General features: G+C 43.5%; 1 protein-coding gene across 4 annotated transcripts; it reads right to left on the bottom strand.

The window, feature by feature from the left end:
- Positions 1 to 5028: 5028 nt before the first annotated feature.
- On the bottom strand, positions 5029 to 121343 carry LOC102937175 (WT1 interacting protein). 4 transcript variants are annotated; one of them, XM_037877862.2, is made up of 8 exons: positions 116749 to 121343; positions 69624 to 69725; positions 37443 to 37510; positions 22072 to 22134; positions 16869 to 16999; positions 15480 to 15531; positions 12681 to 12749; positions 5029 to 9386 (listed from the first exon to the last, which is right to left on the bottom strand). In XM_037877862.2, the coding sequence occupies exons 1-8, from the start codon at positions 118175 to 118177 to the stop codon at positions 9234 to 9236; spliced, it is 2067 nt and encodes a 688-aa protein (XP_037733790.1). In that variant the 5' UTR covers positions 118178 to 121343; the 3' UTR covers positions 5029 to 9233. The 4 variants fall into 4 exon arrangements, 3 of the variants coding, with proteins under 3 accessions (XP_037733790.1, XP_043382211.1, XP_043382210.1); XR_006285204.1 differs by lacking the exon at positions 5029 to 9386 and having other exon boundaries at positions 12683 to 12749; positions 37439 to 37510; XM_043526276.1 differs by lacking the exons at positions 69624 to 69725; positions 116749 to 121343 and having other exon boundaries at positions 37439 to 37457.
- Positions 121344 to 121896: the final 553 nt, after the last annotated feature.

Consider the following 121896-nt stretch of genomic DNA (forward strand, 5'->3'; position numbering starts at 1 on the left):
TCTGCTAGGAGAGTGACAAACCAAGAAAATGTCTTGCCTCTGTTTCTTGAGCTTCACACTTCCATTCCTCACATTTCCTTTTTCTCCCCTACTTCCACCCAGCAGTCCATCCTTTGACCCTGGTGCCTTCAGTGACCTCCAGGAAAGGTGCTGAAGTAAGATGAAAAGGAGTACTTGTGGCACCTTAGAGACTAACCAATTTATTTGAGCATAAGCTTTCGTGAGCTACAGCTCACTTCATCGGATGCATACTGTGGAGTATGCATCCGATGAAGTGAGCTGTAGCTCACGAAAGCTTATGCTCAAATAAATTGGTTAGTCTCTAAGGTGCCACAAGTACTCCTTTTTCTTTTTGTGAATACAGACTAACACGGCCGTTACTCTGAAACCTGAAGTAAGATGGGAACCATACAATTGACCTTTGCATAGATGAGTTTACTGTAGCTCTTGAAATGTTCCTTCAGTTCCTCTTTGCCTCTAGCTGGCTGGTGAAGTTGTCATTGGTTCACCCATTAAGCCCTCTTTGCAGCAGTTCTGAATTATAAGGAGCACAATTCAATTGATATCCCCCGAGCTGTTTTGGCTTGTTTAAGTAAGAAAGAGAGCCTGTTCCTCAACTGGTGTAACTCAGAGTAGCTCCATTGCCTTCCATGATGCTATGTCAGCTGACACTGGCTAAGGATTGGGCATGTTCTTTTCAGAATGTGCCAAGAGGAATAGTTTGATTTTTGTCTCACTGTCACAGCCAAGGCTGGATCCTTAAACACAACTGATCAGTTTTCTTTAACTTTGTTAAAACCGTAATTTTTAAGTGACAAATTTTTAAAGGGCCGTTTTTTTTTTTAGTACCTTTTGTATCTTTGGTGCATTTGAATGGCCTTAGCCAATGCACTAATTGAACTGCTAGGTAATTACAGGTGTGGACACCTATTTGCATGTACAAATTTGGGTTTCTGTGGATTTTACGTCCATTGCACAGACCTTTGAGAATTTTATCTTAAAAGTGTTGCTGCTCAGCTTATGAACTGACTCTTCTTTGCCACTGTTCTTTGCCACAGACTTGCCTTCTTCCACTTTGTTAGTTTTCATGCATTTCTCAAACTTTGAAAAGTCCATTGTTTGCTGTTTGTTTTCTACTGCCTAAAAAACATGCAATCCCACATAATGTATTTACCTTTGATGTGACTGAAGCTGGCAGCATGAGAGTGCGTGCACAAGAAAAGTGCAGCTAATACCATTTATTTGCCGCTTTAAATACAGGTGGAAGCACCTTGCAATCAAAACAATGCAATCAGACTAAAGGGATGAAGGAATCAGTTCAGTTACAATTAGAATGAGCCCCTAGTTCTGTGTAAGTCTTAAACTGACACAAAACGCTGGTCCTTTTTGGAGTCTTAAAAAAGCTTGGTAAAAGCTCTAGCTTTTCTGAAGTTTAGTGCAGCTCTGCACTGTCTTGCTTTTGATGAGTCAGGAAGTGTTCCTTGAAGGGTGGCCTATGGTTTTGCATTTGGCAGGTTGACTGTGTAGTTTCCAACTCAGCCTAATGTGTCATGCTTGATAAACAAGATAGTTAGCCAATTCTTTCTCCTGGTCTCCAGTTTAGCTAATAGCACCCACCCCCCGCTGGATATATCTAAAACTTCTAATATCGAAAATCTAATTAGCCCTAGAATAAGCTCTTTTGTGCTTTGGGGAGAGTGAAGTGGATTGTAATGGATAGCGACCCCCAGCTTTTATACAGGTTGCACCAGGCTCCTCCTGATAGTCTTGCAAAGGTGTAGATTGACTTACACTGAACACCAAAATGTTATTTGGCGTGGTATGAACCAGACTTCTGAATTTACAAGCTTTGGCTAAACTGTCATTGGGAATAAAAACCATTAGCACTGAGCAAAAAAGGAGGAACCATTATAGGGTAACGTAGGGCCAAACAGATGAGAGGCAAAGTTATGATTTCATTAGGTAAGCTTAACAATGGGAAATTCTCCTATTTCCTGCAAAACTTGCAGCCAGGGAAGGAAACAGAATTTACTGAGTTTGAAATAGTTTCAAGATGGTGTCTACATAAAAATCTATTTCTTTTTAATGATATGCTTCCCTTATAACTCATTTGAATTCTGGGTTTGTTTATGGGAGCTGTGGTGAAGCTCAATAAGTAAACAGCAAAGCAGATTAAAAAGGCTTGAGGCAAGACTCTCTCTATTTTCTTTAAATAATCCCAAACCCTATGCCACTCAAAATAACTCAGATTCCAATATTTTGTGGAAGTTTGAGATTTATTTATTTTTTAAGTAAGGCTTTGGACAATCACTGAAAAATATCTCTAGACCCAAATACAGCATTGGTTCCTATGGCCATAGCACCCGTAATAGTTAGGGGTAGGCAAGGCACCTTTGGCTAGTGCTCTTTTAATCTCTAAACAGCCTTAGTTGACCACTGTGCTTAAAACGCCAGCAGTCACCAGAGGCTTCACTTAATGTGTTTACTGCTGTTGGAGCTGAACCAGTGGTAGCAATGTGGGATAGTTTAGCACAAATATTGTAGAGTAGACGCAGACTTAGCAAACATTGATGTCAGCGCTATGTTTTGCAATCTGGAGAGCTCATACTTGAACCCTAGGACTGGGAATAAAGCTCTGGAGACACCTATTTCCTCCTTTTTTGGTTTTACTTTATTCTCTAACTTTCCTCTCTCAAATGGGAAATTGCTTCATGTTTCTTGTTTATGATATAGACTGAAGGGGTTCATTCTGTCTCATAAAACATCTATAATGTGGGCTGCATCAAAGATGGGGAATAGTCCAATGAGCCCAGGGAAACCTGCATCTCCAAAAGACAGAACTGAGGTCTGTGATTGCTTTATTATTACCTGGCAGTCACCCTCTTATCCTGGACTGAATCTGAAATACCCATAGGGAGTATAGCTAGGAGAGTTGTCCCAGCTTCCAGGATGGCCTAGCAAAAGGAAGAATCAATGCAGTTATAGTAATTCTAGGTGCTGGAAGCTAAACTATAGTTACCTACCCATGGTGCAGACACTGTCACTTCATTGACAAGTATTTAATATAGTCCTGATTGTTTCCAGCTGCAGAGGTCCAAGTTCTCATCTGGCAAGCTGGGCATGTCGACACCACAAGCGGGAGGTGTGATTGCAGCACGTCTAGACACACTGCAGCTAGCTTGAGTAACAATGGCAGTGAAGATGCACCAACACAGGTGGCAGCTGCTTGAGCACGTACCCACGGTCCAAGGTGGGCAGGGCTCGCTCGTGCAGCTGCCAGAGCTGCCACAGCTTCACTGCTGTTGTGACTCTTGCTAGCTTTGATCGACCTGGGGTAGAAATATCACCTCCCACCTGCTACGTAGGCACGCTCTGTGCAGTGCTGAAGATCCACGCCAAAAGGCTGGGGACGTGGCAAGCAGGACAGATAGTAGCTTGGCAACAACTCTCCCTTCCTGAACAATTAGGATCATGGAAGTACATTAGTGAAATGAAAAAGGCTTCCGCAATTATAAACTGATCCAATGCATGAGCCTCCACACAAGGGACATGAAACGCCACAGTGTGGTTCTGTTAATTAAGGCTGTAACCCTCCTACTCAGAGTTGGGCAGAAGCCCTGACTCATTCTCCCCCACAATGAATTTATATTAATTTTCCAGCATATGTTTCCTGTAAGATGGCCACAGGGGTAGGTTATTGTTTTAAGTACTATGGTTCTGTCAACCAGGCTGCATACAAGTAGGCAAGAATACTGGCTGTAACAGGAGTCTGGCTTAGTTTGATCATCCAAGTTTGTGAGATGCAGCCACAATGATGCTCTTCTGTTAGAGCACTTTGCAAGATTGTTAGTTAAATTCTTCATACACCTTTACAACAAGCAGCATGAGGTTATTGATGAATTAATGATCCTCCTCTCTTCAAAATGGTGAGAACATGGCTTGGGAGGTGCTTTTGGGACAGATACACCACTGTTCTAAGCAATCCCCTCTCTTTCCTAAAGAAACATAATGTTTTGTAAAGCTTGCCATAGGCGCCTGTGCAACTGAAGACATACCAGTGAAATCTGACAGAATTAGCAGCAGCTTAAAGCCATCAATAAGGGTGTCTTATTGCATATCAGTACTTAATAGATCTGCCATATAGGGGGCTAGATGACACTGTATATGTCCTGCAGCTCTCCTGTCCCTTGCTCAAGGCTGGAAGAGCTCAAGATCCTGATACTAGCGGCTCATACCATTAGGCCAACAGTAGCACTAGCTTTTGAAAAAGCTTCTTGGATGGGATGGGAAGGATAAATAAGGACAATAATAGTCTAGAGAGGAGGAGACTCAGGAATTAAAAATGATAATCTGAAGATTACAAGGGGTAGAATATCCAAAGTGGGGGGGAGAGGGGGGAAGAGAAATTACCTTTATCTTCCACAAAAGAGTCATGTTCACTTGCCTGCAGGAGAGGGCCACTATAAAAAGATTAGCAAAAGTGTTAAACTGATAAAACACAATCTGTCAATGTGAGCAGCTAACATTAAAACTCATTGACACGCTCATAAAGCAAAGTAACTGGGTAATGTGGTTGTTATCAGGGAAATACAGAGACCTATCCAAACCAGAGCCCTGATCCTGCTTAGCCTTTGCAGGATTATTGCCCAGGCCAGTGCCTCTCTGATGGAAGTGTGCGCATTACGAAACAATAGGTGCCCTGAGAAGGATGTGTTTATCTAAACTGAGTGCTACAAATATGAAATAGCTGGACTGGGTTTAATTACAAATAGGTTTAATTACAAACTGCCAAAGTGGCTAAATTCTTTTCTAAGTGGAGCTGCAAAATGTTAGCTATGGGCATATGTTAGACCTTAATTATTTATACTTGCACTAAAGAACCAAACACTTTCATGAATACAGCTGTAATCAGTTAATATCAGTTGGCATTTCTGTAAGCAGCATAAGGATCTCTTAAAATGTTTTTACTGGCAAACAAATCAAAATAAACTCTTTTTATTTACAGGCAACAAATTACAAAATCAAAGATAACTACAAAATGTCTTTATTGAAAAAAGCAGATTATAACATCTAAGGTTAAATGAAACTTCTGACTTTTAATATTAAATAACTTAGGATGATAGCAAGTAGCTGCTTCTTTAGATAAATAAATCTACATTTCCCAACCTTTTTTCTTCAACAATCAAGGGAATCAAACACTGAAACATAAAAACCACAAGTCATTCTAGGGACTAAAAGACAAAGAAGCACATTTAGAAGTTTTACAAGGATATATACAAAAATAGTTAAACTAATGTATATTTGCAGCATGTAAACTAGTTACATGATATACAAACAGGGCATTTATATATTTCCTACAAAATAAAAATCAACGTTGGTCCAAGTTCTTGGAAGAAACTATATTCTTTTAAAGAAAATGAAAATATTTCTCAAAGGAAAACTTAATTTAAGTCAAATTATATATTCTAGTTATGGCATTAGTTGCATGATGAATCACAAACTTTTAAAAACTTTTCTTGAAACACAAGAAAGCAGCTTTTGTGTGCCTCCTTTAGAGCTTTGGTTTACTTAATTGTTCTGGAATTTCTTGTCTTAAAGAACTCCTCCATCCATACTTTACTTTTGAAGCCCCACTTTACAAAATATACAAAAACCCCTTTTTGAAAGTTCAAATATCTGAGATTTCCACCCCCCACAATTATCACTATTTTGGTCATTTCTTTGGAACTTGTCTTCCAGTGCACTAGGGACGCTGTGAATCTCCTAAAATGGCCACATTCTTTTGGGACACTGTAGAAATCTTCCACAAAAATGAAACATGAAAGGTGTAGTCCTGACTTCTCATGATGGAAACGAGAACAAGTTGTAAAATGCTGAAACTTTATGGAAATATTCTGAAAGTACAGTACACCGAGAAGGTTTCCAATAAATAATCATGTTATAAAATGAATACTGGGAAGTTTACATCTGTGTTGAACTGACTGACATAAGAATACTCCTTAAGCAAAGCATTAGACGCTTTCATTTATACAATTCCCCAGACAGGAGGTAAAATGCACAGGAACGGTCATTAATACTAAATTGTACAGCATGTCACTTTAGATTTGCTTATAGCTTTCTCCTTATTCTTTCTTAATAATAATAATAATAGGTGAATTATACCAACTATGCTCCAGCTCTTCTATTAATGGTGTAAAAGCCAGCTGACCTGAAGAAGAGCTTTGTGTAGCTTGAAAGCTTGTCTCTTTCACCACCAAAAGTTGGTCCAATAAACAATATTACCTCCCTCACCTCATCTCTCTAAAAGCCAGCTGTAATTTTGGTGTTTTAATAGAATGCCCCTGTCTATAGAAAATACTGGAACAACAACTGCTGCTTTCTGGTTTTAAACAAACTGCTCTTTCTATATTGAAACATAATTTTTCAACATTTTACCATGAAGATACTTAACACATATTGGAACTGAGTAGAACTATTAGAAAGAACTGAAAAATAAAAATGTGAAATTCAGTATTATTCTGTTCTAAAGGATGATAGTTTTCGAAGAAGAACTGTATGTACATGTTAGATAGTGCTGTCCACTGAAAAGCAATGCAGGAGTGAAAATTTACAAACTTAAATAGACTAGCACTAGTTAATAAACTGGCAGAGGGATGGTCTAAATGACCTAGTTTGGTTTCTCATCTCTGTTTTCTGTGGTTCTATTAAGTTCTAGCTACCCGTCACCTGGAGCAAATGCACCTTTTAGAAGAAAGCACTGTTCTGGGTTGGCCTGCTCATGTGAACAGACCCAAATCATCTGTATGTTTTAATATTTTTTCTCTTAATGTCGGGGGTTTATACAAATATTTTAAACAATAACTCATGCTAATACAATGCCTTGAAGCCCAAAGCTGTTTTGTGAAATGGAAAAGTATTATGCTGTGACTAATACAAAATATTTACCTTGAAGCTTTGACACCCTCAATTTGATACTTTCAATACTAGGGAAATTCCTCAAGTTACTTCAATAAAGTCAGATTTGTGCGAAGGTTAATTTTTACCTTTTACAGCTTAGGTTTCAGGAATGAGAGGCCCAAGCATCTATTTGCAGGTCATCTTTGTGCGTGCAATCATAGTAACTCTGCACACAAAGGTAGTGCAAATAAATGCACAAAGCTGTACATGGGCCCCTCTTCTCATTTTCCTGAAAATCAGAACCATTGGATCAACCACTGTAGGAAAAGGTTATTTGTAGCATTAGCAGTGCTCCAAAACATGGCTGTCACATTAACTAAGCCAGCTATTAATTATAAAATGACTGGTTAAAGGCGCATTGGACTTACTGAGGAGCATCCAGTAGGGCAGATTAATCTTTGCCCACCAGACAATTCAGCAGCAGTTTCTGAACTGTTGCATTCATCTCTTTCCATCATCAATGAATGTATTTTTTTTTTTTTTTACCATAAAGATATTTTGGAATATCAAAAAGCTGTATAAAGGGAGTGAGAATCTCATGAGTTAATTATTCCATTCAGGAATCAGAGCCCATTGGTTGCTCCTTGTGCTTTCCAACCATATCCTGAATTGCCTTATTGCATCAATGGAGTCGCCAAATAGCTATTTCCTTAATTAGTTTGATGAAACTTAACATGTGACAATCCTAAAACTGATGGGCCAGATTCTTAGGTGGTATAAACCTGCATAGCTTCATTGAAGTCACTACAGTTCTTTCAATTTACATGTGTTGAGAATCTTGCCTGATATTTCCACCTAATCCACAGTAAAAGAATTTTGTCATAATTAAATCTATCTAAGGAAGGGAGCGATGGCCACATTTCAAACTATAAAATAATTTCAGGAAAGTGTAGCTCAATTCTCATGAGAATACATGGAATTGTTATTTAAACATAGAGATGTGTGATTGCGTGTAAATCATCAACGCACAGTAGAAAACAAACATTAAAAAAAGATTCATCTAACTTCCTATATGGAAGATATATATTACCCCAGACTTCTGAGGTTATTGTAAAAGCTTATGCAAAAGATGAAAGTGTGTACATTCTGCGTACATCTAATACTTGTTATAAAATACCAATTTCTGTTTCAATTGTCTGAAACTCTAAATTATTATTTCTGCTAAATCATGCTTGGTTTTCAAATGAAGATGATCACTGTAATCATTCAAAACTACATCTGGAAAAGAACACATCAAACTGAAAAGATGACAAAACTGCTGCCCATTTAAAAAATGTAACGACAAAAAATTGCAAAGCAGTTTATAACAAATGAAGTCTTGTATAAAACAAGTAGGATCGAGACACAGAAATGTCTCCTTGCATAGCCAAAAGGACTGCTAAACCTAGTAACCAAAACAGGTTTAAAAGATGGACTGCTTAGTAAGTGCCAAATCACCAGAAGAATATGACAAATGCTTTCAAAGCTGTGGCTAGTCTCGTGCCACTACAAGCTACAAAAAACCAAGCATGTAAATGGCAAGTTATTATGGAGAGCCAGAATTTTCTTCATATGCAATAACCCTTTATGAAATAATCTTAACTTTTCAAATGGACACATTCTTCTGTAATGTGCTTCCTATAGAAGACACCTGTCATGTTTCTGCAGCAGGCTAAATACTCTGTTGGATCACTGTGATAGCAAATAGGATGGAAGAGACACTGGCCTGAAGCCTTTCATAGGTGTGAATACCACCAATTAACCCATGTTTGAAGATTTTTGTTACTAAAATATATATTTATTTTGCTTCCTATTAACTACTACTGGGAATCTAAGTATTCTAGAATGTTTATTCTCCAAGACCAGGATGCAATGGGACTAGCTAAAATGCTAGTATTTATCTTATCACGCTTGTTATGATATGTATGTTGCTAACTTTGGGGGATGAATTTTATACTTCTTACTCAGGCAAAACTCCCACTGGAATGAAGCAAACAAGGAGTGTAGAACAGAGCCTTTCGTACCACTGTACTGGGAAATGTTGCTGCATACAGTTAGTTCAGCGGTGCACACTTTTTTTTTTTTTTTTCCAAGTAAGTGGTGTCTCAGTGAAAATGCTGAAGGTAAATGGAAACATGGACATGATCATAGAGGCCCTCTGACATATGATTTAAAAAAAAATAAATAACTTAGCTGGTTTAGATGGTTATTAGAGGAATTTCATCTTTAAAAACTGGAAAGTCATTTTTAGTTCTTCCATCTTCTTTCTAATGATTCATTGCTATAGAAAGTGTCTTTTAGAGCTCTGTAACATGCATTGGATAGCCTGGAGGTGGATGTGGTGGCACTTTGATATTGAGGCGCCTAATATGACAGGCATGACAGAGTAGGTGTCCCTCTAAAGGATAGCAACGATGGCCTTCTTCATCGTTGAGCTGGAGACCGCAGTCCTAAGAGAAACAAACACACATCCACAAGTTAACTAGTGACTGATTGTCATTTCAATAAAACATCATTCAGACTTTGAAGCCTCTAAGGTGTCTCTTGTTCTCTCTTTCCTGTTAACTGCAGCAATCTCAGAACTATTTGGTAGATGGACATTGACTATAATGTATTAAATTAAGAGTGACATCACTGAAATCTAAGGGAATGTGAAATTTATGCAATTTTGTGGCATATCTTCTCAGGTTGACATCTGCATTTATTTTCTTCAGTCCACCTCATAGGTCTAGCCATGACAAAGATCAGACTAATCACACGGTAAGGCAGCACGCGCTGACCTCTTAAATATGGAGCCGGTCAGACAAGCTGAATGATTTTGGACTTGGAGTGAGGAGGAGCAGAGATAGATGGAGAACCAGAGAAGAGCCGAGTAAAGACAGACTATCATTTGGGTGAGAGAGAACCCATTTGAATTTTGAATTGTGATGCAGAACGGACTTCCTAAGATTGTTGTTCTGGTTGGGGTATATCTTACAGATATGAGGCAAATTGCAAAGTTCAATGGGTGTCAGGCCTCATGTTCCAGTTCAGGCATCTCACTAAGTAGGTCTCTTCCCTTTCTATAGTACGTTTCTCAGATTAAATTTAGACTAGATGAAGTAAAGTTGCCATATTTTAAAAGCAGTTTTTTAAAAAGCGGGCAACTTTTTCCCACTGAAATTCTAACTGACTCGCACAAAATCTGTGGGGGGTGGGAGTCTGGGTCTTATTTACAAAATACCTCCATAGAATGGCAAATAATTTCAGCCAAGAGTAAGAACCAGAGGTAAAAAGAAAATAATCCAAGCAAAATAGGAATCCTCCTTGGTGACAATTGTGTGCTGCAGCAGGGAAATGCTTGTGTTCAGAGAGTCTCTTGGTTACTTATCCATGCCAGTTGAGGTCGGGCAAATCATGGAGGTTTTGGATTTCGGGATTTTGAAAGAGTATAGGGAGTACATAGAAATTCCGGCTTCTAGGTAATCCTGACAAAGAAGTTGAGCAATATGTGCAACTAGATAATTTTCAGTGCTCCTCACCTTATATTTTTAATATCAAAGATGAGGCAAAGTTTAATTAATCATATTTTAAATGTGATCTGTTAAGATTTGAGCATTTTACCGTAAGCTATGGAAGTTGTCATATTTCTAAAGTGAGAGTACAAGAAAGAATAAGGTATTAATGTGCTTTCAGGCAATACAGGAGCATTTTATAAAAGTTTAGGGACCTTTTATTATTCAGATAATTCAATAATCTATATTTACTTAATAATTTTATATCCCTTAACTTAAAAGATTACAGTAATCTAAGAGAACACTTTGGTGAAGAAAAAAGATCATTGTTGGAAATCTTGTTGGTTTTGGGTTGTTGTTGGTTTTTTTTTTTTTTTTTTGCCAGACATTGATAAATTAAGTTAGGAAATACAGAGGTAACAGGAAGGAACTTGAGATTTTATGACTTAGCTTCCATCACAGTTTATAAATGAATCTCACACATTCTTTCCCATTTAATTAGGTAGGAAATTTTCACACAGTTCCACCATAGAGCCCTTTTTAAAATGTATTACACTTCCCTGTAAAGAAATCACAGTAGCTGGAATATGGCAGATCTATCTTCCTCCTATAGCCTCCGCTATATTGACAAATGTTCCCCACAGTGTAGGTAAACAATGCAAACTCTGAATGCCCAATTATTTTTAGACCATCCGCCTCAGAGCTTGAATTAGAATCATGACAGACTAGATAGCAGGCTCATAAAAGTGGACTGAACAGCAGATTTGATGAGGGTCTGAGAATGAAATAAACCAGGAGTGAGACATAAGAGTCTGGGCTCAGGTTTGTTAATTGCTAGCCAAGCACTGTATCGAATTGCAGTCATGGCAGCAGGCGTGCTACCCACTGGCAAAGCTCTGTTAGTTCAGTCCCTTGTTTAGAGTTTTAATGACTTGGGATTCACTAAAGAAATGCCAAATGCTAATAATATACCTGGCCCCCCACCTCTTCTTTTTTCTCCTATCTTGCTGCACAAACATATAAAGTTGCCCTAAAAAAGGCTGTCCTCTTAATGAATGTCAGTTTTAAAAGGAGCCCTACTGATTTACAAACTGCTGTTTGGTTTGCAACACAAACACTATGAAAATTCCTTTCATATGCCTCTTCTTTTGAATGAACACTTAATTCCTGCTGAGTTAGAAGGCTTTCCAAAGGGACTAGTGAGTTTGGGTGCCCAAGCTGACATCTGAAAGGGTTTTCAGGAGCAGGTGCTCAGCTCTTCTGGAAGCCAAGCACCTTTAATGTCTCTCAACCTGGTACCCAAAAATGAATGACTCCAAAATTCCCAAGTCACTTTTGGAAACCTTGACAGCTGAAATACACTATTTTAATGGCCCCATTTTCAAAGGAGCCTGAGTCCAGCCTGTAAAACAGCCCACAGCTTTTCCTGTCCAATATCTGTGTATGTGTAACACGCTGACAGACCCCAGTTGTCAGTGGGCGGGACCTTTGGAGCTTAGTGCATGAGCTAAAAGCCATATAGCCCTTAGCTCAGGTGTAGAACAGACTCATTCATCTCTCTCTCTCTCTCTGTGGTCTCAGTGCCACTAGATGGGACAGAACACCACCCCCAGAAGGTGTGTGGGTACATATGCCCACGGCAGGCAGATGTCTAACTGTGTTATCTATGAACATAATGCAGTTAGCCATCCTGGATGAAAGCAGGGAGGCTGACTTGCTTCAAGCTGGAGGGAGAATGGTGAACTGAATAACGAAAGAGAACTGAAAATAAATCCTCAGTGGGGCATTCTAATATAAAGTTGCGGGGGAGGGGGCATGGAGAGAAAGCGAGAGAGCTGCCATCTCTTGGATATTGAGATTTCCTATGATTGATTAAAAAAGTTATTTTCTTAAAACGTTAACAGAAATGGATGGCTTGCCCATCTGAGAGACAGCTGGGGTAGACTGACTCATTGAATTTCAGGATCCCTAGCTTAGCCTTCCTCTCCCCCACTCCCCTCCCTCACTTGAAAAACTGTCCCTGACAAACTCCTCTGAAGAGCTCTTGTCTTCCTCCCACTTCTTCTGCCTCTTTGCTCTTAGTGCCAAGTAAGACAGACCATGCCAGCAGACAGCTGGAACTACTCACTATGGACCACATCACCATCTAAAGCCCAGCCACTGATTCACTGCTGCACTCAGGCATCCTCTGCTCCTAAAGGCCAGATCTTGCCTTGATCCAACTCAGTGGCAGAGATGCTACAGGTTTACCTCGCAGTGATAACATTCCACATGGTAATCTCTGTCCATTGACACCACTCGAATGGTCTCCTCAGAGCCCTGGTTTGAAAATAGAGAGAAAAAAAATCAGATTAGGAATGTAGGTGGCATTTTGTCAATTTTCTACCTGTTGCTTACAGTTTGTAACATCGTATTATTCTGGCAGGGTAGGTATCCTGCATCTCTAGGAGCCCCCTGTTTAGACCTCAGCTTCACATGCACACAGGTCCCTCTGAAGTCATTGGCAACTTCTCATGTCTATTCAAAGATCAGAATTTGGCCCACGGTTCACAAGTTCCTAGGACTCTCCTTGAAAATGAACCATTTTCAAAGGGAACCCAGGATTTGGAATAAATTACCAACCAGAAACGACTATTTATTAAGCTCTGTTCTTTGCAGCTGCTTTGGCTTTGACTTTCCACCAACAGTTGCGCGTGCGCACACACACTATCACCACCAGCTGGAAATTTGCATATTCAGATGGCACAACTATTAGCTATGTGAGTGGGCAGTACCCTGGCCAGTGGGTACACATGCATTAGTGCACGTATGCCAACCCAGGCCCTGTAAAACAGCACGTACGTCACAGGTAACTTCACCAACTCCTTTTCTGAGCCACTGAAAATGAAGCTTTCTTTAAAATTTTGCTTTGAATTGTTTCTAGTTCCAGGTGTGCTTACAGCCTGCGTCACATCTGATGCTCTATGGAGAGGAGCGGCAGGCAAGTCATTACCTGACCTGCCAGACTTGAAGTAACACATATCAAGTGCTTGGAGGAGGTTTGCTGCAAGTCTTGTTAACTGCCAGCTAAGTCAGAGGATGAGGTAGAACGGGCCAAGCTTTTAGGGGAAGGGTTACTCTGTAATATGCAAAATACAGGGAAATAGATGAGACTAAAGAGAACACATGTAATCCGGGCATGCTGTCGCAGGCTCTTCTTTAGAAGCATTTCAAGTATGAGAGATGCAGGCACCTCACTGAAGCAATATGTGTAAGATTGTGGCGCTTATACCTGATGTGCATTGGAGGAGCAGAATTATGGCATGTCACATTCCCCATTGTGCATGGCAGACACAGGCTCAATGGGTTATGGGATGAACATGATGTGGCCTGCACAATGCGTACTATTAGTCTGGAAACACGGAACGTGCACCAGGAAGTAAGTGGGGGGGGGAGAGAATTGTCAGGCCCTGGACTATAACCTCGAGCTGACTAGTCACTGCCTCTTGGACGATAAGAGTGCTGCTGGTTCTATGCCATTTTCATGTCACTACCAGCAGAGTATGCGTTAGTGTCACATGCAGACAGGACAATAAGAAGGTATGTGGGTGAACAGATCCTCTCTTCATGTACAAATGTTGTTCTATGCCAAAGTGCCACTTCCAGCTAAAGATAAACACATAAGCAGGGATCAAATGCCAAAGTATTCAACCATTTGGTCAAAGACAATTTAAATAAATCTGAATTTTGGTTTTGCTCAGTTCAGTCCTGCTGTTATTGCCTTGATTCTGCCACTTCTTTTCATGTTGCATAGTACCCTCTTAAAATCAATAGGACTATTCACAGAGTAAGATGCTACTCAATATGGGTAAGGGTGGTCGAATAAGGCCCTATACATTTCATACTCAACATGGGTTTGAAACACCAGCTGCTTCCCAGGAGCTACAGTTGCAATGCACTGAGCACCCCCAATTTCCATTGATTTCTATGGAGTTGGGGGAACCCAGCACTTCCTGGGAGGCTGCTTACAGGACTGGGCCCCAAGATAGTTCTGGTATCATTATTGTAACTACTGGCAGGGAGACCTATAACAAATTACTTGAGCTGTGTATGTGTAACTTTGGCAAAGTAAACTCTTATTAAGTAAACAGCACCTGCTCGTGGGCTTATTGAAAATAAAATCCCGTAAATCCTCACTTTGCACGGTTTGGTAAGACCTCTTTCCTACAGTTAGTTTGCATCCTCACTTCTCTGTGCAGCAGGTTGAAACTAACACAAGGTCTGTCATATCCATTACCATGAACAGCGATGATATTCTGTCCTGAAAATCAGTTTAACGTTCAGGCCATATTAGTGCTGCTTGTACAAGCTCTGAAGCCTTGTCTTCCTCGAAAGGTTGAGTAGGTTTGGTTCTGGAGTTCTGGTTTCAATTCACCAGACAGAGATGGGCCCAAAGCTTGGTGGGGTTTGGAACCAGCGTTTTGCTTCAGATCCATCTCAAATACCTGGTTCCCCAGCTCTGCCTCAAACATCATAGCCAACTTTCTGCAGCACTTTCATCCATGCCACTGTGACATGGCTGAGGCCATGTGCTCTTTGAACAGGGCAAATGTTACCATCATCCCCTGTTTGGAGCCTGGATATCTTAACAGCTAACATCATATTTAGCAATCAAAGTGTACTTCTTGAATGAATGGGAAGTTGAGAGATTCTGAAAATAAACAGTCTGTTCTCAGTTCTCTAGCCAGGGCTTTGAATTGAATCAGATGTACAGCAACGTTAATTAATACCCCTGAAGCACCCAAAAGATACAAAGTGCTTTAGTGTATAATTGCTAAGTACTATGATTATTATGACTCTTGGAGTTGTATAAGAATTATATTATTGCTGAGCTGTGTTTAATTTTGTATTAGATATACAGTTCATTCTGGGGTTGGGGAAAGGGTCTTGAATAGCCAAGGTGTCTATTTCTTACTGTGTTTGAGCAGATCTTTGAAAAATGTCCATATGCAAACAACCACATTATCTAACAAGTTACACACACCCACACCCCCCCACAAAACTTCATACCTGTGCTGGTAGAATTGGCTGGTTACAGGAAGCGCATTTTGGTGCAAAAACACTAAGATTCAAGAAGAGAAAATGTTCAAATTAAATTTAAAAAAATTAGAACCCTGAGAGCATTTCAAGCATAGCTTCTCTTTAGAGATGGGCTTTAACTGCAAAATATGGATCCAAATCAGGAATTCAAACTCTGCGAAAGTTTGGATCCGGGAAGGGGCTGATTCAAGCCTATCTCTACCTCTTGCTTCTATTTCTATGTCAGATCTCTCAAACATCAACAGGTACCTTTTCCCCTCCTCCATTGACTATTGAATCCAACACTCTTATTAATAAATGCAATACCCATTTCCTCCATGAACCTGTATAGACAGAGAAGTGTTTCTTGACTTGGGGGTTGTGACCCAACAGGTATCAGGGTAGTACGACCATCCTGTCCTCCTCTTACTGCTAAATGGGAGACGAGTGGGTCCCAAGTAACTGGAGGGGGAGTTCCAGGGGCTCTCAGTATGGAAAAAGTTGGGAACCAGTGAGAGAGAGGGACTGTATGGCGAAGATCATTCCAGGACTTTGTCCATCACAGGGCTTGAACAGCTTTCCTCTGTGGTTAGAGCTCTAACACCTGTGTTCAGAAGTCGCAGTTGGCTTGAAGAAAAGGTGTTGGCTATAAGTGGTGGTTGGGGGGTAAGCCGCTCACGCTGAACTGGTCAAGCATTCTTACCTACAACTGTGCTATAGAGCAGCTGTGCTAATATTCACTCCACTCCTGTGCTGGGATGGATTGGAGTGGATCTGGAATCCTGTTGACTTCAGTGTGATTCCTCTTGGGCACAGGGGTCTGCATTAGTAGATCCCATTGCAGGACTGGGCCCATGGTTTGTGATATAGCGGTGACAGTACCTAAGAGCCTTCACATTCTCTTTGACAGAAGGGAGTCCCAGAGTGATTACTGAACCTCAGCACAATTCAAAGAGTTGTCATCAGGATGACACACGCAATTCTAACCCTAACTGGAATATTATGGGCCATTATATTCCATTACTACCCATGATTAATAGAGCTTGGCTCTGACAGGAACAGAGGATTTACCTGTGTGCACACAAACACATACTCCTATGAGTTTATGAGAAACCTCAACAGCCCCTCAGGAGAGGGTTCGTGCATAAGGCCTGATGCTTCTTTACTGCTATAAAGTAGCCTTTAAGTGGATGTAAATGTAAGTGACTCTTTATGCTGTCAGAGTGGTGTAAAGGGGCCTTGGGGCAAATAGGAGTAAGACTCCAGGCCAGAGTTTTAAAAGTATTTAGGCACCTAGCTCCCACTGAAATCAGTGTCTATTGCAAAGATGATTCAATATGAACAACTTTTCAAAAGCAGTCAATGCATCTGTGTTCTTACGTGTGATAGTCTTTGACACAGTAAATATTGTTCTCCACGTCTACAGTGAAGGGGACTCCGTCCAAACATTCATTACAGACCACGCAGCGGAAACAGCCAGGATGGTATGACTTTCCAAGAGCCTGTAAGATCTTAAGAAGAGCCAGATGACAAAATGAGAGTATTTGTTTTCCAGACAACATTCCCCGTGCATCAGCATTTCTAAATTTTAATCACGGCATGCTCCTCAGGAAGAAATATTGACTTTGTGGCTTCACCAGCAAAGGGCCTGATCCAAATCCAGATTCTCATTAATTTCAATGGGCTCTGCACCAGGCCCTTGTTGATGTTAGGGGACTGTGAAAATTGGGAGTAAAATGGGAAAGTAGCTTCACCGTTCATTATGGAGGCATGATATTGCAAATGGATGTACATTAAACCAGAACTCTTCATGCACAACCGAAAGTAAAAATGTCTTCGGTTGGAGACTGGATGCCTTTCTGGAAGATATGTATGTTTTAGCCAAACAAAAGTTACTGGGCTCAATACAAGGGTGAAAGTAAATGGCGTGTGATATATAGGAAGTCAGTCTAGATGGTCCCTTGTGGCCTTAAAATCCATGAATCTATGAAAAACGGTAAATTACAAATATTTACTAGTTGTTCTAAGCCACCACAAATACAGCCCAGCTGTCCTCTACTTCACTGTCACAGTGATGGCTCTCTCTTTTACAGGCTGATCAGGTCTATCTTAGTATCAGTTTATATTCACTGAACCTCAGAACTGTCACAGGCTTTTGAAATTCTGCCAATCAGTGTTTCAGCAACTGGCTTCCAGCACAGTCCCTTCTATACCCCCTTTTGATGCTGGTGACCTTTCCATTGCAGCGGTGGTATTTCAAGGAGGCTGTGCCAGGCATATGGGGCAACACTGGGAATTTATTTTGCCTCCCATACCGTTACGTTACGCAGCTCACAACAGGTTACATCAGACATTGGATATTTTTTGTGGGTGACACCTTCTGAAAGCAATTTCAAATCGTATCTGCCAGTACATTCCCCCCTAGCTCAGTCTTGAGAAGCTAACAAGTTAAAGATCCTTTCCCCTCTAAGGTCCTAAAGCCCTGTGAATATTTTTATGAGTAAAGTTCAAATCAATAAAACTCAGTGCCTAGGAAAAAGTATGAACTACAGTCCAATTGTGTTTTTTAAAGAATACCCTAGGGTTATCTAGTCAGTGACTGGGTACCAAGTTTAATTTGATCTGCATGTCTGTCGTTACTCAGAAACTCTCTCTCTCTCTATCTGTGTTTTACCACATGCATTGCCCTGGTATCTGGCTATACAGATAATGGACCAATTATTACATTGATCTGACTCTGCAGACATTGAGGGCACAAAACTACCACTGAGTCAACTGCAATTCCAACTACTGAGCAGCTTCGGGCCCAAGTCTGTGGAGGTGTCATAGGTCTGAATTTTTTTTTTTTTTTTTTTACCTTGTGCAATGATAAGCAGGATTCCCACTACTGCACAGACATGTTTGTTTTCCTACTCATTACTGGGGAAGGGCTTGAAGGAATTAGCCAAATAAGACTGCTTAATTTCTGGAGCTCACAGCAATATTTCCTTTTGTTGTAGCATGCTTGCTGATAGGAGAAGGCAGATGATCACCTGCCAAGCTTCCCACTACAGAGCTCCACCAGCTAGATACTATGGACTCCTGAAATGACCCTTCCCCTCCTTCACAGCTCTAGAAATTTGTTCTCAGGATAAAACGAACAATATCCTTGTCCAACCGGGGCACCCAGATAGGAGCAAGAATCCTCATTAGCTAAGTCATCCCAGCCAACTCTCATTTCCAGACCCTCCCAAACGTCAGTGCTTGCAATTTAGTCGCTATTTAACAACTGTGTGCTAACATTTTAATACATTTTAAGCCAAGAGGAAAACACTGGTGTATTAGAATCTTATTAACACTCAGCTATAGTCTACAGAGTTCTTTAACATGCATTTAATCCATTTTGTTTGGGACTTTTTGCTTGGGCCAAATTCAACCCTGGTCTCACTCTAGAGGGTGCATTTGGCTCAATATACCCCTTTTCTTTCACTTTAAAAAAAAAAAAATCAGTTCTGGATGCTAGCTCCCTTCAAGCCACAGCTGTAAGCTCCCCTCCTCATTAATAGAGACATCAAATCAGCTCGTAGCTTTGTGGGCCACACTGCTGCTGTCTGCTGGGGTCTGTTCTCCCATCAATGTACAGAAGGGGGATTTATGGGTAGCACTCATTTATTTTAATGGGTGTAAACGGTGTAAATCAATGGGAGAGCAAGAGCTGCTGATGGGCCAGCAGGGGGGACTGCTGCTGTTACAGAAGGACAGCATGTAGCCCCAGAAAATAAGTCCAGCTTCTTTGTCCTGTCAGTGGTATAACCAAAGAGCTTGTGGTGTGGCTCCTTTAGGTTTTGTACTAATTCATGGATCTATAAATTGTGAATTTTTTCCCTCCTTTCAGTTTTATTCTCCTGGATTGGTAGTAATAGCAACTACATTTCCACTGGAGGATCTCAAAGTCCTTTACCAACAATAATCAGTGCAGCCTTGTGTCGCTGCTGTGCCCCGGTAAGTATTCTTCAAGTGATTAGTCCCTATTTGGATTCCAAACGTGGGTGCGCACGTGCGCCGTGTGCCCGAACAGTTCTGTAGCAGTGTCTGTTGACCCTTGCATGCGTCAGCGTTGTGCAGCTGAGGCTAGGAGAGGCCGTGCGGAATGCCACCGCTCCAGTTCCCTCTCACCGCCACATGTTCAGAGTTGGAACCCCCCTTGCTCCTGGTTCTTAGCCTCGCTAGGAGAGTTGGCTGTCCATTCCTTCTTGTGTATATTGCTGTGGATACTAATTTTTTCTTGTTTTTGTAGTGTGTTAGTGTTCTGCATAGATAGGAGCCCCGCCGTGAGTATGAGACACAGACGTTATTTAAGCTCAGTACCAATGTGGACACAAGAACAAATGGATATAAACTGGCTATCGGGAAGTTTAGACTTGAAATTAGACGAAGGTTTCTAACGGTCAGAGGAGTGAAGTTCTGGAATAGCCTTCCAAGGGAAGCAGTGGGGGCAAAAGACTTATCTGGCTTCAAGATTAAACTTGATAAGTTTATGGAGGAGATGGTATGATGGGATAACATGATTTTGGTAATTAATTGATCTTTAACTATTCATGGTAAATAGGCCCAATGGCCTGTGATGGGATGTTAGATGGGGTGGGATCTGAGTTACTACAGAGAATTCTTTCCTGGGTATCTGGCTGGTGAATCTTGCCCACGTGCTCAGGGTTCAGCTGATCACCATATTTGGGGTCGGGAAGGACTTTTCCTCCAGGGCAGATTGGAAGAGGCCCTGGGAGTTTTTCGCCTTCCTCTGTAGCATAGGGCACGGGTCACTTGCTGGAGGATTCTCTGCACCTTGAAGTCTTTTTAAACCATGATTTGAGGACTTCAATAGCTCAGACATAGGTGAGAGTTTATTGCAGGAGTGGGTGGGTGAGATTCTGTGGCCTGCATTGTGCAGGACGTCAGACTAGATGATCATAATGGTCCCTTCTGACCTTAATGTCTATGAGACCTGGGCCTAAGGCTGGATCCCAGTCTGGGACAGCCTCTAAATGCAGTGTTGCCTCCCCGAGCTGAGCCGGGCCAGGTCGGGCGAGTTGCAGGTGGACTTGGCTGGTCCATCTCCTAAGAAGCCCCAGACAGAGCCATGATAGCTGACCCTACCACACCATCTTCCATAAGGCAAGATCCCCTTATGCCTGAACCCCAAATTCATCGCTAAGGTGGTGTCCGCGTTCTACCTCAACCACCTGCCAGTCTTCTATCCCAAACCCCACAACTCCAACAGAGCCAGGACACTGCAGTCTCTTGACGTCTGCCACGCACTGGCCTTCTACCTCCAACGCACGTGGGCATGCCTCACCCAGACTCTGTTGCCGAACGCTGCAAGGGCCAAGCCCTCTCCTCGCAGCGCATCTCCAGATGGATCTCCCATTGCATTTACAAATGCTACACTCTCTCCAACATAACTCCACCTCCCAGAGTCACGGCTCACTCCACACAAGCACAAGCCACCATGTTGACCTGCCTCGCAGAATTGCCATGGCAGGACATTTGCCAATCAGCCACGTGGAACTCCATCCTTCACCTCTCACTACGCTATTGCTCTGGCAGCGGGGGCTGATGCGGCCATCGGTCACGCTGTTTTGCAGTCTGTGACTTCTTGCGAGTCCTTGTGTCCACCTTCATGCTGATCACTGCTCGCTACTCACCCACGTTTGGAATCCATATAGGGACCATCACGCCAAGGAGAAGAGGAGATTACTTACCTGTAACTGGAGGGTCTTCAAGATATGTGGCCCCTATTTGGATTCCAGTCCCTGCTCTCCATCCCCGCTGCTGCAGACGACATGCTTAGCAGTAAGAGGGCTTGAGAGCGGCATCAACCCACACAACCTCTGATTGCCTTGCCTGGGCACATGAGGAAGATGCATGTGCGGGTCAACAGACACGGCTACAGAGCTGTTCCAGCGCATGGTGTGCATGCGCATTCACATTTGGAATACAAATAGGGACTACACATCTTGAAGAACCTCCAGATACAGGTAAGTAACCTCCTCTTACTCCCATTTTACAGAAGGGGATACTGAGGCACAGAAAGGTTAAGTGAGGTGCACAAGATCACAATGCAAGAGAAGGGAAAAGAGCTCAGAACTTTTGATTCCTTGTTCCCCCATCTCTGACCAGTGGACCACGCTCCCTCTCATATGATACGGTTCCTGCTGTTTCACCTAGCTATACAGCATTCCTTTGTTTTGTTTCCCCCAGAAAAGATTCTATATTTTATGGCGTGATACTAAAATGTACCAAAGTGTTTTCACTGCTAGCTGACTATATCCCCTCCTCCCTGCTTGGCGGACCTCTCAGTAACATCAAAGTTCCACAAGTTCAGATAGAGGAGAAGGGCCCTCTCTATACATTTAAGTGATAATGGCAACACCGTGTGAACTTATTTTCATTTTAATCGTGATAATTCCTTGATTAAAATGTCCTTGGCAGTAGTGGAGACACGGCTATGATCTGACTAGGTCAGAAGCAAACCGCACATTATAATATACTCCCTGAAATGCATCAACAGAAATGTATTCCACAATTAAGGAATTAACTCTCTTACCATTTCCATTATGAGGTGTCCACAAACAAAGCACTTGTCCGCTGTTTGTTGAAAGCCCGAATACTGTTCAAATGACAGAAGAGAAAGGATTGTTAGTAATTGCTAATCTCGCTTCCTTTCCTTCTGAAACTACACCCGTCGCCTGAATGCTGTGTTGGTTTTTTTCCATCTGACCTGGGATGAAACAAACCAAGCTGCGCTGTCGGCTCAAATACTTTTTTGATGGCCTACTTTGAAATGCTCTTGGAAGACACTGGTTCAAAGGATTTCACACTATACTTTGAACATTTTCAGGTACTAGTCTTAAATAGCTTGAGTTAGTTTTGCCCTCTGATCCAGGCATGCAGTTCCCATTGAGGATAATGGGGGGAGGGATAGCTCAGTGGTTTGAGCATTGGCCTGCTAAACCCAGGGTTGTGAGTTCGATCCTTGAGGGGGCCATTTAGGGATCGGGGCAAAAATTGGGGATTGGCCCTGCTTTGAAGCAGGGGGGTTGGGCTAGATGACCTCCTGAGGTCCCTTCCAACCCTATGATTCTATGATAATGGGGACTGTGGGCACAGTTACACGCTTCAAATCTTGATTATAACTCCATTTTGGTTTTGGACAGATGAAAGTGTATTTACAAAAAGATAAAAATTGGGTAAGGATGTATGAGTGAAATCCTGACTTCGTTCAACTCAATGGCAAAACTCCCATTAAGTGCTATAGGGTCAGAATGTCACCCTGTCTTGTTTAGAGACTGAGAGAAGGGGGAACTAAGATGCATATTCGTAAACCAATTTATCAGCCTGACAGCTGACCTACTGAGTGATACCCTATAGCATAGAGTTTGCCTGAAGGACTCCAAACATGTAATTTTTAAACTGATATTTGCAGTAGCTGAACTTTATCCTCCCCCCTCCTCAGTCCAATATAAACAAACTGCTCCATGTGCCCTCTCTCCTATCGCAGGGAATGATTGCTCAGTTGTTTACGTTTGGTTGCACAGTAAGTTGAACGTTTGATTATTTGAACATTTTGGGGTTATAGCAAAGTTCATCTAAAACGTGCTGTGGTCTTGGAGCTAGACTTGGAACATGAGGCCAAGGGTAGGATCTCAACATGCAGATCATGTGCCACAGCCCAGCTCTTTGGGCCTGGAGAGCATGGTGTGTTCTTACAGCCATGGATCTAACAGAGACTAAGGCCATGTCTACCCTTACTGGGGATTGAGGTTGCTGCGATCGATCCAGTGGGGGTCAATTTAGCGGGTCTAGTGAAGACCTGCTAAGTCGACTGCAGAGCGCTCTCTGGTCGACTCCAGTACTCCACCGGAACGAGATGATTAAGGAAAGTCGATGGGAGAGCATCTCCCGTCGACATAGCACGGTGTAGACACCGCAGTAAGTCAACGTAAGCTATGTCGACTCCAGCTACGTTATTCACATAGCTGGAGTAGCGCAACTTAGGTCGACTTACCGCGGTAGTGTAGACAAGGCCTAAGGGCCTGATCCAACTGCCAGGGACGTTAATGGGAGCTGTTTCTTTGATTTCAGTGATCACTGGATTAGATCCTAAACTAGCAAGACATTCTCTTTGTTTTATTTTTCCAGATAAGTGGTAAATTGGGGCCACGGTTATAAACAATTATAAACTGAAGTCACTTTCACATGTCACAATGGACAAATACGTTGCTAATTAAATAATATGCTATTTCAATTCTCACAGCCTTCTCTTTGTCTGCTTTAATATTTCCTATGTATTGGACAATACAGCACATGTAATGATAAACAAAAACAAAAAATCCCCTTAGATTAACTAAACCTTTTAAATTGTAACAAATGACTAACTCAGACTGTTTATTTCGTATACACCAGTGTCCATAGAATGTTACTCATATATTTCTGCAAGTCATTTTGCTGCATTGTGTAATGGAATTAGTGTGAAATTGTCTAGACCTAGAGAAATGGTTGGGATCCGCTCCCCACCTTACTGTCAACAGCTTTAAGACTAAAATATTTGCTTTCTTATTCTTATTCCAGCAGATAAAGATGCTGCTACTACCCGGTAATCTCACTGGTTCCACTGTATCTGAATGACCATCTGGCTAGACTGTTTCCTAAGGTTGCGACCTCAGGGGTTGCTGGAAACAGGTGGGGAGGTCCTAGCTGAGCAGACAGCAGAAGATTAACAATAGTATAAACCCAGCTAATTCCAAAACCCTGTCAGAATGAATTTAACAGTACCATCTGGCTGTCATTTGATAAGGAATGCAAAGGAGCATTTACCCAGTTATTGATTAACAGGGACCATATTCCCAAAGAACTGAATGGCTTGTGGTCAGGTTAATGTCATTTATTGCTGTCTGGATTGCTGTAAATTACATTATTTGTCAGAAGGCAGGGTTTTGTTGACACACAAATCTCTGTTTATATCACTAAACCTATTAAATTAAAACCATAATTTGTTTCTAGTGGGGGAATTGTATTTGTAAAAACGCAACAAGAGAATGATTACCCAATTTAAGAAAATGCTACAAAATGGCACAAATCATATTGACAAACTATCTTATGAGCTCAGTGAAATGACCCTCTTTACTCCTATATTGTGCTCTTTTCTGATCGTAGTATTGATCCGGAAAAGCCTGAAACCTTTTGGTTCAATGAGAGTTAGGATCTGGATGTGTCTCCCCTGGTGAGTTAAATATATATAGGATGGAGAAGAATGATAGCCTCTCCTCTCAGGAGCACTTTTTTCTACAGTAAAGCAGCACGGTGGATACTGCTCTATTAAATCTGTATTATCTTCTGACAATAAATGGCTTTTGCCAGGTATTCATAACTCAACCCTGCAATACATGTGTTTATGCTAAAGATGGAGGGCTCACACATCAGTTCTAGGTTTTAAATTCTAGGAACACAGAGCACAAAACACAATACTCTGAAACAGTAATAATATTTGGCACTTTGCACCTTTCCTCTTTAAAGTGCTTTACTAATACTAAACTGCACAACCTTCCTGTCAAGTAATATTTATCCTCATGTTGCAGGTGAGGAAACTGAGGCAGAAAAGTTGTGACTTGCTCAAGACTGAAGAAGAGCAAAAATGGTCTTGCACTTAAGGCATAATTCTAGGGCTCAAAAGAACTAGGTTTAGTTCCTGCAACAAAGCCCAGTATGGTTTTTGATAAGTCTCTCATTCCCACTGGGTGGGATTTTCAAAAAGAGCTCTTGGTTGGTCTAACTTGGCTCCTAAGGAAGTTAATAGCTTCCATGGGAACCATTAGATAACCTCAAGTGCTTTAGAAAATCTCATTCTATGTTTTAGTTCTTCCACCTGCAAAATGGAGAGAACATTTCCTTTCCTCATGTGAGTGCTGGGTGGATAAATGTCCATAAATCACTCAGACCATAGTGATGGTGGATCTACAAGAGAGTCACAGGTGGGGTTAAACTCAAGAGTTCCTGGCTCCTACTCCTGGGCTTGGGCTACTTGCCTGTGCCTTTGTTACAGACACCACTGGTTTCAATGCTTTCATTAACATGCAGCTCTGTTTTATTTTACATTTTATGTACCAAGAATTTATAATTCTGACACTGCACATATTTGGCCATCTTTTAAAATTCACTGAGAGGATTTTGTTTAGCTTTTCTGAACATGCCAGTGACTTTTTCTCCTATTACTGTTTCTGAAGCAGATAAATATAATTACATACTCTTCTAGAACTAGAAATGTACTTGCATGGGCCCATGTACAGTATGTACCCAAGATAAATGAGACACATTTTTGAATATTCACAAACATTGAGGTGTTTGGTTTTTGTAACTAATACCATGAACAACACTGAACAATGTTAAAGTTGTTACACAAGCAGAGGAAAGCTCTGAAATTCAATGCTCAGCCTAAGGCATCCATCCTCCTTCACTCCCACTCTTGTGACTTTAAAGTACAATACTCCTTACCAAAATACAAAGAAAACAAATGGATCCTGGAGAGCTAACAATTTACTGTTCTGGGATCTCAATTTTGTCCTAACTTTCCTTCCCCATTTAACTCTTTATTTACACCCATCTCTCCAGATGATGTTATAATCTGTGATTTTCTGTGCAAGAGTCAATACCTTGTTTCAGGAGTTTGATAATCCATGCATTATTTATCTCTAGCTTCTCAGGTAGTTCTTTTTGTAAATATACAGATCTTGAAAATTATATTGGAGTTCAAGAGTAAAAGGTAAAGCCTTAGCTAGCTGAACTTTCTTTTGTTTGCTGTCTCCCAGCCTTTGATTACCAAACAGGCAGAAATCACTAATGATTTTTCCCAAAAGCCTTTGTTTCAATGGGAGAGAAAAAAGAGGTCACCTTCTGCCCAGATTACTTAAATCTGTTTTGTTCTCCCCTGCCCCCCCGATGATCTCAAATTTTAAGGACTCCTCTGTCCAACGTGCAACATATTCTAAAGAAATTAACAATGCTTTTGGGGCATTTAATGAATAATTATGCATGGAGGGTAATCCCACCAAGTACTGAGAGAAATTTCTCATTTCTGCAATCAGTTCTTGAACCAGCCTCAGCTATCAGATCTTTTAAACCCTGATGCTCGCATCAGAAGTTTAAAGAGAGAACATATTGAGAAATAATACATCTGGAAAAGGCTTCAGGACCTTCTACCTTAAATTAGAGACATGTCATTATGTCTTCTTAGCATGCCTAACCATGTCCATGAAGTGGATGCTGCTACTCCCCCCCTCAACACCCCCCCCCCCCCCCCCCCCCCCGGTGTGCTTGTGACAAAAATTGCTTTCTCTCCGATGGAGGCTTGCAGACACCTTTGCTTTCTCAATGGAGATTTTTAAAAACTAGTAAAGGTTAGTGGGAAAAGATCAAATACCTTAGATTTTGGCAGATACTGCAGGTGACCTGGCTGTAGTAATGTTAGGAAGTTATTTAAAAATCACAGATATGGCACTGCAAAAGTTGCTGAATTTCATCCACTCAGCCTAGATTTGAGATTTCTTCTCTTTTATGCTTAAAAGGCCTTTGAGAGGGTAGACCAGGAGTTTTTCCCAAGATGCTTCAGGCGTTTAATTCGGAAAACTCATTTCTGAATTGGGTGCTATGCTAATAATGTATTCCAACCCCAGGCAGTCTGTAATCCCTCAGAGTCTCTGCTCCTTGGTTTCCCATTAGCAGAGCATCTGTCTTCTCTCTCCTTTATTGTTTGCTCTCTGCGTGGGACCCTTAGTACATGGAATACAACAATGCAAGAAATTCATGGGATCACGTTCGGAGAGGGAAAGAATATAAAATTTTGCTTTATGCAGATGGTCTTTTTTATTTATTTTACACACAATTAAATGAAGCTATTAAACTGCACTGAACAAAATGGGAACTTCTCAGGCTTTAAGGTTTTTGGAGTCTCGTGGCAGGGGTTAAACTGAGGCAGAATGGTCTGGAACCGTGTTCTGCATTTTCCCTGAAATACTCTGTGTCCTGCTGCCTTGCCCTGTCTTGCTGACAGTTTGGGAGTTTGGCTCACGTTGCTCCCACACTATGGCATCAGTCCCTCTTCCTGCTTTTTTGGCTTCTGCTTTACTCCTCTGATTAGTGCTCAGCTGCCTTCCTTCCCCTGCCCATGCACTTTGGGTAGAGCAAGGAGTACTGGTTCAAACTGTGCACAGACCTCTGCTGAAAAGCAGGACACTCCTTGGGAGCAGAATTTTGCCTCAGTGGTTAGGCATCTGGTGACCTCTGCAGACAGCATAACCTGTGCTACACTGGAGGTTTGAGGACCTCCCATGTCCCAACACCCACTGAGGCTGTTTTTTGTCTTATAAGGTAGAGGCCAAATTGTGACTTCTTTCTTAGTTCTATGTGAAGAGCATTTCACTGGTGTCAGTGGGAGTTTTGCTTGAATAAGGAAAGAGAAAAATTCAATGAAGGCCTAAGAATTTGACGCTTCAGTACTTGCTAAGGGGCAACTTGTGCAGTTCTTACTCATGCTAAGTAGCACCTCGCTCCAGATGTAATACCATTTACTTCAGATACACAAATTATGTATCATGAGATGATGGGTAAGAAGTTGTGTACGTCAGAACTTATCTTCCTAAAACATTAATGCAATTTTATTCAAAAACAGGTGTCAGAAAGAATTCAATTCAAAACACACACCAGCTAATACAAACAATTATTTCAGAAATGGGCAAGCACCACTTTCTCACTAGCATTTTTTCTGACTCTCAAACAGAAAAAATTAGTGTGCTCTATTGACCCAGTGTTTGGCATGAGTTACACACAACTACAAGAACTTTATTTCCCTTTTAAGTGCACTTCAGTTACACAAATGTACGTTTCAGTGTAACATTAAGAACAGGAAAAGATAACCTGGCCTTTTTATCAGAATCTTACCAAGGAAAAGGATAGTGAAATGATGACTGGCATGTGATCAACTTGATTTTGCAACACATTCTTCGGGACACAGTGCTAGCCAAGGTAGAGCACAGTACAGTTACAAGAACCTTTCCATAAAACAGAATTTCATCTCTCCTCTTTCCTGTCTCTTCTGCAGATTCCCAGAGTATGATTCTTGGGATCCATCTTTAAATGTTTACAACTTTTTCTACCTTATGAGGCAAACCATCAGCCTGGTCTGAACTCTCAATCCTAACTGGATGACACACTTTTTAAAAAAAAATTGTCTAATGCTGAATTATTCAGAAAATGCGGAGTTCCTTTTTTCCTTCATCCACACATTTCCCTAGCTTATTTACAGTATTGGGGTCAATATGTGCAGTTATCATTCTTTTGTGGACTTTGGAGATTTTGTTGGACTCTAGCTGGTCTCAAATTTCAAGACTCAGATTTCTTCAGGCGCGCAGCTTGGCAATATTTCACCAATGGCAGCATTCATCATTACCTTTCCTAGTCTTCATGCTTTTTTTATATGAACTCTTGTTTATGAGTTTTCATCTTCAAAAATTTGTCCTCCAGGATTAGCTCCTTGGGTAAAATCCCAGCCCCACAGAAGTCAGTGGGAGGTTTGCCACTGACTTCCACTGAGCCAAAAATTCACCCCTTTTGTTATACGTGTAAACGTTTTGCATTGAGATGAACCCAGACAACAGCCAGCTCCATAATCTCCAGAATTTTGCATTAAGATCCAAATCTGAAATTCACAGGGCAAATCAAACTTCCAGATCCAAACACCTCAGAACACTAAGGAATTGTGCAGTTCGGGCCATCTCTAGTTCTGATGCAACATTCTAAAGCAAGATATCCTGATGATTCATTTCACCACTGTCACATCTGCTTACAATATCAAACTGGGACCCCACTGGCATCTTGCAAGCTGTTGAGAAAAACTAAAGAAAACTGGGACAATCCTCAGATTTTTTTTTTTTTTTTGATAAGTAACTATTTTATCTTGTTTCCTCCCAAACGGATTATGCTAATGCATAATATATCAGTTGTCTTTGTTTTCAGTGGTATCATCAGGGGTCCTAATGATACTTTAACACAAGTGGTTTCTTTTCTTTTTGTTTCGAATATATAATAGACCAGATCCTACAAGCATTCTTGCTATGGGATGATCACAGGGCTTGAGAGCACTTGAAGAATTGAGTCCCCTGTTATAGAACATTCATAGATTAGCCGATCCCCTTCCAAGCCTTTTTTCCATTGTTGTTTTTTTTTAAAGATGTTAATGAACACCCTTATCTGCCTTATGATTGGAATGTGTGTTTTAATAATTTATTTTTTAGGTAGACTGCATTTAAAAGTAAATATTACATTCACATACTTATCTAAACCTTCATTTACTACACTATTCCCATTAGATGGGAAACTAACTAACAAGCTATAGCTTTTGCCATTTACCTTTTCAACACAAGTCTATTTTCTGATTGAGAATCTCAGTTAACAGAGATGGTGCTCTTTGACTAATGCACTGCTTCCAAAGCTCACCTCTCAAGGGAGACCTACAACCATTTATACTTGCTGAGCTGGAAAATCAAACCGCTGACTCCAGCTGACACTAGACCCCATTACACTAAATAAAAACTATCTTCCTAGGGCCCAGCTCCCAGGATGGGGCTTCTCTATCTTCCACGCTTCCAGGCTTAGCAATAGCATATGCAAAAACTACAAAGAATTATTAGATAGTTACTACTGCAATAGTGCTTAGAGACCCAAATTAGGGTCCGAGCCCCATGATGCCAGGTGCTTTAGAAACATACGATAACATACTCCCTGCCCAGGCTTCATTTTGTAGGAGGGAGTTATTGAACAGTTTCACATACCTCTGTGTATAAGTACAAGACTCTCTGGTTAACCAATCCTACAAATGAGAGTTCTATTCTATTCCATATCACATTAAAAACAGAAATACCCTATGGTAAAACAATGCTAATGTTGCAAAGTCATGTACTCAAAGGTTAGGAAATGCCAGAGGTTCTCGGCACCACTTTAATTTGGCCCCCCTGTGCGTATGCAGTATGATACACTCTTTAATTATAGGCCCTTGCCCCTCCCCATCTCCTGCTTCTTACCTCCCCTTCCCCCCCACTGCCCCTCCTGCTATACTCCCCCTAGCTCCTACCTGTTTCCTCTGCTCTAATCCTTCCCCCCAGTCTCCTGCCTCTATTCTTCCTATGACCCAGTTCCTGCCTCCCCAACACTCTATGACTACCCCTATTCCTGCCTTCTCAGGTCTAATCCCTTCCTCCCCCAGGCTCCTGCCCCTGTCCGTTCCTCCCCCACCTTTCATTGCCTTCTCCTCTTCCATGCTGCCTCAATGCCAATAGGGGGTGCACTGAGAGCAGAGGAGAAAGCGCTCAGTTCCTGTGCCTGGTGCACAGTAGGACCCTGGCAGCCAGGAGGCGCACATGGAGGGACATCTCTGCTTAGCCCCTGCAGTGTAGGCTGGTGCGTTCTCAGTAATTTTATGGGGATGGTGCATTGCAATCTGGATAGCATTAGAACCTGAAGCATGCGCCATGCAGATGGAATCTTTGGCACATTTAGCTGCCAAACTCTACTGAGCATGTGCATTCTGAGGGGTTTGTTTCCCGCAGCAGCTTATAACTTGGTCAAATTTGGTGATTTTATTTTTTAAATGGGGATGGCAAAAGGCAATGCATTTTCCCTAATCTTTTTCACAGAAATGGCTGAACTGTGAGTTGCAACTTTTTTTAAAATTATTATTATTAGCCTGAGGCAGACACCTGGTATGGAAAATTTCAGCGTAAATGGCTAAAGTTTGGCAAAGTTACAAGTAACTGAAAAAAGACCCTTATAATGGGAAGTGTCAGGTAACCTTAACTGTTGGCAGTGCTACTTGTGCTGCCTTCATTGCCATAGTATCGAGCACTTTCTACTAGCGTATTAAGCGATGTGACTAACATCTGTCATGTGTGGGTCATTTTCTCTCTCATCCCCTCTCTAGGGGGAAATTCTCTTGTCTCAGCCTCCACAAGATCCCCTCCCTTCCTTCCCCACCTCGCCCCTCAATACTACTGCCTCAGCAGAGAGAAGGGGAAAAACCCTATCTAAAAGAATGACAAAGAAGTTAAAAGGTCTCAGACTTTGGTGACATTTTCTAAATGTTTTTGCCAACAACAATAATAAATTTATTTAAAATTACTTTATGGGAATTTAAACATTGAAGGGGAAAGACAAATTGGCCTTGATTAAAAATTACTGAACTATTTTTCTTTCCCCCCAGATTATACAGCAATTTATCAATAAAATGGAACAAGTAACGCCTGACTGGGATTATTTATTATAGTGGAAGGCATTTATTTTTACTCCACCAAGAACGGTGTCCCTGTTATGGCTAGTTAGCCATCTGTGTTCTACGAGCTTTCAGGGGAGGATTAAACTATCATTTGTTTTATCTCCTTTCATGAAGTAACTATTATAACAGGAGTGAGGCAAGACCTGCATGCTGCTAGACTTGCTACCTTAAGAAAAGAGAGGGTGGGGAGCACTGGCATTTCCCCTGAAACCAAAAGAAATCTTTATAATTTTTTTTTAAAGTTTATGTTCAATAGTGCCCTGCATTAAGTGTTCCCACTGGCAATTAATAGAGATTAATTATCTCAAGAATGTACTTATACTGTATTTTTTATCTGATTCACTCATTGAATTTAAGCAACACAGTCCAGGTTTAAACTTTTATAGCAGTGGCAAGGTGCAGCGTCTGCTGTGGAGAGCTGGAATCAGGATGTCAAATTCAAAAATGGAGCGAGCCATGCACCTATTGTGTGGCCCTGGCTTTCCAGCCCTAGTCTTTAGCATATTCATCCATAACACTGGGTACAAGCAGAGCCTTTACCTGCTATAGCATCACTATGCCACAGCATCATTCATTCTAGTACAGGGCTTCTTAGCTTGTGGGGCGCAAACCAAAATTGGGTCACCAGAATGTTTCATGCAGATGATGGGCCGACCAGGCCAAATTTGAGTGAGTAGTGCTGCCCCTCAGCACAAGCTGACAGCACCACTCACACAAATATGACCCAAGGGGTCCCCTGTCAGGGGAGCAGGGCCAAATCTGAGCAGTGCTGCAACTTTGGAGGTTGCCCAGACAGCCGCACAGGACAGGAGCTGCTGCTGTGGGGTGAGTGTAAGTTGGACTCTGAAACCCCCTCTAGGTCTGCCACCTACCCACCCCCAGGACCCCCTACTCAGGGGTAGCACCTTCTTATGTACCCGGTCATGAAAGTCACTCGTTCCAAAATGGGTCCTGAGCCCAAAAAGGTTGAAAGCCGCTGCTCTAGTACCCCTTTGTCCCACTCCACCCTATCATCTGCAACTCCACCAATAGCACTAAAGGCTTGCAGTACTCCCTACAGGTGAAGAGAGAGAATCCATGCCCTCAATAAGAGAAAACAGGTGGAGAACTGAGAAGAATGTACCTGCCCCTAGTTTTGCTGGGTGTATCTATGTCCTGCCTTCAGGTCTGGTGGTGCAGAGGAACTTGCTCATAGTGAATAACCATGATAACATCTACATTTCATCCATAAAGATCTCTAAGTGCTTTACAGACAATGGGGCCATATTCAAAAAATGCTCAGTGCCTAGCATCTCCTGTTGTGACACTTATGGACAGACTTCCAGAGAGGTCAGCATCTGATATGCAGCCAGTACACTGAGCTCTTTTGAAAATCTGGCCACCTATGTTGTTACTCAAATGGGAGTGGAAATCTTCTGAAAATCTGGCCCAGGAATCGCATCAAAAAATGCAGATGCCTCGGGAGTGGAGAGAGAGCCAGCGTGCTGCGTGACTGTGTCAGGAGGGGACAATTTGGCCAAGCATGCCAGGGGAAACCTACACTCTTATGAGAAGTGCCACATGTTCTCCCAGATCAGACAGAATATCAGTTTTTACGGTCTCACTTTAAGATCCATAAACAGAAAGCTGCACTGAACTCAAAGCTGTTCTGTTAAAAATAGCACTACTCTGGTTCATGATCGGCTTGTGAGGCGTTCTTCGCCAGGTGACCAGGAGACATCACTTCGGCCGGCCGACCCTCATTGTGTCTCTTGCTGGGAGGGAGATGAGAGGCAGCGACAATTGCTAATTCTAAGGGTTTGTGGGCAATGAAACATTGACAACCATGCAGCTGCCTCTAGGAATCAATGGAAATGCTACATTGCTGTCTATGCCACAAGCCTGTGTCAGAACAGGGCTTTCCGGCTGAGTTATTATTTGGATTTCACCCACAGCCACAGTGTGCTAGGCACTTTCCAAATGCAGATGGAGACACAGTCCCTGCCCTGAAAAGTGCAGTTAGGCGTGCCTGTGCTGAACGGCTCATTGCGTTTGTCGCATGTACAGGGTAACATGGTTACAGAACGGCTGTGCTGTAGCTCAATGAAGCTGCCCCAGGATTTCCTAACATGATTTATAACCATATTATCCTGTTCACACTGCAAATAAAAGCCACGTGAGAACATGGGTGCCTGAGTTAGACAACTGCTTGTTGGTGGGGCTGGAATTATAATATAGGCAGCCTGAAAGCAGCTATTCCGTCATCGCCCTTTGAAATTTATGGCTGTAATATAGGAGTGGGGCCAGAAGTTGGCCTAGATCAGTGGGTTTTTTTTTTTTTTTGCTCTAACTCTGACCAGAAAGGGGCTGCAGCAAGCTAAAGGAGAATTTCCCTGGCACAGGGGCATCGTAAGTGTGGCAGATGTTGTCCAGCCTAGGGGCATGCCTGGGGGCATGCTGTCATGGGAGGAGGAGTGGCCAGACCACTGACGCCTCAGCGGGGGTCGTCTCTGTTGGGCCTGGCAAGGGGCGTAGCAGAGAATCTAGCCTAACACAGTTTTTAAGCTTTAAATGTAACCATTTTTCCAAACGCATCCCCCCAGGATTATTTCAGACTAACATCTGCCATTGGCATGGTGATAGAAGCTCCCTCCATTGGCACGGTTAAAACCAGACTGGACAAAACACTAGAAAATAGACTAGGAAACAATCCAACATTGGCGGGGGGTGGATTGGATGATCTCATAATTCAGTAGTGTCCCTGTCTCTAACATCTCTACTTCAGTGTTATGGTGACATCCGGAGGGAATCCAGAGTTGAAGCTTCATGGAGATTTGTACCTACAGTGGAGATTAAATTGCTTTGTTGCATCTAAAAAGCCCTGCATATCAGCTACAGACTTATAGCACTTACTCTTAAGGGAACGACTGGCTTTTCAAAGCAGCTAGGAATAACTCTGTTCAGTAGTTTAGGGGTCAGAAGCAGTTAAAATGGCTCTCTTTAAATAAAGGCTTACAGCCTCACCTTTCTTTTAGCTGCCTCCAGCTAACTAATGGCAGCGCTGTAGCATTTCAAACTTTAGGCCCTCTGTAAGCCTAGACTAAAGAAATAGGCTAGATTTTAATATATAAACAATTCCCAGCATTCTTGTTGTGATTTGTGCCACGGGAAGCTGCTGGAGGATGTGTTCTTTGTAAAGCAATCAGTTTACAATGCAGACAATGGAGGGTTCAGAGCTTCACTGCATCTCCTGGCTCCCCAGCAGCCTCCCACAGCCTGTTCCTGAGGCAGCACACAGCAAGCCCTCCCCAGGCTCCTGCGGACTTGTTAGGGCTCACCCGTAAAAGCTCCAGCCTCACAAACTAGTACCAAGGGACGTCCTGAGTGGACCAGAGTTCACCCTAGGATCCCTACAACCTCTGCTTCCTAGGGAGTGTTTGCTGCCAGCCTACCTGCTCCAGGACCCCTGTAGCTAGAACAGAGGGTGGGGTGAGCGCAGGAAGAGCGGCTGCTCAGAAAATGGATGGGATGGGGGGGGTTCAGCAGAAATGTTCAACTTTTTGTCTAAAACATTAAAATAAAATATTTTCTGCTGAAAACCAAAAGATTTTGACCAAAAAGGTTTTGGACCAACAGTTTGGGGGTTTTAGCTGAAAGGTTTTCAGTTTTTCAACAAATTATTGAAATGTTCTGAGGAAAGCAGGCACTGTCCATGCACAGTTTGTTTAGTCAAAGTCCCTATTTTCTATTGAATCACAGTCTCAATGGAAAATTTTCAACCAGTCGTAAGCATCAAGTAGGGCAGGGTTGCCAACAGTCCCTTATTACAAGGGACGTCCCTTATATTTTCATCGCTGTACAACAAGATCAGGAGTTGCTGAGTGCTGCAATAAGCAGTAAGAAATACCCCTGGAAAATGTAGGTGAGTACTGTTTATTATTATTTATATAATATACGTTATAATATCATTAATAATATTGTGAGGAGGGTTAGGGCGGGGGTGCTAAGAAAACAGTTCATTGTATTTCAAAAACAAGGTTGGCAGATTGGAAGATGAAGGTATTTCAGAGATTGCAGAGAGTAATATAAAACCTGTAGGCTGTTTAAAGGAGAAATTACCAGGTCAGAATATAGGGCATCTCTTTGCATTTGAATAAGCAGGTGTTTGGCTTGCAGGAGAAGTAGTTTTTATTGGAAAGGAATCTGAGCAAGCTAACATTTTTCAACTAAAACAAGAATTACTTGAAATATGGTGCTTTGCAAAACTTTTCAGTGCAATTACAAGTATTTTGATTTCTCCAGAATTTCCTGTTTTTGACAACAACAAAAAAAATCAAAACAAAAAAATTCTGGAAATATTTTTGAAAAATATCAGTGTGTTTTCTTTTGGTGGTAAAATCCCACTCACTTTTTTTTACTTTCCTCCCCTTTCTTCCACTGGAAAATGGAGGGGTTGGGGAGTAAAAACGGTGAGAAAATATGGGATTTTCCCCACCAAAATTTCAAATGAAATGAAAAAAGGTTCATTGTATTCTGAAAAAAAAGTGTTACCTTTTTTCAAGCGGTTCTAGTTGTGGTGACACGTAGGATGGGATTGGCGGATTATACAAGTATGAAGGTAGATATGATTCCTACACTAGAGATTTCGTTGGTTTTTATGGGTTGAATTGATGAGAAATGCCCTTGAGAAGCCCCGGAACTGCCAGTTAAAGTTTTTGGTGTGGGACAAGCCTTGTTTGAGGTTGTGGGAAGAAGATATTAATACCCTCATTACGTAGGGAAGGGGGTAACCTCAGACACTGAGCCTCCAAAAGGATGCTACTGTTTCAATAAATAAGGAGCCAGATGCTGTAAATTCAGCATATTGATTCTTTCATTTGTCATTCTGTAAGCAAACATTTGACACTCCTCTCTGATTTCAGTTCCCAAACATCATCTCATCTTAACCTTGATACTGTCATTCAATCAAATCACTTTCTGTCTGTTGAATTGCTTGTAGAATCCTCCCCTTAACTGAACAAACATTTTATTTTTGGAACACAGCTGAGCAGCGTGCTCCATTTTCCTTTTCATGAATCAGCCCCTAACAGCACTTGCAAAGTCACTGGGTGTGTTGAGAGAAAATTAGTTGTTCCTCCGTGGCGGACAGTTTTCAGCGAACCACACTGCAGCTCTATGCAGTTCGTAGCAGAATAGTGATTAGAACTATGCCTTTAATAAAGCAACACTGTATACAGTGATGCCATAATGCAGTCTAATGAGTCTCACCTCTTGTTATGATTGGTATTCCCCAGATGTTTGAGTCTGAGCTTAGGCTTGGCAAGCTTTGTGGCTGCAGTTCAAGCCCCAAGCTTGAACAGCTCGTGTTTACTCTTATAATTTATACTGTGAGATGATTTATAGACAGTTATGCACTTGGTTTCATGACTACAACTTCAGACTAAGGGCCTGAGCCTGCTGCCACTGAAGTCAATGGCAAAACTCCCGCTGACTTCAGTAGGTGCAGAGACAGGCTCAAAGGCTAACTGGTCTCAGGCTACGCATCAGCCGGCACAAAACACCACCACCAACGTTCACTTTAACAACAAGCAAACAGAAGAAAGGCCTGAAATCTTACTTACTAGGAAGTCTTCTTCACAGTACACTTTACCATTGACATTGTAGAAGGCTTTTCCTCGCAGTCTTCTCCCTGTTAGTAAAATATTTTACTGTCAGAGTCTTGTACTCCATTTCCATAGCAAGAGTCTCCAATATGAATTTTTTTTTTTTAATCAGATGATGCACTTGACACCATCCAGAATGATATGCTCAACATTTGACCTCAGGGCCACTCCCTCCCCATTATTTCACTTTTCTAATTTGCATTATTAGTTAATATTTATATTACAATAGTGCCCCGTACTCAGTGGGGATTGGAGTCCTACTGTGCTAGGCACTCTACAAACACAGAAAAGAGACAATCCTTGGCTGTAAGGGTCACACCGCTTGAATGCTCGTTTTCTTAAAGCACAGTTATTGTCCAAAAAGTATGAAATAAACGTCATGTTCTTACATAACATCTCCAGACCCAATTGCATCTGCTAATGCTGCTGACAAAAACTGCTTGTGCAAAACCCACTGGTGAGTGTGTGTTATGGGTCCCTTGCTGTGCCAATCCACAGAGGACATGAGTTGCTAGAGACACATACTAGAAACTTGCGGCTCTTTAGCTCAAGCTGTAGTAGCTTTTTACTTTTAATTTTGAAGTTCCGGGTTCAGTGACGATACAGCTAACAGAGGGAACTGGATTGTAGCCTGTGTTGTTCATCATCAACAAAATTGACAGCTAACTTTTAACTGCAGGATCTTTATTACTGGTCATGGAACCCAGCTTGACTTTCAGATCCCAGTATAAGAAATTAGAAACAAAAGCATCTTAACTTTTTCTAACTTGTAAATTGAGAACATTTTATTAACACCCGCAAGCACCTTACACTGGCAATATGCTCAGGTGATGGAGGGGGGAAACCGATCTCAGTTTCAACCTTTGAGGGCTTACTATATTATGAGTAGCAGTTTATATGATGAACATACATGTTATAAATACAATTAAACTCTGGACCTCTTTACAGTTTAAAAATATAGGACAGGCTCCAGATGAATCTCAACAAACACCGTGTTATACAGGAACTCAAACACCCCACAACCAACCAGTCACTGAGAGACAAAGGGTCTGAGTCTCCTCTCTCTTTTACACTGGCATAAATCAGTAGTTATTTCAGTGTCAAACCCAGTGTGCGTAAGAGAAGAATCAGGCCAAAGGAGCCAGACTCTTCCTGTTGTAACTCATCTCCTGTCCACTGAACTTTGTTCATCACCAGGGATTTAACTGGCCCAAGCTACCACCCATTCTGGTGTGCCCATCAAACCATTAAGAGGCAGCAACTTGGGTGAAGAGAATGCAATATGCCCCGTTAAGGGCCACACACAAGAAGCCATTTGCAGTGCACAAAACTTGATTGAACCTACAGATCTCTGAACACCATAAAGGTACCGTATGCTTACAGGCCAATGATGATGCTCTTCAAATACACTAACTATATATACAGTGAAACTACTTTTATTGTGTAAAACATGCACTATTCCTCCCTGCACTCCAAAGGAACAAACTTGGATACTCTCAGACCCAGAAAAAGAATAAGTTCCAGAGATGAGCCGCTCCACCATAAACCCTGGACTATCAGCCTCCAGTAGTTTAAATCTGAGGGCTGTGTTCTGGTGAGCCAGCTAGCAGAATGCACTTGGGAGGGGGGCCGAGAGAAATCTTTACAGTTTCTCTAAACAACACTGAGGAAAATGTGATTAATTTTAAATGTTTAAAAATGTCTTTTAGAGCTGCTGTGGTCTGACCATGGGAAGCTGTGTGTGGCATGGAGACGTTTGGACCGGAGCTGACACTTTTGGGTAATCACATGCTGTATGTGGTTGGCTGGAGGTTTGTTGGCATAGCCAAGGGAAATGTTTCCTTTCAATACAAATTTCTGAAGTGTAGCTCTCACAAGCTGCTGTCTCTTGGTGCTATTGGTAGGTGGACACTCGTGTTTAAAGTCCCTTCTGTAAAACAGGTCCATTCACGGAAACAAGTCATTGCGCTATCTGACTGACTTATAAACCTTCAGCCAGACTACTCTTCAGTAGATAGACCCGCAAGAGGACCATTTACACAAGTATTAAGGGACAATTTTTCAAAGGCGTGTATGTGTTGAACTGTGCACACTGTTGCTGCACCTGATTCTGCCTGCATGCACAAAACAAGGCTCTTGACTGAGTGCAGTTCCTCATTCTGCATGTGTGTGTGCATTCAAATGACCTTTGACAATTCGGTTCTCAATGTGAACTGACTCCTATAGATCCTCACTCAAAATGCAACCTGCAGCAGATATACTGTGGTGTTTGGGAACAGGCAGGCAGCACTTTGGAAGATTACCACTGTGAGGACACAGCCCAGTAGCCTGAGTCACAGCGATAGGCTCTTTAGAGCAGTCTTACCTATTGGTTAGCCCTCCTTGTGCTCATCTGAAATTTAACCCTGTAGTGACTGTGTGCCATGTAAGTGGTGAACACGCTGCCTCTTGGGGGTGTGGCCCAGGTGTAAGAGCTGTCCTTCTCTCCCTATGTCACCTCCCACAACTCTCCCCTCTCTGTGATCTTTGTCTTCTCCCCGTTTAGCTTCATCTTAGCTGTTGTAACCCTCCAACCTGCCTCACCGCTCTGCTTGCAGAGCTGCCTCCCAGATACCTCTCCCCTGCATGTCCTCCCCACCGCCCAGAGCCTTGCCATTCCCTGAAACCTGCTTCCTATCCCTGCCCTCAGAAGCCAGGGCACAGCTGTCACTGCTCTCCCTCCCAAAGCTCTCCTTCTCTATTCCACGCCTCCTCCAGCAGCCGGATCCAGGCTGGAACCCTCCTTCCACCCTACCTGACCCCTCAAGATGGAGCCCTAGTGCCTGCTCCTCATCCCATCAGTTGTTGCCCCCTTCTTCCTTCGGGACAGCATCGCCAATCCAGTTGGCCATTCCATAGCCCACTCACAAAATTCAGTTTATCTAAGTGCATTCACCCTCCAGAGACAAAAGACCCAAATCACTGCAACCATTCAGGCTCCAGTCACCTGTAACCTGCCTTAGAAACTTCTTCAGGCCAATGTGCATCTGCTTGCTTTGTGTAAAGGAGACAGTACCCTACATGTGTCACCATCTGCAAAGGCAAGGATCTCAGCCAATCACAGATCAGCCACATTTCACCTTATCACCTTGTAAATGGCACACAAATCTGTGCTGACAGGACACAGCGCTACATGAGCAGCTGCCTTACTCCTTTCCAGGCAACTCCTTCTCTCACATCCCTACCACCCACCCTGACAATTACTCACCTGAGTCCTGAGCTCAGCCTGAAGTCAGTGAACAAGGAGGCACGGGTCACAACCCATTCCCTCTCCCCCGCTTTCAAAACCACACAAAGCGTGACAAAAATGATTTTTGTGGTAACATGAAACTCTGTTTCGCTTGCATCTTTAATCACCGGGTAATGCTCTTTACTGCCGCATATGCTGTACTCCTCTGCCATCCATATTATCCCTTAATCACACAAGCCACTGGGATCCAGGCAACATCAAAGGCTGGTTTCCATGGGTCTCCTGAAGTGTCACTCTGGCTCATTCTAAAACTGTTTTTTCCAGTCCTCTGCCTTGCCCCTAAACACATGTGGCTTGTGCCAGCTTGTAGAGGAGTTACACCCACTATGGGCCCAGGCTTGTCTGCCCAGACTCTGTTACCCAGTTCAGAGCCAAGTGGCAGTCACAGATCTAAAACCAAAAAAAGAGCTCCTGTGTGGTTCTTGACACTGTGACATGGTTGTGCACACCCTCGGATTCAGAGCTGGCGGGCATAAGTACCTGCCGCTTTCTATCTGAAAGCAAGTAGGAATAAAGTGGCCTCACTATGGCCAGGAGCTTCTGCTTGTCCACTAAGTAACATTCCCATGTTACACACAATGATGCCCAACCTGTGACTCGGTGCAGAAAACTCATATTACTATTTTAAATGGTAATTCTCTCTCTCCTTCTCACCCCCCTTCACCCATATTCACTGTCACCAGCAGCCCAGGCAATGAAGTGCCAAATCCTGGACTCTAGCCTGATGTGATCTCTGCAGGGAAAGGCATTCTCGCCCTAGGCCAGGGCAGCCATGGCAGCCTCATGGTGCACAGTCAAAATGGTATCAGGGAGAATGGCACTGATCCACAGGCCCTGCCCTGTACTCCAAAGTGCCTTGCATCCTGGGATACAGGAAGCCCTGCAGAGCACAACTCCATGGAGAGTCCCCAAAGCCAACCGCAATTTTTTCCATAGCAAGGCACAACTGAAGCAGTTCCACTGCGTCAGGACTCTCCAGGACTGCAGAGAAGGGAGCACAATGTGGCCCAGAGCAAATTGAGCCCCAAAACCCTCAAATGCACTTCTTTTCCTGAGCACTTGACTGACAGCCGGTCGCCCTGTGAAATAATATAGCTTCAGCAAACCAGATCACAGGAAAACTCTATTATTAGTGGCTCGCCACACTGTGGTAGTTTTCACCAACTGTACAGCATGCAACCCCCTGCAGCCTGATTAGACACTGCTCTCAGAAGTTACCATTCCATATGCCCACAACAAAGATGGCCACCTCAACCTCCCCTTTGATGTAATACAACATGTCAATTTCTGAACATGATTTTAACTCAGACTTTTATATAGCACCTTATATCCCAAGATCTCTCAGTGCTTTACAAATGAAAGCAAACATGATAATTCCTATTTTACAGATGGGAAAACTGAGGCACAGAGAGACAAAGCGACTTGCGTAAGCTCACATAACATATCAATAGCATAATGCTTCCTCACCTGGCAACTAGTATTCTTAATAATAATTAATAAGCCTAACAAGACTTTTACCTTGGAGGAGTTTATTTGGTCAAGGATAATACAATCCTTGTATTATCCAAACACCACAAACTCCTACAGAACTTTGGTCTCTACATATGTGTTTCAGAAAAATAAGCAATGATGTGCATTCAATTCACTGTACTGAATAACTGAATTTAGTATAATTAAGCTCCAAACCCTCCACTATTGTTGACCAGCTATTGAATACCCAAAAAATTATTATAGTTACTGCTCAGCCAGCTAGAGTGAGTAAAAGCCAATACCTATTGGTCCAAAAAATAGCTGCTAAGTTTCCCCTTCTAACAACTATATCTGTGTACTCCACTGCCGGCTACTGTCCTCTTTTGCAGTGTATTGTAATCACTTTCTAAAAGTCAGAGACTGACAAAACCAGAAGCAACATGCAGATAGATCACTAAATCAGTTATAATAAATGGCCTGGCCTAGAGTCCTTAGATGCTTGTGGGACTTTTTGTACCATCACTGCAGTTGTGTTTCATAAACACTGTGCTTGCTTCCTTCCTTCTTCTGTGGTTAGCTGGATAGAGACCCTGGCACGTCTGCCTTGTCTGACCAGTTTTCAACAGCACAGAGGAAGTGACTCTCAGTTTCACACCTGCCTGGTACCAGAAAAACAACAGGTCAGCCTGGGACACAGCCTGTTTGTAGCTCCGGTAGGCATACCTGTGGTCGCTTTAATCTCACTAGCATGGGTAAGAACATCAGCATAGATGTGGTGGCACGGGCTTTATTGCAGGCCATCTACCAGAGTACAAGCTGCCAGGGTGCTTGGATATGCAGTCTGATTGTTAGCAGGTGCTGAAGCCTGAGCCACCTTATCTACACTACCATTGTTACCTGTGCTAGTTTAATTAAAGTTAGTGTGGTTGTGTGCGCGTGCGCGCGCGCACACACACACACACACACTCTCTCTCTCTCTCTTGTAGTGTAGACTTACCCAAAGAGACTGCCTATAAGATTATCCACCATTGACACTGGCTGTCCACCCCTTCTCCCTCCTGCCTTTCCCACACCTCAGCTGGTGTTGACAACAGTCAAACTGTTAGCAGAGATGAAGTGAGCTGTAGCTCACGAAAGCTTATGCTCAAATAAATTGGTTAGTCTCTAAGGTGCCACAAGTCCTCCTTTTTTTAATACTGTTACAGAAAGCATGATCTAGACCTAATGAAACAAAATATGATTGAGGCCTGGTCGCAGTAGATCTCAATGAAGCTTTTTGTAATTGCTGAAAATTGTCCAGTCCCCTCTATGCTAGTAGCTAAAGCATTTTCAGTGCCATTTAGGACGGGAAAACCTGTTATCAGCAATGCGCTAGTTGTTCAATGTAGATGTAAAGTTGCCTTTATTAAGTCACAAACTCTTAGGCCACATCTACATTAGCACTTATGATGGCAAAACTTCTATTGCTCAGGGATGTGAAAAACACCCACCCCCCTGAGTGACATACGTTTTGCCAGCATAAGCACTCATGTGCACAGCACTACGTCAGCAGGAGACACTCTCCTGCCGACACAGCTATCGCTGCTTGTTGAAAGCTCTCTTCCGTTGGCAAAACGCAGCGATGTGAGCGCTCTTACAGCAGCGCTGCTGTAAGCTTGTAAGTGTCGACATGGCCTTAGTGGGGAAGATTCTGATCTCAGTTACACGGGTATGGGTGTAACTGAAATCAGAATTTGTCCCAGCAACTCAACCTCTCCTTCTGTGAAATGGGGGTAGTAATAGCTCCCTGGGTGACACGGCTGTTATTAGGCCTAATTACTATTTGTAGAGTGCTTTGAAGTTAAAAAGTGCCAAATATTATTATAATGTGTGTAAAACTCTTTCATGAGTAAAAACATGCACGTTTTGGGAATTAGAATTGACTAGTATCATATTATGAGTGAGATCATATGAAAAGCCTGTATTGTTTGCCTGACTAATGTTGGTTAAGAACACACCACTATTTCTATATAATGGGAATGTCATGCATCTAAACTTCAGCCCCCACGACAACACATGACACACCTCCAAGACTGTCTGTCCATTTGGAAGAAAATACATGGCCACATTCCTCACAATCACAATCTTGTTGTGTGGAACAAGAAGCCTATATTTTGCTCAGAAAATCTAATTAGCACATCCTGGTGTGATGAACAGTCAGAAGTCAGATGTGGGTACATCATTTCCTGAGGTGAGAACAGCTCCCTAATTAAAGCAAATTTGATTATAAATGTCTCAGTTGTTAAGGTTACCAACCTGGACTATTATGCAGAAAGTGAAATCCTCACCTCTCATTCCTGTTGTCTGAAGGTACAATATAAGGAATACTCTTGCGTGGGTCTGTGCACAAAGCTGGTGGAGAACTCCCTGAACCTAAAGTTCTAATACCATTTCTCCAGAAGAGGGCATCATGCATTCCCCTAGTCACCCAGGGAGCTTCTGCACTGTCAGCAATAAGAAAAGAGCCGACAGACAGAAGTGCTAGGGAGAGCTATGGCTTCTCTATTGCAACAGCTGCTATGCCCCATTGCAACTAATGACCAGAAATATAGAGTGGGATTTCTCAAAGCACTCAACACTGGCCCAACTCTGCTTCCACTAAAGTCAATGGCTGAATGGAAGCAGAGGAATGCCTATACTGAGCACTTTGGAAATTGCACCTATAAACTAGGAGTCCCTGCTTGAAAAGCATGAATATAACCATGGTGTCCTATTATAACTGACTCCTCTGGAAAACATGAGACACTGATGCAAGATATAGTGATGCATTTTTAGTAGGCATCCTTTCCACTAGTAGTTTTATTTTACAATTTCCACTTCACTAGACATGGAATTACAACACCTCTCTGAGGGATACAACCACTAAGAGTTCTGATTCATGACTCACAAGGCTTCCCAGGCACACAGTAATTCCTGGTTTCTCATGCCTGACTGATTAATGAATTGTGCACATTTGTTTTATTGAGCAATGTTAACAGCTTAAGATGTCATCTTTGTAATGAATGATGTTAGGACAGCATCATTATATAGGTTACATACTAGCATTTGCATTTGGTGACATCTGAAGGTTTGCATGCTAACCTGACATGTAAACATACACACACAGCCAAGTTGCAGCAGCAGAGAATTGACTATATTGCATCTGACTCAAAAGAGGGAAGCAAAGCTCTGGAGCTCTGCACACTGACTTTGGACTACACTCATAGCAGCACATATGCTGAGTCCAATTTAAGGTTCTATTAGCATTTCCATTATAAACTTGGGACCAGATTCTTTGCTGCCCCTCCTGGGAGACTCAGCCCAGAAGGTACAGCCCAGGAGGAGGTGCCAACCTTTGTGCCCAAATGCCCCTTGGCATTAGTATAGGGCTGCTCTAACTTAGAACAGCCTTACCTCTGCAGTGCAGGATCCCTGAAGCACTGAGCACTACAAACAGGCTTCTTTCTGCCCTGCTCACTATGCTGCAGCCATCATGGGAAAACAGTAAATTGGCCCTGTGCTGCCCCGTGCCAGGGGAATTCTTCCCCGGTCCACTGTGTCTCCTTTAGACTCCTACACAATATCAGAATAGCATATGGGCTCAGCCTGGGCACCAGGATTGGTGCCTTAGATTGTGAGCTCTTTGACACAGGGACTATATCTTTACTTGCTATGTAAGGCATCATGCATTCCTATGGTACCAGTCCTACCAACCCCAAGTATTCAAAAATCATGAGTTAGACCTCAAAATCACTGGCTTAAAAACATGAGACTTTTAGAAATAATAAAAATAATAAATGTTGGGTATTTTTTATTCGGCTTCAGGTTTAGGGTCACATTTTCAATCTTTTCTCTTCATCCCTGCGGGCTAGAAAGTTACTTTAAAAAAGAAATGGAAGCGGAGATTCTCAGGTAATCACAAGAGCTGGGGCCTTATGTAAAACTCCAAATACCACATATAATAATAAACAAATCGTTGGCAATACTAATTATTAAATAACAACAACAAACCCCTCAATATCAAGGGATCTGTTCCTCATCTCTAAATTTACCCTAGGATAAAACTTAGTAGATGAGTCTCATCTAGGAGGCCCGCTTTCTTTTACTGTCTTAAGAAAAGAACAATTCGCCCTGTATGTAAAATTACAGAAGTGCCAAAAGGAAACAAAAAGATTCAAAATCTTTTTGAGTTTCTCCTAAACTCGCCTGTGGGTTTGTGGCCTACACATCCACATTCCTCCCTCTGGGCTTAGCTGTGGACATCTGCCATGGAGATTTTCTGTAGGGGCCGGGGGGTGGGGGAAAGACTCTCCACTGTTTTACCCCATGCCACTCATAGGGAGCTATAAACCTGCTTTGGGCCCTTTTGCACTCATATGACTTATTAACCTTGGGAGGCACACTCAGTCCCCCTGCAGAGGACCGGCACAAGACCCAGTAGCAATATGAGTGCTGCTTTACAGGGGTGGCAGCAAAGCAGGGAGAATTATAAGGATCCAGTGGGTCAAATAACCCAACAAACAAACCCCATATTGGGGCATGGAAGGGCAACAGCAAGGGTTAGCCTAGCTCATAGCCTGCACTGCAATCACAGTGCCCCTATGGGTGTCCCTCCCCTTCCCCTTGCCCCCCAGTCTCCCCGTCACCAAGCTTGATTGCTCAGGCTTTGTGCAGGGAAGGGTGAATTTCTAGGGCTTTTGATTATTTCAGGAAAGAAAAAAAAATCAGTGCCAAATTCCTTTGAAAAGAAGATATTGCATGTTGGCAGAAGCCATTTTTCACAGGCTTCAGCAGTTTGAAATTTGAAACACTGAGAAGTGGCTACTGTGGATGTGCTGTTTTCTTCTTTCCAAAGAAATCTGGCAAAGAATTTTACTCCCCTGTTTTAGGACCCAATCCTGCATTCCTTTCACACCCAGACTCCCACTGATCTCAGGGAATGCAGGATCGGATCCTAAATGTGTGCTTCAAGTACGCAGTAGTCCCTCATGGTTACGATCTATTGAGCAGCAACACACAAGTGAAAACCCATTTGGAATTGCAGGCTCATCTGATGGGCCAGAATGGTTGTAATGATCTTTCATTATTTCAGGGGAAATGCCTGGCGTGTGTATACACACAGAGTCACACATTTTTCTGGATCCAGACTGAAGGAATGCCACCTGCCCCAAGCATCAAGATGCAGCAAAATATTTCAGAGCTCTGCCCTGATGTCGAATAAAGAAGGAACTAAATGTAACTTTGCTATTTAGAAAACAACACCCAGCGTATGAGCAACTGTATCCCATGCTTAGTTTTACAGAGAACTTTTGTAAAGCCCTTTTAAAACAACAACCCACTGAGTTGATTAAGACAAAACAACGTCTGACGTTGCTATTTTTGAGGCTGCTGTATATTAAGTTACTAGGCTATTACGATGCAAATCTCAAATGTACAAGCTCCTTACTTGGCCATAAACACAAAGCAGTGTACATTGTCTTTTCAGAAGAAAAGGTTTGCTGCTAAAATAGCAGAAGCCCTACGTAAATAAGCAACATTCTTTCTGCCTGAGGTCACTGACTTGCCCTATTCAATTTCAGCCGAGTCTGGGATTTGACAATCTAAGCAGGGGAGAGGCCCTTTCCTTTTTTTCAAAAGAATGCTGGGATTTTATTTGAAATTTAAACTCTTGCAAACAAAAGGTGGCATCCAACGCTAGAGGCCTGTGAAGGTGGAGTACAGGATGTGTATTGTTTTCTCCCTTTACATAGATTCTTTCAGGAAAGAGCATTCAGAGCCTGTGAACAAATTCTAATAAAATATTATCAGGTAGATAGAAAAAGTAGGATTTTTTTTAAAAAATATTCATGCAGGGCAATCAAAGCAAACATTTTCAACTTATAATATTAAATGATGTTTTTTTAAATTCTGAATTTAATGTACCCAAATTTTCAGACTGCTACCTATAATTAACGTTATTATTTTAATGTGTCTTTGGATCAGAAATGCAGATTAATTTTGATTTTGTGGTTGTACAGCTATTACAAAATCAAGATTCATTTTGTATCTCTACATCAAGCCAGTCTACCTTAGCAGGTCAAAAGTTTATCTAGGCTCTCTATCTGTCTGTCCATTTGTAGTTTGTCCACACTATGGGATCTGGGTGCAAACAAAAGTATAAAATTCTTTAGAACAAAATTCAACGTATGGCCTGTTGGCCTAACTGTCCATTGCCCTGCACTGCGTGTGGTCATTTCCATCCGTGCAAAGTGATTGCAAACTTCTACGACAAGAAAATGATTGTGTTCCACGCCCATTTTGCAGAGGTCTACAGGAGTCTACATCGGGGCAGATCTGTAGCTGGCAGAAATGGTCATAGTTCTGCTGACGTCAATGGAGCCGTGACAATGTACACCTGCTGAGGAACTCCCCCAAGGCAGATCTTGTCTTCACTCGGAAAAAGCTGTGTTCTTACCATGTGTTAGCTAGCGCATGGTACAATCCAAGTGGAGACAAGGGGGCTGTAATTAACACATTACCAGGTCAAGGTGTCAACCAGATGCTCCCACCAGTATTTCCCTTGATGTGCTAACATTTTAAAACAACAACCGGTCTTGTCTTCACTAGGATTTTACCTTCTGCTAGTGATCACAATGTAATTAGGCCAAGTCAAACCGTGGTGGGCGGTATCATGTTCACTTCGCCTAGCTACATCGTGGTAAAAACTGCCTGCACGTTGTCTCCACTAGGATCATACAGCGAGATAGCGCTCACGCATTGGTTATCTTACTGTAAAAGCCCACCGTTTTTTGGCAGTGCAGACAGAGCCGTAGTACATTGTTTGCTTTAGTGTGGAATTCTCTCCCTTTCCTACACTCCAGTCACGTTATTAAACCAAAGTAACGCAATGCTATTGGGACAAGAAGGAACTCTGTGGCCCTTAGGTGGGGAAAGAACGTTGTTATAGGTACATTGTGAACCCAGGAGACATTTTCAATCTTTCATGCAATGTGAGAAGCTGAAAATTTGGCAGATGTTTCCTTTCTCTCCTTCTTATGTATTTATCTAGTCTATTCTACCCTTTGTTTCCAGGGAAGGACATAAATTATTTCCATGGATCTTAAACGGAAGAACTTATATTGAAAAAGAATTTATAAAATTTAAGTCAAGCATGTATTTTAAAACTGAGAAGTAACAGCTTGAGTTGCTTTAATAGCTATTTATTTTATCTATATACCCCACTGTAAGCTAGTAAGGGGATACACTGGCTGAGAAAGGCAAAAAAACAAAAAAAAAAAGCCCCAAACTATAGTTCAGTTCAGGTCCCTTTCCACGGGGCTAGGTTTATTAATAACACAGAAGATTAAAACAAAGGCAAAGCGAGTCAGAACACTTGGTAACAACCACCACAGCCTTTTCCAGCATTCAGCAAGCTGGGAGAGGATACTTCTACCCCCCTAGGAAGCTCCCACTACAGCAGCTTTCCCTTTGCTTCATAGCCCTGCCCCATCACCCATGTGACAGGCGGGGAATCTGGGCTTTCTGTGTAACCCGTTACATGCTGGAGTTTAAGGGGTTGTCTTATACATTGCCACCACCCAACATCTGAGTGCATGTTGATTTTATATAACGAATACATACAAAATCAAGCTGGTGCTTTCCCAGCCTGCCAGACTCAGGAAATAAAACTCTGCCTCACCTCCCAACCTCCTTGCTCCCATTGAAAATGCCCTGTCACCAGCCCCCTCCATTTAACATGGGGGCTCTTAGTTCAAGCACATCGGCTGATCGCAGCTGCTGTAGTGTCCTAGAGGGATAAGCCAGGACCCAAACTATTTAGAGTTTTATAAGTCAAAGTCAACACCTTGAACTGCACATGGAAACGAACTGGACGCAGACCTGAAGTGGAAGCCCGTGCAAACCACAGAGCACAGATGTAACCATTATTTGTTTTGCAATAGTACCTTGGAGCTTCAGTCAGGAGTCTTGCTAGACACTATGCAGACAGACCCTGAAAAGTAGCCTCCACCCCAAAGAGTTTATACTCCACGTATGTGCTCCCTGTGGGGAATATTGCTAAGTAAGGGGACCACTGAATTCTGCACTAGCTGAAGTTTCCAAGTGGCCTTCACATACAGTTTACTGCTATAATCCACCCACAAAGTGACTATTGCAGTAGGTCTCTATCCAAAGGAAAAGGTTGCAACCTTCTAGTCAAGCGCTCTTGGTCCCTGCTTGCTATTTGAATAACCAGAATCAGCTGGGGAGCCAACACAGCCTCATGTTGCAAATTCTCTCAGCTGAGGGGGCTCCCGCATTGCCTCCAGTTCCTTCCCCCAGCCTATTAACATCACCTCTCCGTCACTTAAGTTAGCCTCAAACTAGCTAGCTCTCAGCACAACTGGGCTCTTGTCTAGACAATGACAAATCTGATCAACGGCAGATCTGATGAAATAAAGACAACGAGCAGAGTGTCACCTGCATACTCTGTACGCTGAAGGCTCTGCACCCCATACCACCTCACTCTCTCTGCTAATGTTTCATATACACACTGTGCACACAGGATGGACAAGACCAAATCTTGTGGCAAGCTGCAACAGAGATTCCTGAAGGCAATTGCCCAAAACTACCCTCTGAGTCCTCTAAGACAAGAACAGATCTGCACAAGAAAAAGCTTGCTTTTTTTCCTGCCAGCAAACGAACGTGCATCAACTCCTCACCGTCAGTGGCATCAAAAGATGCTGCTGACAAATCTAAATGAATCAGTATGGACACTTTATTTGAGTCATATCCAGAAAGAGATCATCAGCCAGTACAGTCCCTGTGCCGTATCCATGTGTAAAACCAAATAGGAAGAGGTCAACCATGTCTGAAGACCCGAGGTGCGGCCAGAGTTGTGCCACTGTCTCAATACTCAATTCTCATTTCCACAACAATGGAACATCAGCAACAAGACAATGATGCTGAGATTCTCAAGCAGTAGCCCAGCCATTATTTCATTAAATGATGGAAACCCTTTCCCATCCTGAAAGGAGGTATTGACAATCTCCAGCAACAACAGACCTAATGATGCCCTGCTGCACTTTGCCAGTCACTGACTTGGGACTACAGTTGTGAGTTAGACCCAAGCACCCAACACACATCAGTGCGTGACACTGTTTGAAGCTCTGCATTTGTCCATTCCCATAGGCAAAGTTCTGCCACGATGGAGGATGGCGATCCTGTCCCAGTTTAAGAGGTCTTATCAACACAGCAGATGGAAAGTTCTTAATAGTGTGAAATACTCAACTCTGAATTTGAGCAGAGACATCCCAGATTCACCAGGCACTTTGTCACTTTACTATGGGAATCACTTGCTTTGATTCCCATAGTAAAGGCAAAGCAATTTTCTTTGCTTCTTATATACTTAGTCCTTCAAAAATTCTTTATCTTGCAATCGGTCAGATTCAGACTAACTTCCCCCACCAGCCTCCCAGCCACCTTCCTGTTCCCTTCATCTGTCAGGAGCCATCTGTATACCATGGTGACATGGGAGAGCGAAGCAGAGGAAGAGGGGACACCACAGCAATAGCTGAGCACAAAAGGCCTTTGAGAATATTGATAGAGTGGTTTGTTAACCGAAAAGCATTCTCATTCAGACACATCTGAAACCGAAATGGTTAAGGAAGCTTAGGAAAGCTTCAACAACCTGATAAACTTTTGAAATAGTATCATGATAGATAGCAGAACAGTAAAACAATGTACACACTTTCAAAAACGCATATTCTTAGTTACAGAATATTTACTACTAAGTCAATTATTTATTACTAATTTTCGGAAACAGACCGCAGTCTGCCAGCTCAGTGACAACAGAACAAACTCTTCTTTTATTTACACTGGTGTAAAGCTGGAGTAACTCTCTTGAAGCCAGTGATGTTACTCCAGATTTATACTCATGTAAATGAGAGCAGAATCTGGCCTATGATCTTTGATATCTATCTGATCACCTTTTGTGTGTGTGTTTTGTTGTGGTCAAAAATGACTGACAACTATCTTAATTAAACATACTTTATGAGCAACGAAAAGAGAGTTGGAGCTTGCGAGGTCACCCAATGTTTTTTTAAATCAGAAAACTGTCCTCTAAAATGTACCGTGCTCAAGTTTCTGTGAAAAAAAATGATCCAGTCTTCTCTACCTTTTTGGACGATATTCTGAGGTTATGTTAAAACTAAAATACATGCAACTTTCAAGACACAGAATAAAGAGCTGCATTGGTAGGACTCTGATAGTATGCTCACTTCTTTTGGCACTCAAGTACAATAAGGATATTGTTTCTTTAATACTATTCTTTTCTTTAAGAAGTATGTGAGGTTTCAGCCAATTCTCCCTAACGATTAGTTCAGGATGAATGTACTTAACTCAGGATTCAGCTGGAAAGAACCCAAGTAGATGCAATCAATTTTCCACTAAATCCACTTCCTTCCTCTCTTCCCTACCCAGCATGAGCCATCAGCCCACCACTAGCTATAACCAGTCATGGGTGACTAAGACAATGAAAATCTCTGGATGTCTTTCAGCCTCTCTTATATCTAGCTTGGCCACTCCCTCTTTTGATTTTTTCCAGTTTTCCATATTCTCTTATCCTATTCACTAGCCCAAACCAAAATGCAGATATTTTACAAAACTACAGTAGCCCACAAACACCACACTTAATGGTTATTATAAAATCATGGGGGTCAATCATCAAAAAAATGTAGGGAATCAACTTTGTAAATTCTACTAATATTGGAGTATCTTCTACCTTTATAGAGCAGATAGTAAATATACAATCAGCATAACATCTAAGGTTAGTCCAGTAAAAGATGTCAGTAACAGAGTTCTGTGTACACCAAATTGCTCTTAAAAATATGCTATCATGTTTTAATTTTGTAAGCTGCTGGTGTGAATATGCTATTGCTGTGTTTTAATAGCTCCCCCCCCCCAAAAAAAAACCCCAAATAAATCTTAGTAAAGTAAGATTGCTGAGGCTCTCTCACAGAGCTCAAGTCCCCTTTGAGCCACACCGCCTGAAAGAAGAACATTTGTAAAGCCAGCAGATGATTTGCTACTAGTATTAACCCAGGGGTAATAAAAAATAGATGTTTTTGACTCTTTTGAAAGTAAGGCTTAGAAAATATGATCTCTGGCTCTATTCTACACACCTCCTTGGGAGTCTAACTGGATGATCCCCCCCGCCTCCAAAAAGTGTGCAAATTCCCCTTCATTAAATAACTCACTGAAACAGCAAACTGAGTCCCTGTTGGCTATGTATTCTTTAAGCTACTTTCCTTTTTTCTTCTCAGAAGACTGCTGTGCCGTTAATACTGATCCAGCAAATTGTTTCCATAGGTTTGATTTTACATTACTGCAGATCTTAAGGTCAGTAACCCACTGACTTTCTCAAAGAAATTATTTGGGCTATTTCCAGGCAGGAATTTCTCAGGGAACTCAGCTGGAAGAACTACAGTACAGAATACCTAGGCAGTAAATTGAATTAAATGGTCATAGTCACATTACCATAACCAATTTGGTACTAAAAGGACAATTCTGTGTTAAAATTCATCGATTATCATTTAGACATAGCTATCAGTTATTAACAATTATTGTTATGAACTGCAAATCCATTCCTATTTTTGCAGGAGTGTTCACTTTAGATGCCCTTTGCTCTCTGCAGTATATGTAGAATTAAAAGGTCTAGCAGACCTTTTGCTGTTGGCTTTATTCTGCATACGTGCAGGGGACAAGTTTGAGTCACACACAACACTTGAGTTAGTGAAGACTTTAGAAGTCAGTAGACTAGCTGGTGATTTTATTTCTTCCTCCAGGAGACATCTGAAAACAGGTTCTTTGTTCCTTTCATCTACTCTCACAGTTCATTACCCACTTGAATTCAGAATCTTGCTAGTGGTATCACAATCATGTATTATCATTCATAATAATGTATTGCGCCCTAAGTTTACATGATGCCTGATAAAGAAAGTCTGTGCCCTTAAGACTTTACAATTTAAGATGGATAAGTAAAACAGGAGATGAACCCTGGCACTATAGCCCAGGGAAGAGAGAGTGATGAAAATTTACTGGTGAGGAAAACAAGGAAGGAAATATTCCTGAAAGAAGTGAGTTTGAAGGAGAAAAGGAAGGAAGTGGGAGACTGTTCCAAGCACAGGATTTAAGGTACAAAGTGAAGAGTGCATGAAACAAACAAAAGGAGCAGTAACCTGAAAGGATAGCTAAGCGTGTACAGTGTGAGTGGGTGAGGAGGAAGAAACAGCACCTGAGATGTAGGTGAGGCCAAGACGATGTAGCACCTTGAAGGGAAGGAGTATGAATTTGATGTGCAAAGTCTGAAGGAGACCATGGAAGAATGAAGAAAGGAGGGGGTGGGAGGGGCTGGCATGGTCAGAGTAGCAGGAGAGGAAATAATTTTCAGAGTAACCAGGTTGGAAGAGGATAAAAGTAGAACTTAATGGGGACATAAAACCTATTGGGCCAGATCCTTTGCTGCTGCATAGCTCCATTATGGTCTCATTGTACAGCTTTAAAGCCCCTGGTGCCTTGTATTCTTGACACTTCTGCCTCTCCCTAAGTTCAGAAAGTTACAACTTCCTGTGAGATGTCACTTCAATCATAGCACAGTTTTCCTCCGATGAAAAGAAGCCTCTTTAAAGGCCCTTGTAAAACGATGCTGTTATCAGCATGAGGCTATCCAAACCCCACTGCAGTCAGTGGCAAGGTTCCCTTCGTCTTCAGTGGGCTTTGGATCAGGACCTGAATCTCAGAACTTCAGGGCTTTTCTTTTTTAGAAGTAATTGGAAGACTTTTAGTTAGAGTAATAGTAGTAGTTACCGTCTTTGACTTTATGGCTTGTCCTCACCTACTGCCATCACTGACCCATGACGCTGAGGGCTCTCTGCATCTCTCTGGAGGTGCTCAGCACCTTGCAGGATTGAGCCCTACAGCGTTAAAGATACCACACCTCATTCTGCTCTTTGTGAAACAATGGGGGCCTACAAGGATGTGGTGTCAACGCAGTTACACGTTTCACCTTTTTAGTTAGTAACAGAATTATTTGATTATTAATGCCCCATAGGTTAGTGGCTGAAAGTTTGAAATGAAATACCCGTGACTCCCATGGAAGTTGGTGGCAATTTACATCTGAGTTAGGGCTGCGGGACAGGGGCCTCTATGTTGAGTATAAAGTGTATGGAATGTTTTTGCATAAAGAAAGCAGACCTGTGTGTCAACCAGTTGCTGAATTTCTGATTGTGCAAATGCTGCACACGAAGGAGCAGCTCCTGCATTCTAAGTTCGTCTCAAGATCAGTTGGAGTTTGGGATATGCAAGGAATGCAGGATTAGACCCAGAATTACTGCATTTTACATTCTAACATCCCTCTTCCCCTTTAAAAAAAAAATCTCTTTCTTCTAATTTATTTCAATTTTAAATAAAGATGCTGACCAGGCTAATCTTGTGAGCTAGGAGATCCCAACAGCAAGATGACAGCTTTAGGATACAGCATATAAAGTTCATGTATTAGAGATCAGCTCTAGTGTGTTAGAATGCTTTCATCACACACAAAAGAACACTAATTTTTAGACATGCACAGATATTCCAGTGCAGATCACATTATCTGTGTCAGCTGCCAAAGCACACTGGCTGGGTTAAATAAGACACACAGTTTTTGCTGACTGCCAAATGGACTCAGTAATGTATAGACCGAGTGGTACTGAATGAGATCTGGACATTGGCCATGGAGGAATCTCTAATGAAAGCTGGGATGAGGTGGGGAGGTTTTCTGGAGGTTTCTTTTTAAATTTTATTTAATGTACTTAATTGATCACAGTGGGATTGTGTTTGGGGCATAAAGATTTAAAATTCCAATGTGCATCAAGCCAACATGATGCAACCTTTCCAATGCATCTATGTAGAAGGTTCACCCTAGTAAGACCAGGGGAGTTACTTAACTCAGTAGCACCTGACAGAAGTTTTCTTACCAGCATTAGCATAGTGTTCGACATCAAAATAAAACAGTTTTACTTCAAAACTACTCCTCTCACCGAGCTGAGTGGAATAGGCCTGTCTAGAGAGAACCCCACCATACAGCTTCAGTTCTGACTCTACTCTTTCAGAGCCTGTTCATGCTTCATTGAAGTCAGTGGGAGCTGGATCAGGCCTCTACTGAGCATGTGAGAAGTCAAGAGCCCAATCCTGTTCCCAGTGAAGTCAAGCAGAGTTTTGCCACTGATTGCAATTGAACCACTATTTGACCCTAAGAAAAGACAAGTCTAAAAGGCCTTAGTGGAAGCTCTGGTTAGACGCAGGATTTTCAGGAAATGCGATAGATAGTTACTTGAAGCAAAAAAAGTGTTTTTTGTTTTTTGTTTGGCTAAAATCAAATTTACCGACTTTCTTCCTGTCCTGTTGATTTCTGGGAGAGTGCGTGTGTGTGTGTGTGGGGGGGGGGGGGTTGGTTTCCAATTTCTTTCTTACCTGGGCAACAGCCTGGCTAAAACTCACTAAGAAGTGAATGATGGGAAACAGTTCTGATCACTGGTAAATATCTCCGGAAAGTAACCTATACAGAAGTCAGTTTTACCCAAACCAAGTTGTATCTTGGTCATTTTATAACACTAAGTTTAGAGGTAAACAAAACATTCAATGCATGTTAAATACCAGGGGTCAACTGATGCACTTTCATGGGTGCCCAAGGACAGCTCACTGTAGTTATAATTGGCCAATCCTCCAGGGTCCTTTCATTTAAATGAGAAAGAATTTATGGCTGTTTATGTAGGCCTCATGCCAACCCTGTTTCTCTGATAAGCTACTCGGGTGCGTTTGTGTCTCACATCCGATTTAGAGTCCTATGGACATTGGAGACAGCATTCCTTGGATACTTAAATTAAAAACACAACCTTCAGCATGGACACAAGAATGAGAAAGTTATTCACGTGGCCCAGGCTCTAGGATCTCTGGGGAGTGGTGCTGGGAAAATAGTCTTTTGAAAACCTTACATTACTCTTCTTATATAACGACATATAATCTTCAAGATAGTCTTTTATAAACTGTAAATGTTCCTTATTTGAGCAAGTCATTATTTTCAATGGCATACTGCAGCAGCTGTAGGGTCCAGCTGACACACACTATGAATGCTCCCTCCAGATAAAATACATATATCTAGAATACAATAATAATTATTACTAATAATGATTTACAAGACTTTGCACTTCTTTAGTTCTTCCATTTCAGCATCTCGAAGAGCTTTACAAATATTAATGAAATTAGCCTAATATCAACCATATGTAGTAGGTAAGAATTATTATTTCCATATGGACAAAATTGAGGCATAGCATTTAAGTGATTTGTTCAAGATTACACAGGAAGTCTGTAGCAGAGCTAAGAATAAAACCCACAATCTTGTGCTTTAACCCTTCTTAAATCAGAAGTCCATCAATTCTCAGAATTTGCTGATACCCTCCACTGGAAAAAAAGTAGGCCTGTATGACAAAAAGCTGGGTGGTCTTCATTTTCATGATATGTTCAGGGACAACTAACAACAGGCCTGCCCTCACGGTTTGATTTTATAAATGTAAAGAACCTTGCAAACTAAAGATCACTCAGCTTCCACCACCTTTTCCCCTTCTATCAGGTGACATTCTCCTTGAAATAAAATTCTTAAAGCAAGTGAAAAACAAAAAAAATACTTTCATGGGGAATGTCACTTGGAGTAAATGGGTCAGGGAAACGGAGTGACCTTTTGATTGTAAAGTTCTTTACATTTATACACTTAGACAGTAAACAAACTCCTACTTTCCAGTGGAGGGTCTGAGCAAGTTTTCAGGACCAGCAAGGCACCTCTCCCTTGCAGGAAACTTTGTAAAGGAAAAGCAGCATGAGGGCAGTATTAGACAGGTACAGGGGGGTAGGACAGGTGGTAACACAAGCAGTTGCAAGAGGCATTGATGAGATGGGCAGGACAATATAAAGCCCTTTATCTTAGGGGGCGTATTGGGAAAAGGATGACAGATCGTACAACAGAGTTTAACTTTATAGTAATCTACAGGCAGAGCTGCACAAAATACCTTACAGAGAGTATCAGAGTGAGGTGGGACTGATAGACTGCGAGTGACATAGGGCTCCGGGGGAGAGTGGGGTAGAGAAGTCCAGTTACTGCAGAGGGGACAGCATAAGCAAAAGTGCAACTCCAACCATGAAAGGTTGTGGGAAGGGACAGAGAGGAGGTCAAGGCTGGAGACAGAAAGTAAACAGAGACCAGGAGCCAGAGTAAGTGGAAAAAGATCAGAAAAGGGTTGAGTTGAACAAGTTTGGAAAACAAGGAGGGCAGCTTGGTTAATGGGTAGAAGATCCATAAGGTATCAAAGTTGGATGGTGACACAGTCTTGCTTCCTTGCGCCTGATAAGTCATGCTGCAGTATTCTGGAACTCTTAAAGTTAGAGAGTAGGGATTCAGAAAAAAACATAAAGCTGGCAATTACAGTAGTCAAAATGGGAAATTAGGGCATAGTAAGAATTCAAACAATGCCAGGGTCAAGGTGAAGACAAATTCTGGCAATTTTGCATAGGCAGTGGGGTAAGCGGATTTACTGATGAGGCAGCTAAATTAAGGTCCAAGTTAAGGTAAGTTCTAGTGTATATTTGCAATGAGGAACAAAGAAGAATTTCTAAACAGAAACAGGACCAAACTCTTTAAACTATTCTGTAGTAGAATAAGTATCAGCCAGAGTCAAAATAGGCAGAGAGAGGGATCAGAGAGCAAATCAAGGGAGACAAAGTTGGTGTCCTCTTCATGGAAGTTGTATCCAAGGTGGAAGGTGTATAAAGAAAAGAAGTGGGCCACGAACAAATCTTTGGAGCACTGCAGAGCAGAAATTATATAGGGAAGATGTCAGTACATCCGAATTGCGGGACAGAGGAGAGCCCAGAATTCATGCAATCTGATGGGGAGGGGAGGGTGGTGCTCAAAATTCATGCATTTAAGGAAAAGCCCCAAATGTATGAACTGGAATGTGTGTAAGAACTGAGCTAACGAGGGTGGGGGTGAGGACAGAATTGATTAATTAGTGTCAGGAGGAAGCATTGATTTACTGGGGAGATTGAACTGATTTTATCTGAGCAGACAGAATTGATGAACTGGTATGTGTGAGAACAGGGATGATTCACTGGTGAGGGAGTAAGGATGTCAATTAATTAGGAGTGGCTTCAGGAAGCCATGACCTTCTGGAGTGTGGCTATTTTACCCCCATGCTAATGCTTAGTCCTCAAAGGAGGAGGGGCTCAAGAATATTTGGAAACCCTTGCCTGAGACATTTTCTGGAACACATAGGGACAGGTAATAGTACAAATTTAGAAAGTACAAATTACATGAAAGTAAAAATTTCCTGAGGCTGATCCTTCCCATTAGTGTTTCTCTCCTCCTGACTTTTCCTGATTGTTTTTCGTTTCATTTTGTAGCTTTTTTAATAGTTATTTTCATTATTGTCCTTTAATTTCCTATATTCTACATCCAAAACAACTATGTTAAAAGAATGTTAAAGATTAAAAATTCAAAGCACTCAAAAGTTAGGAAATGCCAGAATTCAGGGTGCCCATAATTATGGCTCATGGAAAATAAGAGATATGAACATTTATTGATTATGTCAACTGACTTGCTTCCATTCTCCTCTGGCTTATCTGCACCTCTTCCACTTTGAGAGGTGGATCGTCTCTCTGATTGCAGCATAGGGAAATGTTTTCTCTTTGAGAAACTGAGGTCTGTGTTACTATTTAGATCCAAGAAAAATATTTAGAACAAGAAAGAAAAAAAAGAAAAAGAAAAAAAAGGATGAGTCATGAGAGAAGGGGGATTCAGACTAAGAGAAGCAAAGGCAGCACATACACCAGCAGCTATTAGGGGGACACGATGCTGATAGGACAACAAGAGGGTTTCAGCAGAGTTTATTGCCCCAGTTAACAAGAGGTGATATTCCAAACACAAATTCTGCAAGGAAAATGATTAAATTCTCCACGGCATTTACCATAATTCTTAAAAATAAAAAGCAGAGGCAGAAATTTTGCTAATTATAGTATGTTTGTTTTTACTATAGGTCCTTGAGGCAATCAGTTCCACATTAGGAATACAAAAATACTGTGAGAGAAATACAAATATGGGTATGTACCCAGAGAAAAGTTTCCATCATTAGCTGCTGAGCACCCCCCACCAATTAAAATAACCATCAAAAGCCAGGCATTTAATGCTGGAAGAATTAATAGCAGAGCACAATTAATATCTTTCACAGAAACCAGGAGACAGAGAGCATACCACCCACCAACTATTCATCACTTGCCTTCTGATAATGAAAAATAGGGACGGGAAGTGCTTTGCTTTTCCACTTTCCAGTAGTCCATCTACCTAGAGACAACCTCTTACTGGGACTCTCTCTTCATTTCTGTGAACACTGATTGTTAATATAGCCACTGGAGACAAGAGATGCCATGCATTAAGATGTCCATCCAGTAAAGAAGAGCTTAACCACCTGCTTAACTTTAAGCACCTGAGGTACTCCATTGAAGACAAGGGCCTTGCCTAGACTAGGAAAGTTAGTCATGTGTAAAAACATGCTAACTAATAGGTTTTAACTCACATGTTTTTAAACACTTATGTATGAAGAGGGGGCTTAACACCTTTAAAAACATACTGGCTCATGGTGGCTGTCCCTGGGAGGTGGAAGGGGCATGACCAACAAGGCAGGTCAGTTACTTAAAACCAAGCATGTGCATAAGCGGTTTGCTGGGTCAGGGCACAGCTAAGAAAACAGAGGGGCACAAGGTCTGAGAAAGCAAGACTGCAAACTGTGCTGGGGTGCAGGAAATTTTTACCAGAATCTGTGCCTGTGTTGATCGTCTGAAACACTTAACACTTCCGCCCTCTCAAATCTACCTGTGTGTTGCAATATTCTTGCTTTTCCTAAAGTCAAAAATGATGTCAGATTAGCAATGGGTCATAGACCAAGGAAACATTTTGAAGTCAATGGGAGATTAAGGTACCCAGCACCATATAGGACAGGGGTGGGCAAACTTTTTGGCCTGAGGGCCACATCAGGGTTCCGAAACTGTATGGAGGGCCGGGTAGGGAAGGCTGTGCCCCCCAAGCAGCCTGGCCCCCACCCCCTATCTGCCCCCTCCCACTTCCCGCCCCCTGACTGCCCCCCTCAGAACCTCCAACCCATCCAACCCCCCCAGCTCCTTGTCCCCTGACCGCCCCCCCCCCCCCGGGACCCTACCCCCATCCAACCCCTACTGCTCCATATCCCCTGACTGCCCCATCCCATCCACACCCCCGCCCCCTGACAGGCCCCCCGGCACTCCACACCTGTCCAACACCCCCTGTTCCCCATCCCCGCCCCAGAACCTCTGCCTCATCCAACCGCCCCCTACTCCCTGTCCCCTGACTGTCCTGTGGGATTCCCTGCCCCTTATCCAACGCCCCCGCTTCCCGCCCCCTTACCATGTCACTAAGAGCACCAGGACTGGCAGCCGTACCACCCAACCAGAGCCAGCCACGCTGCCGTGCTGCCTGGCAGGAGCTCGCAATCCCGCCGCCCAGAGTGCTGGTGGCACAGTGAGCTGAGGCTGTGGGGGAGGCGGGAGAGCAGGGGAGGGGCCGGGGACTAACCTCCCCCGGCCAGGAGCTCAAGGGCCGGGCAGGAGGGTCCCGCAGGCCAGATGTGGCACATGGGCTGCAGTTTGCCCACCTCTGATATAGGAGGTGCTCAGCTGGGCTTTTCATTACTGGAGAGAGGCTTCAGTTCCTTTGCTGATATTAATTCATAATGGAACCATAAGGTAAGCGAACATAAATTACCTGCACCCCGCGGTTAGCATTACTATAGTATCTGTGTGTTCTGTTCTATAAAGATTTACAAAGCCTCAGAAAGACAAATCTGAGTGACTGGCTGATTGAGCGTCTAATGCAGTCAAAGCCAATTCTCACCTTCATTTCCTTTTTCCAGGCTATCTCACCAGGGTGCAATCAAAAGCAGGTCTAAAATGTGTTATATTTTTCTGAACTCTGCCAACTACTTGTCCCATCCCCTCCAAGTGCAGAGAAGACAAGTGTTGAGTTTCATATTGACCTGGATCTATTCTATTGCTAAGAGGTTACTGTTTTACTAGCTGCCTCAGTGATTCTTCTTAGCTGAACTTACTCCCTTCCAAAATATTTAGCCCACACTGAGTCCCACATCAATCACCTGCCTCACACAGATCACATTTCCAGGACGTGTCAAGACACACTGGTGTTTCAGAATATGGCTAGGAAGCCTCAATGTTTATATAGGGCCTAGTATACTGTACTTACAAATGTGCCACAAGAAAAGAAGAACGCGAATATGCTGCTGGGAGTTCAAGAATTTTAAAAATCATCCGAGCTCTCAGAAACATGCCATGAAGGCAAAGATATTATGGATATTACTACTGGGAAAAAGTAAACCAAGGTTCATTCCCAGTTACCTAATATGCAACAGAACTTTTTCAGTAACTCTAGCCTTTGATAGACCTAGGCAGGCATGACAAGCAGGGGATGGCTGTAATTATTTTAATACCCATTTACATTACAATAGCACCCAAAGGTATCAGGTCAGGATTGGGCCCCATTATACCAGGCCCTATATAAACATAAATGTGGACATGATTCCTACCCCAAAAAGTTTGCAATCTAAAGTCAAAACCTCACTCATTTTTTATGCCAGCTGGAGGACACAAACTATTTCAGGAATGGAGACTATGCTCTGAGGCTGGCAGCGACCACTGTTACGTGCAGACCCATACCATGCCTCTTGGAGCTGCTGCCAAGGCTGTGTGCTGCCACACTCCCCTATAATCTCACAATACACCCTTGTGCGTTTATACTTGGTTCCAGCAATGAGCTTTCAAAACACTGGAAACAGCCAGCGCTGTCAGTTATCAGCTGGAATTGTGAGATCTTGCACGTTGTCACTTTTATATTAAACTTCTGTAATAAAAACCCAAGTGAGTGCTCCAGTCTGATCAACAACAGCTAGGAAAGAAACGCACTGCACACCTTTGGGATTGTACAATTTGCTGTAGGCTTCTGATTTATCTTGCTATGATTTCCTGGGCCTTTTAAAATCACCCATTGAAGGAGAGATCCTACTGGGATCCAGGAAGTGGGTGGGGAGAGCCCGCCACTACTCAAGGACCTCCCCCCAGCCTAAGGGGAGTATCCACAGGTCCGGGATTCTAAGTGAGTACGGGGGACAACTAAAGATAGAACAGGAACAAGGGTGAGGTCAGAGGGCTAAACGAAGGGAACCTGACGAGGACACCAAACAGAGAACCCTGGACAGCGCCCACAGGAACTCTGCCTAGATGCGTGAGTGGACGGAGGATAGGAAATAGGCCCCAGTGTCACAGGAGACCCCGTCTGCCAACCTCCTTTCCCTGGTCTTGTAGATGGCCATTTTGGCCAGGGCTAGGAGGAGGTTGACAAGGAGGTCCTGTGACTTTGTGGAGCCATGGATAGCAAGTGCGTAGATAAGAAGGTGAGGGGATTAAAGGCAAAAGGAATGTTCAAACATTTGCCTTTATGTGCATGAGGAGAAAGTGTCAGTGGTGAAATGTATGGAATTTAAACTTAGTTCCTTGTAGCTCATTTTCTGCAAATTTACCATCATCATCTGAAACTAATATAAATATAAAATTGATATCCTTCACTATAAAGATTCTTTTCCTATAGCTCTTACAACAGGAGCATTTCCATTAATATTGGACAAAAACATCACTAAAATAGCTTAACATTTTAGTGTGATACTGCTTACATAAAGGTTTGAGCGCCTTGTCTGCTGAAACCTGGTGACTCGAAACAGTAACTAAAGGCATTGTTACTTTCTGCAACATGTATCACTCGCAAAGACAATCCATAAAGAGCTGTATCCCATCACCCACACTTAAGAGTACACCACTGCAAGGACACTACACTTTCAAGAGGGCTCCCATGTTCTGAAATACCACCACCTGGGATTAGATGTTGAACATTTCAGGGATAAACTGTTCTCTTGTGTTCTGCAAGTGTTCCTGGCCATACGAATGCTTAATTCTAAAGAGAGAGAACAGTGTATGCTGCCGGATAAATTCTCATCTCTGCTACTTGAGGATAGGCTTGGCAGAAGCTGATTTTTAAAAAAATTTTTTTTGACAGATATCAATGTTTATTTTTAAGCTTTTTTTTAGATTTGACTCGATTTAAATTTTCAGTTTTTCTATCTATCTAGAGAGAGAGAGGGGTGGGGGTAGGGTGTGGGCGGGAGGACGGTTTGTGTATGCACTGTGAAACCAAAGTTTCCCGACATTTACCAATAAAAATCTAATCCTTCCAAGCCTACTTGATTCAGCAAAGCACTTAAACACATGAGTAACCTAAAGCACTTATGCACATGCTTACGTGTTTTACTGAATCAAGGCCAAAATACGGTTTCAGCACTGTAATAGCTGAGAGAAGATTTTTGGCCCAGCATTTAAAAAAAAAAAAATCTTTACAAGCTGAAATTGTTTTCTCTGAGTGATTCTGTAGGAAGGGTTACATTGTGTAGTCACACCCCATTGAAACCAGAGAGCTTTGGTTTTCACCTTACCAGAAGGGGGTTACCTGACGTATAGAAAACTGAGCATCTCTCAGAGGCTTGTCCTATTATAAAAGGAGCTGAGGGTCTGCGCCATTCAAAAATGGAGCAATGCCACATATAGGTAAAAACTGTCCAAAGGAGCCTGATACTGAGATGCTGGACGTCCTCAACTGCCACAGATCACAGGAGCTAGGGTTTAACATTCATTAAGTTCACTTATTCCAAGTATTACTAACAGAAAGGCAGACATAGGTCATTATTTTACATTAAAAGGTCTCTACTTCCCAGGTCTCTGGCATTTTTGCTTTATCATCCTCTCTCTGTGCTCAGATCTGCAAGGTTTTTTTATTATGAGGATGTCCCAGGCCTTCTGAATCAAGACATGATCAGGGGCCTCCTCCAAGACTACTAGAAATGGGCTAACACTGTGGTGTATCGAAGAATTACAATTTTCTGTGTTTTTTTAACAGGAAATCCAAGGGTATCATGAGTAAGGCAACGATTTAGTCACGGGTATTTTTAGTAAAAGGCATGGACAGGTCACGGGCAATAAACAAAAATTCATGGCCCGTGACCTGTCCATGACTTATAGTAAAAATGCCTATGTTTAAATGGGGGAGTAGGGTCCTGGGTGTGTGTGTGGGGAGCTGCTGCTGCTGGAGGGCATGTGGGGTTGGTGGCTACTCGGGGGGGGGGTGCCTGGGGCCAGCGGCTCCAGTTGCTGAGGGCCACGGTTGCTCTGGCCCACCAGATGGGGACCACTGCCCGGGGCCGCAGCTGCTCCAGCCTGCCTGCCAGGGACTGCTGCTTGGGCGGCCCTGGGCAACCACACTGGCCCCTGCAGAAGTCATGGAATCTGTGACTTACATGACCTCCATGACAGACATGGAGCCCTAATCACAAAGTAATTCCATGTTTGTCCATTTACTAATATTTGCATCTATCTTATATATTTCTAGAGCATGGCTAACCTAATGGGACCACATTTTCAAAAGAAATCAATACACACTGGGTGCTGAGCCTGCTAAAATCTGGCCCTAAAACCTAATAATTCTGTGCTAGCCCATCTGAGGTTAGGAATCCTTCACCAATATTTTTATACTTTTGAGCTTTCCTGCTAATTATGAATTGAAGGTATCTTTCAGGAAACGGTCCTTCTAGCAATCTCCTGATGTTCCTTGTAGATTTTCTTTAGCCAATAATGTATCGGTTACCATTGAAACAAAAAATTCACATGTGGAAGTGGAAGTTGTTCGATGCCAAATCAGGTGCCGTTCGTTACTCAAGGGGAATTTCTTCATCTAGAGTCTTTTCCCATTTATCCAGATAATTACATTAGTTTTCCACATCAAGCATGGAGGCTCATTATCACCCTTTCAATCTCTGTAAGTAGTCTCCAAGCCACATTTCCCTAAGGTTTGAAATCTAATTTTTAAATCTTTGAATAGTTAAATATTGGGCGTTTATCTTAATTAAATGTGCTTTGTGAGGTCTCCAGGTCTAGCATATTTCTCCCCATTAACTAACTACCTTACACTGTCTAGACCATTTAGTGAAAAACAGGACTGGTATCTCCTAGAGGAAAGTTTGGACCATGTCTTATTATTTTCAAAGAAGGAAGAGGAGAGATGACCCTTGCTTATCCGAGGTTTCTAAGATCTGTGTAAGTGGAGAGCACAGATCTTGGAATTTCGGAAGGAAAATTAACGTTCCAAAGGAGTAGCAGTATCTTCCTTCTGCACAGCATTTACTGCTGCCCTTATTAGGCCAAATTACCAGAACTGTATCTATGCCTGATCGTATCTCTTCATTGAGTCACAGAATTTAAAGCCAGAAAGGGCCATTAGATCATCTAGTCTCACATATTGTATATTGTAGGCTATAAAATTTCACCCAGTTATGTCTGTATTAAACCCCCATAACTTGTGTTGGCTAAAACAGATCTTCCAGAAATGCATTCAGTCTTAATGGAGAATATACCACTTTCCTTGGTAGTTTCCGCTAATGGTTAATCACCCTTGCTATTAAAAATGTGTGCCTAATTTATAATTTGAATTCTGCAGCTTCCAGCCATTGGTTCTTGTTATGCCACTAATCTCGGTTAGATTAAAGCAATGTTTACTACCCAGTATTTTCTCCCTGTGAAGGTTCTTATACACAGATATGAAGTCAGCACTCAGTCTTCTTTGTGATAAGCTAAACACATTGAGCTCTCTCACTGTAAGGTATTTTCTCCAGCCCTCAAATAATTTTTGTGGCTCTTTTCTCCACCCTTTCCAGTCTCCCAACTTTCTTTTAAAAACATGGATGGCAGAATTGGACACACCATTCCAGTATTGGGCTCACCAATGCCACACAGAGAGGAAGAATCACCTCCCCACTCCTACTCACTACTTCCCTGCTTATACATCCAAGGATCGCGTTAGCCCTTTTTGCTACAGTATTGCATGCATAGCTCATATTCAGTTGTTTGTCCACTAAGCCCCCTAAATCCTTTTTAGAGTCACTGCTTTCCAGAAGACAGTCCCGTATGGCCTCCATTCCTTGTTCCTTAGGTCTGGATCCACTAGCCCTCCTTCCAGTACTGGTTTGCCTAATGTTTGAGGGGAGTTGAGTTGTTGTTTTTTAAAGCAATTCCTAGAATCACATTACCCTAAATAAAGAATGAAGCTGATGAGTGGTTTTGTTTAGGTAAAAATCTTGTCAAGATTGCCGCTCAGTCAATTAGACCTGTGTTGCAATATCAATAACACAGCTACCATTCAAATGCACTATGTTAGAAAGAACAAAGGATCCATGACAAACTTTGTTTTAACGTGAATCTTGCAGAAATCAAGCTGGTAGACAAAAAGAAATTAAAGTGTTCTTTCTTTCTGATCAGGGTTTGGGCATTCTAGCATAAGAATACCGTAATGATAAGCTCACAGGACAACGCGTTACCTAGTGTAATATGCAGTGACTCATATGCCATAATGTGAATCATGGAATTCCGCTAGCACTATTAGGGGTTATGCGAGGTCAAGTCCTACGTTGCATTCAGCTAGATGTACATCGGCCACATACATACTGGGAGGTCAATCTGAAAGTTTACTGCTGCATTTTAACAACTAACCGAGAATTATATTTTGTTAATAAAATACCTTCCCCTGCCTCTAAACATTCTGTTGAAAAATAGAATGACTTACGTAGAAATCTTTATGACAGTCAACATATGTCCTGACTTCTTTTTATCATTTGTGTTCTGCCATGTGGAGGGAGCTGTAATTTGCTCCACGTAATTAGGTTAAATTTAATTTTGGTGATGACTGGATAGATATTATCTGATATTGTATTTTGTCATCCTCTGCTTAGCAGGTTGCCCAAAGTACTTCATTCACTTTGGGATCCAGCAAGATTGCCGCTCAGTCAGTGGCATATTTGGAGGGCAAATTACCCTTAAATTTTAGGCAAGTTTATTTTAGAACCTGATCATGGTCCAAAGTGGTTTATAAGGTTCCTTAAATTCTATGTTCATTTTTAAAATAAATATTTATTTATCTGTACAAAGCTTGAAAGAGAGAAAAAACGCCAAACCTTCAACTCTCCTTTCATAAGTGAACTTTACAATGGTCTTTTCACTAGAAAGTTGTTTGGTTCTATGCCAATGATCTTTTACTCTTTTTCTAATCCTTAATTAATCCCTTTTAAAAACAATTTATGTGCTGCATATTCCACTGATGCTCAGCCTTCTGTCTGTGTATATGTATCGCAACAAGATCTTTTACAGCAAGGCTAACGTTCATAAATTACAAATGTAAATCCATATTGAGGCACTTCAGTAAAAATGAACTGATTTTTCAGAGTTGATGACTGGCAGTTCCTATTGAAATCAACGGGAATTTGTGTGTGCTTAGCACTTCTTAAACACAGGCCACTGAGGTGCCTAAATATGGATGTCATTGCCTAACTTTAGGCACCCACTTCTAAGAGCTTTGGCTCCATTTTCTAACATTTATGAGGTCTTCAGACCAGGAAGAATATCTGTCTTGTTAAAATACATCAATGTGAGTCACCATGAATTGAAAACAGACGAGTTTCTCAGTAGCAAAGCCATGCTTTTTTGCTAAAAATCACATACAGTGTGTGGAGACCATTCCTTTGACATGCCTGCAGATTCAAAGAAATCCTACAAGCTATTGGAAGGGGCATGGAAAGTTTTGGAGGAAAGAATTAAAGAACAACTGCCACCAAATGCTGTAGCAGTTTTAGAGCTGAATTTTCAACATGCGGTCTCCATTTCTGCACATTCAAACATGCACGTGCAATTTTAGTGCATTATTATGTGTGCATGTACATGCTTGAACGCACAAACATTTGTATGTGCATAAAGTGAATTTTGTCTGTATCAATTCTATTGTTTGTGTGCAAAAATTATAATGCACATAAAGCTCCACAAAAAGGGATTTATGTACACCAAGTACCACAGAGGCCGGGCCGAAGCCCCTTTGAAAATGTAACACTTAATGTCAATGAAGTATTAGATTTATGTCCTCTTGCTTAAGAAAGTGCAGCTGGATGCTTAGAGATGGAGCATGCTCAGTGTCATTAATCACCAGCCTTGAAGCTGGTGATGCGAGTGGGAATTTTGCCTCAGTAAGGACTGCAAGATCAGGCCTTAGGCTGTATGTTAGATGTTAAACGAATACATACATTGGAAGGAAGCCACTAGACACGATAGATCTGACTTACCACAAGAGCAGCATGTGAAGCAGTTGGTGTGGTAGAGGTTACCCATTGCTTGGCAAGCCTGGCTCGCTCCATAGACACCTTTTCCACACTTTATACAAATACCTAGGAAGAAGAAAGAGACTTAACATCAGAATCCTCAGCAGTTCTAAAAAGCAGCTGCTGGCTATTGATTTGTAAACACTTATTGTACCCTCATCAAGCCCGAAAACCAAGAACTAATGATCCTGATAGAATCCAGACACCAGAATTGGTGGCAGGCATCTTGAGTGAAATGACCACGTTAAAACCAATCAAAAATAAAAGGCAGAAAATCCTAGCGTGGCTGGTGAAACAAAGTATGAAGAGCTAGGCTGGCCAAAAAGCACAGAAATCCCCTGGAGACAGGTAGAGAAGGGACAGGAAATCTGAATGCCCGCCGGAAAGAATTCGGACTGCCAAAGAAAAACAGCGGCGGTCTTCTATACAAGGTAAGTGATCTCAACACAACATGTTACATTCAGCATTACCAGTAAAACAAACAATTTGGTCAAACAGTGTCATAGAAAAAAAAGCATTTATTTCGTTCTCTCCAATAAAGTAATCACCATATCAATAGTGAACTGAAGTCCATAAGGAGCTCAGTGAAATGACCCTGTCAGTCATATGTAACATTTTTTAACTTTCTGTTGTTAGTAATACTTAGCCCCTACACACTGGGAATTTTACAAAACAAAAGGCAAGACATCTACCCCCGGAATCTGGGTTTTCAGATCGGATTCTACTCGGGCTACTTACTGCATATTGCAGCAGCTACACTTCTATTTTTAGCAACCTAGCTTGTTCAGAACTAGCACCCGTATGTCTACCAAAGCTGGAATTACACCTCCAGGCTCCACTGAAGACAAACCCTAATGGTGCAGACCTGGCAGGGAGTTCTGCCATTGACTTCAGTGGTGTCCGGATTCTACCCTAAAGATCTGCTCCTGCTCCTATTGAAATCAATGGCAATTCGTATCAGTTTTGTACAAGAGAACAGTTGAAGATCCCAGCATAGCTGTGGCAATGCCAGTTAGCTACTGCTGCTGCAGAGTTCAGAGAAAGATTTGTGATTTGGGTAGGTGCTACAAAGAGTGTGGTTAGTTTTCTCATGGTAAGGGAGTGATAGGTGGCTGATTATATAGAACTGGCAAATTTCCATTGTTCAGATACTTTTCCTGATGAGACTGTAACTATTTTAAGGTAGGTCAAATGTGTCTCCTAAAACTCTTGAAGAAACATTGAATTAATCCCTGACATGCTTGATTTTAATGGATTTGTGGCCATTTACACCAGAGATTAATTTGTCTCTGTGTCTTTAATAAGGAATTTAATACATAAAACACTGGTACAAAATTACCTCCTTGTTTCATACAGTTTATTTTTTGTTTTCCTGATATGTCCATTGGTCCATGACTTGCCTGATTTAACTGTGCAGTATGCAGTGCAGCTGTATCCATGTTGGTCCCAAGATATTACAGAGACAAGATGAGTGCGGTAATATCGTTTATTGGACTAACTTCTGTTGGTGAGAGAGACAAGCTTTCGATGCTGAGGAAGAGCTCTATGTAGCTCGAAAGCTTGTCTCTCTCACCAGCAGAAGTTGGCCCAATAAAATATATTACCTCACCCACCTTGTCTCTTTAATTGTGTAGTGTAAATTAATAAAGTCAATGTGATTTTGAAATTGCTTTAGGAGAACATAAAATACACTTTTGCTTCAATTATCTTCTGTAATTAAGCTACTTGTATGCTGGTTAAGGCCCTGATCCTGCAAACATTTATACATATGGTTAACTTTAAATCTTATTAAAACAACAAGGATTCCGGTGGCACCTTAAAGACTAACAGATTTATTTAGGCATAAGCTTTCATGGGCTAGAACCCAGATGAAGTGCCTAATCACATCAGCCACACTATCAGAGGCTCGTTCACCTGCACATCTACCAATGTGATATGTGCCAGCAATGCCCCTCTGCTATGTACATTGGTCAAACTGGACAGTCTCTACGTAAAAGAATAAATGGACACAAATCAGATGTCAAGAATTATAACATTCAAAAACCAGTCGGAGAACACTTCAATCTCTTTGGTCACTCTATTACAGACCTAAAAGTTGCAATTCTTCGACAAAAAAACTTCAAAAAGACTCCAACGAGAGACTGCTAAATTGGAATTAATTTGCAAACTGGATACAATTAACTTAGGCTTGAATAGAGACTAGGAGTGGATGGGTCATTACACAAAGTAAAACTATTTCCCCTTAAAAAGAAAAGGAGTACTTGTGGCACCTTAGAGACTAACAAATTTATTTGAGCATAAGCTTTCGTGAGCTACAGCTTCATCGGATACATTTCCCCTTCTTTATTCCGCCCCCCACCCCCCCACTGTTCCTCAGACGTTCTTGTCAACTGCTGGAAATGGCCCACCTTGATTATCACTACAAAAGGGTGTCGTCTCCCCCCCCCCCCCCCGCCCCCGCCCCCCGCTCTCTGGCTGGTAATAGCTCACCTTAAGTGATCACTCTTCTTACAGTGTGTATGGTAACACCCATTGTTTCATGTTCTCTGTGTATATAAATCTCCCCACTGTATTTTCCACTGAATGCATCTGATGAAGCGAGCTGTAGCCATGAAAGCTTATGCTGAAATAAATTGGTTAGTCTAAGGTGCCACAAGTCCTCCTTTTCTTTTTGCGAATACAGACTAACACGGCTGTTACTCTGAAACCAATTTTTCTGGCCTCCCCATATACCTCCAAAGAGATTTCTCCTCCCCCCTCCTCCTCTTTCTGGAGTAGAAATTACCAGTTCTGGTATAGCACTAATGTTGCTGTCTCTCCCTATGGTTGTGTATTTTGACTAATGTACAGGGATAATGGGTTAAAAAAGTATATTTTGAAAAAACTCCTTTGTGTTACAAATTATTATATTTAAATAAAAAGAGTTTTACAAATTGCATGTAGTTTTCAACATTTATACTCTTAACTGACTTCGCCTATCTCAGATCGTGAAAATAGACTAGTCAGTTTCACCTTTGTTGTCTGATTCCCATGCACTAGCAGGGGAATATTTAAACCTAAGCAAAACATTGTCTTCATTTAAATAAAATAATAATGAAGCTGTTTCTATTAATAATGGGTTTTATGAAACCTTTAAAGTTTTTGGTGCTGAAGTACCTGACAATGTCCTTTTAATACCATTGAATCTCAGTGCCCTAAATTAAACCTGTGATACCAAAACTCTTCCAGAGAGATCTATCCAACTGCCCTGTAAACAAAATTGTAAGAAAATGTTGATTCTGGGGCTAAGTATGAAATCAGATTTAATTTAATAAATGAGAACTTTACTGTAGTAAGCTGACTACCTGCAGGAGCTCAACTATTACCTCTTTTTTTTTTACCAAAGATTACAAAAGGTAAGAGGACTATTATTTACTATAAGTTAATGATTCATTTGCTGGTGAAAGTTATTGATCCCTCTGTAACATTCTGATCCAAAAGTGCAGCCACTTCACTCAACTAATGTTGCAACAGACCCCACACATGACAAAGCCACTGTCAGAGCAGCGAGAGTAACCAGTGAACCCCTCTATCTTCCCTATAACTTACTGGGAACTCTAGAATCAACCTGGTCTCTTATGTCCTTACAATACCCTAGAGGCACCCTAGGGCAGGAAGGGTTGGACATACAATACAATAGTCCCACATTCACTTTTGAAACACAGTCTGTTCTTTTAGCTTAAGGCCCTGGTCAACCTTTCATTTTATTTGGGGTAAGAGATCCAGATAAGAACAACCCTTTCAGAGTTCCTGTCACTACCACCAGCCATCTTCACCCATTCTGTCCGCCCTTTCATAACATTAGTGCACTTGTGACTGACTGCCACCGACATCTCAACTAGGAGGTGGAATATTCATGTATACAGACACACCTTCGCCCTTTTCCTGCTGATTTGTACTTCAAGGAGGCAGAAATCAATAGTCTACATTTTCCTGAAATGTCTCTCTTTGCGATCTCATTCACAAATGTCATTAAATGCCAGACCTACTACAGTCAAGAACCATCATGGCATATAAAAGCGATCACCTCATTTTTTTTAATCTGTTAACCCACTGGACCATCAGTAGGGTGACCATATTTCCCTATGCTGAATACAGGACACCCAGTAAAATTACTTGTATTCCAGCGAGTTCAACGACAATCAGTCAGAACTTCGCAGTACAAACGTTCAAATTGACATCAAGTTGACTGAGCCTCCCTTAAAAAGAAACACTGCATCGTTGGATTATTTTTATTTACCTTCTTATCTTTAAGGCTTTAGGGTTCACAGAGTGAGGGGTGACACACACACCCCTATTCCCTCACCCCCCCCCCCACACACAGGGAAAGTGACACCCACACACACTCCCGTACACCTCTCTTACACAGCAGGGGTGACTGACCGACCGACCAACCGACCTGACCCTCCCTGCCCAGCACTCTCTGCCCTCCATGCCTTGCTGGGCCTCCGGGACAGACACACCTCTCCGGAACCTGACTGCAGGGGCTTCAGCGAGCCTTGTAAGGTGCCACAAGGACGACTCCTTGTTTTTCCAGCCAGAGAGGTGGCTCAGCAGGGGAGGGCGCCTAGGGGATGGAGCAGCCCCATGCTCGCTCAGGGCAGGACCCAGGGCTGGAGGCTGAAGAGGGTGCTAAGCTGTTGAGCCTGCAGGTTTGGGACATGAACAGGCTGGAAATTCCCCCCCCTCCCCCCCCTGTTCCCTGCTCCCCCTGCCACTCCAGAGCTTGGCTGAGGGGTGGAGAGTCTTCCCCATTCCAATGCTCTGCGGGGCTTTGGCACATGGTGGTCTCAGCACCTCCTGGCCAGCACCCCAGGCCGGAGGGTCTTGGGCTTTCCTGGGGCACCAGCCCAGCCAGAGGCAGTGGGGGAAGGAAGGAGCCTGTCAGCCAGGCTGCTGGTGAGCTCAGTGCTCTGACCAGTGTCTGGTTCTCTGCACAGGGCTGGGAGTGGGATGCACCCTGCCCGGGGGGATCTGGTGGAGCAGCAGGGCTGGAGGGGCAAAGCAGGGAGAGGACAGCGAGAGGGGGAGCACATAAAGGGTTGATGGGTAGGCCGCAGAAGCAACACATAACTGGCCGCTGCCTGGCGCCTTCCCGCACTCACCAGCCACTGTAGCTCACAGCCAGAGATGGCCAGAAACGGGACAGGGCCCTACTGGCCGAGAGTCTGCATGCAGCGAAGATAGTGCTGATGGACCAGCAGGGGGAGCGGTTGGCCCCGCACGCTGCATCTTCGCCCCACCACCAGCCTTGCACACCCATTCCCATCTTCGGCCACTGGACCTCCCCATCCCAATCACTGCTGGTGGGCGGGCGGCTGGCAAGCCGGGATCTGGCCAGCAGCAGGATCTGCCAGTAGTGATGGTGGGGAGATGGGCAAATTGTCCCATATCTTCTGTTTTTAAGAAAAAGTCGGGACACCTGCAGGAGTGCTTAAATACGGGACTGTCCCTTTAAAAACGGGACATCTGGTCACCCTCACCATCAGAAGCAAGTGAATTTTTTGATTGTGAATGGTTTATTTACACAGCTCTCCCCATCATATGATTCATTATGAGCAGCTGTCAGTTTTTTAGTTCATTTTCTCTAAAAGATTGGTCATTTATTGCAGGAATGAATGACCACAGAGATGACTGGCATTCTAATAAGATTTCATGTATAATTCCATTTATATATTTTGAAAAACATATATGCAGCTGTGGTGTGAGCTCATAATGCCCTGGAAAAATCACTAATGTGCAGGTTATTTATGATCAGTTTTCCACCAATCGCAACCCAGGCTGTGTGTTATTAGTTTGGTAAGAGGCCATACTTAATAGCAACACTGCATTTTGTTTCAGCTTTATTTCTAAATGCCTGTTGAACTTCCTATGAAGAGTGTGCTATTATGGAGCAGGCCTATCACATTCTGGAATTTTATTGTGTGTCACTGTTTGAATCTACTGTTTCCAACCTTTGTACAACTCATGTGCTTTTCTTGTCTCTCCTTTCCCATCAGTGTGATTATTCCAGACCTACAGCTGAGAATGTTCGGAGCTGCTCAGGATGGAGTGGAACTGAATGGGCAAAGGTGTCCGTTGTGCTCTATCCTGATACCAGGCTCATTGTAAATTAGAGCACTTTATGGGTTGTTCTAATTTATGCCAGCTGCCAACAGCCTCATTAGGAGATCACAGGGATGTCCTGGCTGCAGAAAGCAGGGATGAGATAGGCACTGCCACAATGACTCTACCCGATCCAAGTATCCCCTCATACAGAGAGAATCCTCCAGTATCCAGATCAGGGTGCAGGGTTGCTTCGCACTGCCAGCGTGGTGCAAAGCAGCCCCAATGCATCTGAGGATTGGGGCCATTATTCTCCTCTGGAGTAGCCAGCTCAGCCTTCAGCAGTGTAAGAATGCAGTCAGTGTGACCTCACAGCCCATTAACATGGAATCGACTGCATTTTCATATGTAGATAATACAGACACAAGGAGATCAGAGTCTGATAGATGCTTGGTATCGCTCTTTAGCTGGAGAGATATTACATGATGCTGTGTGTAAAGGCATTACTGGCATTAGTATAAAGGTTCTGTGGGCGTGAGTATGGGATAGCTGCTCTCCGTTAGGGTATATCCTTGAGCTCACACTACATACACTTTAACACATTGCTTGAAGATAAGGAAAAAATCAAAGTAGAGAATAATCAAGCACATATGCACAATGGACCTCGGCAAAAGAGTACAAACAATTAATGCTGGAAACTGAGACTTTTGATTGAAATTAGCTAAGCAAACTCCCCACTGCTCCCCAGATAGTATGAAACTAATCCAATTCCTCCTGATGATGAATTGCACATACTTTCTCAAAGCTGCCTTACTGAGAAAGCAATGATCTGAATGTGACTGGGACAAGTCTTTCCAAAGCTGAAGAATAATGCTCAGTGACTGCTTTTTTGGAAGATCAGAACAGTGACACGTTTTCTGTCTAATACACACAGAGATAGTTGCTGATTTAAGAATTTATCAACCCGGACAATGTTTTCAGATATATTCAGTGACTTTGCTCCAAACTGAAACGGTAAGAAGACAGCACTATGTAATGAGCAAAGGTATCAATCACAGTCTGACAGACCCAGTGTGAACTGGAGAATTCCCCAGCATGCACTTTGACCAGAGATAGTTCCAGTCTGGAGCCTGTAATAAAAACACCCCTGGACTTGGTGAACAGCATTTTCTGGGCCCATATCTACTCTTGACAGGTGTTCACAGTGCTCTCTGGACCATCAAATTGTTGGTTGGAGATCTACATATTTCCCCAGGTCCCCTAATGATAGAGAAACCAATGGGCCAGAATTTGGTACCATGTTTTCTGTGATCTAGTTAAAGGGTTAGCAGGTGAGTAAATACACTTTAGGCCCAACTCCGTCCTCAATTACATGCATGGAACTCTCCTTGGGTCAAATTCTGCCCTCACTCAAACGGCACAGCCCTACGGCAGTCAGTAGAGTAACGTGAGTCTCAGAAAGGGAGCAGAATTTGTCCTGCTGACTTCAATGGGAGCAGCATGTGTGAGTTGGACGGGAATCTGGCCCTCTTTCTCTTTTCTTTAATTTGACAGTGTGCCATGAATCAGAGACGAACCGCAGCTTTCTTTCCCCCCACATCATCTCTCACTGGGATAAATGCTACATACAGTGTACAGTAAGAAATGCCCACGCCCTGTCATTATACATTAGGGTAAAGTTAGCATTAACAAATAACACATGGCACAGATAAATCTTTGGCTACATGGTCCCATTCACAAAGCAATGGGAGAGCAAAAGGATTGGGCATGTATAACATCGGGTTATTTTCTGCACATCAGCTCAGAGGTGAGTCAGGGGCTTGTAGAAGGGCAGGATGTTCAAACACACAAGGACATGGAGAGAGAAGCTGCGTGGGTCAAGTACATGTCTTAATTCAGAGACAGTTAACTGAACAAGACTGAGGGTAAAAAGCCAGAGAAGGGAATATGTGCTCAGCGGCCCAACCAGCAAAGAGAGGAAGGACATGTGAGGTAGGGAGTTGGATTAAATGCTTGTGTACCACAACCAGAGTCTAACCTGGATTGCAGCAGCCAGGAGATTCTGAACGGACTGGAGAGAAAAACTCCTTTCCCTTTTAGCAAATAACATGGGAGGGATCTTCAAATGTACAAGTCACATGCCACTCAGAGGCTGAGAGGAAATATAAACCCACTCCCCCTACTCAGGCTCCAGTGGCTGGGGATGGTGGGAGAGGAGAGCCAAGCTTCTGGAACTCTCATTCTCAGGGCTCCCGCCACCTTCATCTATCAAATCTACCTCTTGCCAATAGGTTGTAATCCTCCAGTTACTAAGGCTCTAATAAGTTTTCCCAGTCCTGAATATACAATATAAATAAGTAAAAGCCCAATTCATAACAGAGCCAGCAGGAGGATACCCAATTGCATAGTAACCACACATGACTGCACAAAAATCAGAGCGCGCTCCTTCGGCATAGATAAGAGAAGCATGATGCAGGAACCTGCTGACTAAGACTACATCATACTGCCTTCTCCAACAGGGGGGAAGGTCAACAGATAACACAAATGTGAATACACCTGAGAATGCAGAAGTTCCCCGCAGTGATACAGGAAAGAATGGAGACCATTTGCAGGTAAACATTTTAAATCCCTGTTTTAAATCATAGGCTGTTCATGCCAGGAATCTTGAGGCTTCTAAGCCGAACAGTGGTCTGGCTCTATTTAAACAACAGAAACTAGCTCTGTATGATACTTTAGAAAGTAGTGACTCACCATGGCAGTGCAGGCTAATAGAACAACTGCTCACACAGGCCAGAGTGCTGGAACTGGCTACGCTGAGAGCAGAAATGTTGTCCAGGCTAAACTGGTACCTAGTAAAATTACTGTTTAAATGAAGTCAAAATTAGAATCAGGTCACGTGCCAGGAAATGAAGCTTTTTTAATTATTAAACCTTCCTCGGGGTTGCTACCAACCTTGTTCTCTTCCTCATGGAAACAGGATAAAGCTATTGCCACTAACTGGCTACAGCCTCCAGATATCTGTCTATTTTTATCAATCTACTAACTTAAATGCACTCCATCCCCATAGCATCTATGCCTCTTATAACAGAAATAGCTTCATTACTTTAGTGTGTGTGTGTGTGTGTGTGTGGTTGGGGGGGGAGCGAGTTAGAGAGATGAGTTTTGCTCAGTTTTATCTCTTGCAGAAATGAATGCTACAGTCTACCTCCAATTCCCATCACAGTTCTGATTCTCTCACTCATGAGCCTCTGTCTATTGGCTAATAATTTCATAATTTCATTGTTCCAGTAGGATATAGCTGTCATGGGAGATCATGGCCACCGAAGGAGATGCTAGGCCAATCCCATGAAGGACTTTGGATATCAGGCCACAGAACCTCGACTCTCTTTTGTATTCATTGGGGAGTCAGTGCAGAGCACCAGGGTGAAGCATTTGTTCGTGGCATCAGCTATGGTAAGTAGATGGGCTGCTACATTTTATACCAGTTGGAGTATTTTCAGGGCAAGTGGTTTCATACCTAGATACAGTAAAGATGATGGTGGGGAATCTGAAACTGCACTGCTGTAGAACGTCCAACACTGCATTTCCCTGGCTCTACGTTTTAGCAGTTATAAGCCCAAAGAACATCTAGACAGATGGACTGAGGTATGCTAGCTAGAAGTCAAGTGGACTACAAACACAGCCAAGTGGAGGATGTCATGGGAGACCGTATCAGTTCTGATTAGCAGCTGTTGGAAATTGGAAGGCTTTTCTGCCATTTAAAGTAGATTCATCTAATCAAATGAAAGTGAAAGACACTAAACTGATGACACTAAGCTGGGGGAAGAGGTAGATATGCTGGAGGGTAAGGATAGGGTCCAGAGTGACATAGACAAATTGGAGGATTGGGCCAAAAAGACATCTGATGAGGTTCAACAAGGACAAGTGCAGAGTCCTGCACTTAGGATGGAAGAATCCCATGCACTGCTAAAAGCTGGGGACCAACTGGCTAAGCGGCAGAAAAGGTCCTGGGGATTACAGTGGATGAGAAGCTGGATGTGAGTCAGCAGTGTGCCCTTGTTGCCAAGAAGGCCAATGGCATATTGGGCTGCATTAGTAGGAGCATTGCCAGCAGATCAAGGAAAGTGATTATTCCCCTTTATTCGGCACTGGTGAGGCCACATCTGGAGTATTGTGTCCAGTTTTGGGCCCTCCCCCACTACAGAAAGGATGTGGACAAATTGGGTAGAGTCCAGCAGTGGGCAACGAAAATGATTAGGGGGCTGGGGCACATGATTTACAAGGAGAGGTTGAGGGAACTGGGCTTATTTAGTCTGCAGAAGTGAAGAGTGAGGGGGGACTTGATAGCAGCCTTCAACTACCTGAAGGGGGGTTCCAAAGAGGATGGAGCTCGGCTGTTCTCAGTGGTGGCAGATGACAGAACAAGGAGCAGTGGTCTCAAGTTGCAGTGGGGGAGGTCTAGATTGGCTATTAGGAAAAACGATTTCACTAGGAGGGTGGTGAAGCATTGGAACGGGTAACCTAGAGAGGAGGTGGAATCTCCGTCGTTACAGGTTTTTAAGGCCCGGCTTGACAAAGCCCAGGCTGGGATGATTTTGTTGGTGTTGGTCCTGCTTGGAGTAGGGGGTTGGAATAGATTGACCTCCTGAGATCTCTTCCAACCCTAATCTTCTATGATTCTATGAAAGCCTGAAGCTAGTGCAGTAAATGCTCATTGCTTCATATAGTACCTGAAATTACTGCTGTGAACCATGAAATTACTAACTATCTGCACTGAGTTGACTCTGTATTATTACCTGTTGGGAAAGAATATATCTTGGGTGCATCCACACCACTCTCCTTTATTCTGCCTTTTGATGCTCATGATGCTGATACTGGTTCACTTCCGCAGGATGCGATTCACAGCCCTCTTGTTCTGATCGGCACTGTGACATCAACCCATTGGTTTACAAACAGTCATTCATTTTTCTACTTTTTGGCCCTGTGTCAGGCAATGTCGGGGTGACTCATGCTCACTTGAGACTTAACGTCAGTGGCCAAGGACCTTCCTTCTCTAAGCACTGGAAGACAGAGTTATTCTGGGGGCCCAGTCCCTCAGCTGCAGCACTCTGAGTTGCCTTGCAGAGGGATCAGAGTTTGGAGTTGGGTCACAGTCTCTCGCAGGTGAGTCAGCAGGAGTTGGGGCGGCTCCACTGGTGATTCACAAACATGAGGGTGAAGAGAGGAGTTTTAGAGAGAACACTCACAGCAGCAATAATGACCTATGCTGGAAAACAGGTGGGAGAGTGATGCTTCAGAGAGAAACCTCATGTCTCTCCACTATTCCAACAGGCCCATTGTTGCAGTGCTTACCACAGAGAGGGAATTTTGAGATCCACTTACACTGAGTACTGGGGTGATGCCCAGTGGAATGAGCGGACTGTGGTGGGGACATAAAATGGAAACATGCCTCATTAAAAACCTAAAGGCTCACCTATCCCACTCATCACCTGGGGCCCAAACTTTGGGTTTCTGAGACTGCCTCAAGCCAAACTGAGGGAAGCAAGGAAGCCAGTCAGCAGGCTAGGGAGACAGAGTAAAGTGCCACTCTCACTCCAGCCCGTAATAGCAGAGGGTATAACGCTAGTACTGTATATGCACGACTGACTCCTCTGCACATTTCTGGCTATGAAGCAGGTGTGCAGTTCAGCTGATTGGGGCGGTTGGGGGCAGGCAGTCAGCCCAGCTGTGCATTCACACAGATTTATGGAGACAGTAGTTCTTTGCTGTGTGCTCTCCAAAGGAAAGAAAAAAGTAGCAAAAGAAATGAGAATTCACTGCTCATGCTACACATACTAGGCAATGGAAGGGATTTGTCCAAAGCTTCAGACTACAACTGCAGTAGTAGCGACATGAAAGTATAATCAAGTTTGCTTGGAAATGTTTGTTTTTAATTAAGAAAAATACGGTAATACATTCCAGGGCTTTAATATGCACAAGCCCATTTGGTTGTCTGCAGCAACAGGTGGAGAAGATCATCTGAGCTCGGAGTTAAGGCTACTGCTTGCTCTGGGCCATGGAGTCAGTCTACATTTACGCTGGCATAACTAAGGCTAAAACCTGGCCTTCTGTCTCTAGTTTATGCTGCTGTCTCTGGTAGCTTTGCAGACACCTTAAAACAGCATGTGACTGCTTACTGTACTGGCCAATAAGTAAGCAGAGCAGTGACACCTGGAGATGAAATTAGAAGCAATAATTATGAATTTTCTGGCTTTGTGAGGGTTTCATGCCCTTTTAATATTTGCATATCTGTTTTGCAGGCAGAAAACCTGCCTTATAGAGGCATATTTAAGAAGCCTGCTGAAAATGTCGCCCTTTGTGTTTATTGCAATTACATTCCTGTAATATACACATCTAGTGATCACAGCACAGAACTAAGTAGTTATACCTCTACAGCTGGCATGTAATTTTGACACCTACACTATAAAGGCACTACAACCACTGGTTTGCCAATTGTGTGTGTGTTTTAAATGTGCAGGAATATAAATAAGATAGTTAAAAATGTGTGTAAATGTACATAGATTATATATAGGATTGGCAGAATTCAACTTTTATTTTTTATAATTTTGATGAATTATATCAATTTTTTAGGATTTTTATCTATTTAAATGTTCAGTTCTGCAAAATTATGGGTTTTACGCATCTTTTCACTTGTATCATTTTAAATTTTCACAATTTAAATTATGGGAGGGTCACAAAATCATTTAATAAGAGGAGATGCTGAGATTCAAAAAGGTAAAGCTTTATAACTGTTAAAATATTGTCAATATCACATATCCAAATACACAAAGTAAATATCCTTAAATAAAAACCCTCAGAAGTTCTCAAGCAGTAGTTTTCTTATTTTGCCAATCTGTAAATTTCTATTATTATTTATGGAAATTTGTTTTGCCATTTTGTGCGTGTACGGTTAAAAAAAAATATCGACATTTGCCGACATTTACTGATAAAAATATAATCCTTCCAAGTTAAATTATATAGCTACATAGATGGATAGATGGATAGATAAATAGATAGATACTCACTCAAAGGAAGCTGATACACTACTGAGAAATGTCTCCTTACATAAGCTGAAATCCACTAGGCTGCTCCAAGTAAAGTGAATCACTGAGGGTACGTCTACACTGCATAAACCACCCCTGGCACCGAGTGTCAGAGCCCAATTGACCTGAGCTCATGGGGCTTGGACTGTGTGGCTAAAAACTGCAGAGTAGACGTTCAGGCTCAGGCTGGAGCCCAGACTCACCCTCTTCCCTCATGAGGTTCAGAGCCCAAAAGTTCACATTGCAATTTTTAGCCCCGGAGCCCAAGCCCTGCAAGCTCGAGTCAGCTAACCTGGGCCAGCCACAGCCATGCTGCAGGTCTTTTATTGCTGTGTAGACAGTGCTCTGGAGGGCCTGTAAATACCGTAAGGATGAACAAAGGAAACTTTATGCCTTCCTGTAGGACACCCTTTATAAAGGACAGTTTCAGAGCGTTGTTTTTCAGTACAGGTTTTGCCATCTACAGCTCGAGAAGGATTTTCGTTCTAAAATAACTCCTCTGACACCCACCCCATTTTCCCTGAGCTTTTTATTGGACAGAGAACACTCCAATCCTGCGAGTGGCCCAGCATCTACTGCAAGTACTGAGCACCTTTCTGTCTCATTTGACTTCAGTAGGAATGGAGGTAGGGTGACCAGATGTCCCGATTTTATAGGACAGTCCTGATTTTGGGGTCTTTTTCTTATATAGGATCCTATTACCTCCCACCCTCGTCCCGATTTTTCACATTTGCTGTCTGGTCACCCTAAATGGAGGGTCACAGCTTTCTGCAGGATCAGACCACCAGAAAAGCCTGCCCCGATCCAACAAGAGGAAAACCCATGGGATATTCAGTCAAATATAGCACTAGCAATAAGTAAACAGGAAATTCTAATTTTTTACTTTTCCCCCAGAGAAACAATAAAATACATTGCTATATATGCTGGATAATTTCCTTCCTATGGGTCCAGCTCAACAAAAACACACAGCCAGCTTCCGTAGCATGGAGGAAGCTTCTGTAGACTCGGCCACATTCCCATGTGTACACTGTTGCAGTTGTTGAGCTGAGATCTAAGATAGATAATCGGTATTTGTTGTTTCTCTCTATCAGTTTTGCGTTTGTGATAAAAGTCTCACTAGGGGACAGCCTGGTGCTCTGTACAGCTGTGAAGGGAGATGGGTTCAGTTTTTGTTCCTGGTTGCTTGCCCCATGAGTCAGCTGTGCCTGGGAGCTGGGAGGGTTGCAAAGGTAGCATTGCTCAGCCCCGTAGGAAAGGACACACCTCATTTTGCTTGTGGTGAGTGGCTGTGGGGGAGAGGGCTGATTCACCACTCCCTGGCACCTGGTGTCATCATTTATCCCATGAAAAATGAGAACAAAATGGGTATAAAATGCTAGCAAATCAGAATTGTTTTACAGCCTCTTTCTCCAGGTGAAAAAGATGGCACAGGCTACAAGGCAAAGGAGAATCAAACCCATGACCTCCACTGGAAGGGTTAAAAGTTGCACTATGCCGCTAGGAAAGTCTAAGGGTACATCTACACTGCAGCTCTCAGGGAGCCTCCCAGCCCAGATAGACAGACTTGCACTAGCACAGCCCAAGGGGCTTATTCTCCCGTTGGCTTGTTTGAGTAGCTCCCATTAATGCCCATGAAAATTAGCATGCCTGCTGAGGGGAGACTGGTGCACATTTTCATCCCCAGGCACAAAGAGGTGTGCATAAACATGTGTCCATGTCTGCTGTGCCACCCACATGTTAAATTTGCATTGACAGACGTCTGCATAAGCGCACCTGAGTCTTCAACTCAAGCTATAGACACTTATCTCCTATGTGGATCAGGCACAGAGGGGGACAAATAAGACACATGGGCCAGTGGGTTACAGAGGAAAGACCTGCAAATGCAACATGCCTGTGCCCATTTTTCCAGGTGACCTGTTGTGCCTGCAGCCAAAACTTGGCCTATAACCTCTACAAAGAAGCCTGTGGTCATTCCGACAAGTGCGAAGCTGCTCCTATTAAAGAACATGTGTCGTGAACTAACTTTTTGGCACAGAGAGGGAAACAGTGATGAACTACTTGGGATTTCATGGCGAACATCGAAGCCTCTCTACTTTAGAGGAGAGGAGATTTCTTGGAGAAATAAAACAGTCCTTTAACTGAATAGAGCACTTGTGCTGGATTGGTCACCCCAGAGACGGATCTCCTTTAGCCATGAAAAAGAGACCATATGGGCAGCTGGAATAAAAACTACCTCACAACAGCACGGTCACCTTCACCGTGACTGGCAGGGATCACTTCTAGAAGGAGGCAGTCACTTCACTCTCCACGTCCATGCTGCTCTCAGACTTTGTACTGATACGGACAAAGGTGCTTATTATCAAGTGGAATTTTGGAATATGGACAGCTCTCCACTCGGCAGTAGACAGAAGATCTGGATTGGACTCACACGGGTAAACTAGAGGTGAAAAGCTCTATAATCCCATGGGCCACCACTGCCCATACATTACTCACTTTAATGAGTAATTCCTCCGACACCAATGGCAGGCAGAGAGGAGCAGATGTGGCTAAATGTTTAGCAGGGCTTTTTCAGAAACACCTCTGGGACAATTATTTATTTAAGTCCTTTCTGGAAGCAGCTAAAAACAAACTCAATATTGAAAAACTATGGAAAGACTGAGCAGACCAAAAAAGGGTAAATTGTTAGGAAGGTTATTAGCTGCTTTGCTGGTTACAATAAATGTCTCATCCAAATAAATGTGATTTTATTCAGCTGTCACCGGTTTGAAAGGTTCTATGGAGTGTTGAAATATTTGTTAATTTATGACTTAGAGGATTGGAAAAAAAAATAACAGAAATGCGTAATCCTACAGCAATTATAGAGTCAACACTTAATTGATCTGAGGAGCCTCTATTCATAGCAGCTAAAAGGAGCATTCATTCCATTTTACATCACCCCTTGAACATGGTGTGTCGATGCAATTTTCAACACCAGGGGAAATTATTGAAAAAATTGAAACAGTCTGAATAATTTTCTCTATCTGTTTTTAATTAAAATAATTAGCCAAACACATGGAACTGATAAGGAGATGTAACCCTTTCCACATCAGTGATGCTGTTTATAAAATGGCAATATTCGTATGTATCCACCCTTATAAAGCATGTTGAAAGCCTCCTACAGAAGGTACAATATTAATGCAAAATATTATGATTATTATTAAATCATTGGTTCAAACCCAGCTCAGGGTGGCAGTGAAGTTCTCATCTGATGGTCATTCAGTGACTTATGTGAGGGGAATTTAGGGGTCCCTAGTACTCAAATGTCCACATGGCCGACACCACAACGGGCACCATCTGGAATCCTTGCTAGCAGACTCAGCAGAGAGGCCAAGGACTGACTGGACATGGAAACTCAATCCTCTTACTCTCCACACATGGTCTACAGTGCAGTGAGGCATGTTGATGGCATAGGGTGGATGCTTACCCACACTGTACCTATTCTGTGATAGAGTGAGAACGTCGTTCTTCAGGGCTACCTCCTTGATACCTTTCACAGGCATTACAGTCACACCAAAAAGTAAACCACCAATCAAAACATTGAGAAGCATCATACAAGTTAAGATTTCAATCCTAACCATGTAAATCATTACTGGCCAAACTAAATAGGATTATTCCCTTCACTTCAAAGTCCCTTCTGACTCCTCGCTTTCATTTACGCCATTATGGAATCCATTTGCAAATGTCACTTTTCCCCTTTTTACCAGAACTTGCTCTGTTTAAAACTATTGCGGAGAACTGGCGATTTGGTTAATTACCAGAGTATTTGTCTCCATGACTCTAGCCTCTACCCTAATTATACCTATGAACATAAGGGAAGTTTTTGCTGAGTGAATGAAGAAAACACTGCTGTGTTGTTTCTGTACCAGTTAAGAGCAGAGCACTGAAACCATGCCTACACGTCCTCCCGCCTCCCCCTTTGGTGCCTGTAATACTGATGATTCCATCATTTTGGGAAAGGAATTGTTTGTTCACAGAGCAGATCATTGTTCACTTGCCATTCAACGGAGGCTGTTTCAATCTAGTACCAGGCACACAGAGGCTTCTCTGACTGTCCCTGACCAGAAACAAACAGAGATGGTTCTTCAGGCTGGGTAAGAAACACTAAACTAACTGATCTCTTGAAACGGTAGTTCCCAGCATGATGGTGTCAGGTGGAAGCCCTGATTTTTTAGCTAGCACTAGATTTCTATGAGTCAAGCTGGCTTTATTGCTGGCGTACTGAACCACTGTGGGTTTGCTGGGAGGATTTGGGAAGACTGACAATGCAGCCCGTTCCCCTGTTTTTCCGGGGACAAACTTACATAACATAAAAATGTGCAATATCTATACAACATGGGAATGGTTCATCTGTGAAACACCTGGATTCTTACAACACCAGGTTCAAACCCTAGCAGAGGCAATTCAGCCCTTTGTCTTCTGCAGTAGGTAAACTGAGATCCATGATGCTCACATGGGGGAAAGGGGGTGAGGCACATTCTTCGGCTCAGCCCTTAAATACTGAGGTTCCGTCGGGAGATCTAAAATCCCAAGGCACTTTTCATACGAACAGGGATGTGTCTTTTGACAAAGACGCTGTCGTCTTTCCCCCCTCCCCCCCGTACGTGCACTGCCGACTGCCCTCAAACCCAGGGGCTCTCAACCTTTTCTTTCTGAGGCCCACCCCAACATGCTCTAAAATCTCCACAGCCCACCTGTGCCACCACAACTGGTTTTTTTACATATAAAAGCCAGGGCTGGGGTTAGGGGGTAGCAAGTAGGACAGTTGCCTGGGGCCCCCTGCCGCAGCAGGCCCCATGAAGCTAAGTTGCTCAGGCTTTGGCTTCAGCCCCAGGTGGTGGGGGTCAGGGCCCCGGGCTTCAGCCCTGCATGACAGGGCTTCAGCTTTCTGCCCTGGGCCCCAATGAGTCTAATGGCAGCCCTGCTTGGTGGGCCCCCCAAAATCTGCCCACCGCACCCCAGGGGCCCCCGCACCCCCAGTTGAGAACCAGTGCTCTAACCCAGAGGGGACTGTTTTCCAGTGGCTGAGTCCTGAGAAGTACAAAGCAGTTCAGGATCCTTTAGGATGAAAGGTGATCTGTAATTGTACTTTGTTCCTACTTATGATTAAATGTGTGGTGTTGGCCCCTCTATACATCTGCACTCCTGCTTCTGCCCCCGCAAACAGGGTGTGCCCCACCTTTCCACCCAGCTTTCTCCTACCTCAGAGTCAATGCTCTGGCCTGAAGCAGGGGGAGGAAAATGCACCGAGACGATTTGTGATGAAAACTATCACTTTTGACCTCAGAGACAGTTTATTCTAATTTAAATTTTGAGACAATGCTCCCTTTGTTCTCTCAAACCAAGCCCGTGGTGAGATTCTCAAGCTGTGCCATCTGACAAGTTCAATCAACAATTTGTTGTGGGTTTATTAAATACCTTTTTTACTACTTGGTGGTGGGGGGAAGGTTTTGCGAAATAACATTACAGGATGAAGTGTTGCGTGGAGAGAATTGATTCTACGACAATGATGCTCGGAGGTCATGTTTGCTACCACTGTGAGCTGCTAATACTTATAACAACAGGACTTTGCACTTACCCATCACCTTCCTTCTGAGGATGTCCAAGTGTTTTAAAGACTTAAATTGAGTAAGCCTCACAAAAGCCCCATGGGATAGGTTGTGTTATTATATAAGGCATTGCCTTAGTGCTCATCACCAGAGCATGAGGGTCCAGGTTATTATTTATCATGTATTAATTTCCTCACTTTAGAATTGGGGAAAGTGAGATGCAGCTGAGACTAAAGGTGGGATCCACGAAGGGACTAGGTGTTGCATCACCGAACATCATGATGCCTAACTTTTTTGGCACCTGGAAAATCACAGGTACAACATCACAGAAACCACCAAGCCGAGCTAGGTGCCCAAGCTCTCTATACAACGAATGGGGAGAGATAAGCACCTATGGATATGGGCTCAAGCCTAAGCCCCTTTGCATCTACACTGCAATTGCACTAACCCAGGCTGCAAGACTGAAAGGTCCAAGTATGAGTTAAGCCACGATCCAGCCCCGCTTGACTAGGGTTCCAGGAATCAGCCAGAAATATCTCACAATTCCATGGGTAAACTTCCTTAGCTCTCTCTCTCAACAATCTGCAGTCCACTTTATTGAAAACAGAAGCCACCTCCCTTTTGCAAAGGGCAGCGGCTCAGGTCAGCATTAATCCATTCTCTTCTGAGCCCTGCAAACAGACTATCAGATAGCCTCCTGGGTTTGCAATGGACAGCAAACGGATCAAGCCTTTTGCAAAGTGAGTTGCTTCCTGGATACAAACAGGGCGGGCAGTAAAGTTTTCCCACAGTGCACCATGGTCCTAGGGCTAGAGTGGCCATATTTCAGGGGGGGCGGGGGGAGGAGAGATATGTTTACTTTGACTCAGGTCTGAGCACTGCAGTCATAATGCCAGAGCCCAAGGTTGGAGCACGCATTAGAAAAGTCTTAATCTAGGATTAAAATACAATGTAGCTGCTCAAGCACAGGGTTCCCTAACACAGGTCAGCTGACTCGAGTCCCACTTACCTCTCTCCGCAATAGGAGCCTAAGTCCAGGCTACAGAGAGGTACCTAGTTCTGCTTAGCTAGCCACAAATAGGAACCCCTCTCCTGGAGTCAGGTGACTTAGGTGCCTAAGTCACATTTTGAGGGATTGAGTTAGGCACCTGCTCCGGTCCACACAAAACAGCTGGAGGAGGTGCTGGTACTGCCACCCACCTTATGACTTTTAGCCGGGTCATAAGAGCATCCATCTGGGATGTGGGAGATTAGTTCAAGTCCCCCCTCTCTGCCAAAGGGGAAAAAAGGAGACCCCCTGTTCAAATCCTACCTCTCGGGAGGTTTCAGAGTAACAGCCGTGTTAGTCTGTATTCGCAAAAAGAAAAGGAGGACTTGTGGCACCTTAGAGACTAACCAATTTATTTGAGCATAAGCTTTCGTGAGCTACAGCTCACTTCATCGGATGCATACTGTGGAAACTGCAGAAGACATTATATACACAGAGACCATGAAACAATACCTCCTCCCACCCCACTCTCCTGCTGGTAATAGCTTATCTAAAGCTTATCTCACCCTCCGCGCCCCCCCCCCACAAAAACTCACTCTCCTGCTGGTAATAGCTTATCCAAAGCGACCACTCTCCTTACAATGTGTATGAAAATCAAGGTGGGCCATTTCCAGCACAAATCCAGGTTTTCTCACACCCCCCCCAAAACACACACACACAAACTCACTCTCCTGCTGGTAATAGCTTATCCAAAGTGACCACTCTCCCTACAATGTGCATGATAATCAAGGTGGGCCATTTCCAGCACAAATCCAGGTTTTCTCACCCCCCCCCCCCCAAAACACACACACACAAACTCACTCTCCTGCTAGTAATAGCTTATCTAAAGTGACCACTCTCCTTACAATGTGTATGAAAATCAAGGTGGGCCATTTCCAGCACAAATCCAGGTTTTCTCACCCTCCCACCCCCATACACACACAGACTCACTCTCCTGCTGGTAATAGCTCATCCAAAGTGACCACTCTCCCTACAATGTGCATGATAACCAAGGTGGGCCATTTCCAGCATAAATCCACGTTTAAACAGAACGTCGGGGCGGGGGGGGGGGGGTAGGAAAAAACAAGGGGAAATAGGCTACCTTGCATAATGACTTAGCCACTCCCAGTCTCTATTTAAGCCTAAATTAATAGTATCCAATTTGCAAATGAATTCCAATTCAGCAGTTTCTCGCTAGAGTCTGAATTTGAAGTTTTTTTGTTGTAAGATAGCGACCTTCATGTCTGTAATTGTGTGACCAGAGAGATTGAAGTGTTCTCCGACTGGTTTATGAATGTTATAATTCTTGACATCTGATTTGTGTCCATTTATTCTTTTACGTAGAGACTGTCCAGTTTGACCAATGTACATGGCAGAGGGGCATTGCTGGCACATGATGGCATATATCACATTGGTGGATGTGCAGGTGAACGAGCCTCTGATAGCGTGGCTGATGTGATTAGGCCCTATGATGGTGTCCCCTGAATAGATATGTGGGCACAGTTGGCAACGGGCTTTGTTGCAAGGATAGGTTCCTGGGTTAGTGGTTCTGTTGTGTGGTATGTGGTTGTTGGTGAGTATTTGCTTCAGGTTGGGGGGCTGTCTGTAGGCAAGGACTGGCCTGTCTCCCAAGATTTGTGAGAGTGTTGGGTCATCCTTCAGGATAGGTTGTAGATCCTTAATAATGCGTCGGAGGGGTTTTAGTTGGGGGCTGAAGGTGATGGCTAGTGGCGTTCTGTTATTTTCTTTGTTAGGCCTGTCCTGTAGTAGGTGACTTCTGGGAACTCTTCTGGCTCTATCAATCTGTTTCTTCACTTCCGCAGGTGGGTATTGTAGTTGTAAGAATGCTTGATAGAGATCTTTGTAGGTGTTTGTCTCTGTCTGAGGGGTTGGAGCAAATGCAGTTGTATCGCAGAGCTTGGCTGTAGACGATGGATCGTGTGGTGTGGTCAGGGTGAGAACACTCTAACCATTGAGCCAGGGGATATTCTGAGGTGGGGCTCCCTCCACTCTGGACAGATAATGCAAGAGTGATTGGAGCAAGTGTTTATCCACAATGGAATAGTCATGGGGCCCAAGAGAATGAGACAGACTCTGTAGTCCAGTGGTTTGGGCACCGAGCTGGGAGACCCTGGGTCTCATCATCCTGCTCCTGTCATGTATTTATTATTTATCCAGAGAGGAACAGCTTCAGCAGGAGAGATGAAGGGAGCCTCACATCAGAAAATACATACATACATATAAATTAGCAAAATAGAATTTGGGCCTGCTCTACATGACAGCATCCCTTTAAATTGCATCTTTAACTGGGGACTGTTTACAAACGGAGAACAAGGCGCATGTTGTTTCCTTCAAAATGTTTTTAAAAGTGCTGCAGGCAGCAATCTGTAAATAATGTTTCTTGAAGGCACAAACAACAAATTGTTAGTGGGGAATGGAGCAGAAGCCTCACTGATGAGATGAGATTAGGGGGGAGACGTACAGAAGTAGAGGAAAAAACCACACTAAATAAAAGCAGGCAGCAAATGAGGTAAGTAAGAGGGACAAAGAGTGCTTTGAAATATTACATTTGGAATATGAAGTCTCCCAACGCACCTCAGACAAGCTGAAACTTTGTCATTCCCTCACTTCTTTGCCCCTCTGGCCTTGTCCAGCCAGTGATCTCCTGATGTGACAAAAGGTGCAGAGAAGGGTGGACACATAACATAGTCACACATCCTTGGATATGGGCCTACACTGCAGTGGCTCCTGAAGAACTGCTCCCTTTACTGTACTGTTGAGTGATTTGTCCAGGCAAGTTTTAAAGAATGAAAGAGAAAACTAGCTGGAACCCCCCAGGAAAAAGGCAGTTACCTCAAGTGCAAAGGCTGGGACATGTGTACCAGGAGGCCCACTGCAGATCAATGAATTATGGAAATCTCCTGCATCAGAGCTGCCTGATTTTCAAGCACAAAACAAGTGAATGAAATTATTAGACGACAATCTATCCACCCTATGTTAGCCATGGTTATTCCCAGAGGTGGAACAAGGCAGTATACTTGGGGTCAGGTCCCCCTGGATGCAGAAGAAGAGAGTCAGTAAGGGACTCAATCTATGGTGCTGATCCTCAGCTGGTGTAAATCAGCCTAACTGCACGGATTTTAATGGAATTATGCAGCTGAGGATCTTGTTCTCCCTGGGGGAAGAGGAGAAAGAGAGAGAGGCTAGGAAGACAAGAATGGGTGGGATGGAGCCAACAAAGTGTTCGGCTGCCTGGAGCGAAGAACCATGAGATTTGCATTGGGGCGGGGGGGGGGGAGGAACAGAGAGGGGGGGCAGGTGGAAGAAGCTGGAGTGTGCATCTCAATTTTTTTGCCCCCTTCCCCACAAAATATCTGTGGATCCAGGCCCAATCTAGTCTTAATCCACCTCTGTTGAATTCTAGCTGTGGGCCAGATTTGCCTTCTGCCACACCCATGCCAAACTCCCACTGACTTCAAATGCCAGAGGGTGGGATTTGGCTCCGTATTTACAAGGTTCGCGAACGATGGTACAACACAAAATACTGAGTTAGTTAGACAGAGGGGAGGCCTACTGGTCTGAGCAGTGGAGTACGTAAATTGCAGCCTCTGTCTGACACTGACTCCCTCTAGCCTTCGGCAAGTCATCAGCCTCAGTGGCCACATCAGCATAACAGAGAGAGCAACACTTGCCTACCTCGCAAGTGTATTGTGCAGAGCAACCAAACGGGAGCTGAGTATTTAAGATCAGTTTAGTACTTCGTCAAACAATACTTCCTATTCAACACTATAATACCCCCTTTCTCTGACTCAGGAACAACAGAATGCTCTATGGGCCCAGACAGTCAGTCTTTAACTAGGGAAAATTCCCTCTCACTTCAATAGAAATTCTGCCTGGGTATGGAGTGCAGGATTTGGCCTTAAGAGACAAACTTGGGATCAAGGTTTTTTTCCCCATAAACTCGCTGGAAACAACCCAAGCGAGGGTGACCACAGCTGAGTCAGAACACACGTGGAGTCATTCGGCAGTGCAGACAGCTGGTTCGAACTCACCCCTCCAATGTTCATTCCTCCTCCACAGGAGGACACCAAGTAAACACCCTGCAAAGTGTTAAGCAGAGGCAGCAGGGAAGGGCAGCGCTGCACATGCTGGGCTTGCAGGGGGACTGCTTTGCAAGTCTGCGTTTTGGAACATCTTCAAAGTATTTGCTTTTTGTGAATGTATGCAAATTAGCCTCTGGAGATTGCCTTTTTCTGGGCCAGCTCCTCACTGGCCTGAGCTCCCTTAAGGCATGTAGCTGAGGTTGGGGGAAATGCTGGTGCTAGCGTTGGGGTATCAGAAAATGAACGGAAAGTTAACTTGGTTGGTAAATTCTGAAAGAGCCTTTTCAGGAGCTCCCCCCACCACCACAAGCCAAATCCTCTGTCCTGAGTCAAGCCTTAGTGAAGGGGATCAGAATAGGGCTGCTCTTGTTGTGGTCTGGCAAGATCCAGGGATGAGAAGGAGTAGCAGAGCCACTCAGGGCTGCCCTAACCTCTGTGGCCACTAAGCCTTCCCCCGCCCCCGGGGTTTGGCTAGTCAGTGGATGCACACAGTTGTGGATCACCACGCCTCTCCCACTCCTACAAAGAATGGTGGGTGGATTAGATAGCAAAAGACAAACCGTGCCATGCCCTGCTCTGCTCAGGGATATCACAGATCTCAGAGCTCTAAATATCACGAGTATGCCAAGTCTTGGATTTGTTTTTCAGAATCTGCCAAAACCCATTTTGAGGGGTTGTATTTGCTGGGCCCAAGATTCATGATGCTCAGAGCTGGTCAGTACACTTTCATCACTGCTGGGTTTTCCTCCACGGTTCCTATCACTATCTCTCCTTCGTAAAAAAAACAAAACAAAAAAAACCACCTTGTCTTGCCCAGGGTTGTGTCTAATAGCCGGGAAATGGGGGGCACACGCAGCCCTGGCAGTACAACCACCAGCTTCAACACCTCTGTAATTGTCTATAGATCAAAGAACTGATTGATAGCAGCCATTCACACCTTCCAGCACAACAACCCCCTCCCCCGCCCTTCCACCCATATCCCAGTGAAGTGTAAAATGTTGACAGCCTGAATGACTTACCTCCCAGACAGAAAAGAAGCATATGTGGGGGGAACCATACAGAGCCCCTGGTATGGAAGGAAATGGGTATGGGGGAGGGGAAGAATGAGGGGCACCTGGAGCCCCTAGCTTGGGGTAAAGGGGCGCACAGAGCCCTTGGCATGGGGAAGGAGAAAGATGGACAGCAGTATGGGGGCGGTGGGAGGGAGATATAACACAGATCCCCTGGCACAAGGCAGAGTGAAAATGGGGGGGGGGGGAGGGAAAGACTGGAGGACAATGGTATGGGGGGGAGGAGGTCATGGGGACACACAGAGTCCCTGGGCATGGGGGAGAGAGAGGTATACAAAGCCCTTGGGCATGGGTGGGGGGGAAATGAGGGACCCCGGTATGGGGGAAGGGGACACAGAGCCCCTGGCACAAGGGGCGGGGGGAGGGGAGGAGGCTGCAGGGAGTCCTTGAAATACAGGGGAATGGGAGGGAGGCGTGCAGGGAGCTGGTGGGGTGGGTGGGGCAAATGGAGGAATGCAAGATGCTCCTGGTGCGGGCAATGAGTTAAGCCTACAGATGCAATGAAGCATGAGACCCTCTTCTAACCTGTAGTAAAAGGTTAGGCCCAGCCGGTATTTAGGCTCCTAACCTGCACTGAAATCAATGGAAGTTAGGAGCCTAAATACCTTTGGAGATCTGGCCTTAGTAACCAAACAAACCACTCCGGCAATGAGAACATAAAAGAAAAGCAGACGTTTGCTGGTCTCTTCTGTAAATTAAGTCACAATGGAGCCAAACTGATTTACAGCTGCTCAGGACCCGCACCATTCAAACGGTCACTAAAGGGAGTGTTCATGAATCAGTGTGATCCTGGATTTCTCAAGGGTGAGTCTTCTTGGTATTCAAATTCATCTCCTGTCAAGGCAGGGAATGATTAGATAACCTAAAGCCGATAGCCAGTTTTGTACAGTATCAGCATAGACAGGGCAGATGAATTTATTAATGCATCATAATTCTCTTATTTACATCATCTGCTCCATCTGCTCTTTGTTACAGGTGTAGTAATTTTTAGGAAATCACTATGTCTATCTGTCAAGATACCAACTATTCAGACAAAAACAAAGCATAGATTTTCCCACCAAAGCCTGAAAGCAGAGAGTAATCTCATACCAGATTACTCTGTATATCTAGCCAGATGTATATCCACATACTGAAATGGAGTGAGCAGGCATGGCAGAAAAGAAGGTTAAAGATAAGATGGAAGGGCAAGTTTAACTTATTCCCTTATCTCTCATAGTGTAATACAAAGAAACAAAAATGTTTTAAGACTGACCCAAAACCAACTCTAACTAGCCCCAACGACACAAGAATGGGACTGTCAGCAATTAGGGAGATCTGGTTTAATTTATCAAATCAGAGCTGCAATTTCAAAATAAAAGTTTAATAAGTTGGTACCTTGTGTGGAGTTTGTTTTATTAGAGAACAGAATCAACTCCATTCAGTTTAGTGTAGCTTGAAGTGGGAGCCTTGCTAAGTATGACTAATGTGACCATCTGTGTTTCCATTAAACATATCATAATTGTTTAATTGTTGATTTCTCTCCTTTTCCAGAATTTTAATGTGTGATCTGAGCATTTATTTTTGGCACCACTTGGCTGAAATTTGTATCAAGCACTTCAAAATGTCCACTGTAAAACTGCAATTCCCTGAAGTGCTATTGCAAGAACTCCAAACACATCATATATCATCCACCAAAATACAGACGCAGTACTCTGATGCTACAGAAACAGCATGTGAGAATAGCTAGGCCTAATAAAAATGTGCGCATATGAAAATTTAGTGTTTGATGTACCCCAGATAAAGGGACACTGTCCTGGTCAATAGGGCAAAGTTACTCTGGGAGTAATGACGCTTACATAAGATGGGAGACTGGGGAATGGGCTAAAGACCCTTTCCACTCTAGGCCAGATCCTGCATTCCTCGCTCCCCCAGAAGTATTATATATCGGATTAGGGGATCAGAGAAGATTGCAGGATCAGGCCCCCAAAAGGCATTAACATTTGGTGGCTGATCTATGCAAAAGGAACTGGTGGTGCCAGTCCATTTCCTAGTAAACAGACGTTAACATTACATCAGCTCCCATGTTAGCCATCTAGGCCTGGATTTTCTCTGTAGCAGACGTGGCACCTGCAGATAAGGGTTGGGGAGAGTGTAAGGAAGATTGCAGAGCCAGTGAGCTGCCCGTTCTAGCACCGACTTCACATACTCACTGTTCTGTAAAGGGCCTACTCAATGCAACTGAAGTCCATCTATTTACAGGACTGGAGGCTGGGCCCATGACACTTTTTGCCAACTGTATCACAATGGGGATGGGGAGGGCTCCTACTGACTAAACAAACAGGAAGTAAGGGAGGAATGGGGCATGGCTCCATCCCATAATACTCTAGGTAACCCCATTAACCCTATCATGACCACTTTACTACACACTGGGTAGTATAAGTCCTGAGGGCGCACATGGCCATTGTGATGCTGAGCCACATTAGGGCTTCAATCATTAAAACAACAAGATGCAGGCTTTCCCTCTGCAGGGCTGTGAAACTGGCACCTTCCCCTTTTGTCTGAAAAGCACTTTTAACACATTTACAAATCTCCACCTCTTGCACATCCCATTCCCAAAAGGCTGCCTGCTTGTCAGCAGAGTGCAGGGCCAAGGCTTGTGTGCATGGGTGTGACTGCAAACAAACTAGCCATTCATCAGGTATCCATCTAGGGCCTGGTCCGCACAGAAGGAGTCTTCTGTTTACCTGGCTACTACCTTGCAGAGAGGTGCATTTCATACATGGACAGAAAAACCTCTTCCAAAGCATTTACACTACAGCAGCATAGCTGCAGTTCCACAACTGTGCTGCTATATGTCAGACATACCTGAGAAGCTGGGAGTTTTGCTAGACTGTAGCCCTTATATATACACACACGAATCAGGATTGTTATTTTAATGTTATTTTATATTCGTTCCAATGGCAGGTCGGTTCATTTTGACAGGTTTCAGAGTAACAGCCGTGTTAGTCTGTATTCGCAAAAAGACAAGGAGGACTTGTGGCACCTTAGAGACTAACCAATTTATTTGAGCATAAGCTTTCATGAGCTATAGCTCACTTCATCAGATGCATACTGTGGAAAGTGTAGAAGATCTTTTTATACACACAAAGCATGAAAAAATGGGTGTTTACCACTACGAAAGGTTTTCTCTCCCCCCACCCCACTCTCCTGTTGGTAATAGCTTATCTAAAGTGATCACTCTCCTTACAATGTGTATGATAATCAAGGTGGGCCATTTCCAGCACAAATCCAGGGTTTAACAAGAACGTGGGGGGGGGGGGGGGGGAGGGGAGGGGAAATAGGCTACCTTGCATAATGACTTAGCCACTCCCAGTCTCTATTCAAGCCTAAGTTAATTGTGTCCAATTTGCAAATGAATTCCAATTCAACAGTCTCTCGCTGGAGTCTCGTTTTGAAGTTTTTCTGTTGTAATAACGCAACTTTCATGTCTGTAATCACATGACCAGAGAGATTGAAGTGTTCAGTGTCCCTTTAACTGCTTTTTTGTATCAATTCAAGGAATAAAACTGATTAGTTACTTAAAAGTTAAGATACTCAGAACAGAATAGAAGTGATGTCAATGAGGCACAGTTTGCCTTAAGTATTATACAACAGGGTAGTTCTGTAGTATCATAGTGAGCACATTCTGGAAGCTGCATAGCAAAATGCAGCACAAAATCAGTTGTATCACAGTATGAGATGTGACTCAAGAAAATCCGATCTTTCAGCACGTTTTCCCACCTAGGGCACTAAAGCTAAACATGGCCCAATCCTCATGTCACACTGGTTTTACAACAGAGTAACTCCATGGATTTAAATGGTTATTCCTGATTTACACTGCTGAAGCTGAGGGGAAAACAACCTGCACTGTCTCTGTGATTTATGTGAAGGACTAGGCAAAACAAATCTCAGTTTCTAAGGATACCAACAATATGTGCTTGAATAGATTATGGAAAAAATTAGATGCTGATTTCTCAGACCAGCTCCAAGTTTGGAATCTAATACACGTGCCGGTTGTATAGCACTGTTTTCTCTCTAGTGTTTAAATCTGGAAAACATGGCCCTGATTAACGAATGGCCAGCACACCAATTATGGGGAATAACTGCTTGGCATGAAGGGTTGCATGACTGCCATTCATTAAAACTCCTCTTTCGCCTCTGAGCAATTAGCTACTTCCCCATTCTGCTCCTGAAGGTTGTGCAACCCACAAAAGGTTAAAAAGATGTCAACTGCCACAGCTCTAGGATAAACATTTTCCGAAAGGAACAGACTCATCAGCATTGACTCAACTGTTGTTCTTTCCAACTGTCCAGGAGAAGAAGTAGCAATTTTGTGTAACTCTAGGTTCCAGTGCTCTTCTTAGAACAGGTTTTGCGTCTTTCCATTTTTCTTGGTTCTTTAAAAGGAAATTTAATATTCCTTGGGGGGTGCAAGTGATTTAATGATGGATTCTGTGTAAACTGAAGGAGCAAATCCTGCTCCTGTTGAAGTCAATGGCAAAAACAGCTGAGCAAGCAGCTAGATAGCAAATGGCCAGGTAAAGTAAGCAATGTTTCTTTGGAATCCAAAGACAAGACTAGAGTCCACTCTATTTATTAAGCTACTCCTCCAAGGGTATGTCTGCAGTAGAGCTGGAAGGTGTAATTTCCAGCTTGAGTAGCCATACTTGCTCTAGAACAAATCAAGCTAGCGCACTAAAAATAGAAGCGTAGCCAGGGCAGCAGGAAGGGCTAGCCACTACTGCTAGTACATACGTAGCATCTTGGAAGGGACTGTACTTGGGGCAGCTAGTCCCTCCACACTTATATTTTTAGTGTGTGCAACCCACAAGAGCTCAGTTAGAACTAGCAAAGGTATGTCTATCTGAGCGGGAAATTACTCCTCCAGCTCCAGTGTAGACGTTCCCTTAATCAGATCACCTCAATGTTTCGTTTCTAATCAGTTGCTCTGGGGGATATTCAGACTTGCTCCGCACACACAAATGGATCTCAGGAGGAATTCTATACAAGGAGCAAGAACATATGCTCCTTAAAGGCTTCATTCTATGCCCACTAATGTCATTGGCAAAGTTTCCACGGGCTTCCACGATGCAGGATTGGGCTCTAAAAGCCTAAATTCCAACTGTCCCAATTCAGGAGGGACTGTCCACATTTTGCTTTATTTTAGCAAAATAGCACTTTCCACAGAACGTCTCTGCGGAAGCTCTCCAGTTCCAGTACATTTCAATGGTGTTAAAAAGTATGGCCCAAATTCTGCTCTTAGTTATATCACTGCAACTCCATCAGTGTCACTAGTATAAAATACGAGCAGAACTTGACGCACTGCTCCTATTGTCCCCTCAAATACCCCTATTTCAAATGCTGACAAAGCTGCAAGGTACATTTCAGGTTGTATAAAACAAACATTGCATTTCATAACATCTTTGAGATACTAAACCCTATAGCCAAATGTTCAGAATGCAGATGGCTATGCCCAAAAATTCCATCCATTTTCACATGCATCTGCAGGTGCAAAACTCCCAGATAGGCTTGTAAATGGAATGTTGTGTGTGTGATGACCTGGCTTGCATGTGCAAGTGCAGTGTAGATGTGTGTACCTAATTTTTGTGCATGCATGCAGGTCTCAAATGATCAAAGATTTAGGTCAGAACATTCACAATGTTATTTTTGTTGTAATTCACAAAAATTCCATGGATCATTTGGGATTGACAACAGCTCCTGTTGACAAAATGGGAACCCAAGTTCAAGAGTGACCTTGTTACTGATGCTCCTTGTGGCAATGGAGGCCAGAATGCTCACGGTAATGGAGAAGAAAGCCAGCTGCAGCACCTATTACCATCAAACCATTTTAGTCCCACTCCATGCTCTATTGCTGATGTCAGAGTTGTCAGTCCACTAACTATGAACAGGTTTCAGAGTAGCAGCCGTGTTAGTCTGTATTCGCAAAAAGAAAAGGAGGGCTTGTGGCACCTTAGAGACGAACCAATTTATTTGAGCATAAGCTTTCGTGAGCATCCGATGAAGTGAGCTGTAGCTCACGAAAGCTCATGCTCAAATAAATTGGTTAGTCTCTAAGGTGCCACAAGTACTCCTTAACTATGAACAGGAATGGGTCTGTAACAGATGAGAAGATGCAGACAAGGCAGGGGCACTTCGTCTGGACTGGCAGGAAAAAAAGGGTGGAGGCTCTTTTAAGGTCCCCCCTCACCCTTGGGAATTGGGAAGAGGATGGCTGGGAAGGGACCTGGAGGGCGGGGGGTTTGGTCTGCTGTGGGCATTGTGCTCCTTGCCTTATTTGGGACTGGGAAGGGATTTTTCCCTCACCATCAGAATGGCCAGGGAAGGGAGGGGTTTTTCACCTTCCCTGCAGCAGCTCCAGGATCTGGTGGTGTATATCAGGAGTTAAGGTTCAACAGGTCACAATGCAGCAGGTGGCAGATGCCCAGTGCAGGCACTCATTCCATAGGGGGCGCCAGTTCCCAGATAAACTGGATTGGAAGTGGGCTCAGGGAAAAGCATCCCCTTAAGAGGCTGGGGGAAGGAGTTGGATCTCCTTATGTCTGGAACAGCCGGGAGAGAATTCCCTGCTTACAGCTCCTTCCCCCTCAATATGGGCATAGAGCAGTGGGGGTCCAGCAATCGGTTGGGACCAGCTCTAGAGTTGGGGAGGCTGATGACCACCCCCCACTAGGTGGAAATGATTAAGGAAGGAATCATGACCTGCACTGTATGGACTACTCCCTGTTAGTTCCCAGATGAGTTAAATAATAAAGTTGTGGCCTAATTAAGCCACATCCCTTGAATCTTGTCTTTCTTTCCACGTGCCCAGGCAACGAAAGGATGGGTGTTTCCCATGCTTGAGAGAGGCCATGGGGTATCCATGGATGCCATGAATCAGTGTGACTGTTAAATGGCCCACACCTGAAGGGCTCAAACTATATCTGAGGACAGCTTTTCTCTCTCTTTTTTTTTTTAAGTAACCATATAAAAAGAGAGAAAACAGCTTGTTTTCACTTTACAGAATTTCTGCGGTGCCTGCAGTGAAAATGTTTGCCAATTAAGCAAAAGTTTGTAGGGCTACAAAAATATTTCAGAAAATTCCCAGTAGCTCAACTTTCCACAAAAATGATAACATTTGTAAACTTTTGAATTGAAAATCTGACCACTATGGACAAGCTATTAAAACACACACACACAAACATAGCTAGCCATTACCTTGTGCACTACCTGGCTATTTGGCATATTAATCATAGCTGCAATATTAATACACTTTGCATTTCTACAGTGCCTTCTGAGGAGCTGAAAGCATTTACAGACATGAGTGAATTAATCCCCACAACACCCTGGCGACATAAGTAAGGTTGCCCTCATTCAAATATTGCTGACAGATATGAAAGCCATAGGAACATGTTATGCACCCTCAATCTTGTCTACACTAGGATGGATTTGGTTCATCACTCCCACCAAATCCCAGTCCCACTTTGTGACATGGTATTGAAAATGATTTTGCCCAATCTACACTTATCACTTTCCCCATTTTCAAAATAAATCCACAGGGAGTCATTGTGGAAAACTATTTTAATTTTCTTACAGAGACAGGGCTCCAAATAGTCTATTCATGTTTGATAATATTGTTCTAACTCTGCTCCCAAACAAAAAAAACCTCTGGTCACAGTGATCAAGGAAGCTGTACCGGTCTACGTGTTCGTAACCAATTTGGGTTTGCTCCCAGTTTGAACAGTGACTAGCCAGATAATTTGCTTATTAGCTGCATCCATATTTAACTTCAGACAATATGAATGTTTCATATAATCAGAGATATTTATCAATTGAGACTGTTTAGGAAAAAAGATAAATACAGTAGTTTGTGGTTGATCGCTAAATGAAACCACATTGATGGTTGGTATTTTTCCCTTATGAGTCATAGGGTCTTTTCTAAAAGTTTGCTGGCACACATCAGTGATGACATTACTGATTTAATAAAACCATTCCAAAGAAATCTGGGATTAGGTTTTAGCAGAAGTGAAATTTTCCAGTAGGAAGAGAATGTCGTGCTTTGCTGCACTGCAAACCATTATAGCACTGAATGTCCTGTTATGCTGTTGTCTTAGATTTCAGATGATCAGCAAGGCACTGCTGAGTTATGCTGATCAAAAATTAAAACAAAGCATGATAGAGTTAAATCAACTGTAGTGAAAAATGTAGCATGCATTACAGAAGAAACATCTGCTAAAGTACAGAAACAAGGACACCAAAAAGGTGGTGGATTTTTTTTTAAAAATGAGATGGCATTCAGCTTAAACTTGCACTGCTCCCTGGAAATACTGTGCCTACTCTTGGTATAAGATGCCTAACTATTAATGTTTGCACCCAAAATCCTTATCAGTTCAAAAGTGGGGGCACAAAACTGTACCTGCAAAACAGGATAAGTAAAATTCTGGCCTTGTGACTTCACTGCAGGACAAGAAGGAGGAAAAACCTTGCTTGGGGGGGGAGCGGAAGGGGGGGACAAAAGGACCGAAGTAGACAAAGAATACAGCACACAAGCCAATGCCAGAAATCAGGAAGAGAGATGGTACTGTGAAAATATATCTGTGGGTCTTTGGGGGACCAGGCTCTTATGTACATTACTAGGAGAAGTGCATGTATAATCCACAGTTAACAATATGGTTGTTTCAAACTTTTCTCTCTTCATGAATTTTCCACAGAAAGATCAGTTTCCTCACATGTGCTATTAGATTAAATATTTTTTTATGTTTTGCTCTCTCAGATAACCCTGAACATTCTAATTTGGAGCTGTGTTGCTCAGCTGCAATTGGCCTGGTAAAGTCATGTGGCATTCTCTCTGCTTCACCAGTTGGATGAGTGTGTAATTGATGAAATTTGCTTCCCACAACATTTGCTTTGCTCAAAGGTTTGATGAAAGGCGCACAAGGCAAGTTCAATTCAAAATTCAACCAAATGCTCCTGGACATTCGTTTGCATAATTCAGTCACTTGTAATTATTAGGTTTCAGAGTAGCAGCCATGTTAGTCTGTATTCACAAAAAGAAAAGGAGTACTTGTGGCATCTTAGAGACTAACAAATTTATTTGAGCTGTAGCTCATGAAAGCTTATGCTCAAATAAATTTGTTAGTCCCTAAGGTGCCACAAGTCCTTCTTTTCTTTTTGTAATTATTAGCAAATCTTTAAGTCTGTCAGCATTTGGAGTTTGATCCCACTCCCAAAGAAGTCAATAGGAGTTCCACTACTGACTTCAAAAGGAGTAGCTCATGACCTTGGGGTATTTCCAAGGGATGCCACATCACACAGGTTTTAGGTACCTATTTCCTGTTAGAACTTGAACATTTCAGGCAGTTAAATGCAGTGCTCTGACATGAATGGCAAATGCCTTCTTAAACTACTAACAATGCTTAGAGTCACCAACCATTTCAGTGAATTCCTTTATGCTGTTTCAGTTTTGCTCTGTATAATTTATTACCAATTCTAGTCATCACAAACTTTTTATCCAGGGTTTGGCATAAGTCAAATACTGTATTATATCATTTTAAATGACATTCGTTCTCTTCATCCACAAATTAAAAACCAGTATTGGACCCAAATGAATTCAGAAGGCAGAACTGTTGCATCATTAAACCCTACAAAATAAATCACATGTGCTTTGAAAGAGGCTAACTGCAATTTACCGAAAGATCTACTCCAATACAGCCACCCCACATTTCCCTGCTGAGACATGGAACAGCAGAACAGGAGATAAAAGAATCCCAATAACTTACTACACAAGGAAAGAAATGGCAGCCTTGGAACATCGGATTCATACTAATCCAGCCTGCTTTCTCATCGTATGCAAAAAGGTCATAATCTCAACCTAGCACAAACAGGACACTGTATGTTTCCCAGGAAATGAACACAGCCACCTTAAACACAGTGAGGTTGAGGAAACAGAGCACTATGGCTCACTTCTTGCAGAGAAGGATGGGACGGTGGGTGAAAAATATAATGCAATAACTTTGTTGCAGGGTCGAACAGATGGTGTCGAGTGCAGTCCTTTCATACCTTTTGGGATGTAAAATTGTTACTAGGCCAAGTTCTGAACTCACTATTTACTCAGGCAAAACTCCAGCTGAAGTACATGGGAGTTTTACCCAGGTACATTTCAGATTTTGGCTCACTGCCATTATAGTTTGATTTTTGTTTGCAAAATCCTTCTAGACACTTGAAAATAAAAATGTCTTCTCTTGCCAAAATTGTCATTTTATTATTTGGCAAATCCTGGTGTGTTTTTTTAATAGCAGTTGAAATCAACATGGCTGTTTATTTCCTCGTTCTTAATCATAGGCATCAATTATATTAGCACAGCACTGTATATAGGGTCTGTCAGTTATCTGCTGCTGCAGAACCCGCATGGGGGAAAACACAATTTTTTTTAAACCTGAGTCACACATAAAAAACTGGCTATTGTTTCTGAAAATAGAAATGTACAATCTGGAAGAGATTTCCCTCCAAACTGTATCAGCTTTATTCACACATTAAATATAGCCAGTTAGACAGTGGCTCTTTCATGTGGGGCTAAGTTCCACTCTTAGATACACAGCTAGGCACTGCCACGTAGTTCATAAAATGATTTACTGCTAATGTGTGTGAATTGTGAATGTGTGGTAGGTGATTTAACACCACACTGGTTATATACCCCTACATATCTCTGAGGAGGCTCAAGCACAAAGACTATACTAATAGCTGCCAACAGGAGTTAAACTCGGATGGAAAAAAGTCCTCACTTTGAATCTTTCTTAAGCTGCTAAAATGTTTCTTAAGATGTTTCCTTGACCATCTGAGAAGATGAATCCTGCAGTTTGTTTTTAAACAGATAATGCTAGAGAAGGGTCTGAAGTTACTTCCAAGAATTTGACTCCCCCCCACACACACTGTAAATCAGCTAGGAGCATAATATAAATCTAGTTTCAAACTAGTGACTATGTCCTAGAGATTAACAGATCTAATAAATTCCTCAGTGTTTTATACATAAGAACTTGTCACTTCAGAATTACCAACAACATAGGAGGCTTAACACACCCCAAAACAAAGCAATCTGAAGCATGGACTGATCTTCAGTCTTTATAAGCTCATTTCTCTCTGAAGGTACTAATTGTCAATGACAAGCAGAAAAGACTTCTTTCTCTATATACATTTCAACTATAAATGAAAGTCTTTAATTCAGATCTATAGGACTGAATGCCTCATTCCCCCACCCCTTTGACACATGGCCTGAATCATCATGTGGCTTAGAAAATCAGCTACGGTGTTCGCACAGACATGTGTGCTGGTAGAATTTCCAAACCATATGGTGATAGTAGAAGGGGGGTGTAAATTCTAAGAATTAAACCGAGACTTACTTTCAGCGTGGTAGCTCACATGCCCATAAAATGTAAGTCACAGTCAACTGTACTGAATCCAAATCCGAGGATCAGAAGCCCTAAGTCAATGTGTGACTATGGCTTAGACGTATCCTCTGTATCCACATTATACCCATTCAAAATATAAATCACGCAATCAGTGGGTTACAGAACTGTGTTCAGACTTCCCTGGGGAAGTAAGGAGGCAGAACCCCGACCAGGATTCTGACTCTGATATGGTTTTAGTCAATTACTGCTCAGCAAATAGGATCTGGCCTTCTTCATGCCATGGGACACGGATGCACTAAATCAATTACAAAACCAGTTAAGCTTTACTGCTAGTGTACACAGAGCTTTAAAAAACACTTTGTTTGTAGACTTTTCTAGGGTGCTCATTGCTGTAGTATCTGAGCACTTCACAAACACTAATCGATTTAGTCTCACAATGCCCCTGTGACGTAGGGAATTATCTCCACTTTACAGATGGGAAACTGAGGCACAAGAAGATTGAATGATTTGGCCAAGGTCACACAGACAGTCTGTGGTAGAGCCAGAAAACTGAGAACCCAGATCACTCACATCCTGCTTCAGGGCCTTAACCACAAGGCACCACTGGCACTAACTCACTCCCCGGTAAGTGCCTTGGAGACAGACCTACTCACTAGTCTGAGAAGTTTCAGAGTAGCAGCCGTGTTAGTCTGTATCCGCAAAAAGAAAAGGAGTACTTGTGGCACCTTAGAGACTAACCAATTTATCTGAGCATAAGCTTTCATGAGAAGGAAGCTTACTAGGACAGAGGAAAAAATACTTGCCGTGTGGACCCCACCCCACCCCCAAAGCCAAGCTCCCTGCAATTTAAAGGAATGACAGTTGTCACCGTTTATAGTATACATTGTCAATTGTAAAGTACGGTCACTTGACGAATATATTTTTAAAAGTAAGTTACCATCTCTTTCTCTGGCTTTCCTCAGCCCTTCTATTCCTTCCTAGCTTCACTCTACTTTTTATCCCATTTCTTTCCCACAGTCTCCAGTGCCCATGCCCTTTTTTCTTTCTCTCCCCCTCCATCTTTATAGCCCTTTCCCTCTCTTTCCTTGAGCTATGTGCTCTGCCTCCTCCCCGTGTCCCTACTCTTTCTATCTACTCACCCTACTTCTCTCTTCTAACTTAGCCCATCAGTCATTCCCTCTCTCCCACCCATCTAGATCCACGTACCCCATCTCACAAACCCTCGCCCCATCTGTTTACGTATCCACACCCTCAGACACAGGCCCGAATTAAAGTGAGCCCCCATCCCCCAACCCAGGAGTCTCACCTAGGTGCAAAGTCAAATCTCCTCTAACCCCCAGTGTCTATGAAGGAGAGGGTAATGGGATTGCTATCAGGGGCTACCTGAGCCCTGCTTTGGGTTCCATCTTCTGTTGTCTCTAGGCAGAAAGTGTCTGATAAATGTGAGCATCCTTCTGGCTTCTGGAAGAGAGAAGCAGCTTTCACACTCTCATGCGGTGGTGATGGTTGGTCTCTGATAATCAACCACTGCTGCAGCTTCCCCCCATCCACCATCTGCTTTTTTGGGGCCCTCTCCTGTGAGCAGATCTAACTCTACTATTGAGAGCTTTCCAAGGGGTGGCAGCATGAAATTGACACGATTCTGGTCAGTTTCATGGGCACCCACAGGATTTCCAGTAGCAGCACCCAGACACCTTCAGTCTGCTGTAATTTAGCAAAGCTGAGAGCAACCCAGAGGCACCGGAGCTACAACAGGCTTAAAGCATGGCACAGCTCTACACTTTATTTATGTTTGGAAGGCTATTGTTGTAACCATAATGTCTAGACACTCTTTTAAAGGAATGCTTAGATTATGTAGACATTGATGGCACTCACCCGGTAGCTTCCTAGTCAAAGGAGAGTGAATTTTTCATGCCCTGGATAAAAAAAGATTAATTAAAGAATAATCCCCAGAATCGATTGTGCTTAAAAAGACAACTATAGTGTATCAATTGTTATCTTTCTGTGTTGGTGGGAACAGGAGAGACATAATAGTTTATAATTAAAGTTTCCTAAGAAATTAGAATCTGTAGAGTAATATTTTAGCAGAAATGTTCTGGGCACTAATAGCAGCCTTTTGTCCAGTTCCTTTAAATTTCATTCAGATTTACAAATTAGGCTGGTAAGTGACAAACAACACCTGGGGCTGGAATACCACTATTAGCCTCAACCTAGCCTCCACTTGTGCACGCAGGCTTTCTTCACATGAATACCTGCGCACGCGGGTGCCTGTGAAATGGAAGTGTGGCTGCACAAAACTGTTCACAAACAAGTCAAGTCTGAGGCCCCAGGTCAGTTGCTTGATGTCATTTAAATGTCTCTACATATTAAAAAAAAAAAAAGAAAAGAAAAGGAGGACTTGTGGCACCTTAGAGACTAACAAATTTATTTGAGCATGAGCTTTCGTGAGCTACACGAAAAGCTTATGCTCAAATAAATATGTTAGTCTCTAAGGTGCCACAAGTCCTCCTTTTCTTTTTGCGGATACAGACTAACGCGACTGCTACTCTGAAACCTACATATACAAATACTAAATTAACGTTTAAAATTTGTCAGAAGATACAAACTAACAAATACCTTAGTGGTCTTAGTACGTTTTTAAGCTTCATACATTCCCCGTGGCTCTGTTCAACATTGTACCACAAATTCATAAATTACACTACACACTGACTGAGAGACCCTATTTAAGCCATCATTTGAGGGAGGCTGCAGCCTGCGCTTTCAAGAGAATGGACTCACTGCTGGAACACGTACCTGCACATGTACATGCCACATATACCATGATTATATACAACTGTCTTAGTTATACGGATTTCTATTACAAGAACAATAAAAACAAAAAAGTGTCTTAGGGCTTGTCTGCCTGGCAATATTACATTGATCTAGCTTGTTTGCTGTAATTGCATCAATTAGACATGTGAACTGAAAGGCATCCCCACAACTTCATCATGCTGGCTTAAGATTCTGTCCTTATTAATCACTGTGTCCACACAGCTCTGCATATGTTCAAATTAACCACACAGCATTCTGGGTAGATATCCAACGGTGCAATGTTCCATCACTCAGCCCTGTGCTCTGGGATTTTTCTCATAATGTCTACCAGAGCCTACAAGGATTGTGGGACTTGTGGGTCAAACTAACAAACTCCCGTGATTCCTCTCCTGGCACTCCATAATTCATCCAAATTTTGCCACTGCCACTTTCCAGCGGCTGTCAGGCAGCATAGATGACACGCTGCTGAGAGTTGCAATCATGAGAGTCACTGACACGAACAAGCATTCTATTGCAGTCACACAGCCGAATGGGTGGCTCAGTGGCTTCGGACGGCTCCAGATGCAATAGAGCTACAAGTAGAGGAGAAACAGGAGGGTGAAATTGAGCAGTTACTTTTGCAGAGCCTTTATCTGGAGCAGCTTCACTGAGTGGAGTCATGTTCCTGGACTTGGTCAACTAGAAGAGACTGGTGGGATGGGAGAGTGATGCAGAACTGGGCTGACCAGCAGTGACAGGAGAACTTCACAGTGCAGAAAGCTACTTTCCTAGAGACCTGTGCAGCACTCACCCAAGAGCTGGAGAGGCAGAACACCAGCGTGAGAGTTCTCCGCAGCATGTTGTTAGCACCATCTGGCAGCCTCTCACCCCTAAAGTGCTACTGGTCAGCAGCTGATCAAGTTGGTATTGGTAGATCAAGTGTTAGGGCTGCTGTCATGGAGATTTACGATGCCCTGGGGAAGGTGCTGCTGGGCTGGGTCATAAAACATAGCAATAAATAGAAGGTTATTGGTGGCTTTGCAGGGATGGTGTTCGCAAACGGTATAGGGGTTATTGATAGGACACTTGCCTATTCTTTACCCCTAACACCAGGCCAAACACAACAGGAAGGGGTATTTCTCCATGGTGCTGCAAGACCTGACTGACCATTGTGGAAGGTTCACCAGTATTACTGTGAGCTCTGGAAAGGTCCATGATACCAGTTTCTTTAGAGAATCAGGCCCATTTGCTGGAATGGGCTAGGGAATTTTTGCTCCCCTGAACCACTACGGACATTAAATGGAGTTATGATTCTTCCCATTATTTTGGGAGACCCAGCTTATTTATCCCTGCTTCCCTGGCTGATGAAGCCTTTTACTGGACACTTGACAAGAGAAAGGAACAGTTTAACTGAGCAGCTGCTGAATGACAGTGGAGCATGAGCTTGAAAGACTGCAAGGCTGGATGCTTCTCATTATGTGGCTCGTGGGATAAGGGATTGCTATCTCTTGCACCCATCTGTGAGATCCAAGAGCGGGAGTCTGGGAGGGAGCAGGATGTGGAACGGCTTTCTGATCCTTATGGACAGCCAGAGAGGGTGCCTCTGACAAATGCCCCAAGTGGCCAGGGAAATGGGGTCAGGGACGCATTATGCTCTTACTTTGAGGCTAGAGATTAGTTGTGAATAATGAACGTGCTGTAACCAAAGAAATGACTGAAATGTGCTTGTGTATCGATTTTATTAGGAATTGACTCTATGATGGGGGTGGGGGTGGGAGGATGTTCTATGAAAGATGAGGGGAGCTGTTCATAATGACATTTTTCACCTGAGTGGAACCAAAAGAAAAAAGTGACTGAGTTTTCCAATAGCACAGATAATAAATAACACTGCTTGAATGGAAAAAAAAAGAATAAAGACTGTAGTACAGACTTCAAACCAACAGAACTGTGGCATGCCCAAAATGCAGAGGGCTCACAAAGTCCTGCAGGTGAGATGCAGTCACCTTTTCTTCTCCATCCAGTTGGATTGCTGGGAGAAGAGCATGAAAAGTGGCTGACTGAAAGGGAGGTCGCAGTATGATGTGTTCTCCATAGTGTGCAGGCCATTGCCAAGATGGCTGCTGTGCTTGACCTTTGTAACAAAAGATGCTCCCACATAGCGATTTGCCTCCGCATTGTGTCCCTGTCAAGACCCATATCCTCCATTCCAACTGCTCCTGGAAACCATCCCTCCCCGGCCCCGTGTCAGGATACAGTCACTAGTACCTTGAATGTTTCCTCTCTTGTCTTTTTTTCCTTCCTTCCAAGGTTTGTCAGCTTCTCAGCAGGGCCGTGGAAATCAGGGAAACCAGTAAAGCACAAGGACTTATTGTACCACTCCTAGTCTCCATGCCAACGATCACAAAATGTTGCTTTCCCCACAATTTTGGAATGCCATTCCCCACTCCGCGCAGGGAGGGGATTCACTTCAAGGTGGCTAGACATATTCCAGATTATTTCCCCTTTGTAAGGGACCTCTGTGGGTTAAGGTGGGCAGAGGGCAGGTTAGTAATTGCATATACACCCCTGCAGGCCGACTAAGTTGGAGGATGTTCCCAGAGGCAAATCCTCAGGAGACATAGAAGGGTCTTGTTCAAAAAAGACAAAGGGTAAACCAGGAAGATATGCAGCGTGGCTATTTGCCAGGATGGTGTCCCTCCATCTGCAGCAGGCGTTGAAGGAAACGGTAGCTACGGTCAGTCCTAGGGGAGCGGCACTGCCTTGCAATGCGTGTGCCAAAATACAAGCTGTGCCTTAAGTTCTCTTTTATGACACTGGCAGATCACCATACAGTGCATTACAAAATAAACAGAACTCTGCAATCATTGTTCCGAATCCAAGAGTGTCAAATACCCAGGAATGCCTTGTACTGCCTATGCATTTTGAAACATCTGTGAAGCCTGATTTGGGTTCAAGTTCAAGTTGAGGATATTTATAGAACCAGGAGCCAAATTACTTCTTCTGTTGCTCTTTTCTCTTTCCAGGTCTGCCATTATGATAAGCATGCCTGCCATGCAACACCTTTGATTGTTTTAACCCCCATGCTGCTGCTCTCTTGGGTGGGGAAGGAAAGAGGGTGGCAGGGAACAGGGAGAAGGGAAGGAGAGCAAGCAGCCATTTGAGAAGGGTGCATAGAGGCAAACGGGGCTGATGGGTGTGGAAATTGGTATGGCCAGGAACTAAAAGTATATAGCTTTACATCTCCGGTGCAGATGCCACGTTGAGCACAGTGCGGGAGTGAAGGGGTTAAACACCCGTTAGGTGGGGAGAGGCTTCTAGCCCCACCTAACAAGGCAGCAGACAGCCAGTACCCAGCAAAAAGTAGTTTAAATCCCCCTATGCTGTTGTCTTGTAATACAGCACACAACACTTCCTGAGCAGCTCCCCCCGGCCGTGTTTTCAGGCTGGCTGATAGTAGAGGTCTGCACAGCAGTTTGTCTAACTGTCCCCGCACGGTCACGCAGTTCTTGGCCATCCAGAAAAACCTGCTCCTTGTCAGACCCTATGGTCTATGCGGGCTCCAGGGTGCTTGCCATGCTGTCTGCGGTGCCTTCTGGAAAACTGTCCACCACGTAATTCTTGAGCACAGTGTTGGCATCGATTGCAAAAACATAGTCCAGGCCCTCATAGTTTGGGTAGGTAGTGGAGCATTACCAGAGTGGCTGCTTGGCCCTTTGTCCTCAGGTTCTTCTCCTGGAGCTCCTTTGCTTGGACTTGGCACTGGGACTAGCTCAGGGCATGCCCTTTTCCTCCTTTGCTCTGACACGGTCTTGTACATGCCTGCATTCTGGAGACAGATGGGACTGGACACGCAGCTCTCCAAAGTGGGCAATCAAGTCCAGGAGCTCTGCAGGCATCCATGTGGAGGCTTCAGGGCACAGCTGCTATAGTGGGGATGTGACTCTGGAAGGGTGAACTCACCATTACCTGGTATTGAGAAGGGGCTCACCTGACTGAATGTAAAGGAGAAGTGACAAGATGATCCTGGAGTAGTGGTGTCCATACAAGTAGACAGACAGAGCAGTCCAGGTGAGAAGCAATGCAGCATGCAATAGCAGTGGGACGACTGCCAGCAGCAGAGTCATGGAATCATCTGAACTTTAAAGCAAACTCACTGCAAAGTGGAGTTACTCCTGTCCCAAGGAGGATTAGTCTACACTGTCACTTTCAGAGCTAAAACTTTAGTCGTTCAGGGGTGTGAAAAAACACACCTCTGAGCGACAAAAGTTTTAGCGCTAAAAAGTGCCAGTATAGACACACTCATTCGGGGTGGGTTGTTTTTTAAATCGTCGGGAGAGCTCTCCCCTGGCGATAAACCGTGTCTACACTATCCACATCACAGCAGTCCCGCGGCCGCACTGTAACATGGGCAGTATAGACATACCCTTGCTGCAGCAGCTAAAGATGCCAAATAATTTGCTTTAAAAAAGATTGTGTGTGGACACAAGGTACCGTCAGGCATATAAATTAAAGTTACTTCAATGTAACATCCCCATGTAGACAAGCCTTCATTCTGAACAGAGGTTATGAGGACTGGTGTTGAAAGATACTAAAATTAGCAATGTCACAACATGTAAATGTACTTACTAGATACTTAGGCTGATCCAGTTAAGGAGCTTTAAACCATTTGCCCTGTTTGTTAGACTATTAGGGTTAACACTTTCAATTTCTACTGGTAAAATTATAGCGTGCCTAAATATTGCAGGTGTTTGAAGGTCTTCCAGACTAATCGGATACTTCCTAATGGAAAGCTCCTTTTACGTACTGATCTGGGTACAGAGGCTACGGTGACTAGGTAGCCAGACCTTTAAGTTCATTTATATGGGTATGCCAGACGTTTAGTACTGAATGAAGTAATGAATTTCTATTGCCTTTGCTTTACTAGCCGTGAGTGTTAGGAGAGGCTTCCAAAGACCACTTAAGCAGTATCCAAGTGACTAGCCAAGCCATTATATCTATCAGAAGAAGACCATTTCCTACCCCATCACTCTGAGCCTCTTGCAGCTCCTAGTACTGCTCTGATTATATTTCTTTTCACCTTTTCAATCTTTAGTCACACAGGGAGCAACCCTGAAGTGCTCGCTCAGGCAAAACTCACCCTTTGCTTTGACTCAGAAAGAACTGCAGGATCAAGCCCGCATAGTCCTACTGAAAACAGCAGTAATTTAATTAAATAGGTGCTACAGAACACTGAAAATCTGAGCTATGCCGTTTTAAACCTTATCTGGTGTGCGTCCTGGCTACCAGACAGATTTCTGTGTGCCACTGCACTCGTTCAGGTCTGCTGGGAGGTTTTCAAACTCTCCTAGATACGAATTTCTGAGCAATGGAAGCAGGACATTCTTAACAGAGGGTCCTAGACTCTGAAATGTGCTTCTCCCGTCTGTCTGACAGAGCCCCAGTCTGTTGATCTTTGGGGCATATTGTAACGTGTTTTTATAGACTATACATGCACCTAGCGACCGTTGTGACAGGCAAATTCTTGTAAATTAAAAAGTTGTAGAATAGAGCCCCTCTCACACACACACCCCCACCACACACTCTGTGCCAGTCTGTCTCCCGATGGACTCTTCCATCCTCTCTGAGTTACTCCCATGCCACTTCACTGCAGCTTTTAGAGGGCCAGGGCTATCAGGCTAATATCCTCTGCTCTGAAAGTATCTTAGTGCTCGACTTCCACTGAAATCCATTGAGATTTGCAAGACAAACATTACCTTGCTTAGTGTGATAATTAACTTCACAATTCAGCTTCCGTGGCTACTTAATGAGTCAGAATAATTATTATGATCGTTTATATTGTGGTATCCCCTTCAGACTTCCTACCAGATGAAAGGTATTGTACAACTATGTAGTGAATGAAAATCTGCTCTCCTACCCATCTTTGTCTCCTACATGTGTCTCTTAACCCAATTCCTATTGCTCACTCCCTTGCTTCACCAGCATTAAAATTCCTATTTCAATTCACAGGAGTCTGAGAACCACAAAGCAATGTATTTATAAATAGCATAAATATCTGTGCAAGACAGGTCCTTCCTGCTGCTCTGGAATGTTCTCAACTACCACAGCTGCCCATCTAGGTCCTTTTCTGTGCCAGCCAGCACCTCATTGGCACTCCAACCCCTTGCACGGCTGTGGCTCTCTCGGCTCCTCCCTCTCCTGTGGAACACTCTATCACACAATCCAAAATGCTCATTAAATCCATTAAAATAAAATGGATCCTGGTCCTCCAGAACATTCACATGACCTAAAAAGAACATACCTAATAGGTAAGGTCGGTCTCTCCTCTGCGCCCAGTCTGAGTAAAAGGGCAGGGCACTGAGGGGGGAACCTTCCCCTAAAAGGCCACAGCATCTGTTTCTCTGCTCCACAGGGAGCAATGACCAGCGGAGGGATGCATCAGTGCATCCACTTGCCTTTCCCTGACCCACCTCCAAGTTGCAGGGCGAAGGCAGCTGGAGCTCTGGGTAAGCGCTCATGGAGCCTGCTATACACAACCAATCAGCGCACCCTCTGCAGAACTGGATCTCTAATGAGCGCATGCGGTGGTCTATATGAGATCTTCCAAAATCCTCCCTCCCTACCCCACACCCCATTTGCCTGCATTGGGAGATCCCCAGCACCTGTAGAGAATGGGGCAGTATTTGAAAGCTCTCTGTAGTTGTCTTTCAAATGCAAATATCTTGGCTATTTCCTTTCACTTTAAAAAAAATACCAAATGGTCTTAATTTACACTGCAGACTCACTGCAAAATGCATTCGTTTGTTTCACAGCGCTTTTATTGTTCAGAAAGACAGAAAAAGAGAGAGAAGAAAGGAGAACATATGCAGGCAGGGTGCAGCCTGGCAGGAAAGGATCTCATCACCCCAATCATCTCTTCTGGCTTTCTAGGTGCAAATCCAAGCTGTGTCACACTTGTGTGCTGTGAAGAGCCAAGCAAGGCCTTGCAGGCCAGAAACAATCCATGCCAGAGGCTCCTGTGAGCATCTCTCATGTTGAATCGGGGCAAAGATTTTATGGAAGCAAGTCCTAAGACTGGCTTCTCCAGTTTGCCCATTATTTATAAAAACAAAAATACTGGGCAAAAGACTTCAGACGTATCTATTTCAGATCACATTAACTTGTATGCTAAAGTTAGGGAGTCCAGAAAAGTTTGGTTTATAATGGAAAGAGAATTAACCTACCACACCAAACCACACTGGCACAACCAGGTGCTTCGATAATACTTCGTGCATTGTTTCCAGTCACACCAGAGAGGGGAAAAACAAGGAAAATGAACTACAGAAGGGATAAACAGAAGGGGAAAAGGTCCAAAACAAACAAACCACAGATTTTGGACAGAGGAATGGGATAAAAAGCAGCTTTTTTTAGAAAACAGATCTAGTGTAACGAGTGGAATGAATCAGAAGAAATGCAATCTAGAGCCAGAGGAATACCATTAAGAAAACTTTTTTTTTTAAATTGGTCCTTTAGCTCTGGACTATAGCAGACTTTGACAATATGTTCCCGGGTAAATAACCTGCATAGAGAATGGCCATGAATGTCAGTGACTATTTTCCTACAGGTAAAACTGCTAGTAAAAATAAGGTCTTATAAGGGATCATCTTTGAATAGTTTGACTCTTACAGGCCAATGCTTCTAATGTTGGGTCTTTCAAGACTCTAAAAATCGGCTGGTTAAAAATCACTGCATGACTGGATTCCCCCCCCCCATGCCTTTGTGGAATGTACACAGCAAGTCAACTTTAAAGCAGATCCGCTCATCGTGTGGAGCGGAAGGTACACTCCAAGCTCCAGTCTGCTGTCGGACTGTGGCAACAGCAATGCAATCCCCTCACCCCCCCACCCCCAGGGCCAGGCACTCCCAGGCACAAGCAAGAGGATGCCACTTACCAAAATATTCCTTCTTCATGTGCATCTCCAACTCCTTCTCCAGCTCCAGCGTCAACGCTTCCAACCTCCTCTCTGCCTGGCTGGGTCCACTCTCCCTGGACGGGGTGACCTGATACGGAAGCTTGAATTTGGGAGCTGCAGCGGACCCTTTGGCTGGGCTGTAGGTGTAGGATGCTAACGCTCCTGGAGCCGAGTCGGGGTTGGAGGCAGCAGGATGCTGCTGCTCGTGCCTGGGATAAGCATCTCCATGCTCCTGCGTGGGATTTTCTTCCTGTAAACTTGGTCCCAGCATGGAAGAGCGGGGCGAAGGCAGCTGGAGCTCCGGGTAAGCGCTCATGGAGCCTCTGGAGCTTCTGGAGCTATGGCTGGAGATGCTAGACCTGGGGCTGATCACGGACGGGTTGCAGTTCCCCACCGCCCCTGTCCGACCGTCCTGGCTGCAAAGGCTGGACCTGGGGCTGACCACGGACAGCCCAGGCCCGCCAGCCCCGTCCAGCTCGGGATTCCCGGACGGGCCGTAGCGGGAGTCCGAGTAGCTGGAGCGGGGGCTGGTGGTGCAGGAGTACTGGCTGGCGGTGCTGGACCGGGGGCTGATGTGCCGCTGGTCGTAGCCCATGCTGATGCCGCTGGTGCGGTTGCTGCTGGGCTTGCTCCCGCAGTCGTAGCTGTTCAGACTGGCCCGGGGGCTGGAGTGTTTGCTGGTGTCACTGGCCGTGCTGGCGTAGCTCGACCTGGGGCTCAGCGCGCTGCCTTCGTACTGCACCAGGCTGCCGCGGGGGCTGGTGTATTTCTCCTGCCCGGGCACCACCAGGCTGGCCCGGGGGCTGGAGAACTTCTCGTAGCCCGGGGCGCCGCTGCTGCTCAGGCTGGACCTGGGGCTGGAGAAGCGGCTGAGCTGCTCCTGGCAGCAGGAGGCCAGGCTGGCCCTGGGGCTGGCCGCGTTGTATTTGCCCTCTGGCCCGGCGTGGGCTCTGCCGCCCGGCTTGGGCACGTAGGCGCCCTCGCAGGCGCTGCCGGCGCTGTGCCGGGCGCTCTCGGAGGAATAGCGCCGGCTCTTGTCCGCGAAGCCGCCGTAGCAGGGCAGCGCCACCTCGGAGCGGGTGCAGAGCCCGTCCTCGCAGCAGCCCGGCTCCGGGCCGCCCCCGCGGCTGCCGGCGCTCAGCGAGCGGAACTGGGGGGCGGCCGCAGCCGGGAACCCTTTGCCGGAGGCGGCGGGGGCGTCCCCCGGGGGGGCCACGGTGCCATTCATGTTCTTGCCTCTCGGGTCCGCCGTCATGTGGGCTGCGATGGCCCGTTGGGCGTCTTCCAGCAGCTCCCTCCTGCTGCTGCAGCCCCGGCCGCTGTACAGCCCCTCCTGGCCCGCCTCGTAGAGGGACAGATCTTCCATGAACTTGCTGGCCCGGGCAAAGTCCTCCTCGTACCTCTCCATGCTCCGCCGGCCCCGAGCTGGGGGGGGGGGGGGACACCACGAAAGCCGCCGGCTGGGAAGTTTGCAGCAGGGAAAGGCACTTTTCTGCCCCGGCTGCTCCCCCTGCCCCAGAGATCTGCAGCCAGGTGACACAGCCGCTCCGTGCACCAGGTCACCTGGAAGGCATCCCTGCTCCAAAGCCCGTCGCCCGGCCCGCTCCCCGAGCAGAACGAGGAGAGGCAAGAAGAAAAAGCCCCCGTGTGTCAATTTCCAGCCTTAAATAAGTTGCTCAGGCCAGTCAATGGCGCGCTGCGCGGAGGAATTTGCACTCAGGGGCTGCCTGCCTTCTTCCCCTTTCCCAGCAGAGCTGCACCTAGACCAAGCGCCGGGGACAAACTCCGAGCCTGGGGGCAAGTGCAGCTCCCGGCTCCCAGGGTCTTTGTGGCGCTGGAAGAGATGCACAGAGGCCAGGCGAGGGAGGGACTCCTTTGTGTGGGGCAGGAATGCGAGGAAGGAGACTGGGCGCTGCGTCCCTCTGGAATGTAGTTAATGCTGGAGCCAAACAATGATTTTAACCAAGTCAGCCAGAGAGAAAGAGAGGCTGAGGCTGGAGGAGCTGCCTGGAAGCAGCGAGGTTGCAGTGTAGTTAGCATTCCCTTCATGTGACATTGTTCCTGTTCCTGCTCCTCTTCTCCACTTTCACAGCCCAGGGGAGGGGGAGCACTGAAGCTCAAGACTAGAGGAGGTGGGAGCCTTGTGCTTCACACCTTGAGGGGAGTTCAAACTTTTCTCCTTAAACTGGGGTTTGCAGGATATAAATGTAATCTCCTCCCCAGATCTAAATAAAATCGAGCTCACCAAACAGAGCCAGGAAATTCAAAGCTAAGGCTGACATGGTTGTCCTGAATTCACACACCGCATTTGCTCCATCTCTCCCTACACAACCAAGTGGGTGAGTTTAGGAAGTGGAGTGCCAGCGTTCTCTCTGGATTTACTGGGTTTTGTCTGTTTGTGGCACACACTGAGCAATTATTATTAAAGTTCTTAGGGATATTGTTCTGTTTTCTTTAAAAAAAAGTTCTGTGCAAAATTATATTAAATGCATGTTACTGATCTACATACTGAAACAGAGAAGAAAAAGTAATGATTCTTTTTGAATAAATATGTTTTTCTTTATTTTTAATTTGATAAAGTCTCTTCTGAGATGGATGCATCAGCAAAGCAGAAAATTGTAAGTAAGTAATTAAATATGAACTGCTCATTAAAAACAAAAAACACACCACAAAACCCCAGTAGCTTTGAGGGAGCCATTCTTGTCTACTGGGGAATTCCATTAGGGACTTTGAGTTAGAGACTTTATATATAAACCCCTCTTTTCACTCCTTCAGTACTTCCTCAGAGCTCTTCTTTCTGCCTGGAACTTTCTATCGTTGGTTTCAGCTCTAATATGAGTATTTCTGGGGCAGTTTAAGACAAACTCATTCAATCATTTTTGAATTAGCTAAACTGTATCTTTCCCATTTTTAAAAAAATACAATTTATGAGCAAAAAAAGTATATATTTTTGTTCAAATTAATGCATCTGAATTGTTTGCAACTGCTGCTTCCGAGGCACTGCTTTCGATTGTGCAAATCTGTATTTAATAGGGTGTTCAGAGGGATTGCTTGTTTGTTGATGTGGATGTCATAGTCTAAACAAAAGAAGCAGTCCTGTAATTTTTATTCATAGCAGGAGGCCCACTGAATTAAAGTATTTTAGGCCTTGTCTACAACTGAGTGTTTTAGGTAAGTCTCCCCGGTTGCCCCAGCACCCGTGCAGTTGCTCAGGTGTTAGCAATGGGGGGACAGGCGTGTAGTGGCATTTTTGCCACTATGTGTTTGAGCATAGAACCGGTAGAACTTGCAATAAGGCCTAAAATCAAATAACTTGAATTTAATGGGGCTCCTCAGGTGCTAAGAATTATAGGATCAGTCCCAAGATTACATGTCAATTCTGCAATTGGATCATTGCAGACTGACAACCTGCAGCTGTGTGGAGCTGTACAGGGGTTTGCCCAGGGGAATCCAATTGCAGGATCAGGGCCTTAGAATGAAAACAAATAACTTATTCTCAGGTATGTATTGAGACTGTAAATTTTTTTTAAGGATATATATGATGTATATACAGTATTATGGCCCCAAACAATTTCTGAATCAACATGAGTTTTAAAAAAAAATCTATTTATTTTGGTTCTATGCCTGTGCAAAAGGAGTTTCTACCCTATTTTATGTGGTGATCCAGTAAGAAGCATAGCACTACTTGCCATTTAAATTTGTGTGACTTAAAAAATGGTGGATAATAAAGTCTAAAAGCAAGCTAGAAATTGTTACTGGTCTGAAACCTTGGATACAAAGGTGGAGCCTAGAGTACATTTTTGCAACTAAGTTATAAGCCCCTGCAAATAGCTTGCGTTTATCAGGGAAGTGCTGACGTAGCCCTAACAATAGCTATGTGGATGTTGCCACTATTGTGCTAGATGTTTAGTTGCCTGCAATCAGTGGAAAATGTTGCAAGTCTGAGCTGTGGGCACTGAACAGTGCCAGGAACATTTTATCCTGTTATCATACCTAATTAAACATTAAAAGCAACTGTGTACTTGAAAAAGTCCCTAGCCAGGGAGGGTGATTGGCAATTTTTGTGTGTGTGAAAGGGAAATAGAAACAAAATGTGTGTGTGTGTGAGAGAGAGAAAGATTGGCAATTTGTGAGTGTGTAGGGGAAACAGAAAAACTCGGGGGCAGAGGGATAGGCTTCCCTATTTGATGTCACTGCCAACGTAATGTTTAGTTCCAATGACAAATATGTGCAAATACTGTAAGTCCTGTCAATAAAACACACTTTTCTAATACATTTTTATGTACCTAATTTCTTTATCATGCTTTTTGGTGGGCTCCTCAGTATGCTGTTGTCATGTGCATGTACTATTGATTGCTTTCCCCCTTCATTAAGGTGTATTATATTTTAGTCTGCAGTTGTCTGTGCCTTGTAAATGCAACCTGCAATATTTTGTGCATCTGTGATGGCTTACTATCTTTGTTTCAAACATCAAATATATAGTTGCCAACCTTCCAGGATTGTCCTGGAGCCTGCAGGAATTGAAGATTAATATTTCATTAAAAACTATATCATGTGATGCAGGGATGACGGAAGCTCCCTAAAAATGGGGGTGCCACTGGCATCAGAACTGTGGCCCCACCCCCATGCTGCCCCTTCCCCAAGGCCCTGCCCTCGTATCACCCTTTCTCCCTGAGCCCCCACCCTCCCACCACCTCTTCCCCTTAAGACTTCATCCCCCGCTCCCTCCTCTAAGCCCACTCACCCCATCGCTCGCCTTATGGCTGGTAAAAGTGATGGGGTCGTGGCCCCCCTGATGTGATGAATCTTCCAGGAATATGTCCAATCAAAATTAGCAACACTATCAGCACCATTGGAAGCAGTAGCATAATCTTCCCTGCAATTGTCCTGCAACTCTGACCTGGAGGGAAGCCCACAAAGCGGCATAATGTGGACAGATATCCACCAGGAACTGGTCTCAGACTACTTATCTCATGCAGACCACAGAACAGCCTTCAAAAGATAACAGGTTCAAATCATTGGTAACTTGGGTCCTGCACACGTATCAAGCCCAACGGAAGTCCAGTTGTAGGACTAGGCACTTGGGTTGTATGACCCAGTGCTCTACAGGAGGAAAGTTCTATATCC

Source organism: Chelonia mydas, chromosome 12, assembly GCF_015237465.2.
Source record: "Chelonia mydas isolate rCheMyd1 chromosome 12, rCheMyd1.pri.v2, whole genome shotgun sequence".
Taxonomy (NCBI): domain Eukaryota; kingdom Metazoa; phylum Chordata; order Testudines; family Cheloniidae; genus Chelonia; species Chelonia mydas.

What these genes read in the sequence shown, in the direction of transcription:
- LOC102937175 (XM_037877862.2), bottom strand. Translation starts at nt 118,177, where the DNA reads ATGGAGAGGTACGAGGAGGACTTTGCCCGGGCCAGCAAGTTCATGGAA. An exon ending in TGTGTCAAAGACTATCACAC is followed by an intron (nt 15,532 to 16,868) that starts GTAAGAACACAG and finishes CTTGAATCTTAG; the next exon opens with TGTTTTTGCACCAAAATGCG. An exon ending in AGCCAATTCTACCAGCACAG is followed by an intron (nt 12,750 to 15,479) that starts GTATGAAGTTTT and finishes TTTTCAAACCAG; the next exon opens with GGCTCTGAGGAGACCATTCG.